Genomic DNA, 108,288 nt, shown 5'->3' on the forward strand with positions numbered 1-108,288 from the left:
CGGGTTTGTACGGGGCTCAGTCGCAGCAGACGCTCCGACTGTTCTGATGGCTCGTTTTTAGACGAGATAGATTCGTGATATTAATTCTTGAAATTTTTTTAAATTCTTGAAATTCTAAAATCGAAGAAGAATTTAAGTTCTTGAAATTCCCAAAATTGTTAAAAATTCTCAGAAAAATAATTCCTGAAAATTGGCGATGATTTAGAAGGAATAAGACTTCAAAATGAAAACATTTTAACTCCCAGCACATTAACATACATCTCTATCATATATTTCTCTGTGAATAAAAAATAGATTGGAAAACAACACATTTCTTCCTGACACTACGTATATCATAAGTTTTAGGTCTATTAAATAAATAATTTATAGCAAATTAGAAGGATCAATAGATTATAGTTTGTAAAAACTTAAATTTTAGTTAAGTAAACTTACACGATGGTATTTTCTTATTGTTTCAATAAAATACATCATAGGAACGACGTGTATATAGTGTTTGGTGATAAGTTTTGTTTTTTGATTAATTCTTTATTTTGTTTGAAGTCTTGACACAGATTTAAGATCTGTTCCCTTTTCCATATTTGTCGAGGAACAGATTTGATGTCGCCAAATTCATCCGTTTAACCTTTTAGAAACGACTGAACCCGTTACTTCTCAAAATTTCTCCGAGGTGTTTAAGACAAAATCTTTTACTTCAATCTGCTATGTCATTGTCAATGTTCACGACGCAGCCGTTTCTAAAAAGGTTCAGAAATGAAACACAAAAATTGGAAATTTCGTTTCTCATTCACGAACATCGTAATATATCTTCCACTGTCTGCTTGGTGAGTATTTTAACGCTACGAGTATAACTGGTATTGGATCTGACACTGATTTTCATATTTTTTGTTTGTTTGACAACATTGAGACCACACACAAAAAAACATATTTAAAGTGATCCGGCTTCAGATTAGCGTACACCGGGAATTTCAACTGTTCAACATTTTCAATTTTTGGTTCGGCCCATCCATTACAGTTAAACCATTCACCACATGTAACAACAGGATTAGACATGCATGAAGAAACATCAATATTTAAAAGAAGTAGAACGCTGAGAATTCTAAGATATTGTATATATATCCCGCGCTGCTCAGGTACACCAATTGGGCCATAATGATTTACACATTCCACAATAGCAAATGATTTGTGCTGTCTTCACGACCGGAAACTTCGTTCGACGGATGTGCACCAGAATTACGAAAATCTTCGTATCCATCGCCGCCCGATATGATTAAAAGGTTCGTTGAATCCGGTTTGGTTTTGACGGGTAGTGATTGTCTGCTATTGAAAACAATTTGTCAATTGGTTGTTGGGATATGTTTCCGTTCCGAGATATTTATCTTACCTGTTCGTACTGGATTTCACTTCTTCGTTCATTTTGTCGTATTCCACACATGTTAGGAAACGCACATGACCAGTGTGTCCATATGGAATGCCTACGGAAAGTTTGAAAATTAATTTTTATCCTTTTCAATTCCATCGAATATACCACTGACCTGTGACGATCGGCGCCTCAATTCCCATTGCCGTTGGAATAGCTGAAATTGTCAATAGTACTCCCGCACTCGTTCCCACCCAGACCATTTCTTTGCATGCTAACAGCGATGTAACTCGTAAACAGGCCGCCTTGTGTTGTCTTATGATGTCGTCGCAATTCGAAAGCATTTTATTCACTTGGGGGGCAAGATTCACTTCATGCAAAAGTTCAAAGCTGTAACCGAAAGAAATGTTATGTCGTAAGTCACCAAAAAATGCTTTTAACAAAACGATTTGCTCGCAACAAACCTATTGGAATGAAAACATTTTATGTTGGCCGAATTGAGCACCGACACCCACACATGATTTGTCGATGCCACCATGTTTGTGATCGGTTTACCATCGGTTGATATTTTTATACTACTTTCTACCTGCGGGAGTTCAATGATTTAGATGCTATAAGTTTCAGTCGCCTCAGTGTCGTCTGGCACTCATACCTGTAATGTGGATGTGTTTAAAACCTTAATATTTCCCTGTATTGAGCACCATAATTTGCCATGGACATTAATTAATTTTGTCGCTGGATTGGTGACCGTTCCCACAGTTATTGTAGTCGGTGAGATAGTATTCCATCCAGCTAGAATTTAAATAAAATATTAGTGGCCCTGTGAAGCGTCGGAAATGTGTTGAACTCACTTCCTTCCCTATTATACACAACAATATCACCATTTGCTAACGATACAAAAACCCTGTTGTCCAAATATCTGAAACGAGAGCAAATCTGGTTATTTCACACCCAAACGTCTCACCCACATCGGAAAGCACTTACAGCACCGAAAACACAGCACTGACATGCTGAATTTTTATCTTATTTTTCTTAATTCGAATGTTATCACTGCAATTGTACACGTGTATACAACCATCTTCCGTTCCCAACCACATTGTTGACTGTTGTTCATCCGATTGCTGAATCTGATCCGATCGATTAATCATTGTCGGTATGCATTTCTCGTGCACATCCGTTTCGGAATCACTTGAACTGCTCGAGTCCAGTATGTTCTCCGAACATTTATCGGATTTTTTCAGATTAGCATTAGAGCCTGACGATAGTTGCCGAGTGGTTGTGTCTTCAATCGAAATGCTCACGAAACTGCTGGATGTTGACCTGGATATTTAAACAAACAATTATCGTCACAGTTACGGCTTAAGCATTGAGCTTCTAGAGATTTACGATTCAATGTTGGCTGGAATGGACGCCACGCATAGTATTCTAGCATTGCAAACACCATTACAGGACACCACCGTTGGTTCCGGAAATAAGCTGAGCACACACACTTGACCCACATAGCCGTCGCTGTTGCAAACCCATACATCTTTTTGGTTGCCCAACGTTGGAGCGGCGCAAGTGAATTGGAGACCAGCTCTGGTCTTGCGAATGGGTATACAGGATATGAATTCAGGTACAGGGTATTTTTCCAATGACGTAACTGTAAAATTCATTTTTTTTTAATGTTACGACCGTCACCATTTGTCCACGCTCAAAATAATTGGCCAACCTAATTTCTGTTTAGCTTCGTTGAACACTTGCTCCCATTGGGTGCGCTTATCTGGCTTTGAAAATATGATGATCATGTTCTGGATGCCGTTCCTGTGAAAATAGAAAAATAAAAAAAAATACTCGAAAATTTTCGTCAAAAGATCTTACGTCGTCTTTAGAGCCAGCTCCAAAAGATTCAGTTGAGTATCATTGGTTTGTCTATCGGATAATTGGCGTTGAATTTCCTTCTGTAAGTCTCTGACGATTTCTTCGAGCTGATGATTTGGGCATCTGGAAAATTTCATTGGATTGGAAACAATCGTTGCAGCTGAGCCGCACAAATATTCCTACCTGAGACTAGATGCAATGTCCATAATCTGCCCCAATTTGGTGAAATCTTTGGACAGGTTATCGATTTCCTTGCGAGCTTTTTCAACATTTTCATCTTTAGCTGTCGGAAGTGCATGGGAATGGCTAAATTATTCGGATACTCAATGACAAAGTTCTATTACCTTTCACCACTTCCAAATCGTCAATTGAAATTTTCGTCAAAAATTTATATTTATTCGTATCTAATGTAGATGCCAACATCACCGGGCATCTGGAAAACGGACAAAATGAAAATTTTGTGGCTAAAATTTGACTCGATTCATTTCATACGAATTAGGCTTCCTCATCGTTCCCGTTCGTCTCTTAATACTGGTTATGACAAGCAAATCACTGAACAAGAAAAATCCCCTTTCCTTGCGACCAACCTGTCCGGAAGGTATCGACACCAAATCGAAACATATAAACTGTCTGTCGCTCACGACCAGCTCGGAAACACCCTCGATGATACCCTGAAATTGATTTTATCACATCCTCCGAACTGTCTGTGTATCATCAATCCACTCACTTCAAGATCGCGCAGCAATGTTTCACGTTGATTGTTTTCCAACGCTTCGCGTTCTTTGCAATTTAAATGCAACAAAATGCTGTGAACCAAATGAATGGCATCCTGCAACGGTTTTTGATCGGGATGGTCAACGTTTGTGTGTTTGACCAAACGCAGCAGCAATAGTTCATAGCTGAAACGAAACTGAAATTAAACAACTTTGGACCGGGGCGGCTAGAGTCGAAGACAGTTTTTACTTGGGAAATTTCTGAACGGGTTTGATCAACAGATTGTCCAGTGACAACTTTCCCTTGTGCTCACGTGCCATTGCCTCCAAAAATCTAGAGAATGCCGGTCGTGTCGAACTCGTTAAGCGGATAGCATCCTTTGCTCGATTCCAGTTGTTCACGAATGCGGTGTAAGCATCCAACACTGTTGACTTCGAGAACTAATGTGGAATAGAAGCAAAACTTCAACAATCTCTGTGACAATGTACAAATCTAAACTGACGTACCGTTTCTATGAAAGCGTCACCAACCATTTGAAGCGGATTCCACGAATCTAATCGACGTTTTAGCTCATCTAAAAAATGCTTGTGAACATTTAGGATAGTTGGAACCATTAGGAATATTTCCTCAACGGTTTGTACGTCAACAATTCCAGCATTCTCCGGTGATTTCAGCGGCTTAAGGTATTTCTGGAGGAAGAACAAATTTATTGAATTGTTAGGAAAGAACACACTTACATCAATATCAACTTACCAGAACTACAGTCTCCAATGAATCAACGTATGACTTTTCCGTGTTGAAGAGCTCAACCACAACATGCGTCCTGGTATCCTAAAATGTGAAAGAAATTAATTATCCAGTAAACGTTGCGCAAATGATTAATGTTTCTGAAAGTCTGAAAGTACTATTGCCATCAAACTCACATCTTGATACTCAGTAGTCCATTTACAGACTTCTGATTCCTTTACAGTTTCTTCTTCCGAATCTGAACCAGCATCCGATGATGGCATATTTTGCTCATCAAGTGCAACTAATGCAACTTGATCACTTATGTTGTTAATATAATTCGGATCAATCATTGAGATCATTCGATACGCTATACGACGGTTAAAATTTTGTTGTTTGCAAATTAACATATTTCGAGGAGTATGCTCAGCTCATTTAAAGGCTGATGAATGAAGATGAAATTTGATTGACATATATGTACGAGGGTAGGATAAATGTGTGCAGGGAATGCATTTAAGTAATATTACTTGGTTCAAAAATTTTCGAGTGGGAAGTTTACCGTTTGTCTTTGGCTCGGGCTATAATCCTCCAACTCGGCAAAACAAAAAATTGAAAACAGGCACGTAATGTACCATTAATGCTGAGGGCCTAAATTACGAGAAATTTATGACCAGGGCATTTGAATCAGAAACAAAAACAACAGAGATTACAACACGTAACAGGTACTTTTAAGTTCCGAGTAGGAAAACCATTTAAAAGAGTTTCACGCTGAAGAAAAGATTTGCAGATCTGATTATTTATGAATAGATAAAACCTCAATGAACTCATGATTTTATTATGCAAGGAGAAAAACACGGCGCTGAATACACATTTGTTTTATACCTATTCGAAGAATAGATACAATCATAGAGAAGGTAACATTTTGCAAACATTTGATCAACACGAAAGGATAAATTCATGGCAATTCACTGAAAACGTTTAAAGTTAAAGGTTTTTTTTTAAAGAAATCCATTCAGCACACAGTTACATTCAAATCGGGTTGGTTTCTGTTTCCATATCGTTCCGTACAATTTTCATTTAATTTGTTGAATAAATTACTTTGATTCGTTACTAAAAAAGGCCAATTACGAATGTATGAAACGCTATGCTAATAGCTTTATGCTATGTTAGGGGTGTGCTATGGATAAGGGACCGAGACTGGCGTAGTCCACAAAAAATTATTTTCATCCCTAGATGTCAAATATCGATTTTAAAATTTTTTAAAAATTGATTTACAACTTGCGTAAAATCAAAGAAGCTAAATTTTCGAGTATTCGGTTGCGCATATATTTTGACCTCCACCAAAAACTTACTTTGAGATTTGTGTTAGCTTTATTAGTCTTATTCGACTAATTGGGGTCCAATTTAACTAGAAAAAATAAAAACCGAAAGGAGTTTGTCGAAAAAGTATGTTTCGTGAGTCGTCAAAGTTCGCCGACTATGAAAAATTGCGTGGATTTTAGACTAGAATTCGATTTTCTCATTTGGGCTATTTTGCCTCTATTTTACGCCAAACAAACACTCACGACACAAACATTTCTCAGATACGTTGACAAACTTTTCTGATCTGGAAAGTCTACAACATTCCCAAGAATTTAAGCCCACTCGAACAAAAATCGAATAATTTTCTAGATGAAGTTACGAATTTTCTAGTCTAAGATCCACTCAATTTTTAATAGTCGGCAAACTTTGACGACTCACGAAACATACTTTTTCGACAAACTTCTTTCGGTTTCTATTTTTTCCAGTTAAATTGGACCCCAATTAGTCGAATAAGACAAAAATCTCAAAGTAAGTTTTTGGTAGAGGTCAAAATATGTGCGCAACCAAATACTCGAAAATTTAGCTTCTTTGATTTTACGCAAGTTGTAATTCAATTTAAAAAAATTTTTAAAATCGATATTTGACATCTAGGGATTAAAACAATTTTTTTTGGACTACGCCAGTCTCGGTCCCTTACCCATCGCACACCCCTAATGCTATGTGCATTACCTACACCACTAAATATACTCAAATAGTTCAACCGAAACTTTACTGCTGTTTTGAATTTGAATGAGTGTGATGGAAGCAACTACTGATGGGGAGCTGTTAACCTGAGACCACCGTCACATTCGGAGGTCGAAACAGTGTCTTTGCTTTGAGTAAACTCAGTAAACCTTAACGTGAACTATTTGTGGGAAATGGAGTAGCAATAGCTGTGTTTGTTGTGTTCATGCTTTCATGTTTAAATATTTTACTATGGTATTTCAGCTGGAGGTATTTTCAGTAATTCCAATCATCCTGGATAAGGAAGATAACGATTTAATCATTGTAGTTATACTCTTATGCTACGCACATTCCATAAAACACTAAACACTAATGGGATATGCAGACAAAGAAAAAATTAGTTTCATTGGTTGTGACCTGCAACTTCAAAAAATGCCAATTAAAAGTTTGGCAGCAAAAGTTCAAGTTCAAATCACTAACGTCATTAGCACCGTTTTCGCTTCTAAAAAAAGATATTGATGAAACCACCGTTGGAACAATTAAAAATGCAACTTTCATTAACAAAATATCGTCAATCTGATTATTATTTGTTTGTTTTTTGTGGAAAAGTCTGTGTCGATATATAGTTCGCATTAAATTTCTGCATGAAAAAGCGAGACAAAAATATATTCAGCGAAATGTCCGTGATAATGTCATGGAAAATATGTGAATTCAGAAAATGTCGAGCATTACAATTTTTCCACAAATCTTGTCTCCAACCGCAATATTATGCAGAATTGCTATGGAAACTATATTTTTAATTGGAATGGAATAAAGATAGTAGTGAAGCTTTTCAATTGAATATTATGTAAAAAAAAAAATGAGGAACCTACACGTATGGAATTTTGAAAACCGACACTTTTCTGTTTCTGTGTTTTATTTGAGTTTTTGATTTCTCCATATAAAATTACATGTAAAGTATCAAAGTGGCCATACTGGGAATCGGGGGGATTTGAAGGACCTTTTACTTGAGCCGGGTGAATGCCTGAATGGGATTTTTAAGGTTTCCATACATTTACAATGATTTATTTTTGTTTAAATTTTACACATAAATCATTGCATTTGTTATTAAGAGTGATATCGCGAAATCTTCGAACAATTTGTATGGAGGACAAATTCAACGTATCTGAATTTTTAACGAGTATGGTACCCATCGAATCCTTGCTTCATTACGAGTTCAACGAATTAATTAATTTACATTTAAGGTGAAAAAAATGAAATTGGTCGACAAATCGGTCGAAATTTCTTTGGAGTAATAGGTGACATTTTAGAAGTTGTCCTATCTCTTAATGCCAATAGTCCCTCCAGAACAAGTTTTTATATTTTTAGGAAGTACCGAGCCTAAGCCTTCTAATGGAACCCTAAACCGTTAGGTTTGCTGATGCGCGCACCCGTTAGTAGTCCGAGAAATTTTTTTCCTAATACAGTCACTGAAGCCAGTACAGCCAACAGCCCGACGTATTTGGTAGCTTATGTGATCAGTCTAGTCTAGCACTACAATCCCCTAAAACTTGAACGAAGTCGACCCTTTATTTCCACAGATAATCAGGATGAAAAAATTTCCACCAATTTTTTAAACAGCTCCACCACGAAAACGACAATTCCGAGAGAGGCGAGATATACCCCGTTGAACTCGTAATGAAGCAAGGATTCGATGGGTACCATACTCGTCAAAAATCCGGATGGTATGGCTAGCCGATTGCTCGAAGATTTCGCAATATCACTCTTAAAAGTCCGCCTACGACATGACACACGACGACAATTTTTCTATTTGCACTTGGGTTGATTACTGATTTCATTGATTTAAGTTTGAAACGTCTCATTTGAAAAACTATTTATTGTCTTGCGGCCAGAAAATCATTACTAACTTGCTCAAAACCGGTTTTACGCATTTTCTGGACACAAAGCAACAAAGCATCGTACTGTCTTGCTGAAAAACTTTTTGTTGAGGCTTGTGGCCCTCCCACATCCCACAACAGAAAATGTCCCAGCAAGATAGTAATGTACTATTGCATTCGGGTTATTACCCGACATTCGACAGGAAATCTAGTTTGTATTACGAAAAAAAAACTAAGTCTCTTTTGTGGTGGAGATACCCGAGCCATAGTCTACAAACTCAATCAAACTTGTAAGAAAATCAGTATAAGATAGGATGACATCAGTGGGGTCGCCATTTTAATTGTATTGAATATTGACACTATTCGTACCCCGTCCAAATAGCATCTACCTTTTCGAATAACATCTAAATTATGGCCAGACGCAGTCGTTTGAGCTAATGGACCTTATTGAAAATAGTCGCCCGAAAAGTTCTGCGTTTTGGATTTTTTCCCGAATGGCTTTCTTGAGCCAGTCCGGCACTATAAAAATGTGTCGGTTTTTTTAAATTCCTTGCATGTAGATTCCTTACAAATCAATAAAACAATATTCATCGATATCAACATCAATTTGTCATCTTAGTAACAATCAATTGACTTATTTTCACAATAATAGAATATTATAGTCAGTCATATTCCACATTTGAATGACATTCAATGAATGGCATTACATTCATCATCATTATATGCATTTTGCTCTTCTCAAATCGCATTATTTTACATCAGAACAGAAATGATATTTCCACGAAAAGTCGATGGTTAAAATAAAATTTTCTTCCTGCAAATGTATATCGTTTCCCATTTCAATAGAAAATAACAACAAAGATAGAAGTCAGTTGATCGTGTGGTTGGTCCAAATCATTACAAAGAAAAACAAAATCGAATTTCTGTTTAAAATTTCAAGTTTTAAGTTATAAATGAACCTTGCACATTTCTGGTCCATACCGTCCATTTAGTCGATGAATGGAAACTAGATTCAACAAAGTTTTCTTTTCTGCGTCATGATTGAGGTGTACAATTTTGAACTTGATTCTACTGTTAATATAATGGCATGATGGTCAGGGAATCCCTTAAAATACTTATATAATAACACAGGAAATAAATTGATATCAGTCGACATCATTGATAGAGATAATTGGAATCTAACCACTGAACGAGGAATTTTGTTTTGTGTCGAGAAGCCTTAAAATGTCTTTACCGACAAACCACAATTTGTAATTTACCTTCAAGTTCAATTAATTTCTTCAATTCATTGATGCACTTCTATAGAAATGTTTATTGATTGAGAAGTACCATTCAATCAACTTTCGATTGCAACATCCCCTTCCTTCACCCATTATGTATCAATCTTTTCACATTAATATCCGTCAAAAACCTTGAGTAATTGAAACCCGTAAACTTGACATTGTGAGTGTCTTTTTAGCAACATTTTCATCATTGATACAATCTATATTCCGATATATTTTCAACTATGTCCAGAGTATTCTTGTGAAGTGAATAGTCGGTTTCGTTTTAAAAAGCTTTACACAAAGTTATCAATTTTATAGACGCAATGAAAATGACATTGAAGAGTGGTGTTGGAGAAAGTACAAGCAATCGAAATTTAAGATTTAAAAATTAATTTCTTTCTCGCCTTACACACAACCATCGGTAGAGCATCTATAATGCGAGCAGTTATTTTAAGTCATTTTTGCATTCAATTAATTTTCGATTAGTAGAACAGCTCTAAAGCACAAAACAGGTCAGGTTACCTAAATCTGATTCTGATTAGAACTAAATTTACTGAATTTGTGAAATCTGAAATTTCAGAGAATCTGGGATTTCTTCAGGTATACCTGAAAACTGACCGGAATTAACTGAACTTCTTTTGATTTTAGATTTCCGGTAAGTTCATTTGATCCATAGCCTATTTTAGGAATTAAATTCCCGAAAATTCTTGAAATTCTCGAAAATTCCCGAAAATTCTCGAAATTCCCGAAAATTCTCTAAAATTCTCGAAAATTCTTGAAAATTCCCGAAATTCTTAAAAATTGTTAAAACACTAGAAACTCGCTCCGTTTCGATTTATTGTTCTTCAAAGTGTGGTAGTCTACCTCTATGGTGTGGCTTTACATATTTCAAGGGACAAAGAGCTATTTTTAAGATTTTTCGATTTTCCGATATTGGTGTCTTAACCTGTTATTTCAGAACCTTGATAGAACTGACGTGTATGAGGTAAAAGTAAAAATTTTAGCTCACAGTTCGTAGTTTTTACCAATGAATGTACATACTAGTTATGGGAGATTCTTCAAAATCTGTCGATTTATACTGAACTGCGCTGTGGCATTATTTTCAAGTGATCAGCTTTCTTTTTCTACATGATTTACGTTATTGAAAGTAATAGGATAGCGCAAACAAATGAAGATCAGCTCAGCCCTCAAAGTAAGGTCTGTAGTTCTAAATGTTTCATTTTAGACTTCACCATTCATTTTTCCTATCAAAACAATTTCTTTTTGTAAATGTTCGGTTTTCATACCCTGACGTGCGAATTGAAATTTTCCCTTTTACCTCATGGACTCTTGCACTCATCAAACTAAAAAATTTGGTACGTATTTTTTACGAGATTAGCCAATGTAAAGTTAATTCGCAAACTCTTTATAGTTTTTATGATAGATTACAATTTCTCTTCAGACAATAATTGTCCATTCAGTGACCGAGCTCAGCGCCTATTTTTTCCAGCGCCATGGGCACGGTACCGAATTTCCCATAGGGTAATACGCCTCTGAGTGGTTTAAAGGTGTCTTCGAAGAAGCACCGGCAAAGAAAACTGTGGAACAAAGTCCGAAAATTCAATTTTAATTTTTATTTTGAATGTTGTATTGCTTCGGTATTGCTTCCGAACATTGAAATAATTTTTTATGCATGAAGATTGCAAGTTACTTGACAATGAAATTGAAATTTGGAAATAAAATTTTTGTTTTACGCGCCCTGACGAGATTTGAACCCCAGACCTCTTGCGTATGAAGCAAGCGTTCTACGTATCAAACCACAGGACTGAACGAAAATTTTATTTCCAAATTTCAATTTCATTGTCAAGTAACTTGCAATCTTCATGCATAATCAATTTTAATTTTTTGCACTTCCTAATGTCGATATCTTTTTTAGTTGCTTATTCTACAATTGTTATCAGTATACTTAAATCGGAAATTAAAATCAACGAATTGTTGAGCGAAGGTATATTTTAATTGCAATGAAATTCTCGAAATTCTCGAAAATTCTCTAAAATTCCCGAAAATTCCCGAAATTCCCGAAAATTCTCGAAATTCTCTAAAATTCCCGAAAATTCTTTAAGAAATTACCTAAAATAGGCTATGATTTGATCTCAGATATTTTCAGGTCGACTTGAATTTCAGTTTCAGCTTAGATCAAGGGCTACCTGACCGCGACTTAAATATCTCAAAACAGTGAAAACGAAAAAATATTGGTCCGACATTTCGTCATTTTTTTATGGGCGTTTCGTGGTTTCGACTAACTTATAAAAAGCGGTGCATTTTAGAGGCACCAAAGGAATAATGTATTCAATTAAAAATACACTTGTCAGGATACTTGAATCTTATTGGCAAATTTGGCTTTGCTATAGTCCGACGGTACTATTTTGCTAAGTTTCTAGTTGCTAACATCGTTTCAACTCCTGCCGTGAACGATGATGTACAAAACCTGACAGCAAGGCATATTGAAAGAAAAGAAAAACTTGTTAACTTCCGCTGTGACACGTAAATCAAATGCATTGCAATTTCTTCTTTTCGAAATAGGTTTTAGTAAATAAACCGAGCAGGTAATATACGATTCTACCAACAAACAGTAAATTCACTGTAATTTCATGAAAGTGTTCATTGACAATTCTGGGCTATATAATAACATTTCCCAGAGACTAAAAATATTTACCACACACACAAACACACACACACGATGTATTGTGATATTCCCGGGTTAAATTTTATATAATGCGGTTAAATGGACGGTACGTGCTGTAAAATTGGATTTCCGCCGGAAAAACCATGTCAACAAATATGATTATGAACTTTTAACCATGATTTCTCCCATGGACGCATACAAGCTAAGCTTAGTGTTACTGTGGTAAGTCATCAACAGAATCAATTCTGAATCCTCTTATACGAAAAGCTAGTCGTTTCCTGGTTAGATATTTCGTGTTTAATTTTAGTAAGGAAGTACTCCCCGACTTTCGAAATACTATAAGTTTACTGTCTCACCCTTTAGTAGGTCGCCCCTGGTCATTTTCTTTTCACAACGATACAACACAAAATCTTGTAATGAATTGCAGAGATTTTCGCACACAACGAAAAATTGGTATTGGGCAGTATTAGGATAAACTAGGAACGCGTTGATTCAGAGGCTTTTACCAAGAAAACTCCGGTTCGATCCCGGTGAAGCAAAAATTCTGTATAAGATTTATCCTCAATGTATAGCATAAAAGTAACGTTCTTAAACATACTCAAGCTTCATAATCCGGGTAGTTGGGGTATTTGGACGGTTCGTACAAAGAAGAATGACATGAATAGCGCGACCCATTCACATTGTATTTTCTGTCCAAATATTTGAGACTGACTTTAGGTTGAGATATAGTTAGTACCAGAAAAAAACTAAAAGTGTGCTAGTCTATGGACGTGATTCGAAATCCACGTTAAGAGGCATCGGTGTTTAGGTAAGAATGTAGCCTATATTTGCGTGTCTCGTTTTTGATGATATCTTTTCATCCGAATCCTTTTCGAAAAATGTACGACCGTCATAACGACCACGAATCTGTTAGCTTTAAATAAAAATTACTTTTGGTTGTAGGCGTTTGACCGGCTTTGAGAAACGTGAGCAGTTTATGAAAATTTCTCAGAACTTGTCGAATGACGACAACCAAAACTAATTTTCATTTAAAGCTAACACAATCGTGGTCGTTATTGCGGTCGTACATTTTTCAAAAAGGATTTTGATGAAAAGACATCTACAAAAATGCAATAAGAGACAATCAAATGTAGGATTTAACTTTAGGCTAAGTATCGATGCCTCTTAAGCATGCAGTCCAACAAACAGGTTGATGATTACTCACACAAATGTCCCAAGATCGTATCATAGTTGTGTCTACATGGGCTTGTTTATGTTGTGCTCGTAGCTGACCTTTTTATCCTATACATCTTGGAGTATGAAATATTTAAAGATTTCTTCGGTCAATTACAGGAGGCGTGAAGGTAAAAAACAATTGGCGAATAGAACCAACGCACTTCAAGCAAAAGTGGTATTAATGACAGCTGTAATATTCATATAGTACTTTTTGTATGAAATTTTATCCCTACTCTTTTTACAGTGTAAAATTTTGTATGGAGCACTGTCAAGTTTCAGTACCCTATTTAGAGTACCACTTTTGCTTGAAGTGCGTTGATAGAACTCTTTACAAGGAGCATCATATAGTAGAATACATACAAACTCATCGGATGAGATCAGGATACCCCTAAAACTGTAACATATAAATCCCAATGGATTTGGCAAACAAAAAAAAAGAGCTGGGAAGGTGCAGTTGAGTCTGAAGCGATTGGAGGACGATTGTGCGGAATAGGTTTGTTTGGAATGTAGGAGGAGAAGAATGCCGAAGGAGGCCAAGACCAACAAAGGGTTAAAGTTCCCACCGAAGTAAGTAGGTAGTGTTCATCGTTCGTATATTTTCACTTAGGTCTCGTAAACTGTCTGTTGCCTTACTATTTTTTTTCTTTTTCTTCAATCAATTAAGCATCCCTCTTCATGCAACAAGCAATTCAAGATATTTGCATATTTTCTCTATTTTACGCGATTTAACTGACGTAATCCGATGCCGGATCGAATGCAAATCTGCTAGCCTTGAATATTAGGAATTAAATGTTTTCGATAACAAGATAACTTGTTGAAGAGGGCTAAATATTGCAGAACAAAAAGTGCACCCTTGAACGTGAAGCATTCGTTCAACCAGCATGAAGGTAGAAAATCGGATTAGTTCAAGAATCATTGACTTCCACTGCTGTTGTGCACTGTTTTCTCAGAATCAACACTTGATATGTGAAACGCATTTCCGATCATCGACAAAAAGCATTAACTGTGCAAAAGGATGCAAAAGGAAAAATGAAACGTTTTTTTTACCTAATGGAGGTGGTAACACAATTAATAAACGTACACGGGTACAAGTTTTATACATCGGAAAATGCAATTAAAAACAACTCAATCACCAGTCTCGCTAGAGCTAAATAATATCGTTCAATGTTAAAAGCAAAAACACTGATTCAGTTATAAATTCTTAAACATATTGATGCTTGGAAATTATTGAAAAGTTAACTGGGTTAACATCGAAAATAGATTTTTAAGAAGACGAAGGAAAAAACACACATTTTATTGTACAGTAATTAGATAAATGTAAGAATTTCGTTCCAGTGAACACTTGTAGGTTTGTTTATGTAAAATAAAATATGAATTTGAAGTGGATTATTACATGGAGAAATGTATACGCATATGATGATGGTGTCGAATATATAGATAGATAGATAGATATATAGATAGATAGATAGATAGATAGATAGATAGATAGATAGATAGGTGGGATGTGGGCTTATAATTTGCATTCAAAATAAAACTTGCTTTCGTCATTAAACTAAAAAAAATCTTAGCACTAAATGGATTCGGTGGCACCAAATTAATGGAAAGGAAACTGTGCCTACGGTAATGATTGTTTTAAACATTATCCTCGAATGTAATTTCGCTTTACGAAAAAATATTTTCCTCTATCCATATCACATTCCGTCCGTAACAATACGATAGTAAATTCAGTGTTATGAATTGTCGAACGCTAAGCACTCATGTATCGATTTAACAAAATTAAAATCACAAACAATTTAAAATTGAATTTTCATTCACGATACTCGGCGCTATACCGTCGTCTGTCGTTCGATAATTATTTTTGCAAATATTGCGTTGTTTAAAATTGAAAATTTCATTGATCAATTTTTCACACCAAATTATTCGTAAATTTAGAATCACATAATATTTGCGTATGGGAGTATACAGGGTTGCCGTTCAGCAACAACTAACTTCTAACTAGAAAATTTTTATACGAACGACAGTTGGGGAGAGACAAAGAGAGAATTTAACGAATTTTCGTTCGAAAGAGGAAGAAAAACCAAAACGTCTCTTCATTTTCACCAATATTTTCGAATATGTTCGAATATTTCAATATGCAAGTTTTCATTTTGGATATTTTGTTTTCCGAATAACATTGGGAGAGTGAAGTATACACTTAAGGTTACGGTAATACATACATTTTCTGCGCTGTAAATTTGAAAGTTCGACGGAACAGAAAAATGTTAGAAAAATTCAAACCCAGATTATGGTTTTAATAAAAATTAATGGTTTATAATCGATGAGTTACCAAATTTTATTGCAAAAGCGTTTGTAGAAGTTGAATTTAGGATTTAAAAAAAATAATAAGAGGACGATGAACTAAATAATTACTTGCGTGTGTCAATATTTCATTGAATCAATCACAAATTGATTGTCTGATATTTAGTCTCAATCTAATTCAAAACTCGACCCCAATTAAATTTTGAAAAATTCATTTATTAATTTTTTGTTGCTTCGAAGACCACAACATATCGCAATAGCAGAATTGTTAAGTATTATGAGTATTGAAGTTGTTATTTTGTCTTCGGTATATTAGTCTCAATTTTACCAAAAAATTCACAAAATTTAGAAAATTGCAGAAATGCTAAGAACTTTCATTCCCTTAAGTTATTTTAAAGATTTTAAGGCACAGGACATGATTTGTGAATATTAATATTTAATTCAAAGCAGGATTTATTTTTGGGAATTTAATTCCACAAAATTCTTTAAAAAATATTAAAAATTTCTGAAATTTCAAATTAATCTGAATTTTTAGGATTTTTTAAAAAAAGAATTTATTGGAATATTTACAGTGAACGACATCTCAAATGTCTCACTGTCAAATTTTTCTGAGAATTTTATTGTGTCATTGCAAATTCAAAGTGACATTCTCTGAAAAAAATGACAGTGAGACATTTGAGATGTCGTTCACTGTAAGAATTTTTCTAAAAATATAACTTGGTTCAAAGGAAGCTTTATTTTGTCAGAAAAAATTCAAAAAAATCTATAAAAATATCTAAAAACATTTCTATTGAGTTTTCTGAATCACTTTCTAAAAAAATTGGTCCTGATCCAAAGGTCTTCTTGTTTTTGGCAAATTTGTCGCTTTTAATTACACACATTTCACAGTATCGCTAGCCCACAATTGTACAACTATTTCTCAACTGCTTTTTGTAAAGCCTTTTAACTAGATCTTCTTAATTCTCCTCAATTTTACCAAAAAATTCACAAAATTTAGAAAATTGCAGAAATGCTAAGAACTTTTATTCACTTGAGTTATTTTAAAGATTTTAAGGTACAGGACATGATTTGTGAATATTAATATTTAATTCAAAGCAGGATTTATTTTTGGGAATTTAATTCCACAAAATTCTTTAAAAAATATTAAAAATTTCTGAAATTTCAAATTAATCTGAATTTTTAGGATTAAAAAAAAAGAATTTATTGGAATATTTACAGTGAACGACATCTCAAATGTCTCACTGTCAAATTTTTCTGAGAATTTTATTGTGTCATTGCAAATTCAAAGTGACATTCTCTGAAAAAAATGACAGTGAGACATTTGAGATGTCGTTCACTGTAAGAATTTTTCTAAAAATATAACTTGGTTCAAAGGAAGCTTTATTTTGTCAGAAAAAATTCAAAAAAATCTATAAAAATATCTAAAAACATTTCTATTGAGTTTTCTGAATCACTTTCTAAAAAAATTGGTCCTGATCCAAAGGTCTTCTTGTTTTTGGCAAATTTGTCGCTTTTAATTACACACATTTCACAGTATCGCTAGCCCACAATTGTACAACTATTTCTCAACTGCTTTTTGTAAAGCCTTTTAACTAGATCTTCTTAATTCTCCTCAATTTTACCAAAAAATTCACAAAATTTAGAAAATTGCAGAAATGCTAAGAACTTTTATTCACTTGAGTTATTTTAAAGATTTTAAGGTACAGGACATGATTTGTGAATATTAATATTTAATTCAAAGCAGGATTTATTTTTGGGAATTTAATTCCACAAAATTCTTTAAAAAATATTAAAAATTTCTGAAATTTCAAATTAATCTGAATTTTTAGGATTTTTTAAAAAAAGAATTTATTGGAATATTTACAGTGAACGACATCTCAAATGTCTCACTGTCAAATTTTTCTGAGAATTTTATTGTGTCATTGCAAATTCAAAGTGACATTCTCTGAAAAAAATGACAGTGAGACATTTGAGATGTCGTTCACTGTAAGAATTTTTCTAAAAATATAACTTGGTTCAAAGGAAGCTTTATTTTGTCAGAAAAAATTCAAAAAAATCTATAAAAATATCTAAAAACATTTCTATTGAGTTTTCTGAATCACTTTCTAAAAAAATTGGTCCTGATCCAAAGGTCTTCTTGTTTTTGGCAAATTTGTCGCTTTTAATTACACACATTTCACAGTATCGCTAGCCCACAATTGTACAACTATTTCTCAACTGCTTTTTGTAAAGCCTTTTAACTAGATCTTCTTAATTCTCCTCAATTTTACCAAAAAATTCACAAAATTTAGAAAATTGCAGAAATGCTAAGAACTTTTATTCACTTGAGTTATTTTAAAGATTTTAAGGTACAGGACATGATTTGTGAATATTAATATTTAATTCAAAGCAGGATTTATTTTTGGGAATTTAATTCCACAAAATTCTTTAAAAAATATTAAAAATTTCTGAAATTTCAAATTAATCTGAATTTTTAGGATTAAAAAAAAAGAATTTATTGGAATATTTACAGTGAACGACATCTCAAATGTCTCACTGTCAAATTTTTCTGAGAATTTTATTGTGTCATTGCAAATTCAAAGTGACATTCTCTGAAAAAAATGACAGTGAGACATTTGAGATGTCGTTCACTGTAAGAATTTTTCTAAAAATATAACTTGGTTCAAAGGAAGCTTTATTTTGTCAGAAAAAATTCAAAAAAATCTATAAAAATATCTAAAAACATTTCTATTGAGTTTTCTGAATCACTTTCTAAAAAAATTGGTCCTGATCCAAAGGTCTTCTTGTTTTTGGCAAATTTGTCGCTTTTAATTACACACATTTCACAGTATCGCTAGCCCACAATTGTACAACTATTTCTCAACTGCTTTTTGTAAAGCCTTTTAACTAGATCTTCTTAATTCTCCTCAATTTTACCAAAAAATTCACAAAATTTAGAAAATTGCAGAAATGCTAAGAACTTTTATTCACTTGAGTTATTTTAAAGATTTTAAGGTACAGGACATGATTTGTGAATATTAATATTTAATTCAAAGCAGGATTTATTTTTGGGAATTTAATTCCACAAAATTCTTTAAAAAATATTAAAAATTTCTGAAATTTCAAATTAATCTGAATTTTTAGGATTAAAAAAAAAGAATTTATTGGAATATTTAAGAATTTTTCTAAAAATATAACTTGGTTCAAAGAAAGCTTTATTTTGTCAGAAAAAATTCAAAAAAATCTATAAAAATTCTAAAAATATTTCTATTGAGTTTTTTGAATCACTTTCTAAAAAAATTGGTCCTGATCCAAAGGTCTTCTGTTTTTTGGCAAATTTGTCGCTTTTAATTACACACATTTCACAGTATCGCCAGCCCACAATTGTACAACTATTTCTCAACTGCCTTTTTTAAAGCGTTTTAACAAGATCTTCTTAATTCTCCTCAATTTTACCAAAAAATTCACAAAATTTAGAAAATTGCAGAAATGTTAAGAACTTTAATTAACTTAAGTTATTTTAAAGATTTTAAGGCACAGGACATGATTTGTGAATATTAATATTTAATTCAAAGCAGGATTTATTTTTGGGAATTTAATTCCACAAAATTCTTTAAAAAATATTAAAAATCCTAAATTTCTGAATTTTAAAATTAATCTGAATTTTTAGGATTTTTTTTGCAAATATTGTGTTGTTTAAAATTGAAAATTTCATTGATCAATTTTTCACACCAAATTATTCGTAAATTTAGAATCACATAATATTTGCGTATGGGAGTATACAGGGTTGCCGTTCAGCAACAACTAACTTCTTACTAGAAAATTTTCATACGAACGACAACAGTTGGGGAGAGCAAAAAAAGAGAATTTAACAAATTTTCGTTCGAAAGAAGAAAAAAAAACAAAACGTCTCTACATTTTCACCAATATTTTCGAATATTGGATACTTTATTTTCCGAATAACATTGGTAGAGTGAAGTATACACTTAAGGTTACGGTAATACATACATTTCCTGCGTTGTAAATTTGAAAGTTCCACGGAATTAATTCAAAGCAGGATTTATTAATTCGGAGTTTAATTCCACAAAATTCTTTAAAAAATATTAAAAATTCATAAATTTCTGAATTTTCAAATTAATCTCAATTTTTAGGAATTTTTTTTTTAATGGAATATTTAAGAATTATATTTCTAAAAATAGGCCTTGGTTCAGAGGAAACTTAATTTTATAAGAAAAAATTTCTAAAAAACCTACAAAAATTCTAAAAATATTTCTATAGAATCTTTTGAAATTCTTTCTAATTAAAAATTGATCCTGATTTAAAGGACTTCTTTTTCTTGGCAAAATGATCACTTTTAATCACACACATTTCACAGTTTTGCTAGCCCCCAATTGTACAATTTTTTCTCAACTGCCTTTTGTAAAACCATTTAACAAAATCTTCTACTAGGCTAAAAAGAAAATGTAATTTTAAAATTGAAAATTGAACAAATAATTTTACTTTTAAGTTTGACAAAAAATGTAATTTTACAACTTGAGCAATTCGATTTCAATTAAATTACGGTGGCAAATTCTTAAGAATAAATTTAAAACAAAATCATCTAATGCTTTTCTTCATTGCAACCAAAAAACGCTTCAGCAAATAAAATTTGTTCGCTTTACTCTCGGGGTCCGAATTTTTTTATAATTGCAAAAATAGGATGTAAATCCTCGAACTCGGGGAAATCGCTTCATTTTCAACATTCACAATAAATTATTTCAAATAAAAACTTTTCCCTTTTCCAAATTTATCACAAAAACTTCTATGCGGTTGAATTCGAATTTTTCTCTTTTTCAAACTATTCTGATTGAATCAACAGGTGAAAATGCTTTCTTCTGAGTACTTCTATGCAATTTACTTTCCTAACTGATTACAACAGTAACCGGTTGTCAATATTTATGAATAAAATTTCAAGGACATTTTCGAAACATTTTTCGGTGAGACTGCGCAGTGAATTTGAGCGCTGAATTCATACAATGAAACGTGTTTTCCGTTACATTTTGATGGATGTTATTATGTTGGATATATTATCGGTAATTCTATTGTGAACCATGTTACAGACGTTCAGCAAACTCTTTAAATTTGTTACATGAAATGGAGAAACCTCGTTTTGCGTTCAGCAAACTCTTTAAATTTGTTACATAAATACACAATCGGTTCAGTTCGAATCACTTTATTTATTTTGAATTTTATTTTCGGCTGGAACCTATCGAAAAATTATTAGATCATTAATTAGATAATGTAATAGTACATTACTACACCAGTGAAGTAATTTGATATCTCGTATCCAGATACGAGATATCAAATTATTTCACGTGTAAAGTATGGCGTTTTACTATACGAGCGAGGGAAAGGGTCTTCACTAGTGTGGGAAAGGCCACATTACCTCACTAGTAAAGTAAATTAATTTATTTTGCAGAAAAAATTAATTAATTCAAATTAAATTAAGAAATTAAGAAATTGCGAATATTGGCGAAGGAAAACCATCGCATCGAGATGGTATGATATGGTATAGCATAATTAATTTAATTTAAACGCTACACCATACGGTGCTGATATGTAAAATCAACTTGATAAAACCGAAATTCTCTCAAAATGGTACATCGGTATACACCATTTCGATTTTAGAGAGTGTTACCACGTTACATTTTGTCGATTGGTACATAGAATTAGCCATATATAATGAAATGTGTTTTCCGTTAGCATCAACCATCGATATAATATAGGGTAGATAAGTAATGTCAAAGCAACTTTATGCGGAAAGATCACATGGATGTCTGTGTAACGTAACTTACGTTTTGAGAAAGCGCGCGAAATAATGTCATACAAATATGTGAAAATAATTGAAACTCTGCATTTCTCAATTTCCTTTTTCTCTTCGTTTTGTGTTGTGATTCGTATTTTTTGCACTTGCATGTGTGCTATATTTCCGAAATTTCGTTCTTCGTGTCTCATTATCTACAGTATATTATATCGATGGCATCAACCCACTACCCGGAAAATGCATTTATTCGTCGCAAGAAGTGAAGGTATTACCTTGGCAACGGGTAATGTTGCTGGGCTTTTCCATGAAAAATACTTTTATGATTCGTTCAGCTGATGTTCAACAGTTCAACTGCATAACAGCGGAGTGAAAATGTGTTTGATAAGACTAAGTTAGGGTAGACGTCAATTGAAGTGGTCTTCAGACGATATGAACAAGCCAACTTTGTCGTGTTTGTAAGATGAATATGGTTTTCCTACGGTTAGGTGTAATAAACACAAAACTGCATAATGAAATTGGGATAAACAAAGTGATTAAGGAATATGTTTGCGGAAAATTTAATTTAGAAACACGGTTAGGCATTAGCAGCATTTAACGTTAAAATTAAATTTGAAATTGATATTGCAAATTAAGTACAGAGTATTGCAATTTCATATCAGGTAGTCGAAATTTATTTTTTTCGTTAATAAGGAACCAATTAGCGTCGACGATACCATTGAAAGATTGGTAAAATCGAGTGGCTTGAAACAAGTACCGAATAACAACGATAACGGTTGGGAAATCCTTTGTTATCGGATAAGAAAATAGTTGCCCAATATAAGAGAAATATCAATTTAATATATTCGTCAAACCGTTTTAAGAAACTACAGAATGGCTCGTTGTCACTAATATTCTCGTAAAAAGCTTTGATTTTCCATACAAAAATGAAGAACTGTAAATATGCTAGAAAAACCCGACTTTGATAAACTTTTCTACCGGATTTATATTTTTATGTCAGAGATGTAGATGTCAGGTGTAAACAGAATAGCGCCCGGAAATTGCAATTCACTTATGTGAAGAAACTTTCTTCTTTATTACAAAATGGTAGGATCAGAACAAAAACCTCAAAAGAAAGAGTTAAGTGTGACGCAAGTGCCTGAATGAACAATACAAAACAAACTGACACGAAAATAGTTTGCTTGGAAATCTTTCTTTCGAAATAGTTTTCCCGTAAAGAAAATACGTCCACGAATGGCAGATGACAAGCATTATAGCACTGCTCCTAACATGAGCACCCATTTTTCCAACCTGTACAAATTTTCAAACATGTTTGCATATACGATTGCATGTGTTGTGTGGTTTTATTCACACAATGAACTTCAAGCATGAGTGGCACCGAGAGTGGTACTCAAATTAGTGTATTGTAACTTGACAGTGTGTCACGAAATTGTAAAAATCCATTTCTTACAAAATTGTACTCTTATTTGGTAGCTGTCGACTGTAATCAATTTTCCATGGATTGCGTTGATTCACACTCAGGACTCCTGTCTTTACGAAAGAAATGCAAGGCTCAGATAGGCCTCCCAATATTTCTTATGTTCATGCAGAGATGTGCAAGCATGTAAGCAATGCAAAATCTATCTGACATGCATGCTAAACGATTAGGCTTTCCGCCGGGCCCATTTTCGTGAATAGTATTCTTGAAAATTCTCGATTTGAAAAGTTAGAGAATTGAATTTCGAATATTTCCGAAATTCTTGAAAATTCTCGAAAATCACGAAAAAAAAAATCCTGAAAATAGGCTGCGTCTGTGTGAACGGTCTTCAGCGAATTTTCGTTGATGTTTAGAGACTTGCGTCACGGCGCCTTTCTAACGACCAATGCTATGAAATTGTACGACTGAATATTGCTATAAAAAAATGAAATGTTGTGATAACTCTCAACATTGGATAGAAAAAAGTAAAGACATTTTTTCCGTAATAATTTTATTGACGAAGATGATTTGATGTTTTTCATGGTATGTCCATTGTTGATTGGTATCCTATACGCTATTCATCATTTTTTAATGAAATTGTTGCTTGTTTTATTGTTACCTGCATTGTTATTTTATATAAAAGACAATTTCTATAATTGTTCCGGTAATGTAGTGTATCAACGCACTTCAAGCAAAAGTGCTATTAATGACAGCTGCCAAATAGAGTATTTTTTGTATGAAATTTTATCCACACTCTTTTTACAGTGTAAAATTTTGTATGGAGCACTGTCATGTTTCAGTACCCTATTTAGAGTACCACTTATGCTTGAAGTGCGTTGCTTTATCACTAAAAAAGGAACCGATTACTAAGCAAATATAAAAATATCACAAAACGGGAGTAATCACTTGTCGCTAATTTAAATAAGTAAGAAAAGCAGTAATAGATTACAGTCGTTTTGTGCAGCAATTTGCTTGCCGTTTCTAAAACGTTATTGAACATTGAGTGATCTTTAGAAGTGTTTCATCCGAGATAGTGTAAGTTGCCAATTAACTTAAAACGAAAAATGTGAAGAGACGAACTAATGATTGCAAAATATTATTATATCTCCATCCGCATCTCCATTCTCATATTGGAATGACGGGAATTATTCAATTGCCCTTGTTATTTGTGTGTAGCGAAAAGACTTAATTATTTATCGCCGAAATGAACTACTATGCATCTCTTGTAGACAACAGCGACAAGAATGGATGCCATTGGTCTCATGTCGTTTTAATTAATGTTAAAACAAAATGAAGTAAAAGATTTTGTATTGAAAATTTGGTGATAGTTACAAGAGACGCAGTAGATTTAATGATTTTATCATCGCAATACATATTCCGTAACGGAAAAGTTAAAATCTAAAGTTTCAACAAATATATGGGCTCGCTGCAAAACTAATCAAAATTAGTTCCATTTAACCAGTCTCCGTATGATTTCGCTCTAGTTCATGAATTTTCACTTCAAATTTAGTTGGTGAAATTTATTGCGACGTTTTTTCTAATTGGTACCCAGCAATCAGAAAACATGATCAAATTTTATCAACAACAGACAAACGAGAAGCCTGGTAAACAGAAGTTTAACAACGCACATAAGAGTTGGTATTATATATACTCCTCATGTTCTATGATGCACTTGTTGCAAGCCACTTATAGTCATTATTGATGTACTGTTCAAAGTGAATTTATCCCGTTTCCACGGTTACACCTGTTTTGATAGGTTTACAAAAGAACTTTTGCCACAATATTTCCTCCAATAATATTGTAAAATCTAAGGTCAATGTTGATGATTTCATCTTCTGTTGTCGCAGTTAAAGTCTTTTTGAAATGATGGCGAAAGCCAATTTCGGTAGAATTGAATTGAAAATGCGAAAGCAAACAACTTCCTTTCCGATTTTATTCTGAAAAAGTTTTAATGACGGTGCATCGTAGCACTTGCACCATGTTGATGGTATTTCAATATTTATCAGAAAAATCGTTGAGCGGAATACATTTTCGATGTTTTCGAATTTTCGATTAAAATCAATGACAAGGAAATTGAATGGGACTAAGAAAATGAACTTGATCAACTTGAAGAACGAAACTTTAGCTTTATCAGTTCACGGTTACATGTTCGCTGTCTCAACAAGTAATGGCAAAAGTTCAAAACTTTCAGTTTGACATTCTAATCGTTAATTCAAAAAACTTACCAAACATTTCAACACAGCAGTTGGCAATGAAGACGAAGTAATGCGCTGATTCGATTGTATCTGCTCGGAGACTAGCCGCTCGCTGGACCCTTTCAACAGTTCAGCCAACAGCTGCGGTGTTGCCTGTATCGTGTTCGATGTATCCGAACTGCATTTCTTCTTATTTCCGCTTTCAGACGACGACGACGACAACAACCGACCCTCGTCAAGGCTATGCTTCTGCAATTTGTCTCCAGCGCCGGATGACTTTTTGGAATCTTTGCCGAAATTCTCATGTGACTTGGACAAATTGTCGAGCGACATTTTCTTTTGATCCTTCTTCAGGTCGTTTACCGTGCTGGTATCCACATAGCTGGGAAATCGTTTGTGCGACACTTCTTTCGAATGTGAATCACTCTGGATGGGAGTTGAGGACGCACGAACATGGTATGGAATTGGTAAGTGAGTGCTGTTGTTTTTACGATAGGCTTTGCGGTGTGTGTCATCATCGAATGACTGTAGGCTGGCGTCACTTAATTTTGATGAGCTGGAAGAAATTTTGTTTGGTTAGAAATTCAGTACATCAGGGGTGATAGTAGAGTTTGTCATACCTTTCCGATCGGTTGAACATTTCGTCGTACAGCAATTTGGCAGGCTTTTTCATTTCGGCCTCGAGCATCAGTCCGTATGGCCCTCGTAACGGTCTTTTCGAATATCGTTTCAAGTCGGGATCGTTTGACTGCGACTGTGAAACGCGATCATGTGGCGGAGGTGTTCGATCCGTTTCGTTATCAGATATTGAGTCTTGTCTCAAGAAACTGATCTTGTGATACTGTTTATCCGATATGGCACTGATAACCGACACGTCATCCCGTTCATCGGAGTTCTGTTTCCGCGGCATTTTGGGCCAAGCTGGTCGACTTATTTCCGAATCGGGTGTGGTTGACTCGAATGCTGCCGCAAAGAAATTTGCTGTGTCCAGATCAACGGAGATTTTCTTGGGCGTTTCGTTAACTTTTTCAGAATGCTCTGAATGACTCTCGGTCAAGTCAACCTTGCTGGGTGAAGCTACACCTGGTATGTCTATGTTTCCGTCCCACAAAATGGTCCCGCTTAAAATTGGCGATGAGCTGTCGGCATGACTCCACACATCAACATCAAGCTCTCGATCCTTTTCCACGGCCGGCCACTGAAAGTAAATCCCCTTCCGACGCTTATTTTTGTCGATTCGACGTCGATCCTCTCCAGTAGCAACACTATTCACAGATTCGCTAGAATTTGATAGATTGACCGATTGTCGGGTCGATTTATCGTCGTTGTTGTGTCTCTTTCGAACTTCAACAAATTCGCTCTTCGTTTCCGGATTCTCAGTCGATTCGTTTGCATGTTCAATTGTTACAGGGATGATTGGCTGCTCGTCAATTTCATTTTCCGCATTTTCACAAATTTCGGTAACTTGTGACAAATCGAGCACATTCGAAGGGTCGACTTCGGTAACGACTTCAATTTCGTTCGAAATTATTTCAATTGTTTCCGACTGAATAACAGCAACTGGAATTGTATCTGCTTCAGAGGACACGATTTTCATATCACTAACTTCATTTCCGGCACTATCGTCTTTGATGACTTCACCGATTGTTTTTGCTTCACTTACTTCACTGGATTTATCTAGCACATCCCATCCAATTTCATTTATCACATCTGACTCGACATTCACTTCTTCAAACAATTTTGTGCTATCTTCGTCGCACGCATTTATCCATTGTTCACTTGTCTCGTCTTCTCTATTGGTGCACTCATAAACCGGCAATGGAATCAAACAAGTGGTAGCTGTTTGAAGGAATTCATCTTGCGGTGGAGTTGCCATCAGTATTCCCCTTTCCGAAGGTGATTCAATTACCATTTCGGATGCTTTCACAATGGTCAATCCATCCAGTGACTCGTCGACTTCATTCTCGTTTTCTTCAATTAACGACTCTCTGTGAAATTTACTCTCCAATCGACCATCCATTATCGCGTCGTTTAATTTACGATTCGGTTGAAATATGACACTCATTTCACTTTTGTACACTTTGCTCGGGCTGTTTGAGGTGGATGCAGCATGATTGTAAGCTTTATCAGTCGCATTCTTCTCAGGACTTTGGCGATCCTTCTTTCTAGGCAGCGTTAAATTTGTATTGTCTATCACTGACGGTTCTTTATTGGATTTTAGTGAAGCTTTAAACGCACCGATTGCCGAGCGAATATATTTCCCCGATGAGTAATCGACTTGAGAAAAAGAGGCACTTCGAAAGGGGATACTTTTTTGCATGTAGGAGCCGACAATTGTTCTTGATTCAGCTTTTGGAAGAGCTGTAAATAGGTCGTCCTCCTTTTCGGCGAGAGGAGGAGATTTACTCAGTTCATCGAATGGAAGATTCGTAGACTTTCCATAACATTCCAATTGACCGGCACTGGTATTCGGTCGTAACGATTTAATTATTGTTATCGGTTTGTTCGGTTGATAAGGTCTGTCAGCCAGTGAACAACTTGCTTTACTGGAAATAGCATAATCCGCAGCACTAGCTTCAGTTAAGTCCCGAACCGAACTACTCGCTGATGAATTATCTTGGCTTTGGCTTCCTATCGATTTTTGTTTACGCGGTGGTGGAATGGGTGGAGGAGCACTAGGATTGGATGGAGTTCTCGAGCCCCGTAACAATTCGGTTAACTCACGAAGGCGTTCGGTTTTATCGGAGCCCTTTGCTGCTTTTTCTTTCGCTTGTTTTTCAGTTGATGTGTTGGTGGAGCGTCTACCAAAACCTAATTTTTGCCATCGTTCTAGGGTGTTCCGACGTTTATCCATATTTGACTGAAAACAAAAATGAGAATTTATGTTACTAATAGAGAATGCAATTGCAGTTACAACGTAAGTTAACATGTTTATCAATAACTATGGTTTAATGTTACTTCCCGTCAACTTGTCTACACGCATTATAAAAAAAAATCTTCTGCAATGACAAGTATTGTTGTGACGATCTGCCACCATAATTCTATTATTTTATAAAAGAAAATAACCCTAACTATTGCATCATGTAGAAGGTATGGGGGAGTAATGTGTTTATGTTTACCTGATTTGCTAATAATCTAGAAGATAATCGCAAAACTGCGGAGATTTTAGTGATGTGCAGAATCATCAACGAGTTTACTACAGTCATACGTGTTATGTGCGCATATAGATGACCTTAACGTATGTATGCACTGTAAGTAGCTTGCTTTTGAATTGTTTTCGATACAGAGGTATTGTCTTTTTCGACCAGCTGAAGATGTTCAGCTGTTGCTGATTCTGCACAAGCTTTAGGTTTAATGAGTGTAATATTTATCTAATCGCTTGACATAACGACAACTTGAGTAACTATCAACGGTAAATAACCTCAATACAAACAACACACACTCCCTCCCGTAGAGTGTGTGTGTTGTTTGTGTGGAGGTTATTTAATCCACGGCACGGATTTATAAAACCTTTCTAAATTCATGTGAGTAAGTTCGAAGATTGGCTGGCTATATAGGACTGGTAAGTTCGAAGATTGGCTGGCTATATAGGACTGGTGATTCGAAAAAGTTTTTGTGTCTTAAAACAGGATAAAAACAATCGACAAAACAATTTTTCAACCGTGCGGTGAAAATAACCTTATTTTTCATGTGTCGGGGCCGAAAATGAGGGAGTTTCGAGATTTTTCTCGGGCTTTCGACCCCTTACATGAAAATTTTTTTGAGTATCTCTTTTGGACGATTGATTTTAGGCACTTTCGCATGTAGCCCTCACTTCGTTCGGGCTACAACTCGCAAAATTGCCTAAAATCAATCGTCCAAAACAGATACACAAATAACTATTCTACACTCAAATGCAGTGAGAAGATGACGCTGTCTCTGATGACAATTCGGGTGAGAAAACTTTTATTTTCCACCTACTTTGTTTCTACCATGGGGGCGAACAAGAGTTTTTCCTTTACTAGCGAGGGAAAATGGACTTTCCGTCCCTAGGGAAAAGTCTTTCCCCAATTCGTAAAGGAAAACGTTATATATTTATCAAAAATTAGGAATTATAACATTTTCATTTTCGATAGATATAACATACGTAAAACGAAAATGTGATTATTCCTAATTTTTGATAAATGTGCTGCACTCGGGAAATAATTTGATATTTCGTGTCCAGATGAGTAAAAGTGTCCGATGGCTTTAGCTAAATTCCGTCCCTTGTATAGTAATATACTATTTCACTTTGCAACTGTCACTTTGACGTGGTTTTGGAATATTCCAACTTGAGCTAAAGGGCAGTCAGAGGCAGTGAATTATAGCATGAATTTGCCTAAGCTGTTTTTCATCGCACCCACACATACAATCAAAACTGTTTATACGATTGAAGATGCTACGCGTGTAGTAGTAAAACCGTATAAAGACCTATTAGCAGCTGAAGCAAGTTCATGCTAAAATTTCGTTGCTTCCATCTGTAATTATAAGTGAATATCGGACTATCTGTAATATGATACAGGTTTCAAACAGTGACTTTATGAGGAACTCATATTCGCACAGGCACTAACAATTTTTGCAAAATAAAGAATCTTCAAAAACTCTAGTGTCTACTCTCTACACATATCCTTTGCCTGCAGATACCAGCTATCTGATAGCTTGTAATAGACTAGGATTTGGGATTTGGTTTTAAAATTGTAAAGCGGACGTAGACCTTGAATATTGTATGTCTTAGAAAGTTGACTTACAATTTGCAAGTCTTTTACGTCGGTGTTGAGGAATTTCACGCTGTATCCTTACGTCGCGTTAGTTTACAATTGTAAATTTTGTATAACCACAAATAAAGACATTTATCCCATGCATTCATATTACTACGACCATGAATAGTTCCGTTCTTTTTATGCATTTTATATAAATAAACTGCATACTAACCTTGCGGGAAAAAAATGCTACCAAACATACGGATGTATCATTTGAGGTAGATCTAATGATTTTTCATTTTTTATTAACTTTGATTATACTGTTAGCATAATAGCCTCAAAAAAATGTGCGAATAAAACCTGGAATCTGTTTTTAATTAAGGGACCGTTCATTTCGGACGTGCACCGCAAAGGGGGAAGTGGAGTCTGGACCAATGAAAGTATAAACCAGGTATGGTCTGTTCATGCAAACCGGAGGACATAGCGATTTCATATAAACAAACTCTCCTCCCATGAGAGGTGAGTTTGTTTATATGAAATCGCTATGTCCTCCGCTCAATACAAAGTTTGACATTCGACCATACCTTGTGTTGACATTCATTGGTCTGGAAACGTAATTTTGTATTAGAAAAATGCAGACGACGTGGGAGTAGTTTGAAAAATTCTGAAAGTTGGTTGGACGTTCTTTGTGGACAACACCTCAAGGACTTTTATCCTTTTTCACGAACGCAAAATTATCTTATTTGCGTGGATGAATAAATGCTGGGAAAAATTCCGTTTTTTTTGATTAATTAGTGTACATTACACGCAGTTGCTGTGTAAATTTTTCCAATAAAAATTGAATGAAGTTTTTGTACAGTTCTGGTAATCCGTAATAGACAAAAAACAACGTTACACATTTCGCCTAGTATGTATCATTTTATCAAAAGCCGCCGGTGAATTGAATTAAATTGGATTTTCAAATCGAATTTTATAAAATTGAATAAGCCCCGACCTTCAATCTATAGTATACTGTAAAACACTGAATATCAAAGGATTTCCCAAGCAAGCTCCCAAACCTTGATTCGAGGAAACATGAAACCAAATTGAAATAGGTTCGTTCATCACTGCTTTCATATGTAGTCTCCTAGCTAGTGTTATATTTCGGTTGATGATCCAAAGGAATTGACCCAGCCAATGCCATCCACTATCAATCAACACAAAGTTTCGGTCTATCGAAGTACTTCTCATGTTAGCATTTCTTTCAACCTGTCTATTGTAAAAAATCTTTGTAACAAAGACCACCTTACAATTACGCAGCTCCGGCATTTTAAAAACGAATTTGAAAGAGCTCTACTTAACGAGCATAGTTCAAGTAGTTCTGAACGCTGATGAAGCGTCCAGTGAAATTAATACTGAGTTAGAGTTGTAATAAATAGAGATTCACTCAGAACACGACACAGTAAAGTTAACCAGACAGGAGCGCTGATTTGACTAATGACTAGGGACCTGAATAATCTAGTAGGCCTATATTTTTTGCGAATAAAATTTTTCAATTTATGTCAGTGTTCATTTGAGTTCATTTTCATACAGTGTATTAAGTCCCTTATTTGACGTTTCGAAAATGAACCACTCCTGCCTGGTTTATTTTACTCTGCCGTGCTCAGAACAATCTAATCCCTGTAACGTAGCCAAATGTGTACTTACGTAAATTCCAGAGTATTGTCGATTACCTCCAAGAAATGCCAATGACGCGCACCCCGTACTGTTAGCAAATCGACGATTGCCTTGAGGCGAAATTTTCTTATACTGACACCGATATTGATCCTTCACAAAAGCTTCAGAGTTTTGTCCCTTTTTCACCGAATTATGTTCATCGAATCCATTGCAACTGAAATTTGACTGGAAGTTGTGTTTTCGAAAACGTTCGTCACCGTTCAAGCAATATATTGATTTTTGTAAAGCAGATTTTTTGTTTTTTGTTAAGCTAAAATTGCATGTATACAAACTGTACCGACAACAAATACCAGAAAATGTACCGAAATGTTTTCGAACCGGTGCGCCGTACCGTGTCATAATTAAGGTCGGATATACGTCTAGTTCTCCAAATAAATTAACTAAAATCTGATTTTATAAAAAAAAAATTGCAACGAGTAGAACCATTCTTAAGGTCTGGAATTTTGATTACCTTCCGCAAGCCCAGTCAAATAAATGGGAAAACATTTTATATTGTTCTAATCGTTGCAAAGTTTTTTTTTTTAATAAAATCAGATTTTAAATAATTTAATTAAAGAAGTAGATGAGTTTAATGAGTATTATCCCGTGGACCAACTGGTAATCGGTCAAAAGGGTTGGTAGTTTACGTGGTTACAGCCAGAGTCTACACAAAAATTCAACTTGACCAAACAAAAAATCTGCGTTTCAATGTAGTTTTATTGTATAGTTCGTTCAATCACCTGCTTAATACATTCACTAGCATTAACCCGATGATCATCGCACACAATCAAATTATCGTTATACAGCGTTGATGATAAACAACGAACATCTGCAGTTGGATTCGAACGTATAATAAAATGTGAATTGTCGTCGTCGTCGTCGTCGTCGATACCGTCGTTGGATTTAACATTGTCGTTTTGCTTAATTACACTACTCAATTGTGCTATTTTTGTTTTATGTTGTTGTTCAACGATTACATTGCACTCGAATCTCTCGTTCTTTTTGGTTTTAACTTTTGGTGTTAATTTTCGTATAATTGGAACTTGACGATTTGATTTACACAAATTCGATGGTGTTCTTAATTTAGAAACACCCACTGAATCGACATTCCAAACGCCGTTGACGTTGTCTTGATTGGACTGAATAAGATCCGGATCGTTGCACGTTAAATGAATCGAATAATTTTCCCGACTATTCAAATTGCAATCGCTCTGTTGATCCCATTGGTCGTTATCGGTTTGATTGCATGAAATCTGATTAAATATGACATTATCACTGTCAATTACACTGTTAATCGAACGTACGCCGCAGCTCGAACGATGTATCAATGAATTTTCTCGTTGAAAAGACGACGACGGCGATGACGACGGCGATGGCAACAACAACGATGTATACGAATTTTCGTTTCGATTCACATTTTCACAAAAGTAATTTTTCCGAACCGCATTCGATCGTTCACCATTTTCACTGTCGTCAACTGATGCACCTTTTGTTCGATTTTCACAATTTTTTGTTCGGTTCGGTTGCACTGGATTGGCTAAATGAAATTTTTTACTCGACAATTCGGTGGCGACTGTACGATTTTTCAATGAATTCGGATAACAGCAAGTTGATCGCGTTGCCTGATTGTGATTTTCGATGACTAAACATCTTTTGAATGTGCTGGCTCTCGGCGTCGTCGATGTGGATGTGGACGACGACAATGTTCTATTCTTAGCTGGATTTGTAAATGAAAGTGGGGGGAAAAATTATATATAAAATGTTTTCTTTTCTTTACTGTTTTTTTTTTTATTTCGGCTTCTTTTTTATTATAAGAAAATATAAATTTCCTCAAAGTAAAATATCATGTTGGAGAGGAAAATGATATAAAATGGGAGCTGCTATGTACACGCATCGGAAAACGTATATAGTACATCTAACCGAATTCGTAATGGATATATTATCGACTCGCTTTGTTGGTACATTATATCTTATAATTATGTAGAGTGAATGAAAAACTCTCGGAGATAAATAAATAAAAGTGCTGTAAAAAAAGCAGCACATAATTAAGCGAAATAAAAAACATTTTTTTTCATGAAAATTTCTTTTTTCATATAAAAATTTGTTGAAAATAATAAAAATAAAATTGGAAATTAAAAATAAATTTCAAGAAAATTTCTAAATTCCTCTCCACTTGGATGTTTTTTTGTGGTTAATTCGTTACGTTAAATCATCTCAGATGGAATTTAAATCGTGTGCTGAAGTGGTAATATATTATCGGTCAGGGGTTTAGACTATTTTTGGTATTTGTTTTGAAAAATTGCAAGATTTTTCGCATCACCTTTCAAGACGCTTCATGCGAATGAATCTATTTGTTAGAAAACAATTAAAAACTGGAGATGACACTGGGGCAATGAGACACTAAGGTTTTTATGAGTTGTATTTTGTAGTCGGGGAATTTTCGACAAATTCGGTGCAACACTTAGTTCTTCGCAAAAAAAAAAAATTAATACTCTAAAATGCCCGATATTTTAACAAAATAATTTTTTTTACAAAATACGGCACCACTACAGCCACCAAAAATGTGACAGAAAAATTATTACAGAACAAGATAGTTAGTGTTAATGACTTATTTAGTGTCAAATTATCTTGTTACGTAATATCACCATACCAACCACCTAAAAGTTAAATGCATTAAGTCCGAATAAACCGCGAGCCTTTGTCCATATGTATTTTTATTTCAATGAACACATCAGAAAAACACTGAAAATGTACATTGACATTGAAAAAGTGTTAATTGGAATTTTTAATTTGAGTTTAAGAAGCCGCTCCAATTTTCGAAAATTCTCGCCCTTGAAAAAAAAGTACCAATTTCGTGAACGTAAAAGAAATAACAAATTGGGTTGTTTTATTTGTTGACAGTTTGTTTTGATTGCGTTCATTTTGATTGTGATCACCGAGATAACCAAAAAAACCAACACTAAGAAACAAAATATTCCTACCAGCTGACAAATAATGTCCCATTTCGATTCTTTAGAGTTTCCGTACGTGAAAAAATATCTTTCGTCATGAGTTCGTCATGGCAATGATTTTTTTAATTAATTTCTATTAAAAAATATAAGAACATTTTTCAATGGTCTATTAGATAAATCTTGTTTTTATAACAAAACTAAACTTTTATTAAAAAAGGCTCTCGGTTTATTACGAGTCGAACTCATGAGTGTGTATAGGTCTGTTCGAAGGCCATACGAACTGTCAAATTACTGTCAAATTTCATCCATAGAGACATAACCTCATCAATATTTGTATGAAAACCGATCTCTGTGGACGATATCGTGTTCGTTCGGCTATAGTCAAAATTCGTGTTTACAATTACTTGTAACAAATCTATTGAAGCAACAAACGTTTGGAAACTGTTATTGTAATAGGTGTAGAGTTTGCATATGCGAGCCGCAAGCTTTATAAAAGCTCAATTTGAATTGTTAAATACCAGCTAGAGATACTCAGATCTTGTTATTTAGATAGAAAAAAATTTATGATGGAATGAGTTGGTATGTTCGCGAGTCTCATAAATTCACCCCCAATTAATGTATTACTTCCAGCATCCAACATAGTTTACATCAATCGCTGTTCCATGAGGAAAGTTGTTACTGTTACAAACACATGAACACTTTCCGTGTATAGGGCCCAAACATGCATGTAATGATCACTCTCTGTGGAGGGTACAAGTACTTGTAATGTCAACTTTACGCATGGAATAGCGATTAATAGTACATTACGTCCTTGTTTGGAGATTTTTATTTTGCCGAGAGGGACGTTTGTAGCCATAGTCGAAGGCGAGTGCTATAATCCTTCCGAGGAAAATTAACAATATCCAAACAATTACGTTAGGTAATTTACTTGCGAAAATGAAAATTATCGCAAGTGTCAACGGGGTACCCCTTGCGAAAATTTCATTTTCGTTTGGTGCAAGTCAAATAGTTAGTGTTTCAATCGGACCAATATCTGCCGATTCATAAGACTTTAAAAATAGATATGTATGCTACTAGAACTGTAAAACTGTATCTCGGTTCGAGATGGAGTAACCGGTTTGATTCTCAAGGCTCTGCAGATATTGGGCTGATTAACAAATATATGAACTTGCTGGAAAACTTCCTTACTATTACTTATATATACGGACTATATTCAATTATACTTATTATATAAGAAAATAAAAGTGTTCTCCTGCAAAATCTGGAAATGATTCACTTTATTTATTTAAATTTTAACTCGAACTCGTCTACACTCGGTAAATTTCTACTTAAGTCCAAAATTTGCAACAGCTGGTGATCCAGACCTCCCACGCTTTAAAAATCCTCCTATGTTATAAGTTGATGGAGGTTTTGAGAATTAGGTTTTAAGAGATTTTTAGGAGCTTTCGTTCGCTGAGAAGAAAAATTTGTTTTAATATTATTTTATGTTTCCTTGTACAAATAGCTCGATTCAGAAGGTCACTATTATCAGGAAGGTTTTCCAACATATTTTACTGTTTGATCGAGCTATCCCCACTGTATCAACCAAAAATGTTTAGAGTTCAAAAAAAAAAAATCGTTTAAAAATAAGTGAGACTGTTCGAAATTGTTTTTCATAAAAAATCACGTGGATTGGCAGTATTTGATTCCACTGGATTCAATCCAGAATGAACGTTTTACAGAAGATTAATTCAAACCTATCTTCCCAAAACAATTGCTTTATTAAGATCTAGAAAGTGAAAAGCGTCGAAGGTGAGATTTTCCTTGTTATTTTTCTCATCCACTGATTGCATTGATCTTGATCCTGATTTATAGTAGTTTAATGAGATTCTCGAAGTGTGGGAGGCCTGGACGGTCATGTCACTATTTAAGAGGTATTGATACTTTCCTGAAAAGCATACATTTGGGCGTTTTTTAAATACTGGATTTTAGTTTACTTTTAATGATTTCTTTCCACCAGAATCATTTTCAAAAATGTACGACCGCAATAACGACAACGAATGTGTTAGCTTTCAAAAGAAAATTGATTTGGTTGTAGCAGTTTGACCAGCTCTGAGAAAACTGAGTTGTTTATGAAAATTTCGTAAAATTGGTCACGTTTGCGTTTCTCAGAGCCGGTCAAACGACTACAACCAAAACTAATTTTTATTTAAAGCTAACACATTCGTGGTCGTTATTGCAGTCGTACATTATTCGAAAAGGATTCCGAAAGAAAACTATTGTTAAAAATGAAATACGAGACATGCAAATGTAGGCTACAGTTTTAGCTAAATACCGATGCCTCTTAAATCAGTAGTGCATTAGTAGTTTATTCACTCACACATACACACGTCTGAGTAAACAAAACCGACAAATACACTATCCCAAACATGAACAACAACTGACAAACGACCAGCTGTTGCAAATGCAGTAAAAGTTACCGAGAGTATTGAAGAAACCAGCAGCAAATACGAAAATGTTTTTGCACAAAATATGGTCGGATTAGCACGATTTTACCGGGAATTCGTAGCAGCGGAGGTGGATAAAACATTTATCTATAAAATGTTGAAAGCTTTTAATAAAAAATTGTAAAATTAATACTGTATGTCCCTTTGTATGAAATAGTACTTTATGCAACTAGACAACTTGATAATCACATCGTGTGACAAAAACTACCACTTTCACAACGTGTTCCATACAACGTACGCGTACGCTTACGCGTATGCTTCAAAAATTGGTTCATTGCGATTATATATCTAGCCGAATGGTTAGAGGTGTTGCTCAATAAGCACTGGGTTTTGGTGTCGGTAGTTGGTCAGTGCAGAATATTTCAGACACATCATGAACAGATTCACCATATTCACCAGCGCGAAGCTATTATACTAATCGCGAGCCATTCGTCTGACGTATTTCGATAAATCAGAAAACAACGCAAAAAGGCAAAATCTCTGTCGTCGTAAAGTCAAAATTACGTTAAACCGATCAAAATCAAATCGTCTAAGTCGCGTTATCCCTAAAGTACCTAGAGACACCGTTTCGTCCCGCTAGTTTCAAAAGTTTCACAGTTCATCGTTATAATTCCCGTGAATTATAAAGATGGTCAGAAGGAGTGGTGAAAAGTAAATCCATTTCGCCACTAGTGACGAAAAGCCACGGGCCTGTTACTATTCACGCTATTCTTCATTTTTTAAATGCTGCTATTCATAGAGTGTTCATGCGAAAAGCATATATGAAAATCCATTTCACAAATAGTGGTGAAAAGTAAAACATAAAAAACAAAAGAACGCCAAAGACGGCATTGGGTAATCTGGCACACAGTGCCAAAAGAAGCCACTTTTAAACTACGTAAAAGGTGAACTCGCACAAGCAAATTTATTGCTGCAAATGCTTTTTAGCCATGTCATTGACTTAATGACTCCTTTTACAAACTTTTGGTAGCGAAAAATTGTGTGCGAGTCCATCTTTTACGTAGTTGAAAAATGCGTTGTTTTAGCACCGTGTGTCAAATTACCCCACACCGGAACGCGTGTGCAAATTATGTTTTCTTCCCGGTATCAGAGTCAAGATTTACCGGTATCCAAAAATGTAAAAGTGACTTTCCGCTACATACATTTCCCGCTGGTTTGTGCAGCTATAATTCGATTTCCCAGTATACTAAAAATGTTTCTAGAAATTTCCTGGTATCCTGGATACCACGGATGCACATAATTTGCACACGCGCACTGGAATCATGAGCATAAACCGACCTTAGACCTGAGTCTTACCGTAATTGTAAGATTGGTATGATGATAGAAACTTATGGTAAAAATATTCCTGAAGAAATGTTCCATATCTGGGCAGTGTTATGAGAGTGTGAAGTTCTCAGGACTACAATTTCTTTGTAGGTCGGTTTATAAAAGTAAAATTTCTAATTGCTTACAGTGTCTATTCGATCTGACTTGAGTAAATACGTTGGTGACACGTTAAATAGTGTTTATGAATTTACTGTGAATCATATATCACTCGTAGTGCAATTTATTCCTTGCATCCAGCTTTTCGATTCGTAAGTTCGATTGAGATATAATTCACCTAAGACATCCTTCCATTATTACGTTTCTACGAGTTCGATTGAAATGTTGAAATGACATACCAAAAGGGAGGAAGTCATAAACCTTGACCGGAAGCCTTATCTACCGCAAGACAAAAAAAAGAGATACACAACTTACCAACAGGATTCGAACTAGCTACCGGCAAACGGGTTTCCTTCTTGTAAATGGTTTGTCCATCTGATGAACTGTTCGATGTTCCAATGCAACAACAATCGGTCGATTCGAAGCAATTGTTATCGCAATTCTTACTACTATTGCTACTATCTAATGACACATCCCTCTCCTTGGAACCTTCGTCGGTCGAATACAGGCTTGATCCGCGCTGAATGGACTTCACTCCGAACCGAATTGATCCGAGTGTTACATAATTTGCTTTGGGTATTGTTCTGTAAAAATCGGAAGTGCATTGATAACATACTGTTAGTGGATTTAAGTATAAGTTAACTGATTTGACGACATACCTATCCCACTCTTGAAGTTTTTTGTTTGGGATTGACAGAGGACAACATTTTTCACGTGAATTTTGATGATTTGTTTGGCTCTGCATAACTATTTTCGTTGTAGATTGTACCAGTTGTGTAACACCCACGATTACTCATATTTTCTTTGCCACAAAACCTATCAGATAAAAAAAAGAGAAAATTGAAAAGTGCATTGAGGTCGTCAAGGAAAAGTTCCTCTTAAAGATTTATAAAGTTGCTGTTGAGTAAACATCTCGTGAACGAACAAATTGTTCCGAGAACTGTTTTTTTCCGCAAAATTCCACAAATAATGCTGAATATGAATTATTGAAAACATTGGAAATAGAATACAACGGAAACTCATTTTTCGTCATATTTTCACTTCAAGCTTACTATCTTCATTCTTCAGTGAGAAACAGATATAATTTGATTGATAGGTTGTCGGAAATATTCATATTTTCTAGCGGGAAACGTATCAAAAATATGAAGAAAAAAAACAGGCTTGGTTGCCTTTCATAACTTAATTAGTTCCATGAAAGATGCAGTTCGCAGTGCAAAAGCATTTATTGGCTTTTATATATTAGGAAGTATTTCAGCAAGGGGTGAACGTTAGTGAAACCAAGGGGTAGTACAATAATTGAGACATTGTCAACGGAAAACGTGGACGTCTACTTTCCAAATAATTTGTTTAGAGAAATTATTAGATGCTATAGCTATACCCATCCAGGATAACTGTCAGGAAGAGTACGGTTTCGTTAATGTGCAATCGAATTTGTTAAGAGTTCTTGATTCTGGCAATGTTATGGTGGAACGAGTAATTGCTTGTTGATATCAAAAACTGTCGGTCTTCAATTGAAACACTGCACACTGCCCGCAAACATTGTGAAGTCTAGAGACTATTATTGGGCGTGGGGTAATTCGGCACACGGTGCTAAAACAACACATTTTTTTTGATACCAACATTGAAAAATGATACTTTCGCCCCGCATATGAGGGGCGAAAGTAAAAAAATGCATCCCACAGGGAGAAAGTACTTAACGAAGAGCGAACGCAACTGAACGAACAGCGAAAGTGACTGACGTCACAGAAAATGAGAGAAATGAGTCGAGTTGTCAACAAAATCCGCTCATATTATGCAGAATACTTTGATCAAAATTGTAAAACACTGTGCGCCAGTGTTCTTATTGAAATTAGCATACAAAGTTGATACTTTTTGTTACTGAATGATTTGTTAGTTATATCTTAATTTTTGTGTGTGTTATTGTTGTGATGGCTAAATTATTAAATTTTTCATATAATTTTTCGCCCCTTGTCATTCAATGTACTATTTCAACTACGTAAAAGGTAAACTCGCACACGATTTATCGATACCAAAATTTTGTAAAGGGAGTCATTAAGTCGATGACATGGCTTAATAGCATTTGCAGCAATAAACTTGCGTGTGAGAGTTCACCTTTTACGTAGTTTATAAGTGCGTTCTTTTGGAACCGTGTGTCAGATACATATTATTGGGAATTTCGTCTACCGAATTTACTAAAGTTTACCAAAATGAAAAGATTTGTCGGTAAATTTTTGGTAAATTTCGATCAATTTCTGTAAGCGATAGGTATCATTGAAAATGTGATAGAAAGATATACAAAGAGTCGTCACGTGTCACATACTTAATGAATGATCCTTAATTCAGATTCCAGATAACATATCCTAGCCCTAGTGAACTATGGGCCTGAGAAAAAATTTGTATTGTTATCATTTCAGAACTGGCGTGTACACTTAGCGAACAAAGTTTTCGACGTTGTAGCCAATAAAATAGAAAGTTTATAGAAAGACCTGGGCAACGAATTCAAGTTTTAGGAAAATCAACATTGAATTTTTTTAATGTCACCTGCCAAGATATCACAGTGCTTTTTTGGAATACAACATTTCTCAGATGGCAACCAGTTTAACCTGGATAGCCTATTGGACCTAGAACTTGGGCCTGGATAGCCCTAGAACTTGGAAATAGCTATTTTTCATACGAAATTAAATATTTTCTCACGCGCTCCGCACGCGATATATTTTCGAGTATACATCAAAAACCGCTCATTTCATGTTTCAAGCGCTACTCAAGCCCTCAGCATGTAATAGTATTTTTGATTTTTCTCGTTTTCGTGTCTTTAATGACCTCGGTTTCGCCTCGGATCAACAAAATTAACACGAAAACTCTACTTTTTGTCTTTTCATCCCTTGTTATGTATATAACTACTACTTTTTGTTGTTTTTGATACAACACAAGGTGCAACCGTCTGTGAGAGGTTAATTCCATTAATCCATTCAATTCCGTAATAATCGCAAAGTTTCAGATTTTAACCCAACGAAACCATATTTTGCGGTTTATTTTTACAACTTTAATTTTATCCATTGATATTATTTTACTTGATTTACATGTAAATAAATCAATCGGCTGACTCTGTGAACCTTATACGGTACCAACAGACAATATTTATTACATGCCCGCTTTCTTTTAAATTTAATAATTTTTAGTTTTATTTTGTGGTTGTTGCCTTCGCATACAAGACAAATAAACATATAATGGTCTGTTGTGGTTTAAGTAATCGCGGGCATTGGACTTTAAAGAACAGAAGAAAAAAACCACTTCGTGGTGCGTCTTAAATCTTACGGTCATTTAAATTCATTTCAATTAAACGAAAAATAATTCAAAACAACCTCTTATCTTAATAATCTCATTGTTGTTGCATATATATTATATACAAATGATTGATCGTTGGCGTTGGCGTTGATATTAAAATTATAAGCACCGGGCTTAAGCAGACACAATCTAAAGCTAAATATTTGTCTGAAATAATAAATGGCTTTGTGTAGGTATACTACACGTAGAAATAACTCAATTATCAACCGTGTATCATTACATATACGACGCAAAGTCTACACAATGTTTTGTTTATGTTTAAGCCCTTCACAGACAGCAACCGTATCGACAGAATCTACTACTTCGTTTGATAAAAGTTTTTTTTTTTTCTTCACGAAATTGATTGAAGAATCTATTACTTCATGCATTTTGTTATGTAATACAACATCCAAAGCTTTATCGTTTATTTCTGTCGTTTCTGCTGATAATAACAGATGAGACGGCAGTACGTACGACTGCAACACCAAGAGTCCGCTTATAAAATCTGTTTCGAATCTAAAATCAAAATTTATTTGGAAAAGTGATGCACCACCTTGGCATTCATATAAAAACAGCGAACTCACATTCTTCGAGATTTCATTATTTTTATCTATTCCGACTGTGTATACACAGAAAATAGTGACAAATAAATTGCAAAAATGCATTCCACCGCACAGAGTAGACATTTTTCATATGATATTGTAAATTGTCTCTCTGATTGTGAGTGTTCTAAATTTATTATTCAGAAATAGAGTACCTAATACACAACTTAATTGCGGTAAGATAATATATCACAAGACGGTTGGAATCAAATTAATTTTTTTTATAATGTGTAACTGCCTTGCCAGTTGTGTATATAACTTTTAAAAGATCACCAGAAAGTAAATGGTGAGCTTTTTTCATTGCTTTTGAGTATGATAACAAATTTGGCCATTTGGTTTTGCTCATATTATAAATTGGACGAGTGAACATAAAATTGTTTTTCATCTCACATAAATAACCGTAACGAAGATTATATTATATTACAGAAACTGAAATGCAGAGAATATAACAACAACAACAACGTTTACCATTACTGAATAAACGAACATTGAGATTGAATATAAAAAAAAAATATTATTTATATATCGGTAATCTGCAATAGAATGCATAATGGAATAAAAGTATGGGTCGTATATAGAGTTATACGAAAAACCAATGTTGAATTAAACGTAAGACTACTCTCCGAGTGTGTCTCAGTTTCTTTTAATCAGATCGATTACACTTTCGTTTCACTAAAACCGAATTAGCAGGTTTGGCATTTAATTAAATTTTCTTTTCTTTTTTCTTAATTTAAATGAGGACACACGACAAGAAATTAATTATCACGAAAGAACCACAGAAAAAAAAAACGTTTCTGTTTATTCTTACTCTGACAAAGTTATGATTACCGAAAACTCCGAATGAAACCATTGGAATTTTTATTTAAAAATAAAAAGAAAAACTTATTTGTAACCGAACGTGCGCGCGATATTATTATAAGTTCTTTTATTTTCGCGACGTCGCCGTTTGTTTTTGTATCACTGTGATACGGAAAGGTTCCATCAACTTGAAGATACGTTTGTGCACTGAGCTTAAAATTGCTGAGAATAAGAAATTCTACTTTGCATTCTCTTTGCTGTATATTAAAAAAAAAAACAGCCGAAATCAAAACGTTTCTTCTTCAATTTTGTTTCAATGTGGTCTTTTTTCTTCTACTTCTTCTTCTTCTTATTCCCAAGACATTTGGATTTCATAATGAAAATGTGTGGAAGAAGAGGTGCACAATTATGAAGAAGTGGAGAGGTAAGAACGTATACGTTTTATGTTAACTTTATAAATGTATATAGAAATACACATTAAGCTACATACAAGATCATCGTATAAATATATAAATGTAAAATCATATATGATATTAACTCGGTATGGCCCATTGAGTGTGTGTTCGATGTTGTTTTGAATTTGAAGCAGAGGGAAACCTCTCGTAATCTACACACAAATCTGATTCAGAGATTTTTTTCTGTTACATTCATGGAAGTTTATTATGTGCAATGGATGGATTTTCTGTTTGAATGTGTATAGGTAGTTATTTCAAGTGGCTCTCGTTAAAACAACATCGACATGGTCGAAAATCTCAAATGTTTCATTTTTATTATTCATTTATATTGCGCTGAAACAAGGACTACGCTTGAATCATATATTATAATGTGTGTCAGGTGGTAAGAATTTACGATTGCGTTAAACCTACATAACAAATTTAGATTGATATGAGGAGATGAAAGAAATTTTATGTTTTGTTTTATTCGCTTTTGATGTAAGGAAAAATTTGTCGCTTAGCGAATTACTACAACATAATTTTCGGTGGAATTGTCACACCTCCTTTGTGTCCAAGATTCCAGATAGATACATACATGCGTCACAAATGGCAGCTGATGAGGAAAGTACTCGAAAGTTTTATCAACAAAAATCTTACCAAAAAAATTTTAGGAAGAAAATTATAACAAAAAAAATGCGTCAAAAAGTGGCAGATGATTCGGCTTCCTTCCGTTTGAATTCCATTCTTTAAAGCAATATATTTCACAATTATAAAAATTTTCCTTCCTCAACATCTGCCACTTTTGACGCAATTTTTTTTTGTTATAATTTTCTTCCTAAAATTTTTCTGGTCAGATTTTTGTTGATAAAACTTTCGAGTACTTTCCTCATCAGCTGCCATTTGTGACGCATATCTTTTTGCGTGTCGAATCTGTAAGCGTCACCTACACCGATATCAGTTCTTTTGTAAGTGGATAACAGGACTTGCGTCACACCTCCACTGTAAGTGGTTTTGGGCGATATCAGCTCTTTTGTAAGTTGTGATTTTTTAGAATTTGGTCGAAGATAGACAATCATATTGTGCAGTTTGACCGAAAATATTCTTCTTACAAAACTGTATAACTATCTCTTTGATCTGAACCTTACAGCTTTCATTTGACGAAAATTTGACGATGAAAATCGAAAATTTGACGAAAATAAAAAAATTGATAGGGAAACCATGAAACACGCATCGACTAGAATCTAAAACTCTATAACTTTGTCTTTTACACGAGGTTTGTATCTGCCGTATTTTCCGAGTTATGGCTGACATAGTTCGAACTTAAAACGCTCATAGCTCACAAATAGACAACTTTTTAAGAAAACGATGAAACATGTGTCGACTGAAATCTGAAACCCTATAAATTTGTCTTTTAAACGAACTTTCTATCTGCCGTATTTTCTGAGTTATGCGTTTACAAAATATAAAATATCTCGTTCATATTTTCGGACGTATCGAATGTAGCCATTACACTCGCAGCATTGTTTCTTTGAATGGCTAAACTTATCCGTTGTTTTAGATACGCCTTTGATTTTCTTTCTCCCGTTGCTTGTGATATTTTTTTGCCGAGTTTGTCGATGAAATCTATCGCTTCTAAACACCAAACCCCCAAAGTTTTCACATTGAATTTTTCATTTATGGTAAAAGTTCAACAAATATATCGATTGTAAGGTGTTCACATAGCTAGAAGAGGAAAATATGTGAAAAACGAGGGAAAAGTACTTTTGACAACTTTGATGTATTCGCACAAAGAATATCTTTCTATCAAATTCTGCGAATAACGGTTGCATGTCTTTCGAGCCATGAAGGAAGTAGCTAATTTGAATTGCTATTTAGCTTACTGTATTCAAATTAAATAGATGGAATAAATGAAATGAAAAGGAGCACTAAGAAAGAATATTGAACAAATGGAACATTATACGTTTCGATCTTGATTTCGACGAAAAAGCTTCAAAAGTACTGTTGTATGTTACCTTGGTGGGTTAGAACTAAAAAAAGATCGCAGCTAGAATTATAGTAGTTCAGCAAGTAGTAGCGTGATTATTTATCTAGAGGAAGAAGAGTTGGAGTATACAGCAAAAAGTCCGTTGTAATTTTTAATTAATATGTAACCTGACATCACCTAAGCAAAAGTTTTATATTCTCATGATTATAGCTGCGTTGATTCCTACCTCGTTAATCTGATTTTACATACACATTCTATACAACTCAAAAAAATTTATTAGTTTGAATGTTTGAAATGCCAAGGTTGCCATATAGCATTTGCTCATATCCTTTGTAAATGGAAATTGAAAACAAAAAATATTCTGATTAGCGGGTGCAAACCAATAGCAACGGAAAATAAAAACTTTCCATCAATGAAAAGTTAGAATTTTCTGATGGAACAGTTCGATCTGTTTTATTGTTTATCCCCACGATAGTTAACATAACATGGATTTGTTTTCATGAAAAAGTTTCAGCAATACTCTTTATATAATAATAACACAGATATTACTCAACGCAGTATACACGTGTGGGACAAGTTAATAATACTTCATTCTGCTAAAATTTGTTTTGTCGATTTTTTTGCTTGTTACGTAGTGCACTATTACATTTATTCTGCAGTGACTATCACTATAAAACCAGCTGCAACCATTTATGGAATTTTAATTCAACCCAGTTGAACCTCTGTGTCGTTAGGGCGCACTTACTGCTTCAATTTTTTGATATTTTTTATGTTTCATCTTCAATTAATTGTTTCTCAACTCAGTAGTGAAATAGTAATTTGTGCCACCGAAAATTGAAATACGGCTCTTTTCAGCACTCATTTTAGTGTTGTAAAGTGACTTATTTCAGCACCCGTTTGATGTGATATTACAACACTCAAAGCAGTGTTGATATGGAATTTGTATGAGTTGTTACCTCGGTTGTTACAACATTCGTTTGAGAAAATGCAAATCAATGTGATCGATCAAGTTTGAAGAGTGATTTGTTTACAATGAAAATTATGATTTTTTGTGCTCTTGTCTATTTCAATTCTCGGTTGGCAGTTGGCACAAAGCATGATGTGTTACACGTATTGTAATGAGATTTTTTCAGCACACGACCCAATTTTCGGAACTTGGATCTAGTGCTGAAAAAATCAACATTACAATACTTGTAACACAACATACTATTCTGCAACTTGTTCACTCAGTGGCAAAAAAAGTTTAAAAAATCCATTTTGTCACTAGTGACAAAAAGCAAAATATATAAAAACAAGGAAAGAAGACACCATCACAGTTTTTAGTGATTAAAAGTACATCAATATACCATCAATATGATAGATGTGTGTGTGTGTAGATTTTGATTCGTGGCCGCAAGCCGAGTGCGACACCACACATCGTGTACTTAGAAATGCATTTATCGGCGAATTGCATGCAATATTTTTCGAACAAAAGTTTTACTATCAACCAAGGCTCTGAAAGAACAGGGTGGCAAATTTGTTAAACTCAGAAATGTCATAACATGTTCTTTCAAAACCTTGCACTCAACCAATTCATTTTGAACGCTCTCATTGTTTATGTCGAACTACTGCGAAAATGAGCGCGTTTAAAAAACCCCTTATCCAGAGTCTGGATTCCAGACCAAGGTTCTGAAAGGACAGGTTAAGATACTTGATCACGAAGGCGATGAAACACAAATTTTGAAAATTTAGACAGGTTTTGTTAGGCACACTCATTACAGATTGTTTGAAATGGCAACTTGATAAAAATAAATTTGTTTCTTCAAGTTTTCTTTTCATACAATCTATGATGAGTGTGTTTAACAAAACATGTCTAAATTGTCAAAACTTTCGAAAGTGTCTGAACCTGTTCTTTTAAAACATTGAGTTAAGACACTTCTTTGGTAACATAGTTGGTGTCACCAGCCTTCATGGGTGTCTTAACCTGTTCTTTCTGAACCTTGTTCCAGGCCGACAGTAGGTTCAGTGGGTCGAAATGAGTGAAAATAAAATTGGAGTGATAGAAAGCTACTTTATGCAGCACTAAAAATATGAGTGAGAAAGTCTAATTTTAGCAACTGTAAATCATTCAAACGACATTCTCTGCATTTTCTTCTTCTTCTTCTACAAATTTAAAAATCAGCGGCCAAAAATCTGGTACAGCAACATGGTTTTTGTAGTTGTATTTGTTTACGGTTCATGACTTCGTGTTGACATATCATACGTATAGTGATGTAGTGTATAGAAGGTGTTAATAACAATTTAATATTTTTGTGTTGTTTTATTCACATTTTTATAAAATAAAATTCCAATTTAATGGTAAACAACAGTCGGAACGCACAAAATATTGAAATAATCGCAAAAATTGGGTGAGAACGTTGTCGAGTGCATCGACCACATTGATTTGTTTCTAATTTTCAAACTAATTTTTGGGCGTGTCGTGGAAGACGATACAAAATTAGTTTCAATTTATTTAATTGTGGAATGTAACGTGGATAGACAACCACGAAACTTCAAATGAAATCCATGCCATTAAAAAAACGTACAATTTTCCAGCCACTACTTTCACAGAAGTACAAGTGCATCACTCGTCCACCGCGCAATTTCATACAACAAACGAATGTTCAACATTCCATTGTGGCATTCCATTGACCAACGTTAACTTTAACGAAAAAGAGATTTTAATTTGCAACGTTGAACCAAAACCGTAATCAAAATGGTTTGGCTAGAATCTTGCTGGTCTCCATGCATCTGGACAAATTCCGTTAAATCCGGAAGTTATGCAATCGCCGTTTACACAGCCGCTATGTCCGTTGTTTTAATAACAATGGTAAGTCACAATTAAACTGTAGACAGTTGACCGAAGTTACATTGAAGTCAATGACAGGTTGGATACATGCTCTGCGGTGGCGATTCGACACAGTTGTATTCACCTCTATTCGAAACAGACATTCGACTATCGATGAAAGTGGTTGGGGCGTTGTTTATAGTCTACTTCATCGGATTGATTGCCGCTTCGTATTTGATTTATTTCGGAATTCGAATCAGGTAAATTAACACAAATTGTCATTCCTTTTGCGGTGTTGAGGTGCATTGAAAGCGTGCGTAGCTTTCGGATTGGTGATCACTAATCGGAATCCAAAACTACCCTTAAACGATCAGCGTTGACGTTTAACGAAGATTTGAAATCTGTATTTCATTCGTCGAATGTCAGTTGAATTTCAATTTTAATGTTGGACTCAAATTTACAGCACTCGAGGATGGCTATTACCATGGCTAATTATGTTTGGCATCGCTATCCTCTTCCAACTGGTATTCGGACTATGGTTGATTGGAGGCTACTACATTTATGTAAGACAAACCACTTTAGTAAAGTCAAGTTGTATTGAACAAGTCGATCAAAGAAGCGATAACTCGCAGTGAAAATTGATTGAGCCTTTCTTTTCCGACCGACTTGGCTGCAATGTCACATGTGACTGTGCGACTTCAATCTTTTATTTATTTTTTAGCTGGACGCAACATACGCCTGTTTAGTCAATTGGTGCTGGATGGCGTACAACATTTACTGTTGGATGGTTGTATACTCACAGTATCAGATTTTCGTCTTGATACAGTCACCTAACATTGAATTGCTCATGCCTTATTAGCATGTTCGATGTTGAAGTGAATCGGGTTAGTTAAGCAGTATGGTCCATTTAAACGATGCACCAGATGGAGCTAGTTCATCAATTATCTCATTAAGTAATTTTAGTATGCCAAACGTAACTTTGTAGACTCGAAACATATCTCACGCGAAAAGTACTGCCACGTTTTTCATTTGACGCATTTGACATTCCAACGAAAAGAAAAAAATTCTTCCCCAGACACGACGCACATTACTTAGCATTATTGTTGAAAATTAGACTTTGACCGACGATCACATTCAAAGAGAAGACAAAAAAAACAAATAGAGATCTGACGTATCAACGAGATATTTTACAAAGTCTCCAGCCTTAGGTTTAAGTTAGTCGAGTAAAAGCATAAATTTTAAGCTTTAAATTGTTCAAAATGATGTAAATTCACGTACCGTCCATTTTATACACGAGAAAAAATTAAAATTTTGAGAATAAAAGTTTTGTGAAGAAATTTCGATTCGTTTTGGATTAGAATGCGGTCGCTAGCTGTAGAACTCGGCTCCACATAATTCGTATTATAAGTCGACAGTGTTATACCCATGGTGATTCACTAATTCTGACTTGAAAAAGGATTGCTTATTTACGGACGTCAAATTACTGAGACAGGGACTTTTAGTCTAATACAACGACTTCAAATTGAGGATTAATCAAAAGGAAGCCTGGTATGACAGCATGCGAATAACCGATTGAATTGATTAGGTTAGACCAAAGACCCGAATGTTAGGGACAGCAAAATTTGAAGTAATATTTTTGAGGGTACTTACCGTTCAGGTTACTTATTTGATGGCCTTCACTTTGAATTTTTCGTTTCAATTTCGTCGCACCATCCTCGGCACCAAGGAACCGTTCATTGGAAATACATCATATCGAACACAGCTCAACCAGATTTGAGTACGGAAGTACCAATGTATCGGGTTTCACTAATGACTTGTCGTTACTTTTGCGAGTTAAACTTCAGTTCTTCGTTTGTCTTTACTAAGACTATTCTCGGGCAAAGACAAAGTTGTTTCTTCCTAAGATCTTAAAACAAATCTTCATTATATAATGGCATACAAACAATCAGCTTCAACCGTATGAATAGTATAAATTGTATGTGTGGATCAGTTGAAAACAGCTGAAGCAAATTCATGCCGAAATTTCACTGCCTCTGACTGTACGACTGGATTTCAATAGATGCTCTCACTACTTTGGAATTTTTCCAATGCAACGTCATTAGAATGAGAACTGTCAATAGACCGAAAAGCCGGTATTCATATCATACAGACATTCATTCAGGCCACGATTTGAAGGATATGCTTTTTGCTGTATTTTCACAGTAACAGTTCACAGTTACGATTTGTTCTGCGTATAGGTCTAGCGTATGTATATCTCAGCCGTCACACATTTGACAACTATCCAAATGAGTCGTTAAATGACGAATCAGCCCTGAATGACAAATTTGAAAATAAAATGTTTTATTGGAAGGCTAGATGTGCCAGACAAGTTGAAGATTTGTTTTTGAATTCTAGGCAAATAACCAATGACTTCTGGTACACATTTGGATGTTCTACAATGTGCGATGGCTGAGACCGAAGCACGTTCGTTAATAGGTGTATAAATGTCGCATAGGTTTTCCAACCGTGACCGTATACACATAGGCTCGCAGTGCACAAGACACTTTGCAATTAAACATGATATGCGATTTTGGCCTCGATTTTGCCTCCAAAATATAGAAATTCTACCGTGTTTAGCGCATAGGGTATGACTCAGGGTCTATTTTTGGGAAATTGATTTTCCGTAAAATTTGCCAGAATTTCCTTGATTTGATAATGGCAAGCTAGCAGATTTTTGGCAAATATTGAAAAATTTTGACAGATTTTAGCAAATTTTAGAAATGAAAAATAAATTTCCCGAAAACAGGTCCTGGTATAGCGTATATCTCGGTCGACACATATCGCAGAAAATTCAAATTGATTTTAAGTAAGCCCTGACGATGACAACAAGTGTGAATCGAAAGCTTGGCAATGAAGACTTTTACCAAATTTAACCACAAATCCAATTACTCAATAATCATTCAAATTGATGCCAAAATTGGTATTGGAGTGACGAATGAAATTCAAACTTTTAATAGAACGTTTGATCTGAAAATTCCAAAATTTAATTTGTCTGGCACGACAAGTGTTTCAATAGAAATTTTTAGTTAATGCGTTTGTACCAGGCAAGCTGCAACGATAGCTCTTTTAATAAAAATTTGCTTCAGCTGTTCAACAGTGGACCAATACAAACATGCTCATACGTCTTTTTATGGTTGGAATAGCATGAGTCGCCCAACCGGAAAACAGCTGAAGCAAATTTCACTGGCGTCCACTGTATTCGTTATTTTGGGACGAATACCTTCATTTTGACAGCAATTTGGATTTTCTATTTTGTGCGACAGTCGTGAGTCGTAGAACAATGTTTTTCGTATATCGGGTGATTATACTTACGGCTTTCAAACCGTTACCTTATGAACGACTCAAAGTGGGACACTGGTCTGTATCGTTATAGTTATAGGAAGAAATAATTATTTTTTGCTTCACATTTGATGTCGAGCTGCGTTGTCAATTTTTTTTTTAAAGATCCGTAGTCGATACGCGTGCACTAAACTGATCAAAATGCGATCTTAATTTGAAATAATTTAATTCTCGTTTTTCTCTTTTTCTTTAAGTAAATGATAAAACAATATGACATTTTTCATTCAACAAAATCCTCTATTCCATCTTCACCTCTCTCACATAATTCCACAATCATTCTGTAAATCACTAAAATAGACTTTTTTGAAATTGGATTTTGAGTTACATTTTGTTGTTTTTTTTTTTTGTTTTTAAATTGTAATTATTATTTACCACACTCTCAATAAACACAGTTGAAACTTCCTTTGCTTTGGGGGGGTAGGGGGTTTTCTTCTTCCATAATTTTTATCTTACGTTTTTCTGTTTTATGAATAATTCCCGTAATGTTGGTTAGATGAATTAACATTGAATAGTTTAAAATTGTAGGGGACTGGGTGTTGCGGGAACGACGAGATGGAGGCGACTGTCAATTTGCATGAAGTGCTTTCCATTCTCACCGAAACACTACCTAGAATCCGGCAATTCTTTCGACGACATCGATGACGCTTTTAGCTCACGGCCCTTGACTTGAGCTTGTGAAGCGGGTGGCCGTGATCGACGTTCAGGAACTGGTTTCTGTGTAACAGCTGGCTTCTTTGTATTAACACGATCGGATTGCGATTGCTGGTGCGGTAATTCACTAGATTGCGTGATTGTATTATCATCGGTTGCATTTGACGCCTGCGGCGGATCCACGATCCCATGCCCTTCATTTGTTGGAGTCGAATCGTTTTCTGATTCGTGAACAATTTGTAAATTTGACAACGTCGATAGTAGCAAGTGTTGCACAAATTGAGATCTACATCGGAAGTAAAAGGGGTAGTGAGTGTGTGAAGTGCAGCGAGTTAAATTTTTTTTTAAATGCAAACCAACCTGTCAGCTCGATTGTTTTCCAATAAAATTTGTTCAGTATCTTGGAGACTTGGAGTCATGAACCGACTGAGCAAAAATTGAGATTGATTGGCTTGGTTTTGTAGTGATTGTTGACTAGCTGCCGCCGCTGCCATTTGTAATGGAGCTGACGATATAGATATTTCACGTCCGTTCAATACGCTGCTGGCTAGGCCCGCTTGAGAATGTGATACAGGAACCGTTGACGGATTTACCACGGTATGACGACGCGGCAATCGTTCTAATTGCTGACGAGCAGCCTGTAATAAAAAGGAAATAAAATCGAACAGTTAAAAAGCGACAATAAATTGTGAGTCTCAGATGATAGGTGAGAATGATCCCACTTCGAATTACAGCAAGTGGAATGCTGACATTAGCAGAAAAAGAAAAAGTGAGCGGGAGAAGTGAGTGTGAAATCGCGGAAATATAATTGAGTGAGAGACACATCGATTTGCTTCATGCAAAGTAAAATTGGCAAAAATCCATCTGGTTAATCCCCTTGAGTTTTTACCGAAGTCAAGTTTGATTGAATCGAAACCGATTTTAAATTGCTTCATCTCGCATACACTGTACACTACACATTACCTGCACGTGTGCACACATCACATGTATTTACCGAATATACACGCACACATACATTACAACCGTGTATATGCATGCATGCAGTTTCAAATCGGTTCGTATCCACTCACAACTGATAAGAAATGTAAATTTCCCAAAAAAACGCGGATCGTCAACCTCTGACCTCATTGTAGTAGTAGTATGTTACAATCTTGTTTCATCACAAAATTAACCGAGAAATCACGTGCTGAACGTATGCAAAAAAAAATGTTTTTGCGAAATAGCAGGGAGAGCACGATTCAGACTGACATGTGAAGTCGACGAAGATTTTCCAATTAATTTTTTCTGAATGGTTCGACCAGTTTGCCGCACAATTATGATTGTCTAGTGAGAAAGGCAATAGACTGTTATGATGAGGGAGAAGGATATGTAATGTTGATCAGTTATGAAAATATGCAATGACGAGTACCCAAGGCAAGATATAATTAACTGGTCTTCGGAACTCTCGCTCTGGTCATAAGTCTATTGATTTTTGCCAGCAACATAAGACAGAATAGAAATCTGTTACCTTTGATACTGCAGATCAATGTCGGTGAAAAATAGACTACTTCTTGTACTGAATTTACAAGAACGCCTTTGCAACGGTGACGATATCTACGTGTGTGCACAACACCTATCAATGTGACATAGACTCTTTTGGGAGTTTGTTTTTTTGGGTCAGATGGTGAGTTCAGTTGAAGTAAAACGTTGCTGTTTGCCGGTGTGTCTGTATGATATACATGTGGCACCAGGAAAGTGCCGCGCACGAAGCTATACATAGTAAAATAGTAAAGAAATTTGGCTCAATATACTCAGGGTTAATGTTGAAAACGTTCGAAACGTCATGGAATTGAAGTGGAGGTCGGAAACTGTGTAGACCGCTGTCAGAAACAAGTTTGACCTAAAAGTTCAGGACAGAATTTTTTTGATAAACAACCATACCTGAACCAGGCACCTTTCAGGTTACCTGGGTTATTGGCACAGATTTTTGACCAGGTCATTTTAGGTCAGGCCAAAGTAGTTCATATCAGGTTCAATTCAAACATCGTCATATCAGGTTCAACTATTTTCGGGTTAGAGTCGGGTATACCTGACCTGTTCCGAGCTATCAGCTCATTCTTCTATGAAATATAGAATTTCTGACTCAGCGAGCTAAGTGAGTTACACCATGTTGGGCGTTTCTAGCATCTAGCATATAATCTTCAAACTATGGATATGCAGTTCAAGAGGGAGGAAACATTTCGAAGCGACTATTTGCGCCCTAATGCAAATAAAGCCCATGAAGTCTTGCAACAGTTCATTTTTCCTTGTACAAAAATGGTCTGACATGTGGGTGTTTCGTCAGAAGCAACTTTATTCGTCCTTGTAGAAACTGGCCACACAATTGAGTGTTTCGTCAAGGGCATCTTAAATCCTCTTTGCATAATTCTAGGAAAAATCTTTTGCATAAAAAGTTCGGAATTCTGGGCCATTCAATTCGATTCTTTACATGCGTTGTGTTAGAGATACCGGATTGTCATTGCGCTTAATAAAACTGTGTGTAACCACAAAACGATTTAAAAAATAAAATAAAATTCTTTCCGCTCTATTTCCATTTAAATCGACTACTCTTTCTACAACCGAGTACAGCAACACTGTAGCGTGAATCGAATTACATTTAAAAATGTAAAAAATGCAAATGACTCACCGTAACTTGTTGACGTTCTAATTGAATTTGCATCTGCAATTGTTGCAACTGTGATGGTGGATTCTGGCCACGCCGAACCCCCGACAATTGACTCAACAATTCTGCAATCGGATCGGCCGCCTCTCTCGCAGCCGGTGACAGAGCAGCCAGCGTCGAACTACCCGAACCAAAGTGCATATTCGATCGCCGGGATCTTGGACCACCAATAGATCGTCCCGAATGTGGTGCACGTCTAACGCCACCATGACGAATCGACGACGGTTCGTCCAGAAACGATATTAAATCTCTACTACCATTCCGGTGCTCGACATTCAAATGTCCAGCAAAGTCTTCTGTAACCAAATTTGGTTCACCGCCTGGCACTGCGGCGCACATAGGGCAAACAACGTCCAGTCCCGTGTCGGTATGCTCAACGGTAACGTGATCGAACAGGCCCGAATCACTGAAACCCATTTCTTTGCAGTACGGACAGGTGTAGCTACGAGGATGTTCGACGCCGAGCGTCTCGCCGCCGTAATACAATTCGAAATCGGAGACGGTTAGAATGCATTGCATGGGATGATCAGTCGAATGTCTAGTGGTTGTAGCTCCTTCCTCATAACAATTGGCACATAAATCATAATCGTAACACATCAAGCACTTGTAACGGCGCCCACGAAAATTGCTTTTTAAACATAAATCACAGCTGACCCCTGAAATGTAACAAAAAGAAGGAAAAAAATCAATCAAAAGCCGCCCGTTTAATCCTTTGTTGTTAATTTTTGTTTTTTTTTTCTTTTCTTTTCTTTCTTGGAAGAGAAAGCACTTTTAAAACTGTAAACACAATTTATGGCTTCGGATGACACCAAAAAAATTATTTACGTACAATTTTTTCATTTCGTTCGAAAAGAATTTTGAACGAAATGAATGGCAATGTTAGGTTAATTATAGAAACTTTCGTTGCGCAGAAACAAAAACGAAAAAAAAACTTTAGACAAAAAAATTACAATTTTTTTCATCATTTTCTGTTCGTTGGAACAAAGAAAACTAAGGGAAAAAACTTTCCTATTGCAATTTCTACGTCTTACAATGCAAGAACCTTTTTGTACTTAAATTTTCCATGGCAAAACAACACCAAAAAAAAATGATTTACAGACACAATTTTTTTTTATTGTGATCACAAATCGAATTACCTTCATGGCGACTCATTTTCTTTTAACGGGGCACAATTTTACATTCACGTTTATCGTCAAAATTTGTTATTGAATTCACTAATTTGAACTATGGTTCCAGCGTTCAGCAGAAAAACTTCCAAATATTTTAAGTTAATTTGATTCGAAATACTAAAGACCTATTCGATCAGACACTGAAAATTGAGGAAAAAAAATATTTTCTTTTTCTTAACCTGATCAACTTTGTTGTGACGTCATTGTACGTAGTACCAATACGATAAAATTGTAGACTTTATTTTTGATTGCGAATTTGATGTACGTGAATGTAGTAGATGAATTTTTAAAGCGCCGTAATTTAAAAGGAAAAACTTGAAAATTTTTCCCGTGTTAAAGGACATCAAAATAATAGGTGATGGAATTTGTTTATGTACTGTCCGTTTGACAAGCGGATCGCCACGGTTCAGCAGTGGGTTTCGAACATTTGTTTTTTACACGTTGGCACACATGCTCTTGTCAGATTCAAGATTGTTTTTACGAAGGTTACGCTGATTATACTTTGTGAAAAAGGCCAATACCTTGCAAATATGTCACATCTTGGACAGAATTTGACACTGCAATATCTGCAACATGAAAAAACTAAATGTTCGAAACCCACTGAAACCCCGTGCTTCCATCTACGTAATATACACATACTAGGTGAGCCAATCTTAATCTATTTGCGAGACAGCTATCTCAGCTTGCTGATTTACAAACGAAACAAAACTTATTTAAGCCCTGACGCTCGACACTGGACACACACTATTTTCGATCAAGGACGATGTCTCTCGTGTTATTTATTATAAGTTCTGAGTTTAGCTACAAGTAGTTAAACGAAAGAGATCGGAAGAGTGCGTCGGAAGTAGTTCTTGAGACATGAAAAGTACGTTATTCGATGCATGTAATAATACTCTTTCTAGCAAATAAACTTCGGTTTGACGCTGTCAAAATCCATCTTATTTCTTTGTTTGTAGAATCATGCTTTCTTGGCTAATTTCTAATTTTACATGTAAAATGCAAAGGCTCATTCGGCTCATTCTCACTATACTATTTTTCCGGTAACGACTTCACATTGATTCATTCCCATGAAATGTCACTGCAGTGAAGTTTGTTCATGAAAAAATAATTCAGTGACAGCAGAATTTTGATGAATAAACTAAATTGTAAAAGATTTTCCCCTTAGTTTCTAAACTCCATTCTCCTATGGCCTAAACCAGAATCTATTTACACACAGAAACCTATATTTAATATATATTTTTGATCGAAATGACTCTATTTATATAGCTAAGACAACAAAACACAGCTGAAGTTTTGCTAATTTATAAAAGTATCGTGATTACAGCTGGAAAAAATATAGAAGTTCTACGATTATACAGTCCAATTGATGTTATTCATTTTCCTGCGTTTGGGAAATGGTGGTTGGTAAAACTCTAGTGGTTAAAGCTCAAATGTACAGGGATTCCAGCAATGAACTGCAGAGAATCCATTTTCGTAATACATTTTTGTATAATTCTCTTAAATTCAATTTGACGCGTTAAGCATGAATCGCTCACACTCCGTTTACGAAAAATTTCTCCATTTTAAACGTTTACAATACAAAATTGAACACGATTCGATTTCGTCACCGTTTAGTACACAATATTCTCTCAAAAATTCATTTTGATTCACTGGCTTTTGTTTAATATAATGTCATGTAAATGGATAAACCGATTCCTAAACGAAGTGCAATGCGATCACGGCAGAAAAAATAATACCAGGCTGTAGCTTTTGATTACTTGATTTGACTAGGAACCTGAATTATCTAGTAGCCTTATTTTTTGCAAATAAAATTATTCAATTTAGGCCAGTGTTTATTTGAGTTCATTTTCATACAGTGTATAGAGGGTATAGTGTTTAAGTGAGCGAGATGGCGAAACCAAGGTAAATATAGTGAGGAGGTAATGTCATGTATAACCGAATTACCATTTACCTTGGGCGAAACGACAACCTATTGTTCCATCTTGGGGTCTGCTGTCAGATTCTTTTGTATTATCGTTGACAGCAGACGCCTGGTTGATTTTACTTCTCGCTCTATACTTAAGAGCCAAACCACATCGAAACTTTCTGTCGTGAAGTGACAGTTTTGACATTGACATTTTTGACGTTGTCATTTTTGACACCGGAAAAATTCCGTCATAACCCCAACTGAAAACGTGAACTGTACACAAAACTTGTCTCTAAACAGTTAATTTTGAATAATATTACAGTGTTATCGTATCCCTATTGTAATATTTACGATAATACTGTAATATTACTCAAAATTAATTGTTTTAAGATAAGTTTTGTGTTCAGTTCACGTTTTAAATTGAGGTTATGACGAAATTTTTCAGATTTCAAAAATGACAACGTCAAAAATGTCAATGTCAAGTCTTCACGACAGAAAGTTTCGATGCGGTTTGACTCTAAGCACCGTATTAGGTCCTTTACTTGACGTTTCAAAAATGAACCGCTCTTGCCTGATTTATTTTACTTTGCGACCCATGCTTAAGTTATTTAACCAGAAAATAGGCCGTAGCAAGATGTCCAGGTGGTAAAGGCCAATACATTACAATAAACATGTATGTGCAAGCGAGTCTCGTGCCCCTCGTGCCTCGCTTTTTTCGAATGAACGCAATGAATTGGAATGAATATGTTTTAGGTGGTAAAGGCCAATACATTACAATAAACATGTATGTGCAAGCGAGTCTCGTGCCCCTCGTGCCTCGCTTTTTTCGAATGAACGCAATGAATTGGAATGAATATGTTTTTGTAATAAATGACACCAGGTCTACCAACATGAAAAATACTATTTTGTGTCTGTCATTGTAAAAAATTCTATATTTCTGTGAGAAAATGACATACAGTTAGTGAAATCCGTGAAATCCAATTGATCAATTAAGGGGATAAATAATTTCGATTTAGTAAAATTACGTTGAAAGCTTAACCTTTCCAGTTGATCTGCAATACGACAAAACGCAAGAAAAAGGTAGCCATCCATGTGCGAATGTAAATTGTGTAAATGATGAGGATGAAAAAATGTTGAGAGAAAAAAATATTTTTGTTTTATCGATTTTAAGTTTTTTTTTTCTTCTTGTTGAAATTTACGTTGCAAAATATTTTTCCATCTTTTTCCCACAGATTCAATCAAATTCCTCAATTCAAACCAATTTCATTCGAATAAGCAATGTCGACTCCAGCTCGTAGACGTTTAATGAGAGATTTCAAAAGGTAAGCCAAATCGAAATTTTGATCTTGAAAATTCTTCATTACATTTTGTGTGTGATGGTTGAAAATCTAAGTATGTGAAAAAATAATGTAACTTCATTGTTCCTCGCGAGTCACACACAACACGTTTAGTGCGCTAATGTTGTCGTGAGGTTGTGACCTAGAAATTCGTAACGTTTTGTTTGTGTATGGCCAAATGTGGACTCCTTGTGTTCGAAGTAACAAAAAGAAAAATTGGCTTATTAGGATCGATGTATGCGAGTGGTGATGCGAGCTTTATTTACAACATTTTACATCCATTTGACTCTGTCAAAATCACATTTTCGTTTCAAAACGTTTCTCTTTATGTTAATGACCAATATAGTGACTAATCGAACGAAAACGCAATTATGTTTCTTAGCTTCCGACCGAGGAGTACACCTGCTTTCCTACTTATGTGTACGTTGACAACTAATTGACCTACTTTTGATTTTAATCCGTTTACGGATCTGTACGAGTATTAAATTGAAATAATCCAAGAAACCTGACGTTCGACTTATCTATATAGCAAAGGGTATCTATTGAATACGCAAAAAATTGTGTTTGTTCTTTGGTCAGTTTCTTTGTAATCAAGCGAGGCTACCTTAAAAAGTTATGTCATAGATAAGTTGTGTTTGCAATTTGAGGATGACTTTTGTAGTACCTCCAGTGAGTTTTCTATTCTCCAATTTTCTGTCCTCAACCAAACACTGTTATGATCAAAGCGAGAATACCGAAGACCAGTTCATTAGAAAGTGCCTTCGGGTACTTGTCACTGAATATTGACCACGACAAATCAAAATCACTGATCCAAATTGTATTTCCTTCTCTCTAACCATAACGAGAGTAAATCTTCAGAAAACACTTCACCAGAATCTGCCGTAATTTGCATGACGGACTTAGTGCAAAATTCAAACAAAAGAATTCTTTTGTTTAAATTTTGCTCTAAGTCCGTCATGCAAATTACGGCAGAGATTAGAACCGTTCTTGGTAACAAGGACGAAAACGATTCGAACCAATGCAATGAACGGCCAATGAAAGTATAGAACAGGTATGGTCGATCGGCGAATTCTTCTTAAACGCACTCACATTTTATGTCAAAATAATATGAAAATGAATGCGTTTAAGTACGAAAATCAAATTTTTATGTCCTCCGGGCGGACAATAGACCATGCCTGGTTTACACTTTCATTGATGAACGGCAACATGTCTAAGAATCTACACCGAAAAAAGGAATTTAGAACGTAGTGACACTATTTTCCCTACATCAGTACCGCTCGTACAATTTATGTACATGTTTATGTGGAACAGTCTTGTTTTTTCTACGCGAGAGAGTACATTATGCTATATTATGTGCAAGCTGTATGTAAATTGTACTGGCTAAGCCGTTGTAAATCAGTCGCTGTTGTACAACAAATACTACAGTCTGTTTGGACTTTAGACTACCTAGACCCGATAGCTATCACGATCTATTTATTTCGACATTCTCTGGAATTTTAGAGTATTTCGACATTCTCTTGAACTTTAGAGTATTTCGACATTCTCTGGAATTTTAGAGTTTGTGAGAATTTTTCGAGGAGTCAATTTTTGTGGTCACTTAGTGTAAAGTCATAGTCCTACCTTAACTCCAAGCCCAAATACACAAATAATTATCATTAAAAAACTGATCGAACGACTCCAGCGAAACAAAAACGTCAATTTAAACAAGAAAAACTACCGACTCACGCTGTGCTACTAAACTAGCAGCTGAACAAAATTTGCGATTTCCTTTATTCATTTATACGACAAAGTGCAACGTAAAAAAAAACGTTGAGCACATTGTCAACCGAATGTAAATTTGTGGCAATGCCTAAACAATGTTTTCACTGTTCAATAACCCCAACACAAATCGGAAAATGTGCACCGTTCATATGAATAATAAAACGTCGCGATAAACGAACTTTTGGTTCAAAATTTACATACACACGTTACGACAAAGAATCTTTTCTCTCAATCAGAAAGAGTTACGAGCAACAGTTTCTCAATCGTTTTCTTGCACGTTTCCTTGTTAACTTTCAACCTAAGGTATTTGACACAATGGAACCGTACCGTGCAGATTGAACAAATGGATATCGATTATAGAGATGAAAGTGGTTCGATTTGTTTAACCGAAGACGCTTTGAAAATCTTGCTCCAAATTCAGTTTGCCATTCCCAAAACTTTGCAAATTTTTTTCTCGTCTATTAAAAGCAATGACGGGTCTCTTTAACAGACGATTATCCTCACGACTATCTCTCCACTATTTATTTTACAACAAAAGCCGCTAAAATTAACACAATTTCAATTGCTGTTGTTGCAATAGCATTGAGTATAATATCGTTGAATCGCAGCGGCTTTGAGGTATGAACTAGATTTTATAGGTTTTTAATCAGTCACCAATAATTGTTTTGCAATTAAAAATGAAATACTGACACATACATCCGTTGATTGTCATGAAAATTGTTGAATTTCGTTGCCTTTTGTCACATTTCCATAATTTGGTTTTTCGGCAGCAATTCGTAAACGTTGGCTTTATAAAGAAATTATTGAGAGACAAAATCACATTTTCGTTCCATTCGAAACGCTTAGACCAATTTGCAAGGATGGTCTTAAGTTTATCAATGAAATTGCAAAGCGAATTGAAGACGTAACTGGTGAGAGTCGCGCGAAAGAATTCTTAATACAAAGAATAAGTATCGCAGTTCAACGTCGCAATGCAGCTTCTGTTCTGGGAACATTCCCCGATGGAAAAGCGTTGGATGAAATTTTTAATTTGTAATTCGTTAATTTTCTTATCATTTACGTGAATGAATCGGTTTTTCGGGGATATGGAAGCATCTAAATGAACAATGTAAGGGCCCTACATTGTAAGGCGCATTCACATCCATGACATAGCGTCTCCTTCTATCGGACTGAATTATAGTGAATCACTCATGCTGAGTGAAAGGAACGAGCTCTGAATCCCCGTTAGTATTTTCAAATTCCATTTCGGTTGCGTTCTTTTAGGCATACAGCCAGTAGTCATGTTTAGGGACGCGATGTAGGGCAATTTATGAGAGTTTTCCAAGACAGTTGCAAAAAAATATGTAGAAAAATTTGTCGTGCCTCCTTCCCTCCTAGCCTGACATTTTTTTGTATGTTTTCGTCACACCAAAACAAAGTCCAATTCAAAATATTTTCCAAACATTTATGCGCCCCCAGGAAAGGCGGAAGATGTCCTTATCAAATAGCGACTGATTCCATAGCTTTAGAAATGTTGATATCGATCCCGCATGTTCTTTTTAATCGTAATTAAAATTTAGTCGACCTCATTCGACACTACTCATCTGGAATGAATAGATTTATACAAAAATACCATGACTCATTCGGTTGTTTCGCGATTAAATGAAATGGACGATTGAATGTTTTCGTTTAGTTATGAAATGACCTGCGCTGCATCATTTAGTCACACAATGCGTCAAGTATTTATATATTTATAGACGACGAATGTAACGACATTTTTCCGCTTTCAGGCTACAAGAAGATCCACCCACCGGTGTTTCTGGCGCTCCGACTGACAACAATATCATGATTTGGAATGCTGTTATATTTGGACCACATGACACTCCATTCGAAGACGGCACGTTTAAGTTGACTATAGAATTCACGGAAGAATATCCAAATAAACCGCCGACGGTACGGTTCGTTTCAAAAATGTTCCATCCAAACGTGTACGCAGATGGTGGCATCTGTTTGGACATATTGCAGAACCGATGGAGTCCGACATACGATGTGTCGGCTATACTCACATCGATACAGGTGAGATTTTTTTTAAATTTCTGTACAGGAAATGTCAGTGAAGATTAGACATCGATTTGCTTCAGCAAATGTACTTATACAAACCAATCTGCTCATACTTCTTTATACCATCGTATCCTTACCACCTAAAGTGAATGAACAGCTGAAGAAATTTTATGACCAAATTTCACTGACGTCGCCTGTAATGTTGTTTGTTGGGAGCGATTTTTAATTACGTAATTTCTCTGTTCATTTTGTCGCATGCATTAGTCTCTTCTAAGTGATCCAAATCCAAATTCACCCGCCAATTCAATGGCAGCACAACTATACAAGGAAAATCGTCGGGAATACGAAAAGCGAGTCAAAGCCTGTGTGGAACAAAGTTTCATCGATTAGCAGACGGCGAGGACGTAATAAATTTTTAGGAGTTTTCTGTTCAAACATAACAATTTATATAAAATGAAGAAAAACAAAAAAAAAAACACAAAAAACTAAACAAAAAGGAAAAGAAACAAGAGTTACAAGTTGCATCATTGCAATTTCCATATTAATTAAATGTGAACAAACTACTGGAGGTCAAGAATTTTCTTTTTTCTTTCGTTCGTTTTCAATCATTTTTTTTTTCTTTTTCGGTCATTATATTTGTTTGAATATTTAAAATAATTTTTTTTTTTTGGTTTAACTTAATAAGTAAAAATATCGGAGTTTTTGTAGAAGAATTTGATGGATAAAATAGACCTGTGCGATACAAAATCACTAAACAAAACAAACGTAAAATGCGCGCAGACATATTCTAATTTTGAAAATATATTTTATTTATGTAGAGAATGACGGAGTGTTTCTCAACACGAACTGGCTTCGACCTTTAAATCTTCAATAAAATTCAAATCAGTTTCTACATTTCGCAAGTGTATGTATCGATTTCAAAATAGAACACTTGCACAAGGACACTGTCTGTTAAATATCGTGTCAACGGAGGGAGGAATGAGAAAAAATTTCTTTTACTCACTGCACCAACGGAAAATGGGTCATTGATTCATTGACATGCACGTTAAAACTCATTTCTCGGGAGTTTAGTGAGTAAAAAAACTTACGTAATTGTTTCGAACTTTGTATTTTGCTTTGTGTGGTTGCGTCCCTCGCCTTCGGCGACACCACACAAAGTAAAAAGTACCTAACTCCTATTGTAGTTGTCAATGCTGAGCAACCGAACCCACAAGCATAATGATATATCTCGGCCATTGAACATAAGATCCAAATTGGTGTCAAAACGGAAAAATTAAATTGTTATTTTAGGATCTGTGACATGTCTATCAAATTTTCTAAATTTTGTTTTGTTGTCAGATACGCCAGACCTGCCGACGAATTTTATATTACGTTCGTCATCCAATACTTTCATTTTGACACCAATTTCGGCTTTCTACGATGTGTCACTGCTGAGATATAGACTAGGCCAATTCTCATAGCCAGGGCCCGACTGGCTACTGAAAAGCGATCTTGTGAACAGCAGGAAAAAGCGCTTGAAATGCAGCAAAAAGCTCTTGGTACGAAGAAAAGGCGCTCAAAAGGCACATCTGAAAGGAAAAGCGCACTTGTGATTTTCCAAATCGCCGTATATGGCCAGTCCGGGTAGCACATAGCACTCAAAAATAAATGTCGTCGACAAAGTGTTCTTCGTATCGGGTGTTATATTATGGCATAGGTTTCAGGGCGTGACCTTATGCGTCTGGCCTAGTAGTCGAAATGGATCTTGAGCAGATTATGCACTTCGAGTTTGTCCACTAAACGTCGTAGTTATGTCATAAGTGCTCTCTAATTGAATTTTATCAATCACCTGAGAAAGCGGATAAGATTTGGATGTTATTTTGGGTGAAGATGTTCAGCCGTAGGCATTGTAATGTTGATGTGTCGACGATTTTTCCTGATGTACACAAATGATATCACCACAACATGTCGATACTTAGAGAAAACAGTGAAGTGAGAATATTGACCAACCTGTCCGGTCATGTAAATTCGGTATCCTGGTTACTCAGTCGGACATGTATGGGCCGGGTAGTAAGTCTATCCTCACTTTCCTCGGTTATCTTTCTTAAGGTTTTTACTGCTAAGAAAGTGCAACGTTCAAGCAACAAGTCGTATTCTCAATATTAACAAATTTAATTTAAAAAAAACAAATCCGGCTCAACACTCCAAACACCCTTCGACTCCTAATATCTTACGTTAAATAATCCGGTCCATTGGCGACAATCTCAAACAGTTTTACAGCCAGATACTTGACCATTTCCCCGAATTGGTGTTTTTCTTCTTCGAATGCAGATATCATCACCGCTTCTTCTTCGATCAATTCGATAAATTCTTCTGCTAGGACATTCATGTAAACCTCCTCAAACAATTCAACATTTTTCGCGTAATTTCCTTTCTCCAATTCCGATTGCACAAACTGTATCAGTTCATCGTCTCTCATAGCGGCAAAATCGTCTGTCGCCATTTTGGACAATTTTTCGCCCAACGTGACAAAAACTTTTGCATATATTGAACTCCTTCCCATCGGCCTGTCCTCGGCTAATATTTTCGATAATCCTTCTTCGGCTAGTTTTTCCGCATCTTTTTCGGTGAAGTTGACCAATGTTTTCACTACGATTTTGCTCAATTCCAGCTCAATCAACTCGATCAATTTTAATACTTTGCCCTCGTCGTGCATAGAAAGACTGACTTTCGTTTGCTCAATTACTTCCTGCAGCTTATTCGATTCCTTTTCGATGGATTGAGTCATTCGTTCTGCTAAAATTTTCATTTCTTCTTCTGCATACAGTAAAAACTGGGTCGCTATCAAATCGATCACATTTGTCATCAGTAGCTCACCAGATTCAGTTTTAACTAGGTTAATTTCACCCACCAACTTGATAAGTTCGTCCATTACGATCTTAACATATCCTTCATATTTCAACTGCAGCAAGTCTTCAGGATGCAATCCATCAAATTCCTTCTTAACAAAAGTCCTTAGAGTCTTATCATCCAAAACGTGAATGGATTTTTCCTCAAGCAATATAGTCGTCCCAGTTGCTATAACAACGAATATTTGACCAAAAACCGAATCCTCGTCGATCAATTGTTTTCCTTCCAAGATTCTAGAGAGAACATAGCTGGTGATTTCGATACGCTCTTGTGATGTTGCTTTGAGGACCGTTTTCGCCATCAGCGAAAATAATTCCTGCTTGACAAGCAAATATAATTGAAACAAGGTGTTCATGTCAACCTGTTCCACTCCGTAAACTTCAAGTTGAGCGAACACGTCCATGACATACGATTCAAATTCATTTTCGCTGAATTTCAGCAACTGTTGAGATATCGATTTCATGAAGTCCTCGTCTAAGATGTCAGTCGGTGCTCTTTCCGACATTTTAGCCAACTGTTCGCTGGCTAACTTAATTTCTTGTACCTTTGCCAACATAACCACTTTTTTAAGCAGAGCAACAATGTCGTCATCCGATGGGGACTTACTCTGATTGGAAGGATCCAAATCTACGTACAAGTAGCCTATAAACTGACGAAATCGTTCACTTAACAATTCAACTCGATGTTCACTTGTAATCATTTCGAACTTGGTCTCAACAAATCGTTTCAATTCGTCAGTTTTGAAGGTTTTTTTATTCTGTGCAAATGCTGCAGCTATTAGATCGACCCGTTCATCGAGAAGTGACGCAGACTTTGAAATTTGATGTTGTTCCGCCAGCCAAGTTTGCAGTGCCCCTTCCACTAAACTGATCCATGTACTCTCTGCAGTTGTTGGTAAAGCAGTCGCAAACTCTGTGAACATTGCTTCATCTATCAACGTTAGTAGTTTATCCCGTATCGCTTTCAACATTTCTGTTTCTGAAAATAGATTCAGACTTTAGTAACCGTTACACCGATAAAAACGTCTATATTCATTTGGTACCACTTTTGTGGGTCTGCTGACAAATGAAATATTTCTCCTCGCTACAGTCTTCATGACTCCACTCATTTGCTAGAGGCCATAGAGCACAGCACAGCTCCGAATTAGTCCAATACCATGAAATGCATTGATTGCTCGAATCCAATGTTGAGACACTGAGTTTCGAATCAGAATTGCTTCCCATAACCGCCATTGATTTAGATATCCAGAAAGGTTCATCCACAATATCTGCAACCGGAACATATTTCTATTTGACCGAAAGTTTTCATTTCTGCAGCACTTACGTTTATCTTTAATTAGATCCTCTATGTGTTCGTGTTCGTCAAACGAGTCAATGGAAGCCAATTGCATACCATTGTCCATGCAAAATTTATTGGCTGCATACCAAGATGCCTTTTTAAACGATTTTTAGAGACAAGAGAAATGGTAAATTGTTAATTTCGGATAGACTCAAATCAGAGACAATCGTTAAATCTAAATTATTTTACCTCATCGAATATCAACTTGAACTCTTTCTTGCCAATCCAATCCACATTGTAGATCCTAGAGTCTCAACAAGTTATGACAAATTTATTACTATCTAAACATCAAATTTATCTGTTGACTGCGTTTAATTAAATTTACCTGTGGCTTCGTCATCTGCCCGAATTGATACGCATGCAATTTTCAGTAAGATAATTATCAAGCCAATAGATTTGTTCAACATATTGTCGATGTCGATTGTCGAATTAATCTACGCTTATTACAGGATTACCAATAGTGAATTTTACGGCCAATCAGTATTGTCGTTTTGATAAATATTTTTTTTTAGTTTTCTGTGCACAGCCAGAGTTATACTAATAATATCAACAGTTTCAAAATTGACACTGAAACAGTTCATTCTAGAGCACAACGCTCAACTTCAATAATTTTTTATGTACTGACGTTGTGTGATAACAAAAACTTATCTTTTTCTTTCGCCACGTTGGTTTCTTAGTAGATAAATGAATGGAAATCACTGAAGTCTATTTTATCAGTGATACGAAGAAGATGAGTGTAATGGCAAGTTCACATTTCTTACAAAATCTGAACAAATCAAATCGTCAAATGGTAATAGTACCATCATCTAATTGACGAATGTGACGACTCTACGAATGTTGGTGCTACCAAGTGACAGGATCATCATTGGAAACGAAATCTTTTGCTTCAAAGCTTAAGCATGCAATTTTGTATGGATATAAAATCGGGTAAGGCTACAACCAGGGATAACTAAAGGTTCAGTTAGTGTAAAAAGCTCAGCATATAATAGGTGTTCTGACTGTAACTAAGTAGTATGGACAATTTTTCAATCTTAGTCAGGAATTAGAAAATTCATTAACTCATCGGTATCTCATTCGTTTTTGTTTAAAAAAAGTTTGCACGAAGTGACAGAATGGTTATTATGACATCGAGTGCAAAGTGTTTTATTAAGATGTGTAATTGTGATACGAGACTGCAGTCGAGTGTCACAACACACGTCGTTTATGCAAAAGAGGCATCCGCGGTTCGTAGTTTTCGAACATTATGATGCTGAGTTGCAGAATAGTTATTCCACCGTGTGATGAATGCTTTTTTAGTCTCGAGAAGTGCAGATTGCCATTCAACTCAGTGCCGAAAATTAAAACTTTCGCTGGGCTCTTTTGTGAAACACTCAGCCACAAGTGACAATCTAATTATCTAGTGCCACCGAGTGATAAATGTTAGATATGTTCCTCAGGCCGAGTGTGAAAATACACATTTTCTGCCTAAAAAAGCATTTTTTAGAGACGTTTTTCTCAAACAAGCCAAAGGAAATTTCACTTTTCGTCACGGAGTTGAAAAAGAGGCTCTACTGCCTCCTGTCACAATTGCAAACATAGACCCTAATAAACTACTTTGTACTCGATGGCATAATAGGTATTTATACAACCAAGTGATAAATGCTTTTTTAGGCACTAGATGTGTAGATTATCAGTCGAGGCCGCAGGCGGCTAAAAAAGCATTCATCATCGAGTTGTATACAACGTTTTTCGCAATAAAGGCAATGGAAAGTCCTACTTTGCGTCACTTGTTGCGAAAATAACCATTATGCATCGTTAGAAAATACATTCTTCCACTAGATGTCGATTGTCAACCCAAGGCGAATCTGAGTTTTTCTTTACACTCTAAACCTCAGCGTATTAATTCTTCCTCATTACGATGTCAAAAAGAGGCGTAAAACAGATTCTGTCACAGAGTTGCTAGTGTCGGTAAAACGATCGATAGAACTGAACTAACCAACCAATGCCCTTGTAACCAAAATAAAATTTAACCTTTCCCACTGTTTTATCGCAAAATTCCTACTGGGTTTCGATCGTTCCATTGGTTTTCTCCGCAGAGATGTCGCCAGTTCGTAATAATTTGTGGGGCGTCAAATAGACGTCAGTCTTTATTAGATAAATGATTAAAACAAAATTATACTCCCATTGTTACTGTTAAAGTGAAATTATTTCTTTGTTTCTAATGTTGTGAATATGCAATTTATTTGAATAGAAAAAATGATGGTGGAAGCAGAAGAAGCTACTAAACGGCTTAATGTCAAAAAGCAAACATTAGATGATGCATATGCAGCACCAGCTAATTTTCTCGGTAAGCGATAAAAAAAAAACTTTTTTTTCTCCCTTGTTGTAATTAGTCCGCACTCCAACACCCCCTATTTCCTGTATCTCCTATTTAATCTGTGTCGATTCATTTGATGACCCTAATTCGTCGGATTAACAATCCGTTTTCTTTACAACAGAAATAGATGTCGTCAATCCGAGTACAACAATGATGACCGGAAAGAAGCGATACACTGATTATGAGGTTCGCATGCGAACCAATTTACCCGTTTTTAAAGTGAAGGAGTCCAGTGTACGTAGACGATACAGCGATTTTGAATGGCTTAGAAATGAATTGGAAAGAGATAGTAAAATTGTGGTTCCACCATTGCCGTCAAAGGCCTGGAAACGACAAATGCCGTTTCGCGGTGAGATATTTGCAAAAAATTTTCGATTTTTTCTTTGCTTATTGAAAATTCCATCAAATTGAAGGTGACGACGGCTTATTTGATGAACATTTCATTGAGGATAGGCGCAAAGGATTGGAGAGTTTTATTAATAAAATAGCTGGACATCCATTAGCGCAAAACGAACGATGTTTGCATATGTTTTTGCAAGAACCAATAATTGATAAGAACTATGTACCGGGAAAGATACGCAACACATAAACTATTTCTCGTATAAATTGGTGGTCGCACCGAGAAGACTCACACAGAAAAGATCAAATTACTGAAATAGATTTACTATACATTGTAAACACATTATAAATAAAATTACAATAAATTTGGAAATTGAATGGATTGGGGAAGCAATATTTTTGGACGTTTTTTTTTTAAATGTTCTGTGAGCCCACCCAAACCTGCCAAAAAAAATCGTTTTGGGTTAAAATATTAACAAAAGGCGGATCGCAATTAAAATGTGATTCATTGCTTACGAGTTCGAAGTAAGTTAAATCAATTTGTTTAACATTTTATGACGAATGCATGACACACAACGAGTCGTCTTTATTTACAAAAATATCCAAATTGGATTTACGCTTATGAAAAGACACGACAGAAAACATTAACTTTCGAGTTATTTATATCGATATCAATTAGTCAACCTAAAGGTGTACACATCGCATTGGTTACATTTGTCTATTTTTGTCACATTTATCGAAGGTCTCCTTCAACAGCAAACACTGTGTTAAATGTTCCACGTCCATGTCCGTCCTGACTATCTTGTTATAACATAAATAATAACAGACTTTATCCTGAACGGTTGCACCTGTTACGTTGTGAATGGTTTTTATCTGTTCAAAATGTATATACCCACGGAAATCCTTCAAATATTTTTACGCTGAGTTTCCCCTGATTTACTTCAATACATTTTATGGTACCTTTGCTGCTCCATTTCTTCCTTTCACTGAAACGAATGGCTAAATATACAAGAATCAAATTTAAAATTTAGTTTCTCTGTATAACCGTATGACTAATCGTTATTACTGTCGACGAGATGTTATGTTCAGTGCGAGGAGAAAATATTTTCGAGGATTAGAAATTGGATAGTTTCAAAGAAGATAAAAGAGTTGTAAGCAAGTAAAAATATTATTACAGTTTATGGGCTCTGTCACAGCTCTGATATGGCTGTGTAGATCTTATCTTTTGAAAGAACTCCGTGACAAATACTACGCATCAGTCGTCGTAGTGACAGCTGACAAATAGAGCACTATTTTGTATAAAAACACGGCAGAGTAAAATAAACCAGGCAGGAGCGGTTCATTTTCGAACCGTCAAATAAGGGACCTAATACACGGGATGAAAATGAACTCAAATGAACACTGACATAAATTGAAAAAAATTATTCGCAAAATATCAAGGGCTACTAGATTATTCAGGTGCCTAGTCAAACAAGCGCTCCTAGGCAGGAGCGGTTCATTTCCGAAACGTCAAATAAGGGACCTAATACACGGGATGAAAATGAACTCAAATGAACACTGACATAAATTGAAAAGAATTATTCGCAAAATATCAAGGGCTACTAGATTATTCAGGTGCCTAGTCAAACAAGCGCTCCTAGGCAGGAGCGGTTCATTTTCGAAACGTCAAATAAGGGACCTAATACACGGGATGAAAATGAACTCAAGTGAACACTGACATAAATTGAAAAAAATTATTCGCAAAATATCAAGGGCTACTAGATTATTCAGGTCCCCAGTCAAACAAGCGCTCCTGCCTGGTTAACTTTACTCTGTCGTGATAAAAATAATGAATAATGAACAAGAATACTCTATACAGGGTACTGAAACTTGGCAGTGTGTCACACAACTGCAAAACACTGTAAAAAATCAATTCATACAATTCATTCGTACCCTGTTGTCGACTATGATCACTTTTGCTTGAAGTGCTTTGGTACCACTCTTGCTTGAAGTGCGTAGATAAAACTGATAACGTCGTACATCATTTGAAAGAACAAATTACAATTAAGGCTTATGGCCTACTATCGGGTCAAGTTAACCTAGAAGTATCACGGCTGTAAACTTTGGGGATGCGCGGGTGACACACCACGTTTCATACTAAAAGTTCACCACAAGATACAAATTCGATTTTGGTGGATTTGTTTGTATGTAAAAGGTATCTAATAAAATGACGATCTGCGTGACCTCCTTAAAGTTTACAGTCTGGAAACGTATCAGGTCGGATCGTCAAACATTTTGATCTGATATGGTTCTTGAACTTACAGTTATCAGGTAAATGTGACCGGCTTTTTAACTTTTTGAAATGAACTCAAGCCGACAGTGAATTAATGCGTTTTGACTATATTTGAAATCGAATTCTAAAAATAGTCCCTATCGACATGTGCAACGGTAAGTTAGTAATTAAGTATTTCTTATATGTCCTATGTCCTAACTTAGGACTCCTAGCGGATGCACTTCCAGCTGACAAAAAAATTCCTCGACGTTTGTGTGACTAGACTGAGTTGATCGAAAACCGAATTGGACCTGTTCCGAGCCTTACTATATACTCTTAGCGGTATCGGGTAACCTGACACACGGTGCCAAAAGAACGCAATTTTAAACTACGTAAAAGGTGAACTCGCATACGCAAGTTTATTGCTGCAAATTCTTTTTAGCCATGTCACCGATTTAATGACTCCTTTTACAAAATTTTGGTATCGAAAAATTGTGTGCGAGTTCACCTTTTACGTAGTTGAAAAATGCGTTGTTTTAGCACCGTGTGCCAAGTTACCCCACGCCACTCTCAGCATTTTATGTACAGAGCGAGACATAAACAATTCTCTGATTTGAAATGAATTACCAACATTTTGTGATAATTTTACCAAAGAGACATACAGTGTAAAAGCTGTTCTAATAAATAAAAAAGGATCTGAACCGAGCTTTTCCTCGCTGTCTTTTCGAGATGAGTGTCTAGTTTAGCAGCGACTAGTTATCTCTTATCGACAATGACATCAAAATGAGAGATGAGCTCTGGTTATAGTGATCTTTTAGCAAAACTCTATGCTCTTGTCGTTGGTCATATTGTATGATCATGTGTAACAAATACGAATCGTTTAAGTTTTCAAAATATTGCAGATCACATGTCCTGCAAACGATGCAAAATTAACCGGTGATACCGTGTATTGAATGAAGATTTCATGCAAAAGTTGCGCTAATGTTATGGTAATATCTTTTGGCGAGTACGTGAGAGGTTTTAATCATTTAAACACAAGCCAAAGTGCATGTACATACTCCATGAATTATTCCTACACGAACAAGGGGTGATAGACTAATTTATATTCAACCCCTTGTAGATTCTTGTTGATTACACAGTATGGACTGATATATGCCTCGAGTATATATACAACTTCGCTATATAGATACTGAGAGCATAATATGTGTGTACCGACTGCATGACATTTTGTGAATGTATACGTTGTATAACTGAATACAGTAAAACTCAAGTGTCCTTATGTAACACAACCGTGCAATGTCATACATAATACACACATATCCAACTAACACCGACCTCTATATACAACATTCGTAGAAAGTCCTTATAGGTTGCATACGCACCACTCACGCAGAACATTATGAGTTTTCTTTTACTTCCCCTTTGTGTGAAAACCGAATTATGTATATCACCCAAACCAATACAGTTTTTCCTTCCGTGAAGATCCAACAATAAACGTTCCTTTTAACACGGAAAAAAATATAATTTTGTGTTCAGTTTTGTCTTTTGTAAAATATAGTTTTGATTTAAACGAAATGTGCGATACAATACGACTATTTTGATAAGAAACGGAAATCATTCGAGTCTGTTCGATATAATAAACACAGTGGACAAATTATGAATTTTTCCGCATTTGCCAGCCCATTTGCGGGCATACATCCATTTGCGGCAAAATTCAGTCATGATGCTCCCGGAGTTTTTTCAAGTGCCACCAATATGAATCAGGATATGCACAACAATCGCTATCATTCGAACGGAAATAATTTTAATCAAATACCTACCTCAAGTACGTATACGGATAATAGTGCACGGGATTCCATATTTATATCCCGATACGCTTTCCCTTTTTGTTTTTCGATTATGTTTTGTGTGGAGTAATGGCAATGGCGGGTATATCGATTTTTAACCGTGGTTTGTGAATCGCTCTCATATGTGTAATGAGTCATTTTAATACTCTCATGTAATGGATGTTTTGATGAACATGTACGTTGTACGATGGCCATTTTTTCCCTCATGGTACCTATGGATATTTAGATGCCTTCCTTCTATCGAATTAATTATTTTATTCAAAAACGTGAGGTAAAGTTAACTTTACTTCACGAAGCCAAAACCTTACCTCAAGTTTTTGAATAAAATACCTAAATTGGCTGGCAATGGGACAAATGATGGAAACGGCACTTCTTGTGTGTTTTCACACAAGAAGTACCATTTACAGCATTTACCCCATTGGTAAGGAATGTACTAGTACAATATATCGTCCGTTTAAGTTTTTATTGATTTTACCATCGAAACCAACGGTTCAACCACTACTTTTCAAGGAAATCGAAACTATTTTCATTACCTTCCAACATCATTGTTTGTTAGTTCGTGTACATAAACTCAATGATTCAGAATGATTCATTGGGATTGAATGATTTATCGGGGCTGCGTTTGTTTAGAAAGAAATTCCCTTACTCCCTTGTGGGTTACCCAATTTATTCGATGAATTTTCTATAGTTCTGCGTAATTCCAAATGTTCCATTGTTTTTAGTATCCAATTCATCGATGCAGTATGGACAAAATATTTCCATTCCATACTCACAGCCACAAGCTGACAACAATATGAACATGTTCAATGTCGACCACAAGAACAATTTAATTAAAACAAAGATGGAACGGGACCGCGATGATGGTAAAAAAGAAAGAAATTTAATTCAAACCTAGCCCTAGGCTTCAATAAATTTAAAACAAAAATTTCCAGTGATCAATCAACAAATACTCCAAAATGTAAATCAGTCCTGGCAAACGTTAGCAAATCCCGCAAATTCTGTGGATTATTCATCGCACATATTATCAGCTACACTGCCAATTTCCATTCAGCACTTCCTTAAGTATTCTGAAACTATAAAGAAGGAACAAGTGGGACAACCATTGAATTCAGGTAACATACTGGGTGGTATGGATCCTACTGGATTTAATATCAAAAGTGATATGATGGGATTGAAAAATGGTATCACTTCACACGGAGGAATGAACGGTATGATACACTCGGGAATGAATAATCATACCCATGGTTTAGATAGTGGAAATATGGTGGAGACTACCACAACTGTTCCAACTGCAACTACAACGACAACGAAGTCTGGGAAAAAGAAGAAAATTAAGCCACCAAAGGTCAAAACTGTAAGTGAACCCGACGATTACATTTGCCTAGAAACTTTGTGGAATGAAAAATTGTCGTTACCATTAAAGGAGAAGAAACCGCGACCAAAACCAGGTGAAATTAGAGAGACTAAGGCATTAGACGGCTCAACGCTTTATTGTTGTCCAGAATGTCAAATGGCCTATCCGGTGAGAAGTTTAATCGAACAACATGTAATATCACACGCAATAGAAAGGCGTTTTGTTTGTGAAATCTGGTAAGTTAATTGGAATTTTCGATTAACAGTTGACGTCAGTGAAATTTGGACATGCATTTGTTTCAGCTGTTTTTCAGCTGGTCCACTCATGCATCCATCTTCGTATGCGTCGGTAAAATAATTACACGCATGCGCTTTGTGTAAGTTTTGTTTGTATGAGCGGACCAGCTGAAAAACCATTGAAGCAAACTTATGACTAAATTTCACTGACGTCCCCTGTATTGTTTTGAGTTAAAGAAAATAATTTTATTGGTACCCACAGCAATGCTGCCTTGAAAAGAAAAGATCATTTGACTAGGCATAAGCTAAGCCATAGTCCGGATCGGCCTCATGTGTGTAATGTACGTAATTATTAAAATTACAAAATGGCATCGAGCGTAAAGAATTAATTTATGAATTTTCTTCGATTTACAGATTTGTTTGAAATCATTTAAAAGGAAGGAGCAATTGACATTGCACGTTGTAATTCATAGTAAGTATATGAATCGCTAGTCTATTCCAAAAACATTTCGCTTCCACAAACTTTTCGTATTCTGCAAAGAAACTAATTTTTTATCTCTTCGGGTTCTCTTGATATTCAACGAAAAGAGTAAAAAAAACACAGTTTTTAGACCTTGAGCCACAGCCAAAATTTATTGCTCAAGATAACAGCATGGCATCCTAGCATTGCTTCTTCATAGTGTTCTACCGAAAAACACTTCAGACCTCACTTTTATACTAGTCCTTCCATGGTCCTTGACTAAGTGACTATATTTTCGGTCAAGACATTTTTAAATAGATTTTTCAGTTGTTTAAAAAATGATCACGTAGTCCAGGGGCGGATCCTAGAAATCTGCTGACTTAGACTATAGGAAGTTTATAAAGCTATTGCACTGAATCTTCAACGACATAGTTATCGACGACTTCCTGAAGAAACGGCGAGTGCCTGAACACACGTTGACCTAGAGTGGTTTCTTAAGCCACTCGTCTTTTCTTGAGGAAGCTCCCGTTACACCACCACAAACATTTATTGTTGTTACTCAAAGCCAATACATTTTGACACAAAACGATCGTCCCACTTTTTCCAGAAAGGATGCTGATACAATGTTATCATCGAAAATGTATTATTTTCCCGCGCAAATTTAGACTACAATTTAGCGCTGCGTTGATTCGTGTTAAAAATTAATCAGCCAATTTACTAAAAAACAAATCTGTCTTTATCAGGTGGTGAGAAGAAACACGTTTGCCAAGAGTGTGGAAAAGGTAACAAAAACAAAATCAGATAATGTCTAATGACTATATAATAATTCCCAATTCAATTGTGACAGGTTTCTACCGTAAAGATCATCTACGAAAGCATACCCGTTCTCACATTGCCCGACGTGTTAAATCTGAAGTATCGGCACAGTCGAATCCTAACACGAATAATATCCAAAATACCAACCAACCCAACAATTCTTGATCCTCGTACAAGGATTTTTGGTAAATACGAAGGTTTCTTTTAGTCATTTCGTTTTGTTTCGTTTCTTTCTTTATTTCGTTGAGTCTTTGATAAGTTAATTTTGTTACTGTACCGGTGAGGAGAATGCTCATTTTTTATGCTAAATTAGTTGATTCAACTCTTATTTGATTAGTCAGTTACACTTCATGCTTTGTGATATTTTCTTTTAATTAATTAATTTTACGTGCAATCGCGTTTTTTAAATTAACTGCATTTCCTCAACCAGAGAATGTTATTTTAAATAACTTAAAAGACAAGAAAAAACCTAAATTTTAAACTTAAGATGTACATATTGAACATTTCCAGATCAATTGATCTCGAAATTGAACAGTACACAGTCGCAATGTTAAAATTGTTTCCATCAATAAATGGGGCAACATTTGGATATAATTGAATTCTAATGATAAGTAACTAGTTGTAAGATGTATTTTAGACCTCTAAGATTCATTACGAAATTTTAAGGCATGAGTTCTGAATACGATCAACCGTACAATTCGATCTTCATCTATCAATGGCCTGGAAAACATTTTAGTTTTCTCCGAATAAACACTGCTTGCAATCCAACAAACCTTCATTTCATACAAGAACACCACCTCACTTTAAAATTGATATCATGCACAAATTTGCATGAAAAGTCAACTTTACAATAAAATACGCCAAAATGACTATAGTCTCAGCGTATACTCGCCTGACTTACCCGAGAATACTGACGAGTTCATCTTGATTTTGTCATCAAAGAGTGGAAGAGTTGGATGGGCCACAGTCAGTAAATGAATCTTCTTGAACGAAAAACGATTTAGCCTGATGGACAGTTACGAGTATTGGCTGGCTACAGTCTACATTTTGGAAAAATAGAAAATCGCACTGCTGACCACAAATATGTTAGTTTTCAATAAAAAATAAAAGATTTTGTGTTAGTTTAACCACAGTTTTAACCAGACAGGAGCGGTTCATTTTCGAAACGTCAAATAAGGGACCTAATGCACTGGATGAAAATGAACTCAAATGTATACTGACATAAATTGAAAAATTTTATTCGCAAAAAATATAGGGCTACTAGATTATTCAGGTCCCTAGTCAAACCAGCGCTCCTGCCTGGTTAACTTTACTCTGCCGTGGTTTAACCAGCATTTAGAAAAGTAAGTAGCTCAGAGAGTTTAGTGAGTACTTGACGTAAAAGCGGTAAAACCGACTATTTTTTGTTTGTTTAGATATTTCACTTTAAGTTTGAGGAAAGTATGGTACTTCATGGAAACCCCGCTTAAATGTAGTGTAGATATATATGCATGAATACATATTCATCGTATATTTGGGTTACGTCGTACGAGTCATTCAATGTATAGACATCCACCAAACACACTGCAACTACCCAAAATATGAAGCTTAAGTGAACTTTAGGAAATCCTATGTGGTATTGTCTGACACAGGACTCGAACCTGTATCTTTTTGGTGGAAGTCTAGTACGTAGGCCATTCCGTCCCGTTTACTAAACATACTGTCCATTGCTTTTATAATGGTTTGGGGTCGAGTCTATAAAAAGATGATTTTAGACTACATCCAAAAAGTTTTTGGTTGTAAACGTGGTCTGTACTCTCTACACTAAGAATATCATCAATTGCTCTGGTTCTATTATTGATTGGCCACTATACGTGTTTGTGTTATGTGTTTGGCCAAGGGGTGCGGTTGGTCGAAGAACAGTGTCAACATTGAATGATGACTTAAAAATAGAAACAAAATATTTTTTACAAAAGATGAATAATTAGGATAAGGGAAATAATGTAAAAATAAATAAGTTTTTGAAAGGTGAACCTAAGAAATCTTTTAGGATAAACAAAAAATTTTCACTAAAAAACTTTTCAATAAAAAAACAACAATTTGCAAAGTCATTAAATTATAGTAAGACAAATCATAACAAATAATAATCAACTGAAACTTAATTCAAAAGTACAAATGTTTACAAATTGTAGATGCAAAAAATACGAGAATACAAAACAAACATAAGAAAAATAGGAAAACTTAAACAAAAATAATTTAAAAAAAGAAGAAAAAATTCCATATTTATATACCGATCGCAATGAAAGTCTTTATATATTTATATAAATAAGAAAAATTATAAATATATTTTAAGAAATTATATATACGAGAAAGTCTATTTTTCATAGCATATTAAGGAAACATTGCCCGTAAATTATGAGAAAAGTTTAAGATTAAGAAAGTTATATTCTAAGTTTAGATAGAAATACAAACAATTCAAACATGCCGATTAGATAAACAATAAAAACCACTTGTGACGCACTTAATTTACCAAAAAGATATTACAGTTCAAGGCAACCACATTTGTATCTTCAGCTGTGTCTCCGCAGCTGGTTCACTTCTACAAACACGCTGATTTGCATAGACATATACAATATATACATATACATGTTTAGTTCAAGAGGATGCACCTGACAATTTGACCGATATAAACGATTCTAAGGGCATAGTTGGAATGAGTGGACCAACTGCTAATACAGTTGAAGCGAATTTCGATATAAATTTGGTTAACCTTAACATAAAAAAAAACTATTTCTCATTTTTTTAAATATATTTAATGCTAGGAAAAGGTGTGAAAATTTTGGGGAATATATTCCCAAAATAGTCCTTGCTTTACCTGCATACCAAATTTTACGTTCACATGTTGCTTCAAACACACAAATCCACATTGAATTCGCTTTTATTGTCGTATCATATTTTATCGTATAAGCAACAAATGGATTTAATTAAATTATTTCCAAAAATTAATCTTTAAAATTAATTCATTTTTACGTGAGTATTAGTAAGAAACAAACAAAAACAAAATATTGCATTTGTCAACGCAAATTTTAATTCATTAATTCCGTGTATAAATTAAGCGTATTTTCGTTACTCGCTGCAATATATTATTTTAAAAATTAAAATATTTTTCAAATTTTTCCAATATTTTTATACTTTTTGTAAAACTATTTAAGTACGGTAATGTGTAAGTGCATACATAATTTCTAAGTCATTATGTTTCTTTTGAATATAACCATTATACAGTGACTGGAATTTTCATTTAATTTTTCTACTACGGAAATAGAAGCTTTTTACAAGTGCCAAACAGTATTTCAAAAAAATTGTCTCAAAAAATAGTTCTTACAAGTTCTTGGCAGGAAGAAACAATTTTGATCTGCATTGCCTGGCGCATCAACTGAAGCTGGTATGAACGAAACAAACATCTTTGTCCATCTTTAGCAGCAGAAACTTTCCATATGCGAACGTAAAATAGTGTTTTCCGTACCAGGCCAGGAAATGAAGATTTTTTTCAGCACCAGTCCCAAGTTTTCCTTAAGCGAAGCGAGTAAGGAAAATTAGGATGTGTGCTAAAAAAATCCATTTCCTGTCGAGGTACGAACAATGTTTTGTGCACAGGACAATTGAAATAGACAAAACACATCCATTTACTTGAAAAATTTCAAACTTCACATTCACCGTATTAAATTTGTTCACTCATATAATCATGGAAAAATTCATTCAAAACCATCTCACACGATGAAATGAATTTTTCATGCCTTGGGCATAAATTACAGAAATTTTCTCGTAATTTCGGCTCTCGGCATGAAAAGTTGTATACGCGCCTGTTTTGGACGGTTGATCTTAGGCACTTTCGCTAGTCGCCCTCACTTCGTTCGGGCTACAACTCGCGAAATTGCCTAAAATCAACGTCCAAAACAGGCACGTAAATAACTATTTATGAAACCTGACATTTCAGAACAAAAAATCATGGCAAAATGTCGTATTTCAGTTGTCCGGTACACAAAATTATTTAAAAGATTTCAATGTCAAGAAAAACCTTTTCAGTTTAGATGTTCGAGAAACCTCTGAGATTACAAAGATTTTTACTCGACCTGCGTTCGCACGCGTAATGTTTAACATTTTAAGTGTAGTGTAGTCAAAAGTAATCGATGTACATAAACCTTCTGCAGATCACATGAATTATGAGACGAGACCTTACTTTCTGGTGAATTCGAATGTGGTGAATAAGATGGCTGGAAATTGAAAACTAATTTCAACGCTGAAAGAACTCTATAGAACCAGGCCCTACCATTGGGGAATTAATTCCCAAAACTATAGTAATTTTGAACCGCTTTCATCAACTTCACATCAGTAGTCACAATGCATTAATTTTCGGTTTTGCAAGAGACCCACTTCCCACTTCCTGTGGTATTTTCCCCTAACCAATGCCTTCGATTGGCTCTTTTAACAGTCGTTTACACCTCATTGCAATGTGTCTCATTGCATTTTCTGGCCTTAATTTAGAGAATAGAGTTTTGAATTTAAAATAAAGAAAGTTTCACCGTTTTTTAATAACTTCATCAGACGATGGACCTGGACCACCAGATGGTCATAGTTTTTAGACCCACAAATGGTATAATTTTCATTTTCTAAAGGTTTACTTAAAGCGACTTAAATTCAAGTCTCAGTTCTCATGCTCGATTGCCTCTAGGCTGTGTAGAAAGATTGAAGTACTCAAACCAACTTCATCTTTCATCTAAACACAATACATGCAAAGTCTTACGTTTTTAGTTCTGACTACGATCGTTTTAAGCTGCGAGCGCACTTACACCGTTTAGCTCTCCGTTTACGTTTTAACAATGGAAAGTGGGAGGAGCTTCCATTGTTCACTCGTAAACGGAGTGCTAAACAGCGTAAGTGCGCTCGCAGCCTTAGACACAGAAATCACGATACTGCTCCGTATCCACACGCACATTATATAATAAATTCCTCTCGTCTAAGTTACCTCCACCAAATAAAAAAAAACATTTTCAATTGAAACGGCTATATTTTATACCATTATTAATTGTGAAAGTGTTAAGTTGTAATGTAATAACCGGAGTTTGCATTTATTCCGTTGATCATTGTAAAATTAAAATTCAACGACTGAAGTAGTGCAACAACACGCATCAAAACAGTGTCCATTGCGGTAATAATTATCTCTGAGTAAATATTTTTAATTTTTTTTATTTTTGAGTGGTTTTTAGCCGTTTGATGATTTTTTTTTAATTCTGTGCTTTTTGCGTTGTTGGTAGATACAAAAGTGTAGAATTTGTGCCAAATGTTAGAACCTTGAAAGAATTTTTGTCGATTGTTTTTGGTATATACGAATAAAACCTAATTTTTCGAAACAATGCCATTGTTCGAGCAATTAAAGATGCATACAGCTATTGATTGTGTAGGTAAACATTACAAAAAATGGTTGGAAACGTATTTATTAGGGTGTAGCGGTTTTTACAAAATGTCTTAGTTCTTTTATTGCTCAGCCGGAAATCCACTCAGCTGGTCCATCTGATCATTTTATGGAAGAAAAAAAATTTGAAACTTTAAATTTGTGCTGCCGCCAGATCGATTATTGAGAATTTCGTCTTTTTCGGTTTTTGTCACATATATCGATTTTTTACGGTCGGCTCAGTGTACATAAAAAGCTGGGTCCATATGGAAATCTCATCTCCAGACTTCATAGATTATTTTACAAAAAAGATCAAGTCTAAAATAGTACATTTTGTACCTAGGACTAAATGTCTTTTTTTACCGTGTCAGAGGTTTCCAGACTTCGTCGCACTTTTTCTCCGTCCAATATGAAAAATTCCATTTGTACCTAGGACTAAAAGTCTTTTTTAGCTTATTCGATTCCAGACCTCGCCTTCGGTTCTGTCTGGAAACCTCTCACACGCTAAAAAAGACTTTTAGTCCTAGGTACGAAATGTACTATTTTGAGTTCGTGCCTGATTGTCAAAGTTCCTCGATGGTGATTTTGGGACTTTACTTTCGCTTTTAGAAAGTGTGGAAAAATGTAAATTAAACGTTAAATATACTAAATGGACCGCGGTGAGTCAAATACAACATCTCTTTTGAATGGGGATATCTGAATTTGGCATTTATCTGACAAAAAGGCTCATATTTTGGTGCTGGAATATTGTCGACGAAAGTTTTTAGCTTTAAGTTTGAATTTTTTGTTTCTTCCATAAAATAATAAAATGGACACCCTAGTATTTATATACGATACTTTCCGTTAAAGATGTAAAAACAAATTATACTCTGGCAGAATATGTCAATGAACGTTCAGGTAGACAACATAATATGTAGATAGCTGGTCGGTCAGTCAATGCCATGCAATACATTAATTATTAATAAAAATTATAATTTTATTTTTCAAACCTCCTCTCAAACATATTTGGTTTGTATTATAATTTTTATTTTTTTTTTGTGCTCGAATGAAGGTAACGTCAACATTGTGTATCTACAGAACGGGTTTTGGTTTGCTAATTTCGACGCTAAATTTTTTTTTTATTGGATTGGCTAACTTCTCCTCGTTATAGCTCAAAGTAACCTGTCGCGTGGCTAAATCGAAAGTATTTTTATTTTTTTCGCTACGATCTATATCAAATAACATTCGTTCGTGTTAAGTGTAACTATAGTTAAAATCAATTTCACTTTTATTTTCATGTTTAAAGGTATATTTTGCTCAGAAATGGTTCAATTCTATTGAATGCGATGGGGTCTTGAAATGGCTCTTGCAGCAAATTAGAGTAGCTCCATTTTTAACTATGCTTTTTCTTTTAAACGCGTGACGTCTGAAGGCAGAATGGGTCCAGAGAACTATTACAATAGAAAGTTTTTTTATTGCCTGCCCCATGCGAAAATTGACTATTACACGGCTGTATACCCCCTGCGAAAATGATCCATTACACTAGGACACATTTTGTGGTCTTTTGACTTTGACAGTTCTTTCAGGTAATGAAAATTTTCGCTTTGTTTTCGTTTTGCACCTAGTAAACCGAAATGTGAGAAGTGTCGGTGATTACTCAGAATATAGAACTGTTACTGAAAAACTAAAATTTGTCATTGTTGGGTTTATTTAGTGGAAATTGAAAAACAAAAACTTTACCACAAAACTATTTATTTATGTTTTGTTTTCGACTAGAATGAATTTAATTTATTTATTCAAATTATATGTTCCAGACTTTATGACAAAATTTGACGCAGAAAATGTTTACAATAAAGTGAACACATTTTAAATCCCAGTGTGTAAAATCCGCAATGTCAATAAATGACAAACAATGAACATAGATGATATGCAATGAAAACAGATGAAATTCTTTGAAAAGCGACGAGTATAAATTAAATGCGTTTAAAATCGATGACAAACGCGGAAAATAAATGAAAACCTGTGAATAGCGACGAACGACGTTGATGAGAACCGAAAACTTATGACTAGCAACTCTAGCCTTGATTATCTGAATTTCTCTTGAAATCATTTCACACTTAAGCACAATTTTGGGTCACAACTGTTTTTTTATTTATGTCGACGGTGTCGACTCACTCAAGTTATTTACATTCGCGAAAATTTTACATGCCGTGTTTAAAGATATAGCGACCGACTGTTGTTGTAATAATTTCGAAACTGATTGACTGACAGCACTCCAAGGGCTACTGTTGTTTTCTATGTACATTTATCGCGTCACTATCCATGCATGTCTGGTGTCTTTAGAAAGCTAAGACCAGTATTGAACAGGGGAAATGGTATTTTCAAAAGAATCCCACTACGTCCAAAGAAAATTTTTGCTTTGTGCGATTCAGGTTTTGCAAAACTGCGTTGGGGCTTTGTTGCAAATTTATTTTTAGTTCTTTATTCAGTCGTTCCCTTAAAATTCAAATTCTGTGACGCACTTCAGGTGTGAATAGCGACGAACATTGATAATGCGTAATAATGATAATAAAGGTGAGAAGCGAACCTATGAGTTGGTCAGAATACTTGTGAGCATAGACGAACAGTTCTGCAAAGCTGTGAGTAGCGCAAAAGACCAGCGAAAACGTTGACTAGCGCGTTGGCAAGCAACGAAAATCTGTAACCTGCCACGGAAATCTGTGAAAAACGACGAAAATCTTTGACAAGATATGAAAATCTGTTACAAACGACGGAAATCTACGACAAACGAAGACAAACGACGATAATATGTGACAAGAGACGGAAATCGGCGAAAATCTGTGACAAGAGACGAAAATCTGCGACAAATGACGAAAATCTGTGACAAGCAACTAAAATCTGCAACAAATGACGAAAATATGTTGCAAGCGACGAAAATATGTGAAGCAACGTAAATATATGACAAACGACGATATGAAATATGCGACAAGCGACGAAAATCTGTGATAATAGACGGAAATCTGCGACAAATGACGAAAATAGGTGACAAGAGACGAAAATCTACGACAAATGACGAAAATCTGTGACAAGCGACGAAAATCTACGACAAATGACGAAAATCTGCGACAAATGACGAAAATCTGTGACAAGCGACGAAAATCTACGACAAACGACTGAAATATGCGACAATCGACGAAAATCTGTTATAAATGACGGAAATTTACGACAAATGACGGAAATTTGTGACAAGCAACGAAAATCTTTGAAAAACGACGGAAATCTGTGGCAGACGTTCAAAATTATCGAATTTCAAATGAATTGACATTTTACACTTTCGGCTCCCGTGGCAAGCATGACAAGCATTTTTCATGCCACGGAACAAAATTACAGAATTGTTTTGTAATTTAGTCGCTTTTAGGGCATATGAGTTTTATATATGGTAATATTCGTTGACGAAAAGATCATTTTTACTGGTTGAGCCATTGTGAGCAGTGACAAACGACGATATGAAATATGCGACAAGCGACGAAAATCTGTGATAATAGACGGAAATCTGCGACAAATGACGAAAATAGGTGACAAGCGACGAAAATCTACTACAAATGACGAAAATCTGTGACAAGCGACGAAAATCTGTGATAATCGACGACAATCTGTGATAATCGACAACAATCTGTGACAAGCAACGTAAATTTATGACAAACGACAAAAATCTGTTACGAAAGACGGAAATCTGCGACAAGCGACCAAAGTCTGTCATAATAGACGGAAATCTGCGACAAATGACGAAAATCGGTGACAAGCGACGAAAATCTACGACAAATTACGAAAATCTGTGACAAGCGACGAAAATCTACGACAAATGACGAAAATCTGTGACAAGCTACGACAATCTGTGATAGTCGACGACAATCTGTGAAAATCGACGACAATCTGCGACAAGCAACGTAAATCTATGACAAAAGACAAAAATCTGTTACAAAAGACGGAAATCAGCGACAAGCGACAAAAGTTTTTGATAATAGACTGAAATCTGCGACAAATGACGAAAATCAGTGACAAGCGACGAAAATCTACGACAAATGACGAAAGTCTGTGATAATCGACGACAATCTGAAACAAGCAACATACATATATGACAAACGACTGAAATATGCGACAATCGACGAAAATCTGTTATAAATGACGGAAATTTACGACAAATGACGGAAATTTGTGACAAGCAACGAAAATCTTTGACAAACGATGGAAATCTGTGACAAGCGACTGAAATCTGCGATAAACGACGAAAATCTGTGACAAACGACGGAAATTTGTGACAAGCAACGAAAATCTTTGAAAAACGACGGAAATCTGTGGCAGACGTTCAAAATTATCGAATTTCAAATGAATTGACATTTTACACTTTCGGCTCCCGTGGCAAGCATGACAAGCATTTTTCATGCCACGGAACAAAATTACAGAATTGTTTTGAAAAGATCATTTTTACTGGTTGAGCCATTGTGAGCAGTGACAAACGACGATATGAAATATGCGACAAGCGACGAAAATCTGTGATAATAGACGGAAATCTGCGACAAATGACGAAAATAGGTGACAAGCGACGAAAATCTACGACAAATGACGAAAATCTGTGACAAGCGACGACAATCTGTGATAATCGACGACAATCTGTGAAAATCGACAACAATCTGCGACAAGCAACGTAAATTTATGACAAACGACAAAATCTGTTACAAAAGACGGAAATCTGCGACAAGCGACGAAAATCTGTGATAATAGACGGAAATCTGCGACAAATGACGAAAGTCGGTGACAAGCTACGAAAATCTACGACAAATGACGAAAATCTGTGACAAGCGACGAAAATCTGCGACAAATGACGAAAATCGGTGACAAGCTACGAAAATCTACGACAAATGACGAACGCGTTGGCAAGCAACGAAAATCTGTAACCTGCCACGGAAATCTGTGAAAAACGACGAAAATCTTTGACAAGATATGAAAATCTGTTACAAACGACGGAAATCTACGACAAACGAAGACAAACGACGATAATATGTGTCAAGAGATGGAAATCGGCGAAAATCTGTGACAAGAGACGAAAATCTGCGACAAATGACGAAAATCTGTGACAAGCAACTAAAATCTGCAACAAATGACGAAAATATGTTGCAAGCGACGAAAATATGTGAAGCAACGTAAATATATGACAAACGACGATATGAAATATGCGACAAGCGACGAAAATCTGTGATAATAGACGGAAATCTGCGACAAATGACGAAAATAGGTGACAAGAGACGAAAATCTACGACAAATGACGAAAATCTGTGACAAGCGACGAAAATCTACGACAAATGACGAAAATCTGCGACAAATGACGAAAATCTGTGACAAGCGACGAAAATCTACGACAAACGACTGAAATATGCGACAATCGACGAAAATCTGTTATAAATGACGGAAATTTACGACAAATGACGGAAATTTGTGACAAGCAACGAAAATCTTTGAAAAACGACGGAAATCTGTGGCAGACGTTCAAAATTATCGAATTTCAAATGAATTGACATTTTACACTTTCGGCTCCCGTGGCAAGCATGACAAGCATTTTTCATGCCACGGAACAAAATTACAGAATTGTTTTGTAATTTAGTCGCTTTTAGGGCATATGAGTTTTATATATGGTAATATTCGTTGACGAAAAGATCATTTTTACTGGTTGAGCCATTGTGAGCAGTGACAAACGACGATATGAAATATGCGACAAGCGACGAAAATCTGTGATAATAGACGGAAATCTGCGACAAATGACGAAAATAGGTGACAAGCGACGAAAATCTACTACAAATGACGAAAATCTGTGACAAGCGACGACAATCTGTGATAATCGACGACAATCTGTGATAATCGACAACAATCTGTGACAAGCAACGTAAATTTATGACAAACGACAAAAATCTGTTACGAAAGACGGAAATCTGCGACAAGCGACCAAAGTCTGTCATAATAGACGGAAATCTGCGACAAATGACGAAAATCGGTGACAAGCGACGAAAATCTACGACAAATTACGAAAATCTGTGACAAGCGACGAAAATCTACGACAAATGACGAAAATCTGTGACAAGCTACGACAATCTGTGATAGTCGACGACAATCTGTGAAAATCGACGACAATCTGCGACAAGCAACGTAAATCTATGACAAAAGACAAAAATCTGTTACAAAAGACGGAAATCAGCGACAAGCGACAAAAGTTTTTGATAATAGACTGAAATCTGCGACAAATGACGAAAATCAGTGACAAGCGACGAAAATCTACGACAAATGACGAAAGTCTGTGACAAGCGACGAAAATCTGTGATAATCGACGACAATCTGAAACAAGCAACATACATATATGACAAACGACTGAAATATGCGACAATCGACGAAAATCTGTTATAAATGACGGAAATTTACGACAAATGACGGAAATTTGTGACAAGCAACGAAAATCTTTGACAAACGATGGAAATCTGTGACAAGCGACTGAAATCTGCGATAAATGACGAAAATCTGTGACAAACGACGGAAATTTGTGACAAGCAACGAAAATCTTTGAAAAACGACGGAAATCTGTGGCAGACGTTCAAAATTATCGAATTTCAAATGAATTGACATTTTACACTTTCGGCTCCCGTGGCAAGCATGACAAGCATTTTTCATGCCACGGAACAAAATTACAGAATTGTTTTGTAATTTAGTCGCTTTTAGGGCATATGAGTTTTATATATGGTAATATTCGTTGACGAAAAGATCATTTTTACTGGTTGAGCCATTGTGAGCAGTGACAAACGACGATATGAAATATGCGACAAGCGACGAAAATCTGTGATAATAGACGGAAATCTGCGACAAATGACGAAAATAGGTGACAAGCGACGAAAATCTACGACAAATGACGAAAATCTGTGACAAGCGACGACAATCTGTGATAATCGACGACAATCTGTGAAAATCGACAACAATCTGTGACAAGCAACGTAAATTTATGACAAACGACAAAAATCTGTTACAAAAGACGGAAATCTGCAACAAGCGACGAAAGTCTGTGATAATAGACGGAAATCTGCGACAAATGACGAAAATCGGTGACAAGCTACGAAAATCTACGACAAATGACGAAAATCTGTGACAAGCGACGAAAATCTGCGACAAATGACGAAAATCGGTGACAAGCTACGAAAATATACGGCAAATGACGAAAATATATGACAAGCGACGAAAATCTGCGACAAATGACGAAAATCGGTGACAAGCTACGAAAATCTACGACAAATGACAAAAAAATATATGACAAGCGACGAAAATCTACGACAAATGTTCGTTTGCGTCAAGTTGCATCTTGATTTAGCGACGTTATGTTGCACACATATAAAATTCGTTTGCGTCAAGTTGTATTTAGTGGTGAATTGGAAGGATTTAGGGCCGTCATGTTGCACAAGTCTAAGTTAGACAACATACGAAAATGAATTCGCCTGAAAGTTTGGATCCGTAATTTCTCTGATCCGCTGAGGGTCTGCATTACCTTCAGTGTTAATATACTTTGGTTGCACCCGCCTCATTCATTTCACATACGTGACATTTTTATGTCTTTACTACATATTTTATTATTTTACTCTGCCGTGATGTTAGTCATATAAAACGCTGCAGTAAAGATTCTGTGAATAGAACAATGAATGATAACCAATGCGACAACATACTCGCTTTCTAAATTCTATCTCAATTGATGGATTAAAATTACGACAAAATTGGAATTGTCTTTTCAAATATTTGCGCTTGCGCTAATGTTCTACAATGCAGCAGGGTATGCCTGTTTGACATTTGTAACCACCTTTATTACCACCTAAGGATAATAGCAAACGTAACTTTGTGTTGAGCGAGTTTGGACCGCCAGTTGTTTTTATATTTTGATAAAATTTACACTACAAAAAAATGAATCTGAACGATTCGTTCGAAGATCTTATTGAGTACGATCCAGGATCTTGCTCTGATAAAGAAAATGAAGTGACCGAAGTGACGATAAAAACGGACACGGAAAAACAGCCGAAACCTACAAGTGAACAATTCAGAAAAATGTCATCGTTTGCCAAAGGTATGCGAGAACGATTTTTCGCTTATGAGAAATCACATAGGGTTTTTGTATGTTTTATAGAACACAATGTTGAAGAAATTGATAAGACCACGTACGACATGCTATGGAACGATTTAGCTGCTAAACTGAATGACGTTGGTCCGCCTGCGCACACAACAAGTGCATGGAGACGAATCTGGTCGCTTCAGAAGTACAATAACAAACGGAAACGATTGACAGAGCCCGATTTTCAAGTGCAACCAGTGAAACCCATTACAGTTCTTTCGGGTATAATATTGATGTGTTTCTAGGTGTTCTTGTTCGATTGATAACTTTTTTCGTTGAACATTAGGTGAACCTGTGGCGTGCACATCTGTTGATCAGCGATCAGTAGAAATTTCTAACAAACTGGACGTTGTTATTTCGAATCAAACTGATATGTCGGTAAAAATCGATACCATTATAAAAAATCAGGACAAAATGATTACGAATCACCAAAATATGATTCGAGAACTACAGATATCGAATCGACTTTTGCAAGAGATTGCTATCAAACCGTTCTAAGGCTTATCGAAATTTTATTGTTTGTATTCAATTTGTTTAAATGAAGTGGAGAAAATTACATTCCTTTGAATACCGTCAATTTATATTTGGAAGATTTTATTTTCACGGTGATAACCGTTTTACCATAGCTAGAGATTAGTTGTAACGCTTAACAAAATCAGATCACCTATTTTCTCAAAAGCCTTTCACATCATCTGTATTACTGTGCCTTCACACTAGCGATGCGAAAGTGACAGATGCGAAATATTTCTTTCTAAAATTTATTGACGTCGTCAGCACATTATCTTATGTCGTCAGTATATCTCATAAACTGCACTGACTTTGTCACCACATTATATTGTCTGAAATGTTATGATGACTTCAGCACATTTTCTTCAGTTTCTCGAAAGTTCTTTATCCGTTTACGAGTAGAAAAAAAATATCCCACTGTTGATTGGACATCAAAGCTTAAAAACGTGAAGTATTGGTAAATATTGGTCATGTACAAGTTCAGTGATGGAAATGTTTTATGACTTGGGCACTTAAATTAGTTCTTGATTTTATGGATTTCTGTAAAAGTCGAAATATTTCGAGTGTGCAAAAGTAGACTGATCCAACAGTTGAAAGATATGAATTAACAAAAGATATTCGGTCAGGTTTTCTGTTATCTAGTTGAGGGGAAACATGCAAAATTTCGTTTCATCATATTTCCAATACCGAAAGTAATCATGTCACCGATTTTACAAAAACAAAGCTCAAAATGAATGTGTGTCCGATGGTAGTAGTACGCACTGCATGCCTTTGAGATCACAAGCCCAAATTTGTCGAAAGAATTCACAGCCAGGTTTTTTTAATGTCCAGCTAAACTTTGTAAACTTTTTAGCCCCGTACGAAGTACTGGGGGCTTATAAGATTAATATGCCGTTTGTAACACGTCGAATTGGAAGCAGACAGTAAGGGCAAAGCATTTGGTTATGTTAATAGATGACGAATCCGCAATAAAAAAAATGTCCGTCCGTCCGTCTGTGACCCCTCTAGCTTGAGTAAATCACAACCTTTTTTGAAAATTATTTTTTTTCCCATTGGTATCGACAAAAGTAAGGTCAAGTTCGAAATTGGGCATGGTAGGGTCGGCCCTTCCAGAGCTAGGGCCCAGGCCCTATAGGTGTTTGTCAGTCTTTCGACGATATCTACCGAAATACGCACGAAATGGCTGCTTGTGATATATCAAATGAAAGGTATTGACGAGTAGAACAAAGTTGCTGAACATTGTTTTTGGGTAAGATGCAACGTGGGCTTGTTGGGAGGGCTCAAAGGTCGGTACTCGGCCCTAAGTGTTTTTTGTACATAAATCGAGTAAATCTCATCCGATTTTGCTAGATTTAGTTTTTTATGGAAGGTAATTGAATACCGAAAAGAACGTGACGAAAAAAGTTTCAAATTTGGGCCCTTGGGCTAAGGCCGCTACTCGGCCCTAAGTGTTTTTTGCACATAAATCGAGTAAATCTCATCCGATTTTGCTAGTTTTTGTTTCATTTGAGAGATAATTGAATGCCGAACAGAATGATGGCAACAAAAGTTTCAAATTTTCCTAGTTTGGTTGCTAGAGAGGGTATTGGTTATACATATACCGAGAAGAATACAAACAAAAAAAAATTTACTATATGACTATGAATAACATAGTCAAAAATGACTCTTCTCATCACATCGTATTATTTTTGCAGGGTAAAATATAGTACCTAAGTGCTTCTAAATTTTTATTTTGGCCAGTGCGAAGTTTATAGTTCGAGCCGAAGGCAAGCACCCACCTGCTTAGTATTAACCAAAGCCCAAACCAGCTGACCTCACATTACATTACTGTTGTATTAGGTTGAGTTGATTTTCTACGTGACTATTTTCTACGAGTCATTTTTATTTTATCAAGTGTAAGAGCTACGAGCTACATACTTAACCGAAGCTATATATTAACAGATTTAAACAGTGTTGAAGAGTGTTCAGTTAAAGTTATATATAGCAAAATATAGCTTTTTTAATATAGGAATTTATTAAATACGACTTAAACGGGGTGTAAATTTGAGTTAAGTGGGCTGTCATGTCAATATTGCTGTAAGAAATTTTATTGGGAGGGTATTTTGAAGATATGCATTCTGTTTAAATTATTATCGAAATTCACTGCTTATTGCACTCATTTTCGGAAATATTGAAATATAATATCTCATAGAACATATAGATCGCTAGCTCTGTGTTCATACATTCGCGTATTACAACTGTCATTGTATTTGAAAATAAACTGAAAATGAGCTCAATTAACATTAAAAATATTTGGTCCTTGAACAAGAATCAAAAGTAAATATCATTAATAATAAAAATAGGCTGTGTTTTCCTTGACCGTGGAAACAATGAATAAGGGTTTTGGTTCTCCTTGATTTTCCGGTCGACAAATAAAAAACTTTGTTTTTTATGGACGTTTCGCTATTTTATTTTCGCATTATCAGCATCCAATTTTTAACATAGTTTATAGCTTATAATTCACATTAAAATCAAGGAGGACCAAACCCTTTATCAATAATAATAAAACCAGTACAGTTAAGCAATTTTTCTGCTTTTATACAGGCCAGTCGAAAATAGCAACTGCGAAATTAAGAAATCGGGAAATGTTGCTGAGTGTGATGATAAAGATGATAACAAAGTTTGTTTTGAACAAAAAGAAACTTTCAGTGAAACTGTCGACGAAAATAGCACAAAGGATTTTATTCAAGCGAAAAAAGAAATTTTGACTGAAAGCGCTGGAGACTATGAGGACTATCTTGAAGAGGATATCATCAGTATAGAGGAAGACGAGGATTTTGTAGATCACGAAGATGGTGAATCGAGTCATAGTGCAGAATACTATGGAAACAAAGACAATTTGTTGGAACATGTTAACCATTGTAGCGATACAGAAGATCTGAATGTTCTCAAGAAAACCAAACCGAGGACTACCTGGACTTTTCTAAACGACATTCAGATATCTCAAGAATATATGAATTTCATATTCCAAGCCGAATCAAAGACTATTGATAAAAATATGTTCAAAAAATACAAAAATCTAATTGCAAAACACCATGTCGACCCGATCGTGGGTTGCATAGCGTTAATTAAAACATTTCATGTTGGAAGCAAAAAAATATATTCTGGTAATGAAGAGCTAACCTTCTGGATATATTGCCAGCATTTATCTTGCAAAAGAAAATTTAAAATGTCATGCGAGTTAGATAAAGCGGAAAATGGAAAATTTCGACTGTTTCGATCGGCTCATGAACAGACACACGAGAAATTTTTAACCCGTCATGTGCGTCAGGTTGAAAGGGAGCAGTTCGCTGAAAAATTGATGAATCACATGCCTATGGAATTTAGACGCATAAACATTGAAAAGGCCACGGACGAATTGCTGGAACAGAAAAATTTGCAAGATGTGAAATCGGATGCGGTGAATAGCAAACTCAGACACGAGGGATTGAAAAACAATGATCTACACGTTGATGTATTGAAAGATCTAGAAATGATGATGGACGGGGAAAAGGGATTCGTTCAAAGAGTCGTCAAGAATCCTTTTGCAGTCTATATTTTCAGTAAACAACAATGCAGTATCATATTCAAATTAAGCAATGATTCGCCAGCATTTGAACGTGTCGGTCATTTGGACGCGACAGGAGGAGTTGTACGACATCCCTTTCCGAATGACGACAACGCAAAACAAATATATTATTATGCTTGCATAATGAACCTAAAAATCAAAAATGATCCGATCGGGACGCTTATACCAATTTTTGAACTCGTCAGTGAATGCCAAAATTCGGAATTTCTAGCGACCTGGGTCTTCTCTTTCAAGATATTTTTCCGTGCAAATTATCCTCAAATAAGAGTACCATTCCATAGGATAGTTGTTGACAAGAGCTACGCTCTTATCCATGCAGTATTAGAAGGATTCAACAATTTATCGCTAAAAGAGTACTTGGACATATTGTATGAAGTTGTTTCGGGAACGTTAGATGTGGAAAGTACGACTTTCAAAAATCTAGTGAAGATTCATCTATGCTACACACACTTATCGAAGGTTTTTTCAAAAAACATTTTGAAGGCATTCCAATTAAAAAAACATACAACGGAATCACGTTTTTTGAAGGAGGCGCTTCAGTTTATCGCCAAATCCAAAAATTTTAAAGAAATGAAATCAGCATTTTACCACTTGGCAACCCTATTCGTTACTGAATTTCACAACGAGGACGTCGTAAACTCGCAAAAAGCTCTACAAAAATTGATGAAAGATCAGCGCAATCAAATCCAAAACGATGAAATTGACAACATAGACACGAACGAAATCCAATTAGAAGGCAACGAAAATGAAAATCAATTTGTTAACATTAAAATTGACGATACTATATACAACAACAGTCCATTTTATCAAGAATTCAATATTATACTGCAAGAACGCTGCAAAACATCTGCACTCTCAACAAATGTTCGACAAAATTTATTGAAATCTAATACGAAAAGAAACGTTTTCTTCAACATGGAATTCTTGCATACGTTCTCCAAAAATTATTTGAGTATTTTACCTATGTGGTCTGGACTGGTTATAACTGACCCCTCAATCACCGTCTACCACAATCAACATGTTGAATCAAACTTCCGCATATCAAAAGAATGCTTCAAAAGAAAGCCGGTGCAATTAGGTAAATTGCCAACGAAATGTGGCCGTTATTTGCGCGAAAACATTAAAAGAACTGAACGCGATATCAAAGCTTTTAAATGGGATATTGGAAAGTTTAGACTGGCATCAAATAAACCAGCGAAAAAGGCAAACAACAAACGGAAGCAAAATGGTGATTCTGACTATGTTCCACTTGCAGATGCACGAGAAATGTGGATGAAAAAGCGACCGAAAATGTCGAAAAAAATTACAAACAGGTACTTGCAACTTAATGTTTCCTTAAACCGTATGAATTTCGAAAGCCAAATAACAACATAAGAAGGGAAAGAGGCTGTTCACGTTCACATATTTTCGACACCCCCAACCGTCACTCAAGAAGGGTTAAATACGCTTCTAGCGTCATATGTGAGCAGCCCCAAAGGGACCCGTACGAATATCCTACACTCATATAGGACACACATTTAAAATCTTTGGACAACTACAACACTTACTTCTAATATAAATTACGGCAGACAGATTTACCCTTCCTATAATAGTCGAATTTACCGTCTTACAAACGTATAAGACCCATCTACTTCGTACGGGCCCAACTAGACGAGGTCTTAATCCAAACTTTCTACTAATACTATAATTCGAATTGGCAAATAGAAATCCTGCTCAAAACGAAGTTGATGATGTCAAAACTGAAAATGAAAATCCATATATTCTGGAAGCCCTGCATTACTTTGAAGATTCGACAGACAAGGTAGAACAGAGTGTTGTAAAAAAACATTCCAAACCAATGCAACAAACAACAATTGACGTCAGTAAAAGATTGATGAATGGCCTGGTTGATGACGCTCTATTTTATAAAAAGATCTTCAACTTCAATTATGTTGTGGCGCGTCACGAACAAAATAGACTCATGTCCGAAGATTTCAATGTACTGTCTGGTGACGAATGGCTATCAAATACAGTAGTAGAGTACTTGCTACAAATTTTATTGCGTGATGCCAAAAACATTGAAGGAACTTGTATACACGCCCCATATGTATTCCTACGACCTTCCATTGTTAAAACGTTCAAATCATTCAAACAAAATTTTGTGTTACTCCCACTTGTGGACGATAACCACTTTGTTCTGTTTGTTTTGAATATCGGTGAAAAAATTCTTTATTACATCGATCCGAAAGGAGAGACACAGGACAAGTTTAACAAATACTCCCGAAATTTCATTTCGTTTTTGGCTCAATACAATGCTAAATACAAATCTATCGGCGACATTAATTTATGGAGAATGAGTAAGTTTGATCACAGTTTGCAAACTGATAGCGTGAATTGTGGAGTTTACGTGGTTCGATTCTGTGAATTGTTCATTACCAAAGGCGAAGTCCATTTTGAAGAATTTGATCCCTACCAATACAGAAACGAGTTGAAAAATATGGTTTTAGCGAATTCGCAGCTCAACATGACCGACATTTGTTTGAGTTGTGGGAGAAGTAACGATGAAACTCCAAAGAACGTTGAATGGATTGAGTGTGGTACCTGTAATCGGTGGCTCCATTCATCTTGCGCAAATGTAAAATGCAAGGACTATCCGGTGGGGGTCGAATACATGTGTCGATTGTGTCAAGAAAATTGAATCGAAAATGTAAGTACGAATTGCTAATGGCGGTAGAAGTTCTCATAAGTTACTTTTAATCGACGTAAAACATCATTTTAAACATTCTTTAAAATGCACGGATTTTTAACACTTACACGTAAGTTTTCCAAACCTACATAGTTCCGCAACAACATGCCTACATCTGTCCAATGACCTAAGGTCCCTTAAAGCCAACATACACTAGCATCTAGTGTCAGTTGGGAATATGATATTTCTATTGTTAACACTGAATCGTTTATTATAAGTGATTTGATGAAATAAATGTTTTTCAGTTTCGCCGTTTGCATATCCAATATCCATTCATATTTGCTGATGAATCAAATTGTTCGTTACGGATCCTTATTTGAAATGTGAACATTAAAATTTATTGTATTATTGTTTAGAAAATAAACCTGAACCTATTGTCCATTTTATTAATATTTCAATAAAAACTTCGAATACTAATACATGCTGAGGGCGTCGGAAGTGCTTGAAACATGAAAAGTACGGTTTTCGACGCATGTAGCATGTAAATGGTATTTAAGTGAAATTTATCTCATACTTAACTTCTTCCTTGGTTCCAACGACCCCACACTTGGATATTCATATAACAAAATCGGATGGTCGAGATATTGCGTTTTAAAGATCGACATTTGTATGAAAAAAGACAAATTTCGTATTTTCAGATTTGCCTACGTTAGTTACAAGAATATAATCAACTATTGCCATATAACTATGACACTGTAACCTAAACATCACAGCTTCATTGAAAATAATTATTTTCATTGACTTAAAATTTTCTCTTTGGCAAGAATTGCTTTAAAAATAATTACAAGAAAACCCTGAATAAACAACAAATTTTACTCAACAAAATGTATCAGGTAGGAAAATTTTTAACGAAAAATCCAAAGATAAATCCCGTTCCGGTCGTCTGGGTATTTAAAAAGAAGGGACAGATGAAGTGTTATTGGCCAATTCTCAATTTACAAAAGAAAATGTTGAAAAAAACTCCACCTCCAATGGTCGAAAGTAGATATTGGGACGTTTTGGATGTCGAAATTCTGCTAAATGGAAGTAAGAACAGTTTTTCGTCTATATATCCATCTGTAATTTATTAAATATTGCCTAGAAATGTTCGAGAAATATGAAGCAGCGGAGGCAGCTGCTCGAAATATTATGGATGCCTTGCGAGAATCCGAAACTGACAACTCTTCAACATCGACACTTTCATCAACATCAACTCGCAAATCAACAAGCGACCATTCCGTTGTTTCTTCGATTGGTGACGCCTCATTGACAGCTAACAATGAAGCTGCAGTTGCTCAAATTTTAACTTCGGACGACCATTCCGTGACCGCTGAGAATGCATCGATTGGTAAATTGGAAGTGGGGAAAGCAACTGCAAATATTTTGGCCACTGTAAGTGAAAAGGAAAGCAACAGCACGTCAACATCAAGTCGTTCTTCAACCGGTGATCATTCCATTGTCACTGAAAATTCATTGAACGCCAACATTGGCCCCTCACCTCCTGACTGTTTAGCACCTACTAAACTTTTAGCGACCGCTAACACTTCATCAGCAGCAAAGGTCACGCTAACCACCGAAACTTCTATCGCCACAAACATGAAATCAGTGTTGAAACTGAAAATTCGAAGTGTTAAGCAGTACGAAGAGTATGAGAGTTGGTTGTTCAACGAAGACAATATGGAACTTTACGTAAGTGTTTCAGTACTTACTCTCTTACTATTTTTCTATTTGTCGTTTCATTTATTGCATAAAAACGTTTCCATTCTGAGGACTATCAAACGTACCAGATTTCCCTTTAATCGGTTTAAGCTTATTTTCAACATCTAAAATCTTCTGTCCCTTCCACTTAATATTATAGACAAAAAGTCATATCTCCAAAAAATGAAAATTTTAGTAATGTTTCGAGATTTTAAATTCATCGGGCAAGTGCTTGAAGAGCAGGTCTAATGCTTGATTTCAACTTATGAAAAAGCTCTACGTTTTTACACTTTAAACAATAGAAAAGAGCTAAGCGGAGTGGTTTTGTTGTAAGTGGAAATCAATCATAACTCGTCAAAATAAAGCTTGGAACCACGGATGCGATGTGCTTTACGTGATAAGGCAATGTAAATGCATATTTGCCGCAACACATAGAAATTGTTACCGTTTTGAGTTTTGAAGAAACATAAAAATTTAATTTCAAAATTGAATCGAATTGAAAACAGTGAAAACCATATGTTCAGACAAAGCACACTGTTACAGCTTTGTCAATGAAGTACAAGTGCTGTTATTTTCCTTTCTAAATGCAGTAATGGAATGTTTAATCATTTTAAAGGCTCAAGAATGGATTCAGAAACCAAAATCAACCAATGAAGTTGATTTCATGAAAATGATGGCGCAAGACATTTTTGAACAGCAATTTTTCATTGAAAATGTTTCATTCGTAGCTGAAGAAGGAAAGATTTCGTTGGCTGAATCCAACTTATTGCGCTGTTGGATATGTAAGACACTATACATTAAGGCTCAATATTTGGGGACAATTTTCGATTGCTTAAAAAAATCTAATAGAAAATCCCAAATATTAGGCATAATACTCAGCTTCATATTCATGCATCATATTTTACTAAATATTTACGTTTTAGACATTATTGGAAGAAAATTCGGTGAAAAAATAATTTTGGAGAAAATCATTCAGTCAATGGATGGTATTATTGGAGGTTCCTTAAAACCCAATAGTAAATCTTTTGTATTACTTATTCTATATCCCACAGAGTTAATAACTGGCATAGAGAATACTTTAATGTCGCTACTAGGCATTTTCATTTTCATAACCCATTTTCTGTTAACAACTACAGGGTTATATGAATAATACTTACTTTGTCTTGGGGGAAAGGGCTGGACCAAAGGGTTTGCTCCATACATTTTAAATTATATTTTTAATTACAGAGGGAGTGGGTCTAAAATCCCCCTTTTCTTTAACTTCTACACAATTTAAATGACCACTAACTATAACAGCTGTCAAACCAATTTGCGAAAAGAAACTGTTCGATAAGGCAACCTCAACAGCAGAAGAGGTCGCGAATGTTTCGTTGGGAGAACACTTCTCCACGGCTGCCTTTTTTCCGATAGATGACGATCTACCATATCTCAGTGTGGAAAAGTTGCTTCTGAAGGAAGAAAACATTAAAATTGTTGTAAGTGAATCCAATTTTTATGCTGCTAAATGTTAAGCACACCATTTTTTCCAAAGTCTGACGATTGGAGCCGCATATGCCAAAATAAGCCAAAATTATTCATCCAGTTGATGATAAATGAAACTTTCACTGAAAACTTTTTGCTAAACCACACAACGCTAAAAAAAGGTGAAAAAATGGGTGAAACAAAAAGACACTTTCTGGATGGTTCAAACATTTTTAAATGCTGGGAAGGTAAATTTTAAAAGTGAATGTTGATCCCTATCATATTTCTATCCAAACAATTTTTGACTGGTTTTAGTTAATGTTAAATTATAAAGCCCCCATAATTAGATGCCTGATTCTCCTGACTGCTATACTGTTAAATCATATATTTAAGAGAAGGGTGAGAAAATTTAAGATGCCCATCCATAGGCTATATCACCAATCACCATAGACTATATCACCAATCACCATATACAATTCACTTCGATACCAAAACTTCCACATACAACTTAACTAGTAACGATTCACTGAGTTTATATTTCTAATTTTCAGCTACAGTAAAAAAGAAATTTCCGAACGAAAACATTCAAGAAAGCGATATAAAAAAACAATTTCGAACGATGAGAAACACTCTAAATAAATAAAACAAGTTTGTTGGGATTTGTTATTTTGATTTGTTTTGCTTTAAATAAAAAACAAAACATTTTTGTTCCGCTGTAAATGTTGTTTATATTGGAGAAGCTTGAAGAAAAAAAAAATTATCTGTCACCATTCTTCTCCCTACATCAAAAGAAAATTTACAACTTTAAATTTCGATTATTCCAGTTATTGCAAGATAGCGTGTTGGTTTGGTTCTCACTTAATTACAAACTAAAGTGGAGCGATTTGTTCATTTTTGTAAAAATTATTTGATAAATGTGAACAGAAATGATATTCTGAAATCGAGTTTATGAAATAACAGTCCAGATAAAGTACAGTAAAAATTTGTTCGAAATGTTCACTCTTCAAACTTTTCTTCACCATATTGTTGAAAAATGGAACGGAACTTCCAATTAGGAGAATTCATAAATCACGTCAACATTTTATAATTTTCCGACGTGTAGAACAAATAAAGCTTTTGACATACCCGGTCCATCGCCGACGTTCCCCGCTGATCATAGGTTTTCGACTCATCTCACCAGTCTTTATCATTGGTGCTTCTTGCTACTTGGAGATTTTCTTCGCTTCTCACAGCTTTCAGCGCTGCTCACAGATTTTACTCGTAGGTCACCAGTTTTTATGTTTCCGGTGCTTGTCAAATACTTCCGGCAATACCTGTCATCGGTCTTCGTCGTTCATCACCAACTAGTTGCTAGTCACTAACGTTGGTCACCTGGCATCAGTTATAATAGCTCATCACCAATGTTCCTCGCTGCTCACAGATTTTCATCGCTTGTCATTGTTTTTCGTGGTTTTTCGTTGCCAGTCACAGGTTTTCAGCGCTCATCTCTGACGTTCATCGCTTGTCACAGGTGTTCTGCACTGCTAATAGGTTTCCATCGCTTGTCACTTGGTTTCAGTGTTGTATGGTTGTATGGTTTCAGCGCTCATCACTCACGTCCGTCGCTTGTCACCAGTGTTCATAGTTCATCGTCTACGTTCGTCGCTGTTCATATGTTTTCGACGCATGTCACCAGTCTTTATCATTCTTGCTGCGCGCTACTCATAGATTTTCGGCATTGTTCACCAGTTTTTATATTTCATCGCTGTTGTTCCTCGCTCCTCACAGATTTCTGGTGCTTGTCACATACTTCCGGCAATAACTGTAGATTTCAATCGCTTGTCATCGGTCTTCGTCTTCGTCGTTCATCACCAACTAGTTGCATGCACATCCACAGTCACTGACGTTCGTCGCTTGACATATTCAGAGTTCATCACCAGTGTTCCTCGCTGCTCATAGATTTTCGTCGCTTGTCATTGTTTTTCGTGGTTCGTCACTAGTGTTCGTTGCCAGTCACAGGTTTTCAGCGCTCATCTCTGACGTTCATCGCTTGTCACAGGTCTTCTGCATTGCTAATAGGCTATCATCGCTTGTCACAGGTTTTCTCCCATCGCAAGCTTTCTGTGCTCGTCGCTAACGATCATCGCCTATCACAGTTTTAAAACTTATTTCCAAACCAGTTTTCCTAGTTCAGAACCAATGTTCCTCAATGCTGATAGATTTTCGTGTCGCTTATCTATGTTCTGCTGCGCAACTCACAGGCTTTCGTCGTCTGTCACAGGTCTTCTGCCCTACTCACCAACGTTCGTCGCCTGGCATCAGTTTTTAGAGCTCATCACCCGTGTTCCTCACTGCTCTAGATTTTCGTCGCTTGTCACTGGTCTGCTGCGCAACTCGACATCATCGCTTGTCACAGGTTTTCTGCCTTTCTCAAAGGTTTCCTCAAGACGTAATGCCATTCAGACACCTTTCTTTAAAATGGTTGACCATGATTTACTTGTGTTTCACAAATATTATGCCCATCTCAAAACTGGTTGATTTTCTATGCAGTTTATGGTTTTTATCGGTGGAAGAGATGGCGTCTATGCCAAACCAGCGTTACCACTCTTTTTTAGTTACACTTTTGTTCCAAAGAGGGAAAAAGTGAAACTATTATAACACTGCATTAATGAAGATAATTCCACTTTTTCCTGTTACGCAAAAAGTGGAACTAAAGAAGGGGTACTATTGTAATGCTGGTTTGAACCACTGCACATCTGAATAGCTTGTATATGCCCTTGAATTTCCGTCGCTGGTCATATTTTTCGATGAATCATATTTCGATCATTATTTATCGAGACTCACAGATTTTCGGTGTTGACGTTCATTGCTACTCAGGAAGTGTTCGGCGCTACTCATAAGTTTTCTGCGCTACTTACAAGTTCTCAGCGCCATTTACAAATTATCTGCGCTACTCACAAGTTTTCTACGCCATCCAAAGTTTCTTACGCTTCTTACAGATTTTCGTTGTTTGTTAAAAAATTTTCTAGCTTTCGTCGCTTGTAACTACTTTTTGTCGTTCAATAATTGAAGACTAATTATTAGTCTTTATGCACCTAGTTTAGCCATGAGCGCAAAGAGTAAAGTGCAAGCAAAAAAATATGTTGCCCTCTACATATCAACGAAGGTATATATATCAGAAATTTCAGAAGAAAAGAAAGCTACCATAAGACAGAGTTCAGTAAACGCGAAAATATTTTCGAAACTGGAAATTAAGGAGAAACTTGTACATACAAAACAACAGTAGCCCTTGCAGTGCTGTCAGACAATCAGTTTCGAAATTATTACAACAACGGTCGGTCGGGATATTTATAAACGCGGCAAGAGTTAACTTATCTAATCTTAAAACATGTGAAATTTTCGCGTGTGAGTGAGTCGACATAAATAAATAAACTATTCTGACACAAAATGGTGCTTGAGATGTTAAATCAGTGTAAAATGATTTCGAGAGAAATTCACAGAAGATAATCAGGCTAGTTGCTAGTCATAAATTTTCGGTGCTCATCAACGTCGTTCGTTACTATTCACAGGTTTTCATTTATTTTCCGAGTTTGTCATCGATTTTAAACGAATTTCATTTATACTCGTCGCTTTTCAAAGAATTTCATCTGTTTTCATTGTATGTCATCTATGTTCATTGTTTGTCATTTATTGACATTGCGGATTTTACACACTGGGATTTAAAATGTGTTCACTTTATTGTAAACATTTTCTGCGTCAAATTTTGTCATAAAGTCTGGAACATTCAAATTATTCACAATCACGGCAGCGTAAAAGTAACCCAGGCAGGAGCGCTTGTTTGACTAGGGACCGGAATTATCTAGTAGCTTTATATATTTTGCGAATTAAATTTTTCCACTTGTGTCAGTGTTTCAATAATTTCAATAATGAACCGCTCCTGCCAGGTTTACTTTTACTCTGCCGTGTTCACAATACACGTATCATTTATGAAATTGTTTTTTTTAGAAACAATATTGTAACGTCGGCCATTTTTGAAATCAACATTAAAACCAAAAAAAATTATTTCACAGAACACACACACCAACAAAAACCATTCGCGATGTTTCTTGAAGCGTTTCAAGGAAGTAAAACTTAACTATTGAAATCAGAAATAAATTAATAAAGAAAATTCGATCAAGTCCTTATATGAAGGAAAGGTTTTTCTTTGAGTTCGAACGAAGGTAGATCATACGAAATTCGCGGAACAGTCGTGTAATAGTCAATTTTCGCATGAGCAGGCAATAAACTAGAATACAGCGGTATAAGAAATCTCACTCTACTACGCGTTTTTTTTATAAAAAATAGAATATTACGTTGGATGCTGCGACGTCATTCATTGCTCTCGGACACAATTTTGTTGAACTCGCAAACTCACGAGTAAGTAATGAATTACTTTCGCAGCATCCAACGTAATATTCTATTTTTTATTAAAAAAATCGCGCAGTAGAGTGAGATTTCTTATACCGCTGACTGATTTCTCTGTATTAGGTGGAACAGTTACTACTGAGTAAAGTAAAGAATGTTGGAGATTTCCAAACAAATATCATTTTGGCCATGAAAAAGACTATCCTCTGAGTATTTCAGATGTGACATCAAAAAGTGTACCTGTCCCAGATTCGATATGTGACTATTACCTATTCACTCGTAGTTCACACGACTAGGTAAATTTTATCAGTTGATAATGTTGATCTCGATGTTGATGCTGCGGAGTGAAACGGTTTGATCGGGAAAGAACGCAAAACTACCCTGACCGAGTAGAGATCCCTATCCCTATCTATTCTTAATCCAATGACAATTTTACACGACCTTTTCTTTCACTAGAACCATCAAAATGGTAGCCTATACATTTTACCTGGTTATCATTACCGTCATTACCGCCGGTGTCCATTGCCATTCACCGTTCAAAAATCATGCTGCCAAACCCGTTACTCCAATCACCAAACAAACCTATTCCGGAACATCGTTGCCTAAAACTCCATCACAATTCGACACATCAACCACTAAAAATCGAAATCCGTTTGAAGTAGTTTACCAGTGGCAAATTCTCGACTTCCAATATCCGTCAGATGCACACCGAGAACAGGCCATACGGTCCGGAGAGTTCGTACCCGAAAATAATCTACCACTAGGAGTTGATCGCTCTGGCGATCGTTTATTCGTGACTATGCCAAGATGGAAGAATGGAGTGCCGGCGAGCTTAGCATGGCTTCCATTGCCATCAGTTTATATAAATCCGCCGCTTAACCCTTATCCTGATTGGAGTTTCCACGGAAATCCAGATGCACCCGATTGTAGCAAACTTATGTCGGTATATCGTCTATGGATCGATGAATGTCAACGTCTATGGTAATTTGAAGTCAATTTAAAAAAATAAAAAAATTTAACTTCTGTTGGTATGTCATCTAAACAGGGTGTTGGACGCTGGTATCGTTAACGCAACAATAAAAATCAATCCCGTGTGCCCTCCAAAGATAGTTGTGTTCGATTTACGTACGGATCAGCCAATATTTTCGTACGAACTTCCACCGGATCAAATCAAAGAAGATTCATTGCACTCCAATCTGATCGTTGATGTGCGAAATGGTAAATGTGCCGACGCCTACGCTTATATTACCGATGTCTGGCGATTCGGCGTGGTTGTATTTAGTTTAGCCAAAGGAAGAAGTTGGCGAACAACTAACCATTTGTATCTACCGAATCCACTGGCTAGCGATTTCACATTACACGGACTGAATTTCCAATGGACTGACGGCGTCTTTGGAATGAGTCTCACGCCGATCAACGAATACAATGACCGTCTGATGTTTTTCCATCCAATGTCCAGTACCAATGAATTTATGGTCAGCACAAGTGTGTTGCGAAACGAATCGGTATGGTTGAATGGTGGCCTGGCGAATGCATTCGTTCCGATCGGCGATCGAGGCGATCGCGGTCAATCGTCCACATCAGGCATTGATCGGAACAATGTCATGTTTTACAATTTAGTTCATCAGGACGCCGTTGGTTGTTGGGACACCACTAAACCTTATTCGGCCAACTATCTGGATATCGTTGCTAGAGATAATGTAACGCTGATTTTCCCGAATGATATGAAATTGGACCGGGAAGTAGATCAGGTAAAGTTGACTTAGATTGAGATGTTCGGAAGTGGCATATTATGATCGGTCGGAGTAATTCTTACAGGGTCTGTGGGTTCTGAGTAATCGATTACCGGTTTACTTGTACTCTCAATTGGATTACAACGATGTCAACTTTAGAATACAGCGAGTCGGAGTTCGTGAAGCTGTTACTGGCACAAAATGTGGTCGAAATGTTTGAATTTTTTTTTCATTGAAACTAACGAATTTTTAGGCAAAAAATCAAACTTTTCTTTAAGATCTTTAAAAATTAATAAATTCCATCTGCTAAAGAGTAATCATGAGTTTTCTTAGGCTTAGAAGATTTATGAGAAGAGAAGACCTTGCATAGTCGGTTGGCGAAGGTAAGAATATTCATTAAATGTTTCTGATTCGACCTACAGCTAATGTATTCGTTCCCAATTCTTACCGGACAGAACTACGCGTTACACTTACCATTTCCCTTAACTACGGTCATTTTCCCGACCAACTTCCGGATCAGTCAGGAAATGAAAATCCTTCACATTAAATGCGTTGTAACAGTTGAAAAATTAGATGTTAATGAATCTGCAACTTCGATGAATTTCTACATCAATTTCACTGATGGATTGTTTTTCATATTTGGCTTCCTGTTTGTTGGATTTGATTTGATTTTAATTGTACCATCCACAATGAAAATGAAGTGTCCATTACGCATTTCAAACTAAAATTTTAGTTACTCTTTGCTAGCAGCATCAACATGAAGCGAAGTTTTATATTCCAAACGGCAATTTTATTCCAAATTATCTGGATTGCATCGGGATGGGTACATAGGCAATGCGTTGAAGTGGACAGTATTTCACACGAATTACGTCTGAATCTTACTTTTTCTTTCGAAATTATCTATTGACATGAAAACTCTGTGATCTGTACATCCTTCTGTGAAATATTCCACTTTCCCAAAGCTGTACAAATCTGTTAAAATTTCAAATAAATTTTCAGAAATACCAAGTGCTTCCAACGAAAGTGAATAGCGAAGCACTGAGCGAAAAGGCTCAACATAATATTTCAATATCCGATAGCGGTGGTTTGAGCCTGTACATTAATCTGAAGGAAGACTTG

General features: G+C 35.6%; 9 protein-coding genes across 15 annotated transcripts; 6 read left to right on the forward strand and 3 right to left on the reverse strand.

Moving 5' to 3' along the window:
* Window positions 1–238: 238 nt before the first annotated feature.
* On the reverse strand, window positions 239–43,624 carry LOC119084247 (rho guanine nucleotide exchange factor 10). 3 transcript variants are annotated; one of them, XM_037194259.1, is made up of 24 exons: window positions 43,439–43,624; window positions 39,364–39,520; window positions 39,020–39,288; window positions 32,586–33,562; window positions 31,837–32,031; window positions 26,053–28,292; window positions 25,463–25,988; window positions 4,685–4,762; window positions 4,438–4,620; window positions 4,181–4,371; window positions 3,945–4,116; window positions 3,710–3,888; window positions 3,562–3,650; window positions 3,401–3,500; window positions 3,218–3,340; window positions 3,069–3,160; window positions 2,744–2,999; window positions 2,342–2,677; window positions 2,209–2,276; window positions 2,010–2,149; window positions 1,822–1,943; window positions 1,533–1,747; window positions 1,382–1,472; window positions 239–1,314 (listed from the first exon to the last, which is right to left on the reverse strand). In XM_037194259.1, exons 2-24 carry the CDS (start codon window positions 39,447–39,449, stop codon window positions 1,155–1,157), a joined length of 6,888 nt encoding a protein of 2,295 aa, XP_037050154.1. In that variant the 5' UTR covers window positions 39,450–39,520; window positions 43,439–43,624; the 3' UTR covers window positions 239–1,154. The 3 variants fall into 3 exon arrangements, with proteins under 3 accessions (XP_037050154.1, XP_037050083.1, XP_037050234.1); XM_037194188.1 differs by having other exon boundaries at window positions 239–1,317; XM_037194339.1 differs by lacking the exons at window positions 31,837–32,031; window positions 32,586–33,562; window positions 39,020–39,288; window positions 39,364–39,520; window positions 43,439–43,624 and adding an exon at window positions 28,552–28,772 and having other exon boundaries at window positions 239–1,317.
* A 4,442-nt stretch (window positions 43,625–48,066) lies between these two features.
* LOC119078938 lies at window positions 48,067–49,984 on the forward strand. Of its 2 annotated transcripts, none has more exons than XM_037186722.1 (5): window positions 48,067–48,233; window positions 48,436–48,694; window positions 48,752–48,912; window positions 49,116–49,215; window positions 49,374–49,984. In XM_037186722.1, the coding sequence occupies exons 2-5, from the start codon at window positions 48,581–48,583 to the stop codon at window positions 49,509–49,511; spliced, it is 513 nt and encodes a 170-aa protein (XP_037042617.1). In that variant the 5' UTR covers window positions 48,067–48,233; window positions 48,436–48,580; the 3' UTR covers window positions 49,512–49,984. The 2 variants fall into 2 exon arrangements, with proteins under 2 accessions (XP_037042617.1, XP_037042698.1); XM_037186803.1 differs by having other exon boundaries at window positions 48,072–48,233; window positions 48,421–48,694.
* A 2,372-nt stretch (window positions 49,985–52,356) lies between these two features.
* Window positions 52,357–56,764, reverse strand: LOC119074221 (E3 ubiquitin-protein ligase KCMF1-like). The gene is made up of 4 exons (XM_037180229.1): window positions 56,519–56,764; window positions 55,347–56,038; window positions 53,042–53,319; window positions 52,357–52,967 (listed from the first exon to the last, which is right to left on the reverse strand). Exons 1-4 carry the CDS (start codon window positions 56,532–56,534, stop codon window positions 52,634–52,636), a joined length of 1,320 nt encoding a protein of 439 aa, XP_037036124.1. The 5' UTR covers window positions 56,535–56,764; the 3' UTR covers window positions 52,357–52,633.
* A 2,613-nt stretch (window positions 56,765–59,377) lies between these two features.
* LOC119078758 (ubiquitin-conjugating enzyme E2-17 kDa) lies at window positions 59,378–64,489 on the forward strand. Its single transcript, XM_037186501.1, has 4 exons — window positions 59,378–59,537; window positions 59,690–59,779; window positions 63,325–63,610; window positions 63,860–64,489. The coding sequence occupies exons 2-4, from the start codon at window positions 59,736–59,738 to the stop codon at window positions 63,983–63,985; spliced, it is 456 nt and encodes a 151-aa protein (XP_037042396.1). The 5' UTR covers window positions 59,378–59,537; window positions 59,690–59,735; the 3' UTR covers window positions 63,986–64,489.
* Window positions 64,490–65,725: 1,236 nt separating this feature from the next.
* Window positions 65,726–68,572, reverse strand: LOC119074225. 2 transcript variants are annotated; one of them, XM_037180244.1, is made up of 5 exons: window positions 68,148–68,572; window positions 68,012–68,073; window positions 67,808–67,916; window positions 67,527–67,751; window positions 65,726–67,462 (listed from the first exon to the last, which is right to left on the reverse strand). In XM_037180244.1, exons 1-5 carry the CDS (start codon window positions 68,227–68,229, stop codon window positions 65,805–65,807), a joined length of 2,136 nt encoding a protein of 711 aa, XP_037036139.1. In that variant the 5' UTR covers window positions 68,230–68,572; the 3' UTR covers window positions 65,726–65,804. The 2 variants fall into 2 exon arrangements, with proteins under 2 accessions (XP_037036139.1, XP_037036148.1); XM_037180253.1 differs by having other exon boundaries at window positions 68,012–68,066; window positions 68,148–68,571.
* A 1,368-nt stretch (window positions 68,573–69,940) lies between these two features.
* On the forward strand, window positions 69,941–70,913 carry LOC119079077 (sorting nexin-12-like). Its single transcript, XM_037186927.1, has 3 exons — window positions 69,941–70,148; window positions 70,300–70,527; window positions 70,592–70,913. Exons 1-3 carry the CDS (start codon window positions 70,058–70,060, stop codon window positions 70,765–70,767), a joined length of 495 nt encoding a protein of 164 aa, XP_037042822.1. The 5' UTR covers window positions 69,941–70,057; the 3' UTR covers window positions 70,768–70,913.
* A 2,767-nt stretch (window positions 70,914–73,680) lies between these two features.
* LOC119079356 (zinc finger protein with KRAB and SCAN domains 1) lies at window positions 73,681–78,696 on the forward strand. The gene is made up of 8 exons (XM_037187244.1): window positions 73,681–74,593; window positions 75,338–75,478; window positions 75,548–75,969; window positions 76,039–76,205; window positions 76,468–76,546; window positions 76,620–76,677; window positions 77,409–77,447; window positions 77,513–78,696. Exons 1-8 carry the CDS (start codon window positions 74,425–74,427, stop codon window positions 77,644–77,646), a joined length of 1,209 nt encoding a protein of 402 aa, XP_037043139.1. The 5' UTR covers window positions 73,681–74,424; the 3' UTR covers window positions 77,647–78,696.
* A 3,852-nt stretch (window positions 78,697–82,548) lies between these two features.
* On the forward strand, window positions 82,549–107,480 carry LOC119078508 (protein yellow-like). Of its 3 annotated transcripts, none has more exons than XM_037186105.1 (4): window positions 82,549–82,683; window positions 105,893–106,417; window positions 106,482–107,187; window positions 107,255–107,480. In XM_037186105.1, exons 2-4 carry the CDS (start codon window positions 105,903–105,905, stop codon window positions 107,387–107,389), a joined length of 1,356 nt encoding a protein of 451 aa, XP_037042000.1. In that variant the 5' UTR covers window positions 82,549–82,683; window positions 105,893–105,902; the 3' UTR covers window positions 107,390–107,480. The 3 variants fall into 3 exon arrangements, with proteins under 3 accessions (XP_037042000.1, XP_037042076.1, XP_037042144.1); XM_037186181.1 differs by having other exon boundaries at window positions 82,549–82,666; XM_037186249.1 differs by lacking the exon at window positions 82,549–82,683 and adding an exon at window positions 84,054–84,194.
* Window positions 90,767–91,672, forward strand: LOC119078684. Its single transcript, XM_037186382.1, has 3 exons — window positions 90,767–91,031; window positions 91,092–91,298; window positions 91,363–91,672. Exons 1-3 carry the CDS (start codon window positions 90,872–90,874, stop codon window positions 91,572–91,574), a joined length of 579 nt encoding a protein of 192 aa, XP_037042277.1. The 5' UTR covers window positions 90,767–90,871; the 3' UTR covers window positions 91,575–91,672.
* Window positions 107,481–108,288: the final 808 nt, after the last annotated feature.

Source organism: Bradysia coprophila, chromosome II, assembly GCF_014529535.1.
Source record: "Bradysia coprophila strain Holo2 chromosome II, BU_Bcop_v1, whole genome shotgun sequence".
NCBI lineage: Eukaryota > Metazoa > Arthropoda > Insecta > Diptera > Sciaridae > Bradysia > Bradysia coprophila.

What these genes read in the sequence shown, in the direction of transcription:
- LOC119074225 (XM_037180244.1), bottom strand. Translation starts at nt 68,229, where the DNA reads ATGTTGAACAAATCTATTGGCTTGATAATTATCTTACTGAAAATTGCA. An exon ending in GGCAGATGACGAAGCCACAG is followed by an intron (nt 68,074 to 68,147) that starts GTAAATTTAATT and finishes TAACTTGTTGAG; the next exon opens with ACTCTAGGATCTACAATGTG. An exon ending in TCAAGTTGATATTCGATGAG is followed by an intron (nt 67,917 to 68,011) that starts GTAAAATAATTT and finishes TCGTTTAAAAAG; the next exon opens with GCATCTTGGTATGCAGCCAA.
- LOC119079077 (XM_037186927.1), top strand. Translation starts at nt 70,058, where the DNA reads ATGATGGTGGAAGCAGAAGAAGCTACTAAACGGCTTAATGTCAAAAAG. An exon ending in AGCACCAGCTAATTTTCTCG is followed by an intron (nt 70,149 to 70,299) that starts GTAAGCGATAAA and finishes TCTTTACAACAG; the next exon opens with AAATAGATGTCGTCAATCCG. An exon ending in ACGACAAATGCCGTTTCGCG is followed by an intron (nt 70,528 to 70,591) that starts GTGAGATATTTG and finishes ATCAAATTGAAG; the next exon opens with GTGACGACGGCTTATTTGAT.
- LOC119084247 (XM_037194188.1), bottom strand. Translation starts at nt 39,449, where the DNA reads ATGCAGAGCCAAACAAATCATCAAAATTCACGTGAAAAATGTTGTCCT. An exon ending in CGAAGCTAAACAGAAATTAG is followed by an intron (nt 3,000 to 3,068) that starts GTTGGCCAATTA and finishes TGAATTTTACAG; the next exon opens with TTACGTCATTGGAAAAATAC. An exon ending in TGAGGCGCCGATCGTCACAG is followed by an intron (nt 1,473 to 1,532) that starts GTCAGTGGTATA and finishes AACTTTCCGTAG; the next exon opens with GCATTCCATATGGACACACT.
- LOC119078938 (XM_037186722.1), top strand. Translation starts at nt 48,581, where the DNA reads ATGGTTTGGCTAGAATCTTGCTGGTCTCCATGCATCTGGACAAATTCC. An exon ending in TATTTCGGAATTCGAATCAG is followed by an intron (nt 48,913 to 49,115) that starts GTAAATTAACAC and finishes TCAAATTTACAG; the next exon opens with CACTCGAGGATGGCTATTAC. An exon ending in TTGGAGGCTACTACATTTAT is followed by an intron (nt 49,216 to 49,373) that starts GTAAGACAAACC and finishes TTTATTTTTTAG; the next exon opens with CTGGACGCAACATACGCCTG.
- LOC119079356 (XM_037187244.1), top strand. Translation starts at nt 74,425, where the DNA reads ATGAATTTTTCCGCATTTGCCAGCCCATTTGCGGGCATACATCCATTT. An exon ending in TAATCAAATACCTACCTCAA is followed by an intron (nt 74,594 to 75,337) that starts GTACGTATACGG and finishes CATTGTTTTTAG; the next exon opens with TATCCAATTCATCGATGCAG. An exon ending in GGAACGGGACCGCGATGATG is followed by an intron (nt 75,479 to 75,547) that starts GTAAAAAAGAAA and finishes AAAAATTTCCAG; the next exon opens with TGATCAATCAACAAATACTC.
- LOC119074221 (XM_037180229.1), bottom strand. An exon ending in TAGAACGTCAACAAGTTACG is followed by an intron (nt 53,320 to 55,346) that starts GTGAGTCATTTG and finishes TTTTTATTACAG; the next exon opens with GCTGCTCGTCAGCAATTAGA. An exon ending in GAAAACAATCGAGCTGACAG is followed by an intron (nt 52,968 to 53,041) that starts GTTGGTTTGCAT and finishes CTTCCGATGTAG; the next exon opens with ATCTCAATTTGTGCAACACT.
- LOC119078508 (XM_037186105.1), top strand. Translation starts at nt 105,903, where the DNA reads ATGGTAGCCTATACATTTTACCTGGTTATCATTACCGTCATTACCGCC. An exon ending in GATGAATGTCAACGTCTATG is followed by an intron (nt 106,418 to 106,481) that starts GTAATTTGAAGT and finishes TCATCTAAACAG; the next exon opens with GGTGTTGGACGCTGGTATCG. An exon ending in TGGACCGGGAAGTAGATCAG is followed by an intron (nt 107,188 to 107,254) that starts GTAAAGTTGACT and finishes TAATTCTTACAG; the next exon opens with GGTCTGTGGGTTCTGAGTAA.
- LOC119078684 (XM_037186382.1), top strand. Translation starts at nt 90,872, where the DNA reads ATGAATCTGAACGATTCGTTCGAAGATCTTATTGAGTACGATCCAGGA. An exon ending in AATGTCATCGTTTGCCAAAG is followed by an intron (nt 91,032 to 91,091) that starts GTATGCGAGAAC and finishes TATGTTTTATAG; the next exon opens with AACACAATGTTGAAGAAATT. An exon ending in ACCCATTACAGTTCTTTCGG is followed by an intron (nt 91,299 to 91,362) that starts GTATAATATTGA and finishes GTTGAACATTAG; the next exon opens with GTGAACCTGTGGCGTGCACA.
- LOC119078758 (XM_037186501.1), top strand. Translation starts at nt 59,736, where the DNA reads ATGTCGACTCCAGCTCGTAGACGTTTAATGAGAGATTTCAAAAG. An exon ending in TTAATGAGAGATTTCAAAAG is followed by an intron (nt 59,780 to 63,324) that starts GTAAGCCAAATC and finishes TTCCGCTTTCAG; the next exon opens with GCTACAAGAAGATCCACCCA. An exon ending in CTATACTCACATCGATACAG is followed by an intron (nt 63,611 to 63,859) that starts GTGAGATTTTTT and finishes CGCATGCATTAG; the next exon opens with TCTCTTCTAAGTGATCCAAA.